The sequence below is a fragment of the Enoplosus armatus genome, chromosome 3 (genome assembly GCF_043641665.1).
Source record: "Enoplosus armatus isolate fEnoArm2 chromosome 3, fEnoArm2.hap1, whole genome shotgun sequence".
NCBI classification, from domain to species: Eukaryota; Metazoa; Chordata; class Actinopteri; order Centrarchiformes; family Enoplosidae; genus Enoplosus; species Enoplosus armatus.
In genome coordinates, this window is record NC_092182.1 from 5,362,430 (window position 1) to 5,506,608 (window position 144,179).

A 144,179-nucleotide genomic window follows, 5' to 3' on the forward strand; every position below is an offset into this window, starting at 1 on the left:
AGCGAGAGTAGACAAGGTTTGGGCTTGTTGGGCTAATCAACCAGCTGATGAAGAATTGAAAATCTGGGAGGAAGCTGGCAGTCCCACCGAGGCCTGCAGATTTAGTAATTGTGAGTTTATTTTCTCAGTAAGTGAGAGTAACGAAGTCATCCAATGTTCCAAAATCTGCCTATTCAAGTGTTTCAACAATGTCAATATATATAACGCTGCAGAGGAGATCAACTTAGAAATAAACTGATTCTTACTGAGAAACAAGTGTAAAAGCTCTCAATGAATGATTGAATGGGCTGTAGTTTAAATAGCCTAAATACAACATGCATCTGAATATTTTCATTTATTTTCATTTTAATTTGTGTCAGTGAAATCAAGTTGTGTTTGGTAATCTATTTGTGGTGCCAGGCTGAGGGTTCAGATCTCCAGAAGGTGTGTGTGTTGTGTGCATTTTCAACATAAAGTAAAGCCTTCGTTACATGTTCTCGCTGACCTCCTCTGCACACGGTCTCTTTAATCTCTCAAAAGGATGAAAAATGACAAAAATGTTGTATTGACTGAAGAGCCAGAAAAAGCACACAAAGTCCAATGAAAAGTAGGAATTTGACCTCTTGGAGGTGTTCACCTCAGATGATATCGTAACAGCTGTATTCATCTTCACAGTGAATGTGTGAGGGCTGCTCTCTTTTGAAGTGTGAAAAGCAGAGCCAGTTAGTCTTTGCAGGTCAAAGTAATTACAGAGCAGCTTGAACAGGGAGGCCAGAGAGGTCGGAGAGAAGTGCCTGTTGTGGCCTCAGATTACTACCTGCTACAGCCTGACTGTGCTCCAGAGGTGACTGTTAATACTGGAAACATCTTTATGTGTTGGTAAAAACGTAAAAACACGTTTTTACAGTTATATAACTTACTTTGACATCATGTAGAAGGCAATGTTTTTAATTTACATATAAAGGCCTGTTAAGAGTCAAATATCTGGATATCTAGATATGTACTTTTAGATAATGGCCCACACAGTTGTGAGAGGTTTCAAATAAGGAGTTTTCTCTTTGTATTTGTGTATTTGTTACAAATCCCCTCTGTGGCAAGTAACAGCGTTGTCTGAAATATTACACAACTCCATCAGCTGCTGATGGCTGTCACTTAATCATGACTGCAGAGAACCTCTACAAAGGTATTGAAGCAGTGTAACATTGTAATCTGCAGAAAGAGCAGCCCTCATACATGTAAACTGAGATCTAGATTCTGTAAAGATCCGATCTGCTTACCTTATGTAGCTGATTGAAATTAAAGTTGTTCCACATCAGTGCAAAATGTTCCAGAGCGCATCTGGAGAATTGTGTCTGTTGACTAACTTCCACGGAGCCCTAATACTCTAACTAGTGTTACAGTTGATGGTTTGGTACTTCTGGGTGCCACTTTGAAGTGAGGTCTCACAGCGGAATCAAGCATCAGAAATACAAGACAGATGTTTTCTTCTGTTGCTCGCTGCTCTTCATTTTCATCTGGCATCTCCACAGTCTGCAGGACTACTACTACATCAAACTAAATGAGATCTACAGAGAGGAGTTATTATGTTGTAAGTTCTGTATCTAGAATATGTACTTTTGTTATGGCCCTTGCTTTAGAATACACATTTTAATGAAAACACAGTCAAAGCATTGTAATTAATAAACTATTAAAGTAATTTATTGAAGAAAAACATATGAACAAATGTTTGTTTGAAGTGTTCTCAGATGTGAGCATTTGCTTACATATTCTCCATTTAAACTCTAAATCGAACTGTAAATCGAATACTATTCAAACAAAATTAGCAATTTAATTTAAAAAAAATTATTCAATGATTAATCATTTTAAATTATTACCATTTAATTATTATTTAATGTATTAATGTAATTTAAAACATTTTATTGAATTATACCTGATAGCTGCAGCTGTATTTGTATAGTTAAATTATATTTTAAAATATCTTGCTAAATAAAAAATATTAGCGATAATGTAATCAAACTCTCTGAATAACAAGTATCTGATGTGCAGTTAATCCCCTGTATGAAAATGCATAATGTGGCTCAAAACAACAACAATCCACGTGTGGATGTGGATTTTATTGTTAGTAAGATTAAAGTGCAGATGCTGAAGCAGTCGTGTAATCGGTTTCCGCAGAGGTATAAATAAAAGATGAAACCTGTAATTTATGTCTGCTTTATGTTTTGTGTGGATTTACTTGTCAGTCGTCCATGTTGCTGTCCTGCTGTGCGACAGAGCTGCTGCTGGTCCTCAGCTGTCTCCTGGCTGTAAGACACTATGATAAAACACTGTAACATGTGTGCCAACCGTGAGGTCAGTGTGTGGGAAAGCATGTCAGTCTGTATGTGAATGTGTGTGATAGGTCATAACCCCGGACTGCCCCAGATACCATGAATAGTCCCATGACAAGCGGCTTTTTAGCACGTCCATAAATCATTGTTAGATCAATACAACGCAGTGTGTCCCGGTTATAACATCATCAAATGTTTTCTGAAGCATGTAGCACATGTGTAGTACTATGGAGTGTCTCTGTCTCTCATCTTGTCCATGCTTCATGCGCTCAACCAAAACAATGAATGTATTAAAAGTCAGCTTTCACTTGTTGATGGTGATCTCACTCTTGGGCAGCCAGATGACATGTGTCACCACTGCAGCTGAGATATTATGTAGTCTACGTCTCCTTTTCTGCAGCTCTCTCTATGTGAGGCTGAGGCCCATAAAAGAAAGAGCAGGTCTGGGCCTGAGATGAAAGGGGGATATCAATCAGCATCCGCAACAAGGCTGCCCACCTGCTCCAAATACCACACAACCAGATAGCTAATGAGATACCTGACTGGATTAGCAGAAGGATGCTGGAGTACAGTATTTCATTAAGGGTCACTGCTGGTTGGCTGATTTCGGTCCAGCTCTGGCATTGAGCGGTGGCGGGACATGGACGCAGGACAATGAGGTGATTATCTGTCACTCGATAACGCTGCCAACTACCAGCAATGCCATGTTGATTGAGCTGCTATCAAATGCCAGGATCTGGGGATCTGGGGAACAGGTGGTAAATGCTTATCAGAGCCACAAGAGACCCCTCCCAGGTCCCCCCAGTCTGCAGATGCTTATCTCATATAATATGTAACTACTCTGTTTTATTCCTTTGTGGACGTTTCCTTCATTGGCTGGGTTTACATGCACAGAGTAACCTTGCTGTAGGCCACAATGTGGTTAGGAAACACGGGTCTACAGGGTCCTATCAATTTAATTAACGAGTAGCTCACCATGTTCAAAGATAATACTTCCTGAAATTACTCCAAACTTCAACCAAGCACTTGTGCAAAAGTTTTAATGGCCATGAAATTAAAAATGCAATGTCTTTATTGTGTGTTGGGTGTGGGTTTGTTCTGTGCATGGACGTCTTCCAGGCTATACACAGGTAATGAATACATCATTTCTATGACATTGCATATCTGCAGAAAACTGAACACAAGTACTAACTGTCAACACATCTCATAGCCTATGCCATTGGAAGGTAATTCTATTTCTAATTCTTCTCAGTGTGTATTCACATTTTTTACCTGAAACCAGTCTACATTGGTTATTTGATTAATTGTGAAAGTGCACAAAGGACATGGTGATTCTGCCGGAATTTAACAAAAAGTATCTAAACATAAAATTGAGGAAGTTCTCTAGCAGTGAGGAGCCAGGTATAAAGAAATTAAACAATAATTATTTCAGTAATTCTAGGCAAATTTCTGCTTTTTGTGCCAGTAATTTCTGAGGCGTTTCACATGAATTGATGCCTGATTGAATGTTAATTTCTGGCCTGTATTTTAAGTCAAGTTCATATTGTACCAAGTTTTCTTTCAGCACTAAGAAGCCAAACAGGTGACAACACAGTGCTGCCACGCTGCGCTGGCTTTAGTTTGCAAGAGACGAGCAGCTTCGCTTGCAGACATGAACAGGTGCTCCAGTGTACATCCAGCTCAGACTTGGCCCTCTTTTCTGTTCTGACAAACCCTCAGGAAGTCATAACTCACAGCTTTTTTCTATGTGATAAGGAGCGATTGTGCTCTCTCAGTTTTCTTGGAAACATAACAGTTAAGTATACTTGGACTAAAACCACAAGCAACTGTAACCAAAACAGACTATGCTTTATTACTTGAGTCTTTTGGCTGCACTGACAAGTTCCATGAACTGATGCTACCCTGGTAGAAAGTATGAATACATCTACATATTACAGTATTCTCTACTGCTGTCTGCCTGAATGTAGAAATATTGCAACTTCTGTTCTGTATCACTTAGAACTCAAAGAAAAATAAATGTAGTTATGACAAACATTTGTATATTATTATATTCATATTTATATTATATTACAAGACGTCTAAAGGGTTTCTCATGAAATGAATATGAGCTTGAATAACTAGCTTAAAATAATTGTCTTTGTATGTGTTAGTGTTGTACAATAGTGTTCATAAAAATCTCAAAGTCGAGTGGTGGCTCAAAAGCATTATCTGTTCCGAGGTTCTCACATCTTACGAAAGTTTTTAAATAATACAGGTTTGAATAGGGACGCCACATTGTGTTGTAATAACCTTTTCATTTGAGTTCTCATGTCTTCATCCTTAACAGAAACCATGAGGGAAAATAGATACCATACAGTCTTGATAGAAAGATAGAAAGAATCCACTGTGTCTTTATGTTCCCAATAACGTGGCCAACTGATTATATATCATATTTTAGTGCGTTACATTGTGAACACACATCTATTGGAATCTCCCTTACTTAAACACACCCACATTTAGACATGATCATGCTGATCATGCATATCAGCGCTGCTCATAAACATGTCTGCTCATGGTCAGGCTGAATGTTTGGCAGGTTTGCTGAGATGACAGGGTGGTGAATAATAGGCGTTTATGAGAGACAAATCAGCTCTACAAGACACAAGCCGTAAATTATTGTGATTATAAGGAGGACTGTAACGTGTTCGTGATAGGACAGACTCTGTGTTGAACTGAAGAGTCAGAAGTTTGAAGCTGTGATTTCATGTCAATTACATGTTTAGAACTTTAGCTCTACAGTGTGATTTATAATGCGTGTATCAAATCAGGCATGTGCATGAGGACATTTATAAATACCATAAACCCATAAACGCTCTCTTATAGCCTCTTATGTTTAGAGAGAATCATCTGCTATTTATGGGAGCTGTTTCTTCTCACTAGTGAAAGTTTGATTTCTCTTTTAAAGACACATTTTTTTTAGCTGTCTTCACTGGGTTAACTGTGTTTCAATCTAGCATTAATAATTCACATTTAATTCAGTGTAGTCTTATAGTAGCAGCCAACGTAACTTAGCTGTAGGCTTACATGTACAAAAAAAGGAATACATTATTTGAAAATCACACACTGATGCGTCTGACACACAAACACAAGTATTCCAAAATGAAAACATAGGTTTCTCGCAAGGTTAATATACTGTAGTTTCAGTTCAAGTCAGCAGCGTACCAGTGAGACTAATATTAGTTGTCAAATAGCAGGAAGACTGTTCGAATTATTCACTTTTAATTTCTGAATTTGGTCCTGAAAATCACAACAAAAAAGACAGCAGGTTTAGTCACCTGCTGATTTTGGCATTGCTCTTACCAACAAATAAAACGCCAACAGTGTTATTCACAATCACCGGTTGCTATGACAATTAAAGCGAGGCTGAGCTGAGTGCAGCTAATACTGCTGAAAGTAACATTAGCATGGCTCTGATCTAGCACATGAAAGCGAGACGCACCAGACTTGCTTCACCCAACTGGAGACACTTACATGGTCTAGACACACAATGCTGGCAGAGAATCCCTCCCTTTAACTATGGGGTGGTCACCATGGATACCACATACTCAACACCAATTTCTATTACTCTCCACATGGCACTGTGTGAAGGCCACACTACCTCAGAAATCCAACTCAAAGCATCAGAAATGAAAGCTTTGACTCTTCATGCCTGGTGAACTATCACAGGATGGAGGTCATGATCAAACTGACTGTTATTAACTTCATCTTGTCATGCATGAGCCATGCGGATAGCTTTGAATATGGTAAAAAAAAAAAAAAAAGAATATGGAGGTATAACTAGATTATGGGGGATTTGAATTTGACTCAGTCAGACACATTGTTAACTCCACAGCACACCTTCAGTATCAGAGTCAGTGTGTTACCACAAGCCTGCATATACGCATTCATTCATGAGGAATCCCACATGAAATTGTGCATAAACACAATCCTGAGCACACACTACAACCTCGAGATGCCTCAATAATTCAACGAATTCAAAGTTTCTCTGCCTGTTTCTCCTCTCTGTTTTTATCAGATATTCCTTTTGCTTGGTTGCTCTCCTGGGAGCAACAGTGCAAGGCTGGAGAATTTCAATCTGGTTTATTCATTTTCCCCCCTTTCCATCTCCATGTCAGTCTGGATCAAACGGTGACATTTCGCCAGCTCCAACTCACCTAACCTGCCATGGCCGAAGTTTTTTCTTAAGAGCTGGCTTGGTAGTTTTAGAAAGCATCAAATATAACAATTTGCCTGAGCTTTCTGTGTTGCATTGGAGGTCAACGTTTTCTGGGATATGGGGGAATATTGTGACGAGGTTTGTATTCTGTGTCAATTTTTGCCTTAAAGGACCAGTGTGTAGGATTTAGTGGCATCTAGCGGTGGGGGGTTGCAGATTGCAACCAACTGAATACCCGATCCCTTCACCCGTCCCATTCCAAGCATGTAGGAGAACCTGTGGTGGTCTTCAGGTGCATTCGCGCCTTCCAATGAAACTCACCTTGCAGCCGCCGTAAACAAATACAACAAGAGACATGACACAAAAATGCAAGTATTATGTAAAAGCCAGCAAACATCAAAAGCAAACAAGCCAGACACCTAGAGGCAGGAGACCAGTCGGGAACAACTGTGTAAGTAAAAAAAAAAAAATCTCCCTGATGCTACAGTTAGCTGTTGTTCCTGGAAAGACACTTTAACTGATCTCTGTGTGTTGCTGTTAATAATACACCATTTTATAGTGACAGGCACATTTCCCTGTCAATGGACCACCAGTGTCCTTCAGCTAGTTGTGATGTAAATATCCACAGCAGGAAAGCCTGAGGTGAGGCACAGGTAGTGGTCAAATGAGTGTCTGAATGCATGTTTGTGTGTGTAAGCTATGCGAGGGGGTCTGTGTGGGGTTGTGAGAGTGTGTGTGTGTGTGTGTGTGTGTTTACAAGAATGTGCATTAGAAAGAGGGAGAAAGAAACAAAGAGAGAGAGCGAAGAAATGGGTCAAAGAGACAAGAGCAAGACTTCTGTCAAGTCAGGTCAAAGTTCACCCAGCGGCATGCTCACTACAACTTCTGATGATGTTTGAAAGTATTTGTTTGCTCAGGATAAAAAACTATGGATGGGTTTGTTTCTGTAAACTGAAGGAAATTCTTCTTCATTGACTGACAGGGGTAAATGTGATAGCACTGGAGTAAGTGATCATCACTGGGGCATGCAGGTCAGCTGATCATTTTCTCAATGTAGGGCAAAATGCCTACATGTAATATAATTTGCCACCAATATTAAATTCCGCTTACATCAGAAACATTTGATGACATGATTTTAGCCACACTAGCAGGTGGAAGTTAACAGCAGGGTTCTATTGGATAACCCCCCCCCCCACCTCGGTCCACAATTTTATTTCAGACTGAAATAACTTTACTGTCATTGGATGACTTGCCATTAAATTTTGTATACATTCATGATCCCCAGAGGATGAATTCTCACTTTTGATGATCCCTGAAGTTTCCTCTATGCGGCGGAGGTTTTTGGTACGAAGCTTAGTCTACTGCTTCCTTCGTAAAGTAGCCGGCAACGAAAATACTGCGTTCATGGTGTTGAAAGGTGCACTGGTAGGTGTGCTAAGAGCTGAAATACATGTCCCCAATCCTGATGAAAAACGCCTATGGTGCGTACATAAGCTCATACATGTGCACATGCACAAACATGCAATACACTTAAGGGTCACCCTATATTTGGTATATATACATATATAATTATATATTAATCAATTAAAATCCCATCAGCCATCTGTACTTTGTGTTTAGTTTAGTATTAATAGCAGTATTCTAAAACTAAGCTGGTGAACGTGGTAACCCTAACATTACCTGATAAACATTACCATGTTACCAAACCAGCATGCTGAATGACACGCTAATCACACACTGACACCAACCATACCATTTTTTCTACAGTAGCAAAAAAAATAATGAAGAAAATACGTCCATCTCTTCCCCCTCTTTTGTTGTGAGACATTAGGCCTATGTTTAATCTCCTCGTCGCCTATCTCTCCTCTGTCATCGCTGGGCTGTGCGTACTATCCAGACCTCCATCAGAGAGGTGCTTGCTAATACTTGAGAGTGCTGCCAGGCCGCCTGCTGGGATAGGGGGATTATCTGATCACCTGTTCCACGCTGCATTCCCTCACTCTCTATCTGCTATCTGGGAGCGCTGCAGGTTTTAGTTACAGGTGGTGTTTTCCCCTTCAGCCCTCCCTCCGTTATATATTCCCTCCTTACCTTTTCTCACCTGCTAAGTAGGGACAGTCCTCCAATTACTCACCATTGAGGGTCGCTATTGACACCATAAATTTGGATGCATCCCTGCAGGTATTTCTCACGAGAAAACTTCTGATGCAAGCAGTCCTTCCATGGCCAGAACCGTTACCTCAGAGCCCAACAAAAGATCCTTTCATCCTTTCTTATTCAAGAGGGAAATAGTGTGTGTGCCCTGGAGATATTTGCTAACACGTTCCTATAGCAGGTCATTTCCTACTGTAGTACTTCCAATAAAGACAAAGCCTGTGGTATAAACATTTAAGATGGCAAACTAATACACTGGACCCATAAAAATAGCACTGTCCTCTCTTTCTCTGTCAGATATCTCAAAGTGATGTTCTATACGTTGCAAGCTGGGTCAGATCTTTTAAACTCGAACCCCAAGACATGCAAACAGTGATCCCCCTTCAATGAGAACCAGGCCAACATGCTTAGCCATTGGCTCCACTCTCTGCAGTTGTGAGCTGTTCATCAATCACTTAAATGTGGGATCAGGACAGTCTCTCTACACAGTGGATTTATTTTTTCCTTTTTGCTTGACTTTTTATGAAGCGTTAATGAAGAGTGCTTTTCCTGTCATCAATATCGCCTGCAGAGAACTAACAACAACGATCCACCCTTGGAAACAAGTAGTGTTTTTGAGTTTGTTCCGTCTGTGGCCTGTTTTAATGATCTGGCACCAGGCCGACTGGGTGACATGCTTACATTGTCCTCAAACTCCCTTCACACTGTATACAATAATTAGACATAAACTCCTGAGGCAGTTGCACAAATGTGCTTTCCTTATGCAAAACCAAAGAGGCTGCTTTGAAGTTACAAGAAAAGTATTTTCTAACTGTGGGTGAAAGGGTGTTTTTTCGAGTGTGAGTCATGCTAACGTGCCAAAAGTCTTAGTAAATTTCGTGCATAAGGCTAATGTTTGATGCCAGGGAGCAGATTCATGCTGGAAAACCCTCTCGAGGTGACACTGCCAATAGGTCGTATAAGGAGAGCACAAAGGGTTTCAGGGAACGACAGAAATCCAGCCAAGCCTAGAAACCAAAACAGTTTGTGGTTCAAAAGGTTCATGCAGAGTACTGTTTGATGAAGCCTCCCGCTCTTGTTTTGAAAGAAATGAAAGCCAGTGTCATTTCAAACAGCGTGCTACTGACAGGATCGCTGTGTTAATGCTGAATTGAAAACACCTACAGGACATGACAGATGGTATTTAGGAGAGTATGGGGGGCCTTTTTGGCACACGCCTTCATGGCTCATATCATCTTGGTAGAGGGCGATCCACTGTGGCACTCAACACTATCAATAATTAGAAGTGCATAAAACCTAATGACTTTGTCACCTGGAGCCCTGGGTAAATCATCTGTAGCATATGAGCATTGGATGACATCTGATCATGATGTCTTTACCAGCTGTCTCCTGAGTCGTCCACTCCCATCTGAACTAACCTTCAGTGACTCTTTTATTGTTGGTAATGGAAAAGAATAATAATGTGCTTCTGATGGAAAGAGTGTGATTGGTTGCAGTTGAAGGGTTGGTTTACCCAAATTAGGAACAAAAAGAAAAGGGGGGAAAAAAATCACATTTATCATCAACCGCAGTGATATCTATCCATGCAGATGGTTTTATTTGTACAGGGTTTGAGATTTCCACACCAATACAATAGAGGTAAATCGACTTGAGTCTGTAGGGCTAACAATCCTGAAAAATTACATTTAAAATATTCAACAAAAACGTGTCCTTCCAGAAACAGCGTCCACAGAATTGTCAACAGTTAAGGACTGCTTTTTGGGTACAAAGTAGTTCCAATTAAAACTGCTCACAGTGAGGTGTGTGGGTAATCTTGAGCAACTGGTGTTTGAAAGGCACAGTGTTGTCAAATTCTTAATGCAATTGTCAATGCTGGGAACACAGCAGATAAAATTCTGTTCAACTCCATTGTGTTGAAGTGGCAGCAGACATCTCAAATCTCTCATTTCTCCTGTAAACACACAGATTCCTGGTAGATGTAAGGAATACGATTCCTGCAAAAATAAAACCTGCAATCCAATCTGGAAACAAGTTGTGAACACAACACTGACATATATCCTTTAAAGCTGATACTACAAACTTATTAGCAAACCTATTAGTTACTTGTTTACACATACAGCAATGGAGTAACATTATCATTAATTTTATAGTTGTGTCTCTGTCTAACTGGCGAATGTAAGTCCAATAATCTGTCTTTCTCTAACTCTGTTTTTAGTCTCCACCAACTCATGAGGGAAATGTCTGGCTCTTTAAATACTCCACTATGTTCACCAGCTAGTCGCTAACTGTGTCAGCTGTTTAGTGCTGAGCAGGTAGTGTGCAGTGGACTTTCAGAGCTTTTTCGTTGAAAACAGCCGCCTGCTGCGGTTGAAATTGACACTATGAGAACGGTGAACCAAAACAGTAAAGTTGTGAAAGCTTAACAATGAGCTAAAATTCACCATGAAGCTCCGTAAAACCGAGTGGAGCTTCAGATTCAGGTGATAATTCTCTGTAGGTTCATCACTGTCATAGACCCCTTTCACATTGTCATTTGATACATTATTATTATAAGAATATCAAGTATAACCACTTGAAGGAATGATCATTTATTTGATTTTTTTTATTTGAATTTATATTGACTGGATGAAAGTTAAAAAGAATCTTTCTCAGATTTAAAGTTTGAAAAGTGTTTTTTATATAGTATTCAAAATACTGAGCATTTGGTGACTTCACTGATGTACAGTAGCATTGTAAATTTGTATCATGGAAGTGTGGTGGCATGGAAATTTGGTCACTGCCAAGATGGTACAGCACCATGGTATTACTATGGAATTGTACCATCGTGGCAGTGACCAAATTACCATGACATTTTTTTTATGGTATTACCATAATATTTAAGTCATCAAACGCTGCTACCTGAAGCAACATAGCCACACCAACACAGCCCCTTTTGGTCTGAACTCTTGATAATTCCTTGGCACTTGTCACATCACTTGTGTGTTTTTAGAAAAGCGAGGAAGTATTTATTGAAGACGTCCAGGGGCATACAATGTTCAGCCCAGCAGCCACTCCCATGACATCATTCATTCCCAGTGGGGATCAGTTCACACCCAAACACAATTAAGGATTAATGTATCAAAAAGGATTGATCATGTTTGTGTAAAGTCCGCAAATGTCTATTGCAGCGATTAAGGATAAATCCAAACGCGAAACTGCTAAATTATGTGTATCGTTTAGTGATGTTGACAGTGTTAGTAAGTTCCCAAAGAAATTAATTCGATCCAGGCTTTGGCCTTTAGAGCTGCTGGCGCTGCGTAGTCTACAAACTGAGAAGCAGAGCGGCCCAGACATGCAGGGCCCACAGCCCCTCCAGCACTATGGCAGAAAACACCTCACCTCAGTGCCTCACATAGAGACCAGGAGTTTTCACAGTACTTAAAACGCAATGTTACTAAGTCTCCTGTCACCCTCAGAACTCCCATGCAGACATGTATCTATGCTGTCCTATACACTTTAGGCAATGTGGAGTAGGTTATTGCACGAAAGCTGAAGGACATCCAAATGTACATACACCATGCAAACGATACAGCTGGAGATGGTTTTAAAATCTTTTTGAGGATGACTGTGCAAATCCTTCCTGCTGCCAGTCTTTATTGGAAGCTTGCTGAGAGATGTATGGGTGATGCTGATGTGCCAGTAAGTGTGTTTTTGTTATTTCCTCAGGCTCACCCCTACTGTATCTCACAGTAGCACAGCAACAGAGAGATAACATGAGTCAGCGCACGTGGATTTGGCACAGAAGAGAACATTTGGTTTCAGGATGCCATGTTGTAACAGCTGATCCCCTTTGTAAGAAGAAGTGAGTTTCCACCATTATTGGGTGGTGTACATGCAAGCCACCGACTAATGTGTGTAAGGCACACCCTTGAATGCTGGAACTGTAACCATGGCACTGGTAACCTATGAGCTGGTACAGAGGAAAGAGGCCAACGTCAGCAGGGGAGGGGAAACAAGGAGGGTACTTCAGCATCCTTCCTTTATAGTTTCACTAAGTGATATGATGAAAGGTCCTCAGCAATTCTCCTTAATAGGACACCTTTCTGCATCTGTCTGGAAGAGTAAACGCCATTGTGCCATAGGTGAAATATTCTGTCTCCAAGCAGATGTAGCCCAGCCGCAATATGTGTCCTGACCAAAAGTACTGTAGCGTGACATGGACAATGTACTACATGGTAAAGTTGAACTGGGTTATATACAGTATATATATATTTGTTTGTTTTAAGTTGAATTTACGTTAGTTGGACTGCTCCTACTGGGCTCAAATCCAGTTAATTTAATTAGGCTGAGATTCTGGGGGTGTTTGTGACTTCATGGTGGGATGGGTGAGGGTGTGGGAGAGGAAGGGAGTATCCTGTCCTTGCAGAAACAATAGTTGCACAGGCCAGTATTGAGAGTTTGCAGGATGAGTTCCCAGAGAGAGTTTAAGATAACCTTTCAGCTCTGGCAGTGGGCAACTCCCAACATCTCAACCAGGCAGGTTTACATGGTTGGCATGGAAATAGAGACACAGAAACAAAAGTGGCACCACATTTATTGTGGTTTTGCTGGCTGTGTTCATTCCACTGATGGTTTATGCATTGAGTATCTACAAGGATCTCACTGTTTTACCTTTGCTTTACTCCCTTTAGGAGGTTATCAATGGACATATAGATAAACTATAGCACATAAACTTAGCTGATGCTATTATTTTTCAATGTTATGCTCTCTTTTAAAACTTTAAAAAAGTATCACAGCTCAGTCAGATTAGTAGAACCTGAATAAAGGTTTGATTTTAGGGGTCATGACCTCAGTTTCCTATTGAAAGCCAGGAAGTGAATGAGAGCCTAGAGGAAGTATTGCACTCTTACCCACTATGAGTACCATGAGTACCATGACATCCTCAGGAAGCATCCATGGAGCAGAGCAGTGCCAAGTCAACAGCACAATAGATAACAAACCAGTGGGAGAGAGAGCAGATTGTCCTTCATATCAATGGTCTCCACCTCTGTGAGGGAGCATTCACACTCCACTTTTTTTTTTTCAAACTCACTGGAAAACCACTGCACTTGTCAACTTTTAGGGAGAGCACAGAAAAGTTTCACTTTGTAGAGGGTAGAGGAGAGTTTATGACATGGACTCGCTGCTTTTCTACCCGAAGAGGACAGACATAGGCTGCTGACAGAGGCAGAAAGACTGGCAGTAGTTATTAGTGTGGTGGTTGTGTAATGGGTTTTTGGTAAGTGTTTGAGTTGTAGTAGCTTCTACTGCAGCTGTGGGAGCGAAGTGGGTATCATGTGGCCAGGCTTTTTAATATGATCAGCACAAGATGAGGGAGCACTTCATCGATGGAATAAACTGACCATGACCAGAGCCTGGCAACGAAACAGCCTAAACTAGAAAATTAAAGATTAAAAGGTGCAAATACAATATATAAACAATACAAAACTATTTATTTCGATATTGCAATTTCATAAAGCATAAAGACTGGAAACTCAAATCAAACAACAAAATCAGCCTAGCAGCGCCTTTAAAGCTGTTTAATCTGTAAAAAAGTGTAAAAATGACGGAGCGTTATGTACGGGACTATTTCTAGGCAGAGACTCCAGGAAATCCAAGAAATAGTCCGGCACTTAAAACAGAAAATGGATGTTTTTACACCTTGCTTCTTGTAAGGATTAATCAAACAAGACAGAACTAGACTAGAATTGTTAATCAGTGAGCTTTAGAGGTGCTGGTCGGGGGATTTTGCTACCTTTGGACAGAGCCATGCTAGCTGTTCCCCCTGTTTCCAGTCTTTATGCTATGCTAAGCTAAGCTAAGCTAACTGGGTGCTGGCTCCCGCTGCATATTATCGTACAGACATGAGAGTGGTATTGATCTTCTCATGTAACTCTCAGCATGAAAGTGAATAAATGTATTTCTCCAAAGTGTCAAACTATTCCTTTGAACAAATATAGATTTAGTAATTTATTCGCTGAATCACCGATTTATTGACAGATTACATAAATAATCAGTTGAACGACTTGATCTCGGGCCACATTCTGGACATAAGACTTTCATGTAAACAATTGAGAAACTCAGTGGGCAGAAATACTCCTGTCGGTGGTGAAATACTCCAGCCGTGGTCAGAGCCCTTCCCATTTTTCAGTGAATTTTATGGTTATATTGTCCTGGGATGGTAGCAGGACCTCCCAGATAACTAGTTTCACAGATTTTGATACATAATCATTCTACGTGTGAAAATAGTTCCTGCTACATGTGTATCTAAACACTTCAGTGGTTCAGTGATGTAATCCAGCTTTTACCTCTCCTAAGGGTCCCAGCAGCACAACATAAACTCTGTCCTAGTTCAGTACCTCCCAGAAAGTTGGTGTGTAGAGGAAGTATGACGCATACTAAGTATGAATCATATATGACCCACCTAGAGGACTTTTTCATAATCAGACCCAGTCCTCTGCTGAATGAAATCACCATTCAAACTTGGGTGGATGGATTATTTGTTCAAATTTTGCCACTCAACTTTACAGTGACAGCCAAAAAAAAAAAAAAAAAAAGACCCCAGACGGCACAGCCTCGGAGAACAGAGGTGTATTGAGAATCTCAAAGTGGGCTGGCTATTCCTCCCCGGGGCTGATGTCTCGGTTTGTGATTTTATTCAATTACAGAGTGTTTACCTTTCACATAATGTCAACACTGATGTAGAGCAGCGGCGAGGAGAAATTAACTCACCTGTTCCTCAACACACTCATTATAATGCGTCCATCACACACACACAATATAAACGCCAGAAAAACACACATGCACGCGCACACACTGTGGCACAGGTTTGTTTATCCAGCTCGGTCAAGACCAGCGGGCGGCCCTCGCTGCCTCCCCCATTTGATGTGTGAAAAGTGGAAGGAAATCAAAGCCATTTCCTTCATTCTGGACGCTGTGGGTTCTGGTTCCCTGGGGCAGGCGGGGCGAGACTGGCAGTAAAGTATCGTCGAGCCTGCAGAGTCGGGGAAGTGTATGGAGCACCACATGTTGCCAAAAACAACAGAGGAAACTGTTGCTCAAAGGCACCAACCACAGGTAGGGGAAAAGGAAGGTGGTCCAAGTGCTGCATTGTAATCTGCGCTTTGTGGAGTTGCATGCTTCCATTCAGTGTGACCAGAGAGCCTGAAATCCCCTTCTTCCCTCCTCTTCGGCATAGTTTGTTCATTTGCTTGTTTAACTGAGTCACTCACTCACTCACTCACATTCAGTCACCCACCTCAGGAGATGAGAAAAAGTTTTGTTTTTTTCCTAAACACTTGAATTGTCGAACAAGTTTTGTGCCATTAAGAATTTCCCTGTGATCTAGATATGATGTTTTTCCTTTCTCATTTAAATGCTAATAACTTTGAGGACATCATCCACAGAGAGTGCTGGGAGCAAAGCTTTTCTCCTATCTGGTGGCAGCACAAGGTGAGCACCTGCCTGCTGAAATATCACTAAGTCTTGTTGTTGGCGCAACAAGGCACTTTTAGCTTTGTTTGACTGCTTTTGCACATGCATACCTGCACACAAATATGTGGGTGTGTTTGTGCGAGGGAGAGTGTGTGTTAGCTGCAGACATAATGCTTTCCGGAATCGGCATTATGTTCAGATGCCTGGCAATGAGGAAATCGTGGCCAATGTGAAACAAAGAGCATATTGTGACTTAAATTCACTTTTTTTCAGAGAGGGCCAGGCCCTGGGTCTGACCTGGAAACAGCACCTCAGGTTGTGATCAGAGAAGCATTGCTCGGTACCTGTACTTTATTTCCATTTTATGCTACTTTATATTTCTTCACTACGTTTCAGATCGAAATCTTGTACTTTTTGCTCTGCTACATTTATCTGACAGCTGTAGTAGTTACTAGTTACTTTGCTGATCCAGATTTTACTTCCAACATATATAATGAGTTTATGAAATATGATGCATTGTTACAGATTCAGAAACTACCCAAAAGTATAGAAATAATTAAAAATTAGCTTCACTTTGACCAACTACAACATTAAAATGAGAGAGGTGAGTTCTTGCAGGAAGAAACATGGTTTCTGAAACAAAAAAGGTCTATCTCTGTGGGGATTGTGTAATTTCCATTGCAGCCATTGCATTTGCGGCTGCCGGTTAAGGTGATCTTCGGGACCAATTCCAAAACTTTTGATAACTATTACTCATTTAGACACCAACATTTGTGAAAATACAGCCCAGATTTAAAAAATACCAGAATTTCCATTTAATGCATCAGTGATAATTATCAAAAGATATAAACACACACTTTTACTCGTAATGAGGAGTATTTGTACATTTTTATGTAAGTAAAGGACCTGCATACCTCTTGCACCACTGTTTTTCTATTGGTTGTGATGCATATATCGGTGCCAAACAGGGATGATCAGAAAGTTGTGAAATAGATAACATAGACATCACAGCGACAGAAAAATCTTGTCACCACATTTTCACCTCACCAGCCCAAGATGGAGGCTGAGACTTAACATGGTTCAACACAATACAAAAACACAAAGCAGCATCTATAGTGTCACATCTCTCCACACACATTGAAAGTGGGATTGTGTTACAGATGATCCCTTGAACTGTGTAAGAATCACAAATGCTGATGTAACACCTGGCGTCTGTTCATGCCCCGCAGGCAGAGCCCAACAGAAAGCACCGTTCACACATCGGCTGGAATGCAGGTTCTTTTGCAGAACATTAAAACAACTTCATACACCACTTAGATAGATGTCAACAGCAGCTTGGAATCATGCGCTGGCAAGATTTCTATCACAAATATTACGGTTCAGGCCCACTTAGGAGCAAGACGTCCTTCTGGGTAATGTACACAGCTCACCTTGGATTCCCATCAAGCAGAAAAGATCCACTACAGGCAATCAGGGCTGACGGATGATTTCTTTTGTTTCTTTCAGAGAACTGGACCGGGTGAGGAATGTGTGTAGTGTAGTGATGTGGTTTTTGAGAAGCTGAAGGCCTTGCTTCTCACAAAATCTGCCGTGTCCTTACTGAATAGATAACTTGTCCTGAAGAGGAAGAAGTCTACTTGGACTCATCAAACCGGCCCTTTTTCTATTTGACCTCTGCCAAGTCACTTTTAAAAAGAACCTTTATGTCGGGTCGGACTGCAGAAGTGTAGGCTACAGAGCCAACGTCATGGCTTCATATGGAAGAAAAGTTGAGTGGGACAGCTTCTTTTGACCCCATTGAGCCAACACCTGAAAACCTGACAAACTGTCTCTCCAACTTAATGGAGAAACGAGTGCACGCAATTTAAAGCTCCAGGCTGAATGAGGGGCAGATAATGCAGGTGTGAAAGGACACTGAATGGAATATGATTAAAAATGGGAAAATGTTTAATTTTCTCAATGAGCTTTAGAAATTCTTCACAGGCGGTAACTCAGTGACTTTGAAGCGTCCAATCAGTGTTTGAATAGAGGAGCAAATTAAGCATTTTAATCGACATTTTCCGTGTGCCATCAAATGAATTGCGTGTCTCACAGGTTTTTTTTTTTTTCAAATCAATGGGTACATAACCAAGATAAGACTTTTAATTTCTGATAACTTGGACCCAACAATCATTACATTGTCTGTGCTCTGAGTCACCAAAATTGACTTGGCAGGTCAAATATTCAATGGAGTAAAGTCAATGTAACGCTGTAATAAACTTGTATAATGAAACTTTTACCCAGTGAATAGTAAAGTTAATAGAAATTATTTTATCTTTATAATACACACCTTTAAAAGTATAACTCAGGTAGGTAAAAGTGAACTTGTGAGCATGTAAAAGGGCTCACTTGTTGATTGAGAGAAAAAGAAACACATGTAGGCACCATTTAAGCCAAATCCTGTTGAACATTTTCCCTCCACACCTCATGTGTGGGTGGCAGATGGTAGCTCGCTGGTTGTCACAGCGATAGAAGATGGAAATACAAGCAACTGATTCAAAGCAAGCATACACCTCCTTCACGAAAGACACTCTGCCATAGCAGCTGTAGAAGGGAGAGGAGACTTGAACTGGACACCCATACATTCACACAGGAACAGATTTTCAGTTTGCATCAAAGCACACATTGTTACTGTTCTGATACATGTATATATTATATATATACATGTATCAGGACATGATTATATATACATTAATAACAACAACAGCGGCATAAAAACTACGTTACTTCATGCTGCTTCTAATAGCCTATGTGGACTGTTTTCCTGGCAACTGCTGGTGATAGTGTCAGTGTTCATTGTTTCTGCTTGTGACACTATTCAGCCATTAAAACTGTTATAATCTTATAATATTTTTAGATCACAATTGATCAAACCACAATGTGTAATGTGAAAGGCGTCGCTTATTGTGACAATCATCTGCAGTTCCCCTCAGGTCCTCAACGTGTTTCAGTATCTTTCAGCTCATTGTATTGATTTTCTGGCCCACAACCAGTCAGTGTTGCCAGATTTGACGAACACCAAGTAGCCCAATTAGTGCCTGAAACCCAGCCAATCATCATAAAAGTAGCAGTTATTCCCATTGAGTAAAGGGATTATGGCCCTAAAGTGCACCTCCAATTTTCTGTTTTATTAGTATAAATACCCTAACGGCTGTTGCAATAATGAAAAATTATTTTGAAGTGTTTTGGATAACATCAGATAACATTATGTCCAGAAATACGACCACAAATGAATGCTAATGTTGCTCCATAGCTTGTGTTTGCTAACATGGTCTTGTATCAACTCAGACGGTGATAGACGGCACGTCAGTGTTGTGTTTGCAGCTTGTTTCCGTTTCCCAAAAATTCAGGTAATGCAGGTTTAAATGCAACAACTGCATCAGCTCAGTAAACCCCATCTGCACCTCCATCAGATCATTTTGTTTAAGTTTGACACAAATTACATTTTTAATTACCACTCTAACAATGGTTACTGAATCATCTACTAATGCTTTATAGATGAGTTATAAGCTATTAATAAGAGCAACGTTTGGGCTGCCAGGTTGTGAAACCTCCCTGTGATTGGTTGAACCATTTGAGCACTTAATTCAAGAAAATGGCTGCAGACAATCTGGACCAATGTCCTACAACTGCAGACCAGACTTGATTAAAATCCTTCATTGACAAATTAGTTTTACTTTGTAACTGCAGTGGCCTATTGTGAGAAGCCCATGAGCATTTTTGATGACAAACGTATATACTACCTATATATTACCAATTAGAGAGGATAAACCCCAACCAATGGGTTTTTTTTTTTCACAACCTGGCAACCAAAAATGTGCTCCTATTGATTTCTTACAACTGATATATAAAGTGAGTGAATTCTTAGTTACCTTAAGTTACCCCTTGCGAACCTACAGCAGACAGGTTTATGAGAACGTGGTACCGACGTTTTGCCACTTTTCGCACATAAGTGTGATAATGAAGATAATAAGATAAGAAATAAAACTTCAGTATTGAACCAGGAGCGTCCACTCCGTCTCACTCCGACAGCACGCAGTGTTTAACACGGCAGTGCATCTCGTCTCCCCCCGGGCCGGCTGGCTGATGGGCGGCTCGGCTCCGCGCTGCCCGCCTTGTGGGTGTGTTTTAGGCAAATGGGCCTCTGCATCCACCTGCTAGCGCCCTGCCTCCCTACAGTCAGGAGCGCCCAACTTTCCTGAGGAGCACACGCTGCGCGCCTGGACCCCCCCCGCGCCACAGGGACCTTGTTTCCAACTGCTTTTCGTCGCTTCTTCCCACGAGATGTTGATTGTGGTCGCGCGACGGCCATACCTCCTCGCCTCGCGGTCTCGCGCCAGCCTGAACTAGAGAAACATTTCTCTCTCTTTCTCTTTTTCTCTTTTTAACTGGCATTGTCCTCCACTGCCCGCTGACAGCTCCGGGGCCAACACACGGCGCAGCGTGCACAGGTAGACGCCGTCCTCCTGAACGGGGAACCGGCCAGAGGCTGCACCGGGATTTTCTGTTGTTGGTGTTGATCTCAACTTGGGGACGAAAGTGAGCGATCTGTTGGAATTGGTTTGTTCAATGACTTGCGAGGTTGGATCTGAAGTTATATTCGGAAAGCTGTAACCATAAGGTAAGCCCTGTAGCTTATTATTACTGTTTAACCTGCTTAATTATTAATAGTTAAAATACATTAAAAAAGGTTACCTGTCTGCTGCTGCGCGCTTTTTTATTTCTTATTTTATTATTTTCAGCATGCCCCAATGACTGTTTTATTTTCTCTTACAAACATATTACAGCTACTCATCAATTGAATCCCCGATAGATCTCAACTTTAATTCTTCTGAATCATTATTACTATTTATTTAATCCTTCACTTCACCGTGCCGCGCTCTGTACACAGCAGACTGTTTACAGTGCTGTCGTCCATGTGTAGCCAAGCCTGCCAGTCTGCTACACACAGATTTCAGTCTATATCACGTTTCAGCAACACTGACACTTTCTTCTTCTTTTTTTTTTGCATACATTTTGTATTCTTCATTGCCAATTTATATGAACAAAGTTTTCTATATTGTTCTCGTTGTCATATGGTCAGCGTTCATAGGGGGGGGGAGGAGGCCTTTTATTTGTCTCAGTTGTCAAATCATCAGTGTTTCTGTAATGTTTGGGATGGCCACCAAGTGGATCCTTTATTGTCCACTGAATAAACCAGCAGAATTCAGGAGGAGGGTTATGTTGCAACTTTACTCTCTGATCCCGGACCAAGTCGTGGTTAATGACCATATGTATAAGTTTTAATGGTTGTATTACATTTGTCCAACATGTGGCAGTTCATAACTGGCAGACCCAAACAATGAAGAAGCTGAGAGCATCAGTGGATGTGAGGCGATGTTTGGACTAGTGTGATGGATTTCAGTGGTTAAATGGTTTCCATGAACGGCCCATAAAACAATTAAACTTGAACTCGTGTATTTGTTTTACAACACAAAATTGCTCGAGGAGGGTAGAGACACATTTATCTTTGCAGTGTAATGAGAGTGGTCTCTCTGTGTCCTTCTGTCTCCTCACTGTCATTTGTGAGCAGTGCCTTTGTTTGATTTCATCTGCTTGTGTGAAGGACTTGGCCTCTGTCTCAGAATAAACAGCTGGATGGTTAGCAAATTGTCGGTAAATAGCCGAGGTTTAAACAGCTGGTTTATGCTCATAAATCCACTTCAGCCAACCGGCCGGAGGACTCTTAGGCTCTGCTGACGTCTCCCTAAAGGTGCGCTTTGAGATGGAGAACCTGGTCCAAATGTCCTCAAGTGTTTGTGGTAGAAACATGGGGAGAAGAGCTCTGTAGACAGAGTGTCCAACCGGTGAGGTCAGGATGAGTGTGGTGAAAAAAAGTTTCATCCATGTGAATTGTGGAAGTGGCAACATGGTAGAGATGCCTAAATGGACCAAGAGTCCATTTGATGGAGAATGGGAAAGGGCAAGAGGTGGCCTGTTAGACAAGTCTTTCTCATGATCCATGTCGTATGTGTGGATCATTGTGGTCGCTCCCATGTGTCTATCATTCATTAACTCCGGACTTAATTGATGATCACCACTGCATTGTTTGGAGGACTCGTTAAACTGTTAGCGTATGAGCCCGTCATCATTTGTAACCCCTTTAGCAAAGCCTTTTAGCAAGAAGTTAATCTTTTATTTTAGATTGCACCGTAAGTGTGAGGACGTGGTCTATGCCGGTGTGAGGTGGCCCGGCCCTCTAATTACAGAGCAGCACACCAGCAAACACACACGTATGGTGTCATGAAGTAGGAATGTGTTTTGGGTGCGTGGAGAGGAGCAGCAAGGAAAGCTTCTCTCGCTAGAGCCAGCGTGATCTTTCCATCAGTTTGTCACACAGAAAAGCAAACATAATTTCTACCAAATGGAAGTGTGCACACATCTCTAAAAGCCTGGGCTCCTCTCCATCAGGACTCGTCAGATTTGTGAAGCTCATCCACAGATCGGGGTGAGATCCCCACACCTCGGCGCTGCATCGCCAAAACACGCAGGGATGGGGCCCTTGGGAGCCGTTTATTTGACATGTCACATAAATGATTAACTGAAAACAGACTTGTTGTGGCTGATGTTTTTCTTTTTTCTTCTATTTTTTTGCAGTGTAGAGTTGAGGATCTTCTCACGTGTTTGTTTTTGTCCCTGCAGAGACTTTTTTTTAAAACAACAAACTCTCGCGACTGGAGGTTGGTCGACCATGCAGCTGGACGGTCTGTGGACGGTCCACGCCCTCCTGGCGCTGTCCAGCTTCGCTCTCGGGAACCCAGTGATCAACGACCCATTGGCTGCACCCCGCGTCTTCATCTCCTTCAAAGGTAGGAACCTGGACCTCATCCTCATGCGCTCTTACTTCCCACCTGCCTCTCATTCCTGGTTTGCAACTGGTGCTCCGACCTGTGCAACTCTTCTCTTCCGATGCTGGCTTCTGAAACTCTGCCATGTGTTTGCTGGTTGTACGACGGATGACATGACAGTTGTGTCACTGGAGCGATTGTGGGCTTTGATTAGTGCTGAAGATTTTTATTTTGCAGAGGAAGAACTTACAGCATCACCAGTATCTCATGTTACACCACAGAGCAGACCGCAAACAAATCATGCCACTCTCATTTGCTGCCCCCTCCTCAGACCTCCAGGCACTGTAATAATCGCCAGATGCTTCCACTGGCTTATATTGCACAAACAATTACAGATGCAAACAATGACTGAGCAGATGCACATATTGAATATATTGTGTGTGTCTTGTTTTGCAACAATATACATGATTATTGTTTTAGTTAATCAAATGCAGCATCTTTATCTTCAATCATCTTTACTATGAAATCCCTAAATTGGAGGCACAAAGAGAGACGGATAATAAGGAGCATGTAATAACTCCATGGCCATTATGTGATCATTCCCTGGTGAGTCAGACGTGTACTTTTAGGGGGGCTGTGTTTTGTGTGTTTTCAGCGGCCGCACAGATTAGGTGAGATGGGTTGCCGGGTTCGGAGGGGTGCCGAGTGAGAGAGGGTATTATCGAGAGCAAATTGCCAGGATCAGCCAAGCAGAGCGGCGTCCCCGAGGCCTGTCCTGCCCGGAGATCAAGCCTTTGATTAGCATCCAGAGAAAAGCCGAGGGAGCGAGCGGCAGCGCCCCTGTTTGCTTTGCTTTCCATTTCCCAGCGCTCCCCGAGTACAAGTTGACTTAATTAAGTGGACTGGCACGGTTCATTGTCGAAGGCGTTTTCCTGCTTTAATCAAGTAGGATTTAACACATCGGTGAACGCACATCCACAGCTCAGCAGTTTTTTTTAAATATCATTTTGGTCTGCTGTGTTGTTTTTAGAGGACTGTGTAAATTGTGTTTTTCTTTTACTCTGTAGGCTTGTCTGCGAGCAGACTCATTTGGATGCTTTTGTATAGGTGCATCTTTGGATGGCTGAACTCAAACACATTTGAAAGCAGCGGAGGACAGGCGCTATTCTTTGGCTGACGAGCAGGGTGGAAAAAGCTCGGCTCTCCTGCTTACCTGCATGTGTTTGCCTCTCCAGTCAATATGAATTTCACAGTCTACTGCTGCTGCCTCTCTCAGAGGAATGCACCCCCCCCCTCTCCTCCCCATTCAATATTATGACTCTCTCTCCCTTAATTGCTTTTTGAGAGGCCCATGTAGTCCTTACCTTGGCAAGCTGGCTGCACTTCCCCTGATGCATCATGACGGTGTTAAGTTTGTGCTTGAGCTGTTTAGGAAGGCAGTTTGCCTCTGAGCAGCAACTTTAATGGAGCACTGAGTGACGACAAGTGCGGACAATATGCAGGATTTTATTAATGTGAGACTGAGGGAAGGAATGTGTTAATTATCAGTCTCCTGTTTATAATTATTGATCATTATGGCGGCGTGTCACACTGTGGAGAAAAACTTAAATTGCAGCTATAAAGCTGAATGTTTCTCTCCAGCGCTGAACTAAACACATGTTCCAAACTGATTAACTCGGTAGCTGAGGAGCGAGGTACAGAACCATGACCTCCGTCTGGGAGGCCCTCACTTCCTTATTAAAGCAGGTAGACTAAATCATGGGACCTAATTGCTTTGCTTTGGCTTCATGTAGCGTGCACAGCTTTATGACAGGGAGAACACCCTCTGCGATATTGAAAAAAGCCAACACAGTCTCGAAATGTTCAGGGGATATGAGGGGAAAAAAGGTATCCTCTAATACACATTTCAATAAGAGTTTGTAAAGTCTGAGGGATAAACCTTGGAAGTAGACTTTGTTCGGGCTTATCACGTCTTCTATGCTAGTAAGCCGAGGAGAAAGGGCAGAGTTAGCAAGAAGAAAGGAGAAGTCTGCCTCACCTCAGACGGCAAATAGGTGTAATCGATGTCAGACGAGCAAACTGGGTGTTTCGTAGAACGAGGAGAGGGAGCGAAGCCAATCCGCCATAGATAATCAGTTGACATTTTAAGGTTAGTTGAGACAAGACTGCTGTCGCCAGCAACCCCCGAGAGAGGAATCAAATAGTCAACCTGGAGCTGCTGAGAATCTGATAGTTTGAGTTAACACACACCCAGAGTGACTCCTGGCATGAAACATAAGAATACTGTGGGCTAGTAGTAAAGAGTGTCAAGGCATTAAAATAGTTCACTGTTTGGAGGCAAAATCATCATTTCAAGTAGGGCTGCAACTAACGATTACTTTCATTATTGATTAATCTGCCGATTATTCTCTCCGTCTATTCATTGTTATTCCGATGGAATGTCAGAAAATAGTGAAAAATGTGATATCAATGTCCCAGAGCTCAAGGCGATACGTTCATATTGCTTATTTTATTCAACAATGATCGGCCCGAATTCAGTTTATTGTCATATATGACAAACGAAGCACCAAATCCTTACACTGAAGAAGCTGGAGCCACAGTGTGTAAAAATTACTCACATGGTTAATCGCTTATGAAGATATAGTTGCTGACAATTAATGAATTGACAATGAAATCGTCACAATATGGCATCTTTTAAACTTTATTCAGTTCTGCAAGTTCTCTGGAGCCATGTAGGTGTTTAATTCAGTGATCACGATTGTTCTTTGTGTGCAGGAGCAGAGTTGTAGTATAGTAAAGCCATCATTCTTGACTTGACTTTAATTTAACTCAAATTTACTGCCACCAAATCAGACCGTTTTTAAAACTGTCCATCACTGAGGTGAAATGCTGAATTAACATGTGAAAGGATTGTGTGAGAGCACCGCCTCTCCGTGAGACTCCTAAGTCATGCAAGTGCCTTTTGTAGCGTAAATCCATTGAGAGGTCAAAGGATTTATTTATGTGCAGTTGTTTTAGGTTCTTGCTCTTGTATCACGCTGTGAGGTACAGACAACATCACATTCTCTGAATGGACAAAGCGCTCCCGGGGGACGCTTTTCTATGCCATGTTTTGCTTTGAGTGTAACGTTACCGCTGTTGGCCCAAATTCCCTCTATAACATATTTGAATTCATGCATTAAGCAGATCCAAATCTAAATCCATGCTTATGGCTCGGCTACTTCAGGCCTTATATCACGCATAAAGCTCTGCCTCGTCTGGGCTGCCACGACTTCATTCACATAAATTCATCACAAAACATAATTTTATGCAAAATTGAAGCAAGGCGCTGTCCATGCTTTTCATGCAGCTGTTTACATGGAAGGTTTAACTGCCGACTAAAAGCCTTTTAGGGACATTTTAGCGATCTTTAAACAAGGGCTTTTCGCAGTTTGCTCAGATAAACAGACAGCTGGTAAACATTGGTTCAGAATAAACAGAGGCACCAGGTCAAGAAGCTCCATGATTGTACATTTTCATAATCTACAACCCCCCCCCCCCCCCCCCCACCCCACCACCACTGCATACATACAAGGCCAAATCCACCAAGACGACACCAGAATGTGGGTCAACTTTGCCACAATGCACACCGCTGCCAGGGCAGGTGGCAGTGAAAGGAAGCAGCTCTGGCTCATCATTATTCCAAATATTTCTCATCTGCACGCCCTCCTGTGAGGGGCTAACAGCAGGCTCCTATTTTTACTCCTCAGCAAAGTCTTTAGTCTATATCGGGTGTGAGTGTGTGTGTGTGTGGGTGAGTGCGTTTGTGTGGGTGGGTGGCAGCGTAGAGGGTTAGAAACTCCCCTTTGGGGTTAAATGCCAGGCATTCTGATATGTGTCAGCCTTTGTTATGCAGTAGTTACGTTCTTTTGGCTTTTAATGGCCAGGAATAACAACAGATTAGGATTACATCTGAAAATGTGAGCTAAAAAGCAGCTTACGAGTGTATCCATACAGTGAAGTAGTTGTTTTGGTAAGTCAGCAGTTTGCTATCAGATAATTTCTGGGCTTGCCCTTTTACTGCCGCCCTGTCACTTACACTAGTAAATGTTTAAACTGCTATTACTGTTGTTCACACAATACATTCCAGTGGTCACTTTCTTCCGTGCGCTCCAGAGGCACACATTAGTGGTCCAAATTATCTTACGTTCTTATCACTGCTGAGCTGATTGGCTATGACATCATGCATTTTTGAGGCCAGAGGAGCCGAGTGTTTACTCAACATTGACTGTTTGAATGAACAGCCATAATGTGGTTACTTAGGCAAATTTGCATCCAGGCCCCTTTTGCTGCACTCTGAAGTAAATGCAACATGACTTCTATATTTCAAGGTCTTGTTGCAGATCTAATTTGCTGGGTACCTCGAGCATATTGGCACACCTCCGCCCTAAGTGTAATATTGCAGTATCGTCGAACCACATGTAGAAGCCATAAAACCACTGCCCCGGTAGTCTGGCACCGCTGCTGATGTTCGGCTGTGATCTCCAATTACTGTTTGTGAGAGCTGAGTCCTTATAACCCCACGGCAGCAGAAGTAATGACTGACAAAGCATTGACAACCACTATTACTTTGGCCATGTCCCAGACCTCAGCTTCTCTCCACGGCGGCTAAGCCAGGTTATATTTAGTGTAAAACTCCCTCTTCTCCCTCAGCAGGCGCACAGCAGTCATTTGTAGCACCGTGGTTAACCATTGAACACAGCCGGCAGGGTGGTGACGGCGGTTTAAGGGCAAAAGCAGCTTGGTCAGGCACTACTTGCACTCTGCTGTGACCCAGCTGTTGAGGGTGTCACTTTATTGTCATGTCCTTGTTGGCCAGAAAGCATCCGAAGACAGCGCACGTTGAAGCCAAAGGAGGCTGTGGTGTGAGGTCTGCAGTAGTCCGTGTTAATCCACCACCATGGTGCACATGACTTGAGAATGGCAATCCCTTCTACTTAATCTGTGTGGAGGTGTGTGCGTTTGTGTCTGGGGAGGTAACCCAACAGCAGCTCCCAGAACATTATGGAGTGGAATTTGTGTCACATTTGAATCCGTACATCACTGTGTAACAATGTAAAATCCATGCTTAGCACACATGCCTTCACTTGTTAGTTTATTAGTCCGGAAAATCACGTTGTTTTATCTCTGCGCCGAAAAACAATAAGCAGCTATTTGTTTTCAAATAATTAAATGCTGGATTCATATCAGAACTGAATGTAGCCTACCTTGAAATGCATTTATGTCCTCGATAAAGTTAGACTTATATATCTCAAACTGTCATGGTATTGCAATCACGCATCAACGGGCTAAAATGAAATGTGATTGCTGACCGGCCGCAGTTCTCGTCCAAACCCGAGGCATGGATGATTATCTAGTCAGAGGTAATCGTTGAACATTTATCTGTCCAATAGTCTCAGGTTTACAGGTCAGGAATCAGGGATCGATTAGCTAAACTCTGGCCCCTATTTGGTGTGTGACTGATAGGACCATGTTTACACTTATTTCCGGACCAATTGGTACTTTGTTTTCGCTGGAATGCAATGAAGATGATAGTGACAGCTGGAGAAAAAAGCAACAATGCACTTCACATGGGGTTTGGTCACATTTAAAGCACACCAGTGGAATTCAATAAGCCTGTGTGGACGGTATTTCAACATGAGTTTCATACAGTTGTATTGCTTTTAAGGCAAACCTCCACTCTGCTTGTCGGTATAGAGGATTGATCAAGGTTTTGCATTTCATTTTAGCATGTTTTACACACATCAATAATGAAAAGTAATGTTATGTGTGTACTGCATGATTGCATTTAAATGTGGCAAGTATTCGTGCCCATAAAGCTTCGCAATTAACCTGAACTATTAAGTCTGTCAGCCATGTGCATCAGTATTATAGGAGACAGTACTGCTGCTATTCTCACCTCTCTCCTTGTCAGGTATATGAGTGGGACAGACGTGTGATATTCCGCAAAAAAAAGAGGAGTATGTTGGCACCTTTCAGCACATTGCCCCTGAGTGCAGCAGTAATCTCATGTCCGTCTCTGATGGTGCCAGTTTCCTTCTGGAAATAAAATCATGGTCAGGGTGTCATCTCATGGCTGTATCAGCCAACCGCTAGCGCTGTCTGCGCCTCCCACCCAGCGTCAATGCCCGCGGCTCTTGGAATATCTGTTTTATTCTCTCCCTCCCATGGTTGTTAAACGCACAGCCTGTCTTTATGATGGCCGATGAATCGAGTCATTGTCTCTGAGTGTTATTGAATATAGCCACTTGGCACCTTGCTCTACTTGATTCTCATGCCATATGGCCGCAAGGTTGTAAAGTGTATCGCAGGCAGCTTGGGTGGTCCTAATGTTTGATAGAAGAAGAAATAGTATCAGTGCTTGTCTCTGGAATCTCTTAACATCTGGCCAAATGGTTCTTGAATATATTGTGTGTGTGCAGGTGCAGAAGTGTGAGCAGGTAACAAGGTTCTTAAACATCTCCAGGGGACTATTGTGGCAGGGGAAACTGAAGGTGACAGAGTGCCGTCTAAATATAGGCTAATTCATCTTTGAATGCTCGGTTTCCTGCTGCAGTTCTGTCCATCTTCCCTCTGCACAGGGACCGGGGTGTTTGGGATTCCTGGCATGGGAGCCCTGCTCTCTTTTAGCATCTGCAGAAAGAGGGATATGTTGTGTTGGGAGCGTGGTGTTCCCTCTTTGGTCAGGGTTTCACCTGTGGAACAGCCTCCTGACTCAGGTTACGGGCTCTGTCAGAGCCTCGCCTCCAGTGAAACCAAGATCGTCTCTCCAAAAGACTGAGGACCCAGTGTTGTCTGTCCGTCTTGTCTTTCACAGGCATGTTGTTGCATCTGTTGCCCCCCCTCCTTTCTGAACCCCTCCTCACCAGACTGGAAAATACCAGCCAAATTGTAAAGATACTGTGAATCACTTTCTCCCCACCGGTAGGGAATCTCCTGCCATGTGTTTTTATTCATGGAACTACAATTATTTTCCCAGCTTTACGTGAAATGACCAAAACTACAGAAGAAGCCAATGCAATTATGTCTTTTATGTCTATGCAGAATATGGGCAAACATGTTGGAGCAGTAAATGATCCCACATGGTCAGACCAAGTAATAAGACAGTACTTGGTTATTTCCTGTAATCACAAAAACTGCCATGGCGAGGGTTGTCTCTCACTGTGGTAGCTGGAGACCGTGTCAGTCACATCGTGGGAGCCCTGTCAGGTGCGATTAAACTTTATGAAACTTTTCAGTGATGTGGAGAAATCTGTCACTCACCATCCTTTGTTATTTTACTACCCCTTTGTTCAGGAAACCGTTCACAGACAATGATGTAGCGTTCTCAGGCTTGACACGTTGGTCGAACGATGCAGGCAGCCAGGTTCATCTGAGCCCGCGACTCGGTATCTAGCACACCTGCCAAGCTTCAAGGTTGGTCCTTTTTCTAGGTGGCATAATTAAGACTTCCTGTGGGATTTGGTGTCTTTTCTCACCTGAGAAAACAGGGCATTAGTGGAGACTGGATAAACAGGTTGAGGACTCAGACTGGCTTTGTCTCAGTGCACCGCCGCTGGGGCTGAACACTGTTATATTCTTAGCGCTAGTGTTTCTCTTGTAGCAGATTAAGGTGTCAAGTAGAATAATGGTCCAGGCGGATTAGTCGCGTTCGTGGATCCAGCTCAAAACTGCGCCCAAGTTTCATGAAGGGTTTTCCCTTTAGAATGTGACACACTGTGACGACTTTTCTGAAAGTATTACTTAAGAAAAAGCAGGAAAAAGGGAAGGAGTCGTAGAGGTGGGGTAAGAATGTGCGAGGGAAAAATGAATTCAGTGGCCACACAGGTGAACAACTCTAAATTGAGCCCCGACTATGAAGTGCTTCTTTGTCTTGTCATCTGGACACAGATTTGACCCCCATCGACCCCATAGCTACTAGCAGACAAATTGTGTTATCTTAGATCAGCAGACAAGGAACTGCACTTGATATTTGATGCGTGAAAATGTGGATGATATTCAGGTTTTATTATTCGTCCGGACTTCAGCAGTTCCCATGTAGCCACCCCATCAAAGTACTCCCTTCAGCCCCTCTACAACTCATCCAGAACACTGCAAACTGCCTTGTCTTCAACCTCCGCAAATTCTCCCCTGTATCACCCCCCCCCCCTCCACTGGCTGTCTGTAGCTGCTCGTATCATATTCAAAGCCCAGTGCTGACATACCAGCCTTTGAAGGGATCTGCACCCCTGTACTTCCAGGCCTGTGGCTCGGGCCCTACACAACCACACCACCCCCTCCACCCTCTGCTCGCCGTTAAGGTACAAGAAGCTCACTCTTTGCTACAAAAAGCCAAGTCATCGCTTGTTCGCTCTTGTTCTTTCCTTCCGGCTCCCAGATGGCTGCAGCGCTCCGGTCTGAGCAGCGGAGTCACTCCCTTTTCTGCGGTCGCAGGCTTTGAAGTTGTCATCTCAAGAAACACCTCATATCACCCTTGAATCTCATAGTCGCTCTCAGCTCCTTTGCTCACACTAGTTGCTCTGCAAAGACTGCCTTACTGTGTCCTTAGATCTGATTTTATTTTTTTATTATCTGGCTTCACTCATTCTGTGATCATAGGCGTACAGGGAACATCGAACCCTTGCTCTTGTTGCTACTGGTTGGCTGTATTTTTGTTAATCTTGGAATAAAAGTTATTGCACTGTTGCACATATTATATGTCCCTCTGGGTAAGTATGTTGGCCTTTAATGTATAGACAGATAATCTAAAGACGTTTAATGCTCTGGATTAAAGATTTTGATCTACTGTGGCTTGGATTGTATCTCATTTGAACATCGTTTGGACAATGGCATCTGCCAAATGAGTAAATGTAAAAATGGAGGATCAGTATACACAAATACTCTCATTATTACATAGGCCTATTTTATATATATTTAGATGGTGTACTTCCTGGCCAATAGGAGTGTAAGTGAAGGTTCGCTTAAAGCCTGTCTCCATGCATGTGTAGATCCCTGAAGACGTTAAGTATATGGGAGTTTCTCAGGAAGGTCAAGTGGGAGGGCGCGACCCTGACTGAGGAGGTCAAGGCCACTGCACCCCCACCCCCCCTCTGATCTACAACCTCAACATAATTTCTCACCCTCTGTCAGTGGGGGATTTAGTTTCAGATGCGTCTCGCTGCCTCAGAGCTGAGACTTGGGCCCACTAATGTGACCTCTCTGCTTTGAGGTCTACCGTAAACACACCGTAATTCAGGCGGTGCACTGTTCCGTAACCTCAGAATGAGGCGGAAAATAATTGTGTGTCATTTACAGATCACACACAATTGACAGATATTGCATTACATTACATTACATTTGAAAATTTTCTACACTTTTTACAGTTTTCTATGACTTACATCTCGGTGGAATCGGGTGATTTGGTGTCTTACAACTAAAACAGAACTTGTAACATGTACAATATGAGACAATGTAAATGTCATCATATCAGGAGTAGTTGGAGGTCTTAAAAGTAAAGCATGTGTTTGGATCAGCTGCAGCGTCACAAGATTTTTAGGGAACCAAAGGTATTCTTTGGATGAAACAGCTTGTAGATTGTTTACAGTTCTGTCACTTGTTTGATTCAGGATGATCTTGACAGAGGTTGCACAAATGCTGATTACAAAAGTTATAGTGTCATGGTGGTGAAGTCATTTGCTGACATGTGGATTAAGTAAGTATGCAAACGGCTGAGTATGTTCAAACCATAGCTATAAATGTGTAGTATGCAAGAATAGAAGCCATGCAAAAATAAACTCTTCCTCTGCAGCTGGTTGCTGTTAATCAGTAGTTAATCAGTGCAGTTTGCCGCATTGATTCGGTTGGGTTACGTATCAGATCAAAAGGTGAAACACAGACTGATCGGAGCCAGACCTGGTGTAATTTGGCTTTATATTACAAGTTCAGAAAATTTGAACCTACGTGATAAAATACAGACACAGTGCATCATTAGGACCTCTTCTACTCATGAATCAAAATCCAGAAATCACAGTTCAGTATTTTAGAACCACTTGAGCTCAATATCAAGCCACACTCATATGGTTTTTGTTCTCGGTCAGAGGAAAAGCCATTTTCAATTTGGAACGCAGAAACTGAAAGCTGTATTGATCATTGTTTTAGAGTTCACTCAAGCATGTTAAGAGTAAATAGCAGTCAGCATTTCACCCGACCCTCCCATCCAGTCCTTTCAGCATGTTTGTCCCTGCTGCCCACCTCCTCAGCTGGTCAGTGGTGAGGTCATATACTATTCCACTTTTGTAAGGGGAAATGAGGCTGTTTGGAAGACATACTGAAGAGTTTAGCCCATAAGAGCACTCAGGCATATTACAATGCGTGCGCTTTGATGCCTTTGTTTGTGGCATGGTTTTGAAATGCTGATTTGGAAATTTCCCTATTGCTGCCTATTGCCTGTTGGTGGAGTAGGTGTTAAATGCAATGTGTGGGGATGGTCTCTCATTCACATCCATTGAGGCCGGGCCAGGGCCAGCGGTGACCCCCCCCCACCCCCGACGGGCAGTTTTTTGTCAACGACCCATCCTTTCAGGCCCCCTCCTGCGGCGGTGCCTCCTCTTGATTGGTGAAGGAGTGAAAAAGAGGAACCCTGGCATGCCTTGTTGTTGTTATTTGTTTGGCGTCGCCCACACACTCTTCCCCCTGTGAAGGTCCTATAGCTGCAGGGGTGTTTGTGTAGGTTTGCCTCTTATTCACAGAAGTTCATTCACATTCTGGGAGACCTGGGGGTGGGCGTCAAACTGGCATCAGGCCTCTTTTTTTTTCAATGAATATGGCGCACAGCATCCCGCAGGCCTTTCTCTGTGCTGCCTATAGATTCCTCAGTCCAGGTCCTAGGAGCTCCACCGAGGAGCTGCAAAGGGGAGACAGCGGTTTAGAATGGAGGTGAAAAATGAGGTCCTCGGATGGAGGGAAACTGAAAGTCAAGAGGAGCAGAGGGCATTCTTTACATCCTCCACTCCGGCCTGGCATGCTGCCAAACCAGTAGTGGGCGGTGTGTTGCAATATGAAAGCTCTGAGGATTATAAGTATCCAGGGTAATGTTTGTGAAACTATTTGGTAAGGCCCTAATGTTGCTCACTTTGTTCAATCACTCACCCCCCCGTCTTTGATTCTCTGATCTCCTTGCTTGTTGGAGTGGGATGTACACGCTCTGGAGCTCTGCAAGTCCCCTCATTGTTTTGTAAATCTTAAGATGAGAGGGGGTGGTGTTACTGTGTGTGCTAAGTCCCTGTTTGACTTCTAACTCAGTTGCTTGTTTTCCTGCTTAGCCACTTCAATGGAGGGTTAATGAATACTTTATTGCCACTTTACTGTGTGGATCTTAGTGGCCGTATTTAATTTCCCCCCGGGGACGTCCTGTGGCGTTTCCCAGAGTTTCGGAGCAGCCTGCTTTGCATTTCCTTTCTGTGAGAAGACAAACGGGCCGAGAGTCCAAGATGAACCGCTCTGACAGAAAGGGGGTGAGACAGAGAAAAGGGGACAGGGAGAGGAAGAGAGGCAGGCAGAGTGCAAGCTAGGATTTCACTCCTACTTCTCTCCCTCCGAGCTGAATCCGTCCAAAGTCTCTCTCATGGGCTACGGTGTGGATCAAGTTTTACCCCCCCCGCCCTCTCCCATCTTCCCAGTTTTGACATGCTTGTGTTTTACCTTCCAGGGTACGAATAACAGACAGACAGCAAGGGTGCTCTGTGAGGAATGGAGTTGCAGAAAATGTAGAAGTTTGTTGGATGATCTTTCCAGGGTAGAAAGTTGCACAGACCTGTCAGTAACAGTACACTGTTGGACGCGTCCATATTCTGTCACTTAACTGGAGTTCAGCTCCGCTGGTGTGTAATCAGGCAGACATCCATACATTTGTCACCATTGTGGTTGTACTTCTGCTGCCTTCACTGCTAGAGCAAACTTCCCAACTCCTCCTCGGGTCGGTAATGACTGATATCATCGCCCACCTTTGCAGTGTTTCTCCTCTTCTGCTCATAACTGTCAGATGGAGCTCAACTGTGACGAGTCTTTGCTATTTTAAAGCCGGTAATTAAGTCAGTTAACCTCCCCTCTTTCCTTCATAGTGCAGGACCAGAGAGGGGTTCCTGGGGGTCCGAGCACCAACCTCTGTCACGTGTTGAACCCCGGTGTGAGCGATGGCTTTTTAATGGGGGCCTCCCAGCTGAAAAAAAAAGGCCCTAGCTAGTGGAAGCAACCCAAGGGGATATTTAAAAGACTGGCAAAGAGAGCAGCAATGAATAAACAGCTCTTCCTGTTTTCTTAAATGTGGAAGCAGCATTGAGTAAAGGTAATTGATCGGAACTAATTAGCGGTGGAGAGATAAATGATGGTGAGGTGAGATGCAGCGCTTCTAATGACACACTGTGGGGATGGAATGCACTGTGGAATTAACTCTTGGGCGAGTCTGTTGAGGCTACGAGCCCACGGTAAAGCTCAGTCATGTGTTTGTGTTTGTGGGTTAATCTCCAAGGCACCTCAGGACTCACCGGCTGCGCTGGAGCGTGTTGAAGTCTTCTGCGTTGTTTTTGAGCTATGATAAGTGTCCGAAAGATTCTTTCCGCACTGGAAATAAAAAGTGACTGTTGGTGGACGCAGGAGGCAGCAGGTGCTTTCAGTTTAAATTCAGACACTTTCTGAATGTGACAGCGTATGATTCTGCTTGTGGCAGTCATCAGCTTTGACGCAGAAACAAAGCAACTGTGGTGCATAATGTCCTGTACATATCCATGGCATCTCCCCAGCAAGAACACACATTTTGTTTTGTTTCAAGACGGGGACAAACTCCAAAAAAAAAAAACATTACTCAGAAGTAATTACACGATGCTCCACTTTTTATGATTTGCATGGCAGAAGTAAAAAAAGGGAGTGTCTTCTGGCTGGAGCTAAAGCAACAGCACAGTGAAGCCCAGCGAAATTAAAACAACAGGCGAGTTTAAACCAAGGGATTTTTAAATTATATGCTGTTTGAGTTGCAAAATGTGAGCTTGCCATTTTCACCATGTCAAAACACGGCAGGAAGAAAAACTCTCTCATAGATTCCAAGATCCAAGTCGTGTCAAGTTCTAAAATAGCTCACACACCTGAATCGATGACTCTCTGCACAGCTGGGGCCGGCCTCTGCCTCTTCGTCCTTCTTAGTTTAACACCTACCCAGTTCTCTGTCTTGGCAACGCGCTTCGGCTGCTTGGCAATGGTTGCCTCTTGAGATGTCAAGAAAATTCCCTTTTATACGTTAACCTGAGGGGAAGTCTGAACCGGCTCTGAAAAGAGCTGTCATGACCCCGGACTATCGCTGACACACCTGATAGTTTGCTTGTCAAAGAGTTTCCTCTCCTTCTTAATTCTGCCGTATAATTTGTGAGTTGATCGTGATGGATGCCCTCAGGTGATATTAAATGTGTGTTGATACACCTGTGGACATTCTTTTGTCAAGTGTCTAACATGAGGTCTACTGTGACCAGTGTCTTACCGAGCAGTCCCATTTAATTAAATGCCATTTCCACAGGAGATGTAAGATACAAGAGTATGCCAGTATACCATTAGACCTGTGTTCTCTCTGAAGTGGCACAAAATTGATTTCATCTGAAATTAGGACTGGCAAGAGATTCATGTTATGAAGGGAAGTGCTACAGTCAAATGCTCCATTTCAGTGGAACTTGAAGCTGGCAGCCTTGGTTCAGATTCCATCCTTCACAATCTTGTTAAGAAATAAATAGGCCTTGAGGTTGATTGTGACAAATATCATCTGGGGAAAGAAAGCGAGCCCTTGCCGACAACGCATCATTGTTAACGTCACTGGGCTGTGGAGGGAGCGAATATTTATCACTTTTCTCTCCTTCATGTCAGGAAAACGACTTGGTAAAACTACTGCTCTAACAGCTATGTGTTATCTTATCTTGGAAAAGTGAATATATCATAATGTGCACATGTAGAAACGTCTTTCAACTCATCTGCATCATAATACTACAACGAGTGTTCCCAGATCTTTTCTTTCCGTGGTACATGGCAGCTCACCCACATTGTATTGCTGCCAAACCAAGCGTGGTTTATACAAACTGTGAAATGGATAATATACTGAAAGAATCATTACAATATTGCATGCATGCATACCATGATGTAGTTTTTTAGAGTTTCGAGTGTGTGTGTCATGCTGTACCTGTCAGACATCCACCAACATCAGTGTGGTGTTGAAATCAACATGCAGAGACTTGAAACTTGTTTGAGATCACGTCAGCTTTGGTTTTAGTCAAAACTATTGTTGCATGTGAATGCAGTGGAGATTTACGCATTCAGTTTAGAACAGCAACCTTTTTACTGCAGGAAACCATCAAATTCAACTCTCAACGTTTCAAATTTTACTTAGATTTGCTCTAGAAGTTGGAGGTTTTATGAAAATAAAACGTGGCATTATCTTTACTGTAATTGTTTCAGCAAGTTTTAAGCTTATGTGATAACGTTTTCGTACAGAATTGAATGAAAACCTGCTCAGAAGTAGACAAAAAGCATGAAAAACGAATCCAACACATACATGATTGGTAGTAAACGGGCTAAAATATGCAAGAGCACTGGCATGACCCTTTAATGGTGATGCACACCAATTAATCTCCTACTGTTCCCACTGGTGATACACTGCAGTTAGTCACACGTTATTCCCAGATATTTTCTTTGCAGCAAACTAGAGATACAAGCCATACGTCTACTCGACATTCTCAAGATAAACTTGCCCGGGGAAGCAGATTACTCTCTCCTCGCACAGAGGTTCCACAAGAGCTCTGTTTTGACTTGTCCTGCTTAATTGCTGTGTCAATTAAAATATTTTTCAGAAAGCTCATGCGGGCGGGGAAGGGGTCGGGTGGATCGCGAGAGGCTCGGTCTTGTTCACAGCTGTGCATTGCCTGCAGTGCTGACGCAGAGAGAGGAAGAGAATGGGAGGTTGCGCTGCCTAACATAAGGTGTGTTTTCCCGGCCAAATCAGATGAATATATTATTGTGAGATAGCAGTAACCGAGGGCACCTTTATCAAGATCTAAATGCGAAGTGTATAAAGCGGGAGATAAGGCTTAGCTGGAAGTGCTGTTGAGTGCAGATCTATCTTCAAGTAAGAAGGACTTTTTAGGAATGTGTCAGAGATGGAGCCACTTGTAGCAAATGAATAATGAAATGAATGAATGAAGTCACTTAAACACAAGGAAAGTGTGTGGCAGTCACCTTTACACTCTAACTTTAAGGCTGCTTATTTCAAATGTGAAATGATGAGAAGGTTTGGCTTTCTGTGTCTACTGTGCATCAATGGGGCCAATGATAACATGCCATGTTAACTGCTTACACATTGGAGCTGAGTTTTGTTCCGTTTGGCAAAGTGTAAAAAATATTTTAATGCTGTCTTTGGGGACAAGAAGGACACGACCCATGACAGCTTTCATAGCAAATTGACGGTAAATTGCTGAGTGCTGTGGGGCCACGATAGAGTGTGAGAACAAGGCAGTTCCCTCCACTGTGGAGTTTCCTGGGTCTTTGGTGCTTAATGGAGCCTACAACTGGATATTTATTTGTTTGGAAGTGGTGACAGCGTAGTTACAGAGCCGCCGCTTGTAGCTGTGGCCGTAGCTACGGCCCAAAGCTGGCACGCACTTCCTCAAAAATATAAGGGGGCTCCAGCTGTAGTTGTAGACGCTGTTGAGGATGACGACAACGTGAAAGAAAAGTTCTAAACAAGTCTCCATTATCTTCTCCTTTTCAGCAACGCACATCCAGCGCAGCAATCTTCATAGAATGCAGGGTCGTCCACCAAAAAAACACAATGTACCATCCAACACACTTAAATAGTTAAATGTGTATCAGCACACATTCCTAGCATATTCCACCATTAACCTTATGATAGCTAAGAGGGAGGATAAAATGAATGCCACCTTGGCGGATAACTTTCCAGAGTTATGAGATTCTTCCTAATATTATTATAAACCCCTGTGCAGTGTTTTGGCGACTGATAAGCCTTTCAACTCATGGATCTATCGTTCAAACTGAACTTCCTAGATCATATTTAGTCTTCCCCATACCTGTAGCCACATGCCCCCACCAAAACACAGACCCTTGAGTTTTTTTTTTAACACCATGCTATGTTTGGACTGAACACCCACTGAGGTCTAAGCACCAAAGAGGAGCCCTCAAGGTCCGTCAAAGCAGAGCATTGCCTCAATCTGGGTTTAGGTCGAGATAACTGCAATTATCTCAGTTTCACTTGTCTCCGTCCCGCTGGCTTCTTGTCGTCACAATCGAGGAATTCACTCTGAACAAAGCTGTATTTTAGCCACTTTGCAATCCATACTTCCGACCTCTCCCGTAGATCATTACCCACTGCCAGAACTGCTCAAGAGGAGGGCTGCAGGGTCACAGAGTGGGATATCCTGCCTGTCAGTCAAACGTCAGGGCTGTCAGGTGTGTCTCGCTGTTGCAGATTTAAACCCAAGTGGGGAAAGACTGACTAGTCATTAAAATCTCGCAGGGAGGCCGAGTCTTGATTTTTGCCAAAGCTCAGTGTACTTCCTCAGCTGTCAAGCTGTCTGTATGTCTGCTGCCATGTGTGGATGTCACCTCAGGCACGACTGAGTCCAGAGAGACAGGTTTCCTCCGGGTTAATAAGGAAGAGGGATGACGATGGGCTGGACAGAGATGGGGAGTTGTGGAGCTCTTCTTTTATAAAAGTGTTTTCTTTATGTAGACCCAGTGCAGACCCCGGGTCATATGGGATTAATATTGTGACCAGTGGATTCACACAGAGGAATTTGATTAAAACTAAGAGTAGATGCACCACAGGATATAGAGTGTTTTTAAAGGAAATGCATGCTGGGGCTACGCCACTCTTCCTCTCAGTTCAGTGACCCTGAAGGAATATGGTATTGAAAACACACATCATATAGTCTACAGTGTTTGTAGTTGCGGTCCTCTGACAAAACTACTTCCTACCAGTAATCTCAGTAGCACTGGCCAATCAGGGAAGCAGGCAAAGTGAGCCTGCTGAGGGACAAGTATTGTAGTTCTGTAAACTTATTTGCTCCATTTAGACTTTTCATTCACTCTTCTCCTCTTGCTGCATCCCGCTGTCATGCCAGCCTCAAAAGTTATAAATGGCTGGACTTGGGAGCCTTACATGGGTTTGTGAAGGGGAGTCCCTTTTGTAAGCTTCAAATGTTTGGGGTCAAAGCAAGGCTATCATGCCCACAGAAGAATCATGGATGTGTGAAGTGTGAGTTTGTTATTGAAATGATAAAAGGAAGTCCTGGAGGGATGGTATATCATACCACTCCAAAAAAACAACAGCGTGGTTGTTAGAGGGAGGGTGGACCTGTCAAATAAGGAGGGTGAGTGTTCAGAAAGATACAGAAAGCTTTTTTCTTCTTCACACCTGGTTGTAGTGCAGCACTGCTGGAAAGCGGCAGCACTGACCTCTAAGTGCACTCAGTCTCTCGGAGAGATTGCAGCCTGTGACAGACCATGATGCCGCGCCATTAGCTGAGATAAGGCAGGCAGGGATTGAGAAGCTCAGATCAATGAGTCATTATGGGGAGTGCAGCGCTCTGGCCCAGAGTGGGATGCTTATAGTCGTGGCTTAGCAGCAACGCAGCCCAGCAATCTGCAGGGAGGCCATCCTGGTAGAAAAACCCAGCAGGCTTTTCTCTGGATTAACCGCTGATTCCATGTCAAATATGCTATCCAGGAATGATGAGACAGGGCATCAACCTTTTCACCTGACACTTTTCAGATTGCCAGAGCAGCCAGTAGGTTTATTACCTTGACGTGGTTTACTTTAATTCCCATTTATGGATTCCGCTTTTCTGTGGAATGCAGTGGTTTCGCAAAAGGCTTGGCTTCTTTACCCCGTGGTCTCAGGTGTTCTTTCATGTGAAAAGAGGATTCAGCTTCTATTTAGGAGAAAAAGATACTTAACAGGTGTTTTTCACCCAGATGAGATCACTGTTAAAAGCTTTCAAAGGATTATTCCGGTTAATTACAATTTAAGTGCACACCAAGAATATTCATAATAATCTCTCGCTGCACAGAAAACTGAGCGTGCAGTCGGTCAAAGTTGAACCAGGAAGTAAACTATAATGGATGTTTACAACAGACAGTTTGGGTAATAATTGAACCCTTTGCTTTTGTTTTCTCTTCCAGATAAGTTTGACTAACCAGCGGGTTTGTTTACAACTTGCCTAATTGTCTGACTTCTTGTGTTTGTTGCTCCCTTTTAGACTTCTTTTTAGATGCATTCCCAGATTTCAGCAGACAGGGTACAATGGTAGCATAATCAATAGAAATGGTGGCCAAAACACAACACACTTAACAGCGACGTCAACAAGTGGGCACGACAATGGCCACTTGCCAACATTATCTTAAGCACTGGCCTGTTGTGTCCCTGTGTTGGCAGCAAGATGGATGCCAACACTCACTGTGTGTCTCTTTTTTTTTTTATAAATCTGTTGGTGCAATTTGATGGGTTGTGTACTGAGACCCCTCCTTCCTCCCATTCTCCTGCATAGGCTGCCCATCTTCCCTGAGGCTCAGTGCTCCCTTAATAGCCACTCTGTGTTACTCTCGGACTACTTTTTGGCTGATATTGATCAGACTTGAAAGGGGAGCCCTTAAGTGAATGTGTAAAAAGTCCTGGTAATCAATGATTGACAGTCGGTATTCCCCTCATCAAGGTCACTTTGCCAATTTCAGTGTGTAGAAGAGCTGCAGGGAAATCAAGTGATGAGTGAGACAGAGGGTTTGTTTTGTCTCTTCAGACTTTTCTGTACCAGAGGGAGGTCGAGCTGAGAGGACGACTTTCAATCACAGTGGTACTTCAGCTCCAAGAGCAGGACAGAGGCACGGCTGAAAGGAGAAACAGGAGAAAATCGATCTTTGTGCCACTAGAATATCTGCACCCGGCTAGACATAATGCTGCAGGGATGAGCTGTTGCTGTCCGCCATCACAGCTAATTGAACTGGGACACAGCCGCGGCGCTGTTTTTGTGCAAAATTCAGTCAGAATGAGTACATCACACTTTTGTGTGTGTTTTTCTTAGCCATTCGATTCCTGTAATATATACACGTTGTTGAAAAGAAGATGTATAGCCCCGTGGTTAGAGCTCAGCCAAGACAACCTGTGGAGTGGCATTTCACCCCCACGGGGGGTACTACACATTACTGTTTAACTCAGTCGCACCTGAAGTCACTAAATACATTTCGACAAGCACATTTCCTTTGAATGTGTTCAAATAAAAGCTTGTGACTAAACGAGGTCCTGCTGGGCTGTCAGCGGAAGGTAAGACCCATCAAGTTCACCACTTATGAGCTTAATATTATGCGTCTGCATTGCTCCTGGGGCAGACAGGCAGCAGGGTTTTGTTCACAAAGGTCCCACCTCTTCGGATTAATTCTGTTTGGCTGGGAATGTGAGAAAAAAAGGAGAAGCCTCCCCTGATTTAGAAAGCATATTGCCTGAGTTGGGAAAGAAATGAAGTGTTTATGGTGAGGGGAAAAATAAGAGGCCGCACCGAGGGGGTTTGAAGGAAGAGAACGAGGATGCTTTGGCTGTGTGTCTCTCTTTTTCTCTCCAAGGGCTGAGGTTTTGGTCAACATGGCCAAAGCAAACACCTCCATATTCCACCTCAGAGGGACCAATACGAACCTTTCACACGCTTCTTGCTTTCGCCTTCCATCTGGACTTACTTCGTTTCTACTTAGTGTGCTTGCTGGTTTTGCGTGTGTAGAGGAACTGCTGTAATGGACACTTTCAATTTGAATCCATCACAGTATTGTTGCATCTCATGATTACAGTGTGTTTAAATTGCTCCAGCTGCCGCATGTCTAAACCGCCACGAGTCACACTTGTTGTGTGTGAGGTACTTAACTCGCGTGTGTTTGTGCATGCTATGCATATTATCTGTACGTGTGTGTGTGTGTGTGTGAGAGAGAGACAGAGGGATGAGGTCCAAGAAGGCATGCACACACACTCATCTCCCTCTCACCCACTCTGTCTGCTTCTCTCTTTATCCATCTCCTGCAGTTATCGGGCTGATTTTATCACCCTGTTAGCTGCAGGGAGATTACCAGTGACAAACTGGGATGGCTAAATCGGCTTGGTAAACTCGCTGACCCTGCAAACACCCCCCCCCCCCACCCCCCGTGCACCACTATCTCCTTAACACCACCTTACATGGGCGTAGAGCGTGGTCTGCCAAAATTAAAGTCTTAACGCAGATAAAGCCCCAAGTAACTATAGGTGAAGACTAAATTTAAATGATGAATACCCAAAAAATCAGGCAGATGTAATGCGCTCATATAGTGCAAATTTGAAAAAAAACAACAGAAAAATGAAATGGATTTGACAACAACTGGTATTTCTAGACAACATCCAGGGTTAGGGTTATGGACCACATGCAAGTATTAACATGCAAAAGTTCTAAAATGCTGGAATAGCATATATAATAACAGAAACATAAATTGGTCATAAATTGGTCAGTTGGGGACAGCTTCTACCACCAGATTGATTCCCTGGTCTTAAGGGAACCTATTATCTCGTTCTGACTCTACTGAGAGGATAAGAGTTTAGAGTCTTAGAAGGCCCTTTAAAACAACCATGGTTTACGCACAGCAGGCTTATAGCATCAGAGAGCACGATGGAATCAGTGGCTTTTGCTCTTCACTGCCTTGTAACTTCTGAAGGGGTCTACTTTAGTGTCAGAAGGGGTTAGGGCAGGATTATGCTGAACAGAACTAGTTCTTATGAAAGGTGTCGGAAATCAAATGTGTTCCTAAAGGCATTCGTAGTGTTGCGCTCGTTTTGTTCTCATGAAAAGTGATAGGGATAGCTGTTTCGAGAATGGAAAGAGAGAGCTTGAGAGATAAGTTCAAACCCTGGATGTGTGAATGTTGGATTGTCAGTTTTGGAAAGTTACAGAAATTATCAGACATAGCCCCCCCCCACCCCCAATAGGACGTCACAAAGGTGCGTTGGACCATTCGACAGGCATACTTGCAGCTTTAGCCCTGTGACCCAGCATTCCCATGGGAGCACGTGTTAGAGATGCAGACCAGTCCGGACTTCCCCTGGCAGCGGCAGCCGAAAACACAAAGCTGTTTAGAAAAGCCTAATCGCCTTGATTTCAGATGAGCGCCCTTTGACTGGAGAAAGTAAGTGATGAGGCAAAATGTGATGACACTGCTGACATACGCTGGGGAAAAATGGGATTTGTCTTCTAATCCCTCTTCCTGTCCCCAAGGCCTGGGAATCAGGGGCGCATCGGAACTCAAATGATCACCTGCCTCTGTTCAAAGAAGGGATGAACGAGAGGGATGTCCCATTAGCCTCCTGCTTCCGTCAACATCATCTGCCCCTTGTCAAGTATGACTGATGATGGGCCAGAGAAGCTCCACATGGCAAATAAAATGGTAAAAGCTTTCCTGCCCCAACCTGCAACTTCTCCTTCGCCCAGCCCCCCAAGGAACAGGAAGATAAGCGCTGAGGTGGCACAGCGTGCACTCACTCAGGGTGAAGGAGCAGCGGGAGCCTGGTGGGAGGAAAGAGACCTGGAGCAGAGCCACAATGGCTGCTGTCACAATCTGTCCTGCCTTCTTGTCATTCTCAGGAAGGGGCCGGAACAACTGGCCTCCCACACTGCGACCCCACACTGCTCCAACAAATAAGGCATTCATAACCACAGGGCATGATAGTGGGCCACTGGTGTCACATACATTAGGTTGCTGTATCCTGTTCCTGTTCAATTGTAAATCTGCCACTGGCCTGTCAGGATGCACCTGAGAGACACGGAGATTGAGACATTTTTCAGCGCTGCTTGACGTAGTTTCCTCAGTCGTGGATTCAAGCTACCAAGAATACACTGTTTTACGCCATTGGTACATATTAAAACAAAATCAGTTACTTTCTCTCTTTGGATGGAAAGTACTTGGACTGCAGAGGATGCAGACTTACTTACCATGGAAGCTTAAAAGCCTTTTTTGATGCCCTTTGATGTAATTTGTCGAGTCTGGCAGTTGACATTAGCATAAGATATTCTCCATCATACCAGAAATATCACAGAGATCAACATTTATTAATGTTTATGTGAGGCATTGTCATTCATGATGAAGAGTAAATGTTTTTCCATGGAAACCCCCGGAGCAGAATCTTACAAAAATGACAGATCCACTGTAGATTCAGTTATTAAAAAATCCCTTTGTTGCTGAAATTTGACAACAACTTTCATACGTTTGAATGCAAGTGAACTCAGAGGCTGAAATCATGGCATTAACTGCTGTGGGACATTGGATTAATTCAGCTTTAATGGGCCACTGTCCTTAAACAATCTTTCAGACTGTCTCCTGCATGTATCCTAGATCTGTTTTTGGTTAAGCACAGCAGGGTTTCAGTATTTCTTTCAACATTCCCGTGGTGCTTGAGTTTAAGACCTCTCCATTTTCACTAGCTTTAATATTTTACAGAGAGAGGGAGAGTGAGAGACATCCATCTTTGTTACAACAAGGTTGTTCTGGTCTCATAGCTGACGTAGCTTCCAGGTGCAGACACCCTCTGGAACCAGACAGGACTGGAGACGGTAAAGTGTGTCCAGTATATGGGGATTATAGTCTGACATGAAGCGGAGACAGGCCAGGTTAAGATAAGTGAGGGTAAAGGTCACAGGGCTCTTTCTCTCAGGGCTTTATGTTTGGTCTTTGTGGCAGCCCCCTCAAAGTTATTCTCATAATCCTGCAGTGCTGTTACTTTGTGCCTCTGATGCAAACACTTGAGTCCATGCTTGCCTGTTACCTCCTCTGGCTTCTGTCCTGTCTCAGCATTAAAATGAATTTACCATGGTGAATGTGCTCAGGAAACCAGAAGGTATGCACATAAATGTGGCTAGACAGATACCATATACCAGTGATTCATTGGTTCACAGGGTGTAGTAATTCACAGTCTTAGTGCATGTGGATCTCCGCTGAGCTGGATCTCAGGGCTGGGGTTAGAGTGACGGCGGAGAGGTTACAACCGGGAGCCCAGTGAGTCATGCTCGACATACACTCTCTCTGTTGAACACAGGCTCATTGCGATTCTGGACAGACCATCCAGTAATGCCACTTTACCCCAGGCAATCCCTGTTTCCTGATTCCAGATAACCCTGACCCTGAGCTAATCCCAGATTAAACCAGAACATAAAGCGCTGCCACTGCTGCCCAGCGACCTCTGACCTCCTCACGTCTCCTGGACCAGGCGGCAGCCTCCCTGCTGACCAGACCTTGCAAAAGTAGGTTTTATCCTGTCCAGAGCAGGTTAGGGCATTTGTACAATTTAAAATGATCTAAAAAAAACCTCAGATTTCTTTAGATGGATGAAGGCAGCAACCAGTAACCTTTTGGTTACTCCTGTCTCCTGTGACTGAAAAATGCAATTGATTCACAACAACAGTCGGTTTGTAGGGGTTGCAGAAGGATTGCCGGAGCTGACATGCAGAATGGGAACGGGGCAAGATGTGTCACTGTTGAGTTGGAGACTGTTAATAAAACACATGTCAGTTAAAACAGAGCCCTGTTTGTGCAGATGTGTGCGATTAGATCAAGACTCTCATGGGAGGATCTCCTTCCCTACTAGTTCTCCACATTTCACATCCGTCTCAGCTGGATCCCCACCTTTATACGTTTCTGCTAGATTGAGGGAGATAGGTGTTCTCATTTGTCTGGAGAGAGGACTCAGGTCCAGCAGTGCACATTATTAGCTTTAAATGTATCAAAGGTTCTAGTTTGAGGTCTAAACAAGCTTAAAAGACAAGACCGCGATGGTATGTGTGATTTGAGTTTTGGTCATAGATTTCGAGTTTGTGTTGTTCCAAAGCCCATCTGTCTGCTGTTAGATGGGAGTTTACATGGAAATGGAGAAAAATGTGCACCTCCTTCCTACAACCACCCCAGCCCCCTCACCCTCCCTGCCTGTCCATCAGCTCGCTGGGTTTGGCAGGCAGCAGTAGAGGGGCTTAGGTGATGTGAGCCAGAGGCCTTGTGATAAGGCCATCTCTCTGCATGAGAGCTCATCAGAGCTGACAGTGAATACAAATTGGTGCCATTAGCAAAGGGGGTGGGGGGGTTTGGACAGAGGAGGGGCGGGGCACTACAGTGGCTCCTAATTATAGAGCGGGTGAGCACCCCCAGGTCGGCAGGGGAGTGGCGGGTCGCGGAGGGGGGGCGCTGGTATAATGAGGTGGCGACGTTGGTAAACAGTAAGGTGTTACATCTCACAGAGCATCACGGTGCAGCTTCTGGACACTGCGAGGTCAGGAGTGGCGGTTAATGATGTGCGATATGGGAGAGCTTTAAGTGCGCATTACGACAGATCACATTCAACATGTGTTGAGACAAGAGAGGGTCACACCTTTTCCCTGAAGAGGGAGCCCACAGCAACAGAATACAAACAACCTCCCACAAATAGCCAAGTCCTTTATTGTGGTTTAAGAGCTGGTGAAGCCCAGCAAGGAGTCAAATCACTTCTATTCTAAACTACAATCCTGATTTTATGCTCTGTCAGATTGACACGGCACAATAGATCATGGATCAATAGTGATAATCATAATTGATCATTATCATAATTCTGGTTTGGCGAGTCATTTCGTGGTGTCAAAGTATGTGGGGCCCAGATGTGGCGTCAGGTGTTTCTGGTGCAGCCTTAGAGTGGACTAAGAAGTGTGGCCCATCATCCGCCATGCCTTGGTTTAAACAAGATGACCAACGAGTAACTTATCTTGCAATGAACATGTGAAGTTAAGTCTTTAAACCAAGATAGATGATCAGGAGTAGTAATGATGATCACAGAGATCGAAACAGTGTTTTCAGTTTTGCAATAACTGTGCAGAGTAGCGCTTTAATGCTGTTCTTGGTGTCCCGCCTGGTTAATTTCACCAAGTCATGAAGTCATATGACAGCGAGCAAAGTTGCTTGTGTTGATGCTTTCTTTGTATGGGGCAGGTGTTTGTACAGGCATGCTGTTGTGTCTGTGTTTTCTCTCCTAGCAGCAAGCTGCAGAGCCTGTCTCTCCTCCAAGATACACACACACACACACACAGAGGATTCAGTGAAGCTCGACCACGCCGCTGAGAGCACATCACAAAAGATTACCATTCCTTTTGTGGGCCAGGCCCGTTGCCATTACCAGTGGGTCAGATCATATCTCTGGGTCCTGTGCCCTTGCATATTCGTTATCTGCTGAATGACGCGTCCTATCTGATGTGACACAGTGGCCGAGCCCCTGACCGCTTTTATTATCCTCCGTCCCACAGAGTGACTAAGCCGAGGCGAGCAGCTGCTGCGTCCTCATGCTGTTATCGCTCCCTTTTCATTTAGCAGCGCGGCTAACCTCGTGCCCGCTCTCCAGTAATCACACAGGCATTCTTTAGCAACTGTGTCACTTCTCCGCTGGCTTTGAAGCGTGCGGCTTACACAAACCCAAATAACTCACGTAAATGTTTGACATGAAGACAAGTTGTGTTGAAAGGAGCTGTTGAAGGAGAAGGCACTGTGGGGCCAGAGAGTGGCTGATTAGAAATGTCTCTGCTAACAAGAAAGCGGCGCAGGTGCCAGTTCAGCCAGTTCCAGCGGCCACACACTTGTCCACATGCAGGAGAGGGTACCTTAATCTCCATCCTCATGATCGCGAGCTTAGTGATTGCCCCTATATTAGGCACTTCCTTATCCTGTAGATACAGGAAATCACTGTGAGAGAGTTTTGCTAGATTAAGATAAGAGAGAGAACCATAGCCGCTCTCAGATACAGGCGTCTGGATAGGAGCCAACTCCTCTCCTGCTGCGTGAATTCAGTAAACACGTCAGTCTTTTCCGTCACAAAAAGCTTGTGTTTTTTCTGCTTTTTTTGCAGCTTTGTCAGGACACTTTGTAGGAAGGTGCAAATTAATTCACCCCCGACAGCAAGTCGATGTGCTCGAATAAAATGTCATTAGCTTGAACTAAGTTGTGATTTCTCAACTCATTCAAATCAGACCAAAGCGTCACCCACAGAAAAGCCAAGAATATTCCCGACTGAGAAGGATTTGCCTGTTTGCAATAGATAAGTAAACAGAAATCTGCTGAAGCAACATTAGATGGCCATGTTACAGTAGGATGAAGACAGATTGACATTGCAGAGCAGATACCAGCTCAGTCTCATCATGACTCTCAGGGTCATTTTCTTTTCTTTTTTTATACAAACATAACAAACAGCCTAAACCGTGCTCAAGAGAACAGTTGCACCTTGATACGGGTTCATGGGCGGCAGATGCTTCCCAACTATTTCACTGACTAAGACTAAATGAATGAGAAAGTCTCATCACTGTCGCCTGTGGCGTCTCAACTCACTACTGCTTCTTATTAAAAGTTAACCCAACTGCCAACTAGGCAACCTTGTAAGCCCCCCCCCCCCCCCAAAAAAAAACTATTTTGTGCAGAGCTCCATCGTTGCTGTTGAAATGAAGTGTGCCTTCTGAAGAGTAATAAGACCGTCTTAACTGGAGTTTTCCTCCCCTGCATTGACAGCATTCAAAATATTTGGCCAGGATTCCTGACAAGTGCTGCCTTTGATGTGAGAGCGCATGCCACCCCTCCCGCCCCCTCTTAAACACCCTAATTATCACTCCTGCCACTCCGGTGCGTGTGAACTGACGCGCCTCTCCCTGACGGGTTGGAAACTGCCTCAGGACACTGCTCAGGTAGTGCAGCTTGCTTATGATGTGCCAGGGGCTAACGGGGTATTTGTGTGGCGTTATTACACAACCTAAGAAGACTGAATTAACCCCCCTTTTTAACACGAGATTCTTCACTTTAGCCGTGTTTCAGTAGAATAGATCATGGCTTGTGTGTTGCAGCTCTAGTGCCTCACTGTGGTCCTGCTGTGATCTCTGGACACAGGCTGATGCGGTGGCTGCAGTTTCTAATTATCAGCAAGGGAAAACCACAGACCTGTGAAGTGAGCAGGTGATTGCTGCACACACGGCTCCACATTGTTCAGCGCTCCCTTCCTGTTCGGTGTCAAAGCAGCAGACAGCAAACTTTTGTCTCTTCCCATCCCCCCGTCCACTTTACCTCTCAGCAGTTCTCTGCAGGGAGTAGTGCTGGCTTCAAGCAGCAACATGCTCCGCACTGTCACTGGCAGCGGCCTGCACTTTTAATTTACCCAATTTGAAACCAGAGAAATATGCGGTGGGCTGGAGCACCCATATCAGTGTCATGTAGTGAGTGTGTGCTGTGCCGTCAAGTGGCAGGATGTGTATTTACTCCCTCTTGATTCTCTCTCTCTCTCGCTCTCTCTTCAGTGTTTTGTTTAAACACAGTCCAGAGTTTTCCATGATCCAATCACTTCCCCGATGCTTCTTGTGAATTTGCCAGGAAAGGTTTTGAGTGGGATGGGCCGTGTACTGTTAAGCCACGCTGGATGCAGTAATCGTTCCTTAATGAGAGGAAGTTCTGATGTTACCGGCGGAGTAGGATGCATTAACAGCTGAATATGATACATAAAATCCAGTCTCCTCTCTCTCCCCTGACAGCATGGTGGGAAATCATTTCATATAAGACAGCATTAACCAGTGTGCTTTCTTATTTCTGGGGATGTGATCTTGGAAGTGCACTGCATGCCGGTGAATTTTTCCTGTCCAAACATATTTCCAAAGTAAACTCGGCCCGCTGGCTATTAATTTAAGATGGTGAGATATGCTATAACATGCAGGCCTGCAGCCCCGGAGATCACCGTCAGCAGCCAAGTATTCTCTCAGGAGGAGGAGGGCTGGCTCAGTCTGACAGTGAGGCATGTCTCCCCTCCATGTTTCTGTACCTCATTTAACCAGGCAAGCTGACAAAAATACACTCTTATTTATAATGGTCTGAGGAAGGGGCTGCAGTCGGACGGTGGGACACATCCAGCACTTCCCAGTACAACCACTGTATTGCACTGCAGTGACCACTGACAGAAGGAGGGTTTAGCCAGAAACACGCTCGCACAAGTCTGCAAACATGCATGCATGCCGTTAATATGCACACGGGAAGTGTACTTAGGTGCTCTGTCTCTGCAACCTGTTTTCAATCTCAGAAATAAATCTGATGAATGCAGTGAAAATATATTGGCCAATAAATAAAAGAAACCATCTGTTTACTTTTGGCTATTTGGCTCCTTGTTTTAGTGTTGGCCCCACTTCGGTGCTACTGGATAGACTTCCCTGCTCAACAAATCAGTGTTTTTTTCTTCACGCAAAGGCCAAATTTTGTATTTGAGATTTTGCATTTGTACATGCAAGCAGAGAGATTAAACAAGGAACCTCAGAACCTCCGACATGGAGCAGTTGAGGTGGAGCAGGTTGTGATGGGGTGTGTGTGTGTGTGTGTGTGTGAGACGCTTTAGGCATGGTGTGTATAAGGACATAAACAGCTTTATTAAGGGTTTAAGTGCGTAGAGGGTCTCATCAATGTCCCCTGAAAGCATCTTTACAAGTATGTACATGTATGACAAAGACCATGAAAAGACCCCCAACCGATTAGAATTAATGTTGGTGCAGAGAAGCAATGTTTCTAACCATAAACACTGGATAATGAGTGAGATGTGGGCCAGTGAATATGACAGTGAATAAGCTGGGAAAAGGTCACGGATGAACACGGCCCATCGTTAATGGTCAAAACTCAACAACCATCACTTTCAGATCATATGTTGATGCTTGTGTCTATATTCCACTTATATGTGGCTCAGCACATGAATCGGCAGAATTGATTTGGGTATTTTATTTTCTATAGGGAGGGTCAACCTACTTTTCTACTACTATTCTGGGTGTCAAATAAACACAAAACTGAACATTACTTACTCTACTTTACTTAAGTAAAAGTAGAAATACCAAAATATAAAAATACTACAAGTAAAAGTCCTGCATGTTAAATTCCTCTTAAAAAGTACAGACGTTTTATCAGTTAATTGTACTTAAAATACTGAAATCATTATGCAGAAAAATGTCCTCTGCTGATGGATCAGTGCGCATGTAACAGTTTACTGTTGTGGCTGGTTGAGATGGAGCTAGTTTTAACTAATTTACATACAATTAGGTGGCTTAGTCCAGTGGTTCCCCCTGGGTGGGGCTCACAATAAATCTGAGGGGTTGTGAGTTTATTAATGGGGTCGGAAATAAGAAAAAATATGGGGTCACGTGCCCAAACGATGGGAAACACTAGTTAAATCTTTAGCAATGCAATTGTATTTTAGCGTATCGTGTACTGTTTTATGTAAAACTTAATCAGTAAAGTGACTAGAGTTGTGAAATAAATGTTGCACAGTATTTCCTTCTGAAATGATTTAGTGAAGTATAAAGTAGGAGAAAATGGAAGTACTCAAGTAAAATACTTCAAATGAACTCAAAAGTGTACTCTGTTGTACTCTAGTAAATGTGCTTAGTTGCTTTCCACTGGTGATTATTTTATCAAGCAGATGAGAAGAGCCATGATCTGTTTATCAGCTGGCTCTCATGCTCACATTGAACTCGAATGTGTTCAGGACTCATCTTACTCAGCCCCGTTGCTCTCACACACTGGCAGAGGCTTTTCTTGCAGCCAGAGCAGAGTGTTGAGTTGTGGGAACCGGCAGTGGGCTGCGTCAGCCAGCATCACCTTGAGATGCTGGGGGAGAGAGGAGAGGATTGTCTGTGTTCAGCAGACTGAAGAGGGTGGACTCCCGTGTAATCACTCAACATCCCCGTCTAGTACCACATGGGCGCTGCTTCTGCACATGAACGAGAAAGATTGGAAATGAGTGAGGTCTCATTAACTGTCCTCTTCCTACCTGCGTGCAAGTGCAAGCGTACTAGCATAAAAAAAAAAGTAAGTGAATGAGTAAGGAGACATTGAGTGCGAGGATCAGGTTCCCTCACCGGCTTACTTTCACCTCTAATAGAGCCATTGCCATTCCTCAGGGGGAAGCAGTGCGTTCCCGAAAACAAAGCGCCCGCTGTGTGTGTGTGCAGACCCCCCAGAGTGAACCTAAACCGTACACGCAGTAATGGGCTACTTTAAGAGTTTATCTGGCTCTAATAGACACACTTGTACACTGCTCCCAGCCTCTAAATCTCCAGGATAAGTCTGTGTGTGCGGAAAATGCTGTCATGCTCTAATGTGGCTGACAAAGAGCGCGGCGGTTCAGCCTCTCTGAGCTTTCCCTGTTCGAAATTGTAATCTCCTACCGTGAGCATGCAGTTGTGTGTTGCAAGGGAAGCAGCGAATATAAAATGTGACTGGTTGAATAGATTGAGGTTACCTTTGTTTTTGCTCATTTGAAACTTAGCTTAGTGCCAGCCCTTCAAACATGTTAGTAATGTAGCGAAAACATGCTTCTGCTGCCTCCTGGGAATTACCACATACTTGAACACAACCCTACAAATTCCTCTTTATCTTTTCAGTGTAGGCACCACCACAGCGAGCCACCCCCGCAGCATCAGTCTCTCTGCGTGTCCTTTCCAAGCTGATTGTGGCAGCGGACTCAGTCCAGGGACCTGCTGTGCTTGTTTCCACAGGCGGCCTGACCTCCGGGGCAGTGTAGTAGCCGAGCTCAGCCTGCTGCCATTGTACGTCCTCCATCAACATTTCATAGGAGCACAATGCCATGTGCCGCTGCCTGAGGCGACGGTTGACTTTGGGACTGAGCTGAGAAAGGCTGACAGAATAGGGGATGATGTCTAATAGCTACAATGACTTCACACTTTTCTTTTTTACTCTTGGCCAGAGGGTCTCAACTCTTTCTTATGCTATTAGAAGGTCCAATGGCATTTGGGCTTCAGAATGAGCTCCGTATCCTGTGCAGCATCACTCCTATAGAGCCTTAAGTCTTAAATTCAGGTGGTGTTCTGCAAGGGTTTCGACACCATCATCTAATAGGCGTAGCTCTCTGTGAATTAGTCTACATTACAATTAGATATGGAGGATAAGTGGGCACAGTGGACCGTGTTTTTGCTGTGACGTAGAATTTGGACATGCTGTGGACTACATGTGCATTATCATATGATTCTGAGATTAGATTATAGATGAGTTTGTTGTTGCGGCTCTCTATAGGGTTGTGTTGTTGCTATGCACTGTTCACATTCCCTCTTCAGCTGACAGATGGTCCCGTCCAGCTACTCTCTGACAGCAAACACACACTGAGGAGTTGCTGACAACCTGCTTCAGGAAGGGCTTCGACTGGCCTACGGAGTGTGTGTGTGTGTGTGTGTGTGTGTGTGTGTGTGTGTGTGTGTGTGTGTGTGTGTGTGTGTGTGTGTGTGTGTGCGCTCTTATCCGATGTGTTTCACTCTATCCGCACACACACATAAACACAGCTAGAGTGTACAGGGACTCATCATTCAACTTAAGTCTCCAACACAAATAATCACAGGGTACGACCACATGTTGCAGCTCCTCCGCTGTGGGCTCTGACAGCTGTCAATCACTCTGCTGACCTGTAAACATACCTTTGGTGGGCACAGTTATTAAATCAAACTGTACAAATATAGCAGATCTAATGCTATTAATCTTTGCTTATTGACGTAACCCCCGTGTTAAATTTAGATCTGGCTGGAAAGACTGGTAATATCAGATTCCGCAGGGAGTCTGTTTAAAAAGGTCTCTAGATGGTGTTTATTTTAAGGCCCAATGGTGGACATGTTGATGGCTTTGCATGCTTTGGTGTCCAGACTTCAGCAGAACCCGCTAACAACCTCACAGGAATGTTTCGCAGTAATTTCAAACATGACTGCACATACAGAGCTTGCAAAAAATATGTGGTTATTCATCAACTGCCCGAAAAAAGGTTCAAATCTTGAAATGATTCTTATTTTTACAAGTCTAGGGTGTTGCTTTTAAGGTCTGACGCCCCACGTTGACTACATTTCACACTTCCTTCCTTTTATTATACACTAGCCCACCTCTTTTCTGATATATAATTCGTAAACAAAGCTAACTGTATTTGACAGTTTATCGTCTGGTTTCCCTTCACCACATTTTTGGCTGCTAAATCAACACAGAAGAACTCGGGGTAACCTCAAAATATGGTTCCTTTTTTCGGCTGTCTGTGGTCTGTTGGTTGTAGAATAAAGCTACACAGTGAAACGGGACTTTCCTGCTGTTTGAATTGAACCTCTGTATTTGTCCAACAATATGTGAGTGCCACCCTCTAATGCCTCTCCCCTATAGAGTGTGTTTGTCTATGGTGTGGCATGGGGCCTTTGCTGTCTTAGCAGTGGCCTCTCTGCCCCGCCTGAACGTGGTTGCTGAACCAAGAAGAACATATCAAACAAACACTCACAGAGCTGTAGGAAGATTGGGTTACTCTCGACATGAGAGGACATGTCGACTGCATTGTGTTACCAAAGGCGCACACCCCCCTGACCTTCAGAAAGTGGTGTCCAACTAGGGATGGAGCAGTTTAAACCCTCCTAAACTCAGTATATGCACCGTACCCTACCTCATTCATGGTATGAATTTGTAGGAGACATCATATCTAACTGTCTGAGACAGCCAATGATGAGAGGCTGTCAAGATCCTCTGATCCACTCAGGCGGTATTAAGCCATCAACACAGTGTGACAGACACTCAGTAGCACTTGTCTCTAATGTGCGGTGTTAAGTTGCAACAGTGATGGTGGAAAACCATCAGATAACTCCACACGGGTATGCAGGAGTGGCACGAGGAATGTGTCAGTTGTGCATGCGTGTGTGTGTGTGTTTGTGTGTGAAAATGTGCATGTGCACCACAGCTGTCATTAATGGATATATTTCTGCCTCCACACAGAGCTGAGATCCACTGGCACTGCTCATCACTTCGCCTACCTCCTCAACACATCTGACTACCGGATCCTGCGCATGGATGAGGACCATGACCGCATGTATGTCGGCAGCAAGGACCACATCCTGTCCCTGGACCTCCATGACATCAACAAGGACCCACATATCGTAAGACCATTCCCATGCTCCGTCTCCCCTCACCCTCAAACTCTGGCCCCCCAAATGGGCCGTTACACTGGGATGAAGCAAGCGCCTTTACCTCAACGCTACAACAGCTTCCCCCAGGGCAAAATGTTCTGTTCTATTGCCCCAGCAGCAGCAGCCATTTTGTTTAGCTCACATCTAGTTTTTGTTGGAGTGGACTTTTTCTGGTGTGGGGGTCATTAAAACACTGTAATTGGGTTATGAGAATCCCAATGGGACTAATAGCAGCCTGGGTGGATATCCCTTTTGCAATTTTAGCCCAGAAATCTCATAAATGCCAGTGATGTATAACAGGTTGGATTGTAACTATAAAATGTCCTCTGTTCCCCCCTGGCAGATCCACTGGCCAGTGTCCGAACGAAGAAGGATGGAGTGCCTTGTGAGTGGGAAGGACGCCAATGTAAGTACGCCTGTTGACAGCACTCATAACCTCAGCAGGGTTGTTCAGCTGAGGTGATTTCCATCAACTCGAAAAAGAAAAGATGTAGTTTTTCAAATGCCTAGCATTAGAAGCACACAGCTCCCTCCATTGTGCACATTGGTTTTTAGTGCGAGGCACCAGTAAAAATGGCACTCACCTGTGGGGTTCGGACTTGGCCCAGTAAAAGCACTGGTTCCCTTCTGTCTAGCCAAGGAGACAAGAATGGATTAGAGCACAGAAGTCCAGTCAATCTCGCCATCCTCCCGTCTGCCAGGCCTGGGTGGGGAGCACAACACCACTGGCTGATAGTTTGATATATTGTCCAAATATATATATATACGTATTACTGGTTTATTTTTATTTTTAGACTTTTGGTAAATCTGCTGGAGGGGTAACAGTAAAATATGGCTATGAATGGCTTTTCGTTCAGATGTTTATTGCAGTTTAATTGACTCTGGTCTTTGTGTCTCCAGGAGGAGTGTGCAAACTTCATCCGTCTGGTCGAGCCGTGGAACCGGACTCAACTGTACGTCTGTGGGACAGGAGCTTACAATCCAGTCTGTACCTTTGTCAACCGCGGACGCAAACCTCAGGTTAGGATTAAACCCAAGAAGGTGATCTCTCGGTACATCAGCTTAGCAAACAGCTTTCTCCTTTCATCTCCATCATGAATGGCATTGCTCGGCCTCTCCCTTTTTCTTTCTCTTACCCAAGTTCTTACTCTCCTCCATCCACCTTACGCTAGGTTCCCTTTACGATGATTTCCCTCCATCATTAAGCTTGCTCGGGGTACCATGTCTCCACGTCTGGCAAAACAGCCAGCACAGCTCCACCAGCACACAGCTGTCATCCCCAGTGAGCTGTTAAAGCTACTCTGTTTAGACTCAGCCTTTAATGGGACCTCTTGAATTTCCTAAACCAAGCCAGGCATCACTACCATACTCCCCTTGAACACCTCACTCTTCTTTGAATATCACACTTGTTCCCTAATGATGACCAGGGGGCTTTTTAAAAAGGGATAAATAAAAAGTAAATTTCCCATCGGACTCTCCCTCGAGACACAGAACTTGCAACGGCAAGCGCAGCTTGCATGAGTCCCTTGTTGCATCCGGTTCCTATATGACCCTGCTAACGAAGGGCTTCCATCCATTTGCTCGCCTATCCATCCACCCCTTCATGCACCCTTCCAGGCCACCCGCCAGCCTCCACCATGTGAGATGTTGGGTAATTGGAGGTGGGAGCTCCCATTATGGGGTGCCAGTGGAATGTTCCAGTTCTAGTCCATTAATGAGAGGGCTGTTTCTTTCTCCAGCACAATGAACGGACAGGTCTGAGTCGTCCCCCCACAAGCACCCTTCTCAGCTGGGCTGGGGAGTTAACTATGATTGTAAAAACATGAAATGATACACTCCACACAGACACATGTTCTGACATACATAAGGGAACTTTTCATCATTAATTATCAATTCAACATTCAGACGGACTGTTGTCATTTGATTACACCACTGTAGGGTATAATCTTAAGTTCTCCGGCGCTTAAAGTAGGAACCTCACAGCTTTTGTAAACTGTAACAGCCAAATGTTTTGCTTTGGCTGCAGCTTTGAGGGGAATGTATGTAGCATACTGTGAGAGCCTTTATTGACTCAACCACAGGATAGAGAACTATTATTGTTGCCTTTTCCACCATCTGGTCAAATAAAGCAACACACATTCCCTGCACAATCTTGCACACTCACATATATATTTTCCTTATGCGCTTGCACGATATTAATTTAAATAGAATTGGTTTGAGGAGTTTCCCATCGTGTCTGGAAGTCAGGACAGATTCAAGCGAGATGCAAATGGAGGTCAGGAAGGTCCTCGACCCTTCCTCATCAGTGGCGTAACATCCAGACTGTGTTGCTGTCTCTTGTTTTAGACGTCCATGTATCTGCAGATGGCCCAGGCCAGAGGAAGGGCTAGCCGCGCAGCTGAACCCAGCGCGGTGCACGAGACACTTGGACTAAAGGTGCGATGTGGGCCCTGTCTGCACCGCAGCCCTGCATAACTGCCTGGGCTCGTGGTCACCAGCAGCATGCACCCTCTCTCTTGTGTCTGAGCACATTTTTGTCAACACCATCTTTAACTTAACCATCATTTGTTTATCTCCGTTAACATTTGGCATGCATCTTTTCCGGTCCGTGTACAATCTTCAGGTTTTGTGTTATATGGAATCGCATTTCATTTCATGTCATTTTGTTCTCCCGTGTTTCAATCATATTCCCTTTGTGCGAGCCTCATTGTCTGAGCACCCGTCATTGTCCTTTTCGTGCTTTGCATTTGTGCTAAATGCCATATTTTGCATGGGAGCTGGGTTATCAAGTGGAAATGGCTTCTCAGGCTGCTAAAAAAAATCTGTTGACTTTTTCTCAGCACAAATTTAATTAGACAGGCTTTCACTGCTGTTCAATGCATGGCGTATTCATTTTTATTTAGCTTATATTTAGAAGCTTCCATGAACGACAGATACCCGAATCATTCATCCCGCTTAACTGAGACAGTGTGTGCAGGATGTCCCACCCATCAGTCCTTCACCCCACTGAGCCCTCCACCTTCTGTAGGAATGTGGTGCAGTCTCTCCCACAGAGGCGGCAGGACTAGTCAGCATCTGACCCACTCCCACAGCAGGCTCTGTTAGCCCAGAGCAAACACCAGCCATCTGTAGCCAACTAGCTGCGCAGCAAAGGAAATAAAAGAGCCACATACTTGAACATGTCTCTACTGTTTGAGCTCTCCAAGCACTTTGAAACACAGAAAGGGACGTTTGAAGGACATAAATGCTTTAGGTGAAGTGGGACACTTTGAAAATGTGTTGTTTTTTCGTCAGATTTCTTTTTTAAATATGTCGCAACTTTTCTGAAGGGTCACATTTTACAGCAGGGTTGTAAAAACATGTTCAGGGCACAGTTTCCCTCTGGTACACATAAATGTTTGTGACCTTTTTTAACACATCAACATCTGGCATGGCTGGGAGTGAGCTGCCAGCACCTTCTTATTTGCACGAGTGGTGATTTTAATCAAAGATGAGTAGGGAATTGCACAAGGGATGCAATGAAGTGAGTTTGGCACAGTGCCATATTCTCTCCCCTGCTTTAGTGCTGATGGACAGTGACAGAGATGTCTCTGTCTCTGTACCCGCTGGGAGAGAAAAATAGGGATTGGACATGCTCTGGTCTGTGAGGCGGAGCTACAGGACATGTCATTGCATGCCACTGATTCATTTTCCCCCACTCTCATACGCAAATTCCTGCCAATCACCTTTCAGTGCTTGCGTGCAGGGATGCCACGAGCAGTGAGCATCAGTCATCCAGCCTCCATCCTAGGTTTGTTTTCACTGTGCTGGATTACAGGTGTCAGCGGTAGGCCTGCACAGCCATAGGCACCAAGAAGCTGAGAGATATTTGGCATGCAGCTTATTATGCCGAGAGAAGCAGCCCACGAGACATTGTTTTCCGCAGTAGACTGGCATAGAGATGGATTAGAAATTCCGTGCTTTCCCCGCATGTATTTTTCTGTATGACTGCATGCTCATTATTCTAATACTTCATCCCCCATCAGGCCGTATAGGTCCCACAGGAGTCAGAGGGAGCACGTTTGTGCCTCATTTTCCCTACACAAGGGAATCACAGTGACAAGATGAAGAGTGCTGAATTTATTGCCGTCTCCATACGATTTTTCCATTTCAGGAAGAAATCTTCCATTTGGAGCCGGGCAAAGTGGAATCTGGGAAGGGAAAGTGCTCCTACGACCCGAAGCTCAACAGCGCGTCAGCTTTGATCAGTGAGTATCATCTTGGTTTGGTCACATGAGGGTGTTGGCACGGGTACAGTCGGGCCCAGCGGTCTTCATAGCAATAGCAGTGTCATCCCATATGGATTCTTCATCTTTTATCTCCTGTTTCTTTATATGGCCTTCTCTGTGCTCACAATTCATATTTTTGGCAAGCTTTGTTAACAGAAAATATTTATATCGTCTGCCATTGAAGAAGTCAAGAAGTCGAGGCCAAGTGTCCTTTCCATTCTGTGCCTATTTCCCACAGTGAGCTGCTTAGTCTAATCAGCCTGATCATTAAATCCAAAGGAATTTTTCCTTGTTAGGGTGGAGATGGGCACAATAATATGTTTCTATTAATATGTGAATCCCTCACTAGGGAATTAGTGGCTTCCATGAAAACACTTAGGGCATGTTTGGAAAATGTTTCAGGGTTTGTATCATCATTTGAAAAGTAAAATGCTCTTTATTCCCATATTTAGCAGGGCTCATACTAGGCCATGGCGATAAAACGATAGCGATAATAACGAATCATAAACAGCCTTGTTTCCCATGGAGCCTGAGTATTTGCATGTTTTGTCATGGTCAAACAATCATATTTTCAGATGGGCGACAAATTAAAGGGAAAACCTGAATTAGACGAGTGGAGAAACATAACAAACTCTTCATTGGAAAGTCATTGGACCAAAATATCAAAAGTAAATTAGGTCATTTACTTTACTTTAGTGAGGACGCAAATGTATTTCCACTTTTCCATCCTGTTATAGTAATATGATCTGTTGTTACACTCATGAAGGCAGCGTCCTCTGTCCCTTTGCCCAAGGTCACTTAGTCAGGTCCAGGCCACACAGTTGCCACCAGTGAAAGGCGATCTTCTCTCTGTGGGGTGAGACAGCGGGTGTAAATCACTGGCACTGCTTTCCCACATTAGCGCAGTGCCAGCTGACCAGTATGGAACCAGTGCTGTCATCCAAGATGGATTTACCTCCCACTTCCACCAGTTAGCGTCATACAAGAGACACTGTTGTTAGTGTTGATAAGGATTAAGAACGCTGTACCACGACAATAGATTTACCGATGACCACTGACTGTTCAGCTCTCCACCACATTAGACACCCCATCACCCGTGGACATTTTAATGATACATCATCCATCTCTATATAGCGCTGCCGAGGACCATGACATTGTATACAATGGTGGTAGGACAGTGTTTTTTGTTTCCTCTGCGCCACCTCCTGCTGTCTCCTTACTCCATCTCTGAGAGCTCTGACAGTCACACCTGCTCTCCAGTGGGGCCCTTGCAGCAGCTGGAGGACCGACACCTTGCCTTCCCGTGGCTTAACAAGGCCGTTGTACACATTTGTCAGTCTGCACACATGGATGTGCTCGTATTTTATGGAGTGTGTGTAAAGGCTGTTTCAGGAAGTTTGAGCACTGTTTTCGGTAACGCTTTGTTTAACGTGTCACGTCATTTCTTAGTGGTTTCCTCGGAAGTTTGCTGGAAAGAACAATATAAGTTGATACTAATTACAAGGAGGATAGAGGCAGTAAAAATAGTGTGTACCCATGCATTTATTTAGCTTTTAAGAAAAGAACCAGAAAATGTTACAGTGGTTTAATTAGTTGACGGCTTGTCATTAACTAACTTCATTATTTTGGCAGGTCACAGGTTATGTTAGAAGAATTACATGTTCAAGACTGGAACATCCAGTTGGCTGGAGACTTTTCAACCAACTTCTGTACTGTTCTGTACTTTTGGCATTAGCTTACACTAGTTAGCTGCAGGTAATGAAATCTGCTAATGATCTGTTGGTAAATCTGCCCCCGCTTTCATTGTAAACTGCATGAAGCTTGACAGGCATAGCAACAGCAACTAAGGGGGACGGGGCGTGAACGCTGTGTTCTATTTTCCCTGTAATTAAAAACAAATTACATATTCCTCTCCTGAAACCTTCCTAACAAAGTACAGTTGCAATGTCAGTTCTTTATCGGACATTTTTAGAAACTATGGGGCCCATGAAATAAATTATTACCCTGCTTTGCTGCCTTTCGACGATTGGTCACTTCCATCTTGATCATCCCGTTATCCACTTTGTGTCTAAATGAAAACAAATGTGTAGATGATGACTTTGTTATGCTGAGCTTCTTCATTGTGAATTAAAGTTCTAGATATACATTTTGAAATAAAAGCCTTGGTGTTTTGTGCCAAGGGTGGTGCTGGAATAATGTCAGAGTCAAAGAATTTCACTAAACTGAACTGTTTTCTCTCTTTCTCAGATGGTGAACTGTATGCTGGGGTCTATGTTGACTTTATGGGAACAGACTCGGCCATTTTCCGTACTTTGGGGACAAAGACCGCCATGCGAACAGATCAGTATAACTCCAGATGGTTAAATGGTAACTGTCCTCTTTAGCCTATAAATGATGCGTAGGGGTTTCATCCAGCTTGTGCAGCTTTTAATATACAAGACAAACAGGGTTCTGAACGTATAGCTGTATTGAAAAGATTCTGCATATGTTTGCATATGTTAGAATCCCTCAACAAGTGATTAACAGGAAATGCCGACAGTTTATAAAAGATTTCAGCCAGATGTTTTCCCAAATTCATCCTTCGCCTAAACAACTCAACACCTCTTCTCCCCACAGACCCCACTTTCATCCACGTACACCTCATCCCCGACAGCGCGGAGAGAAACGACGACAAGCTGTATTTCTTCTTCCGGGAGAAGTCCTCGGAGATGGGCCAAAGTCCTGTGACCCAGTCCCGTATAGGGCGCATCTGCCTGGTGTGTACACAGTGAGAGGCGTGTTTGTTTTTTGGTGTAAACATAATGAAACGAAAACCTGCATCGATATGAAAAACAGGCCAGAGTCTCCTGAGGCGAGTCACCCACTGTTTGAATGTTTACGGGTGCAGAACTAGTATTTGGCCAACGCTGATGTGCTGGAATCCACATGTGTCTTTAACCCTCCCGTCTACAATGCATCCCTCTGTCTGTGAGATTGCCCTCTGACCTCTGACCCTGTGATCCTCTGACCTCCTCTCCCTGGTAGTCCTAAAACATTTGAAGCTTTTAGTGTACATGGCAGCGAATAACTCACTGCCTTTTAGAGTCCTTCTCAGTTAAACTTCCTCCACAGAAGCCTGCATGCCCGAGAAATACAAAGTGAGCTTAGCAACAAAAACAAATAACAACAAATGTCTCTGGAAAGCTCATATGGCATCATATAGTGTTTATATGGTGTGAGTGTGTGAGTGTATGTGTTCCCCTATAGGTTTGCGCGCATGTGTGAGCATTACAGGGGTTGTATGAGCACGGCTTTGAGTGAGAAAATGTGGCATACGTGTGCTCGTTGCCTCAGCTGTTCGCCGTTGTATTTATCTGAGGGGGTCAGGCGCTGACCCGGCACACAAACACTCATCCCCCTCTCAGTGGGCTCTGCCGCAGCCTCCAGAGACCCGGTCCCGTCATTCTTACTTCGCCACACATCTGGATGCTCTTACTGCCATTCTCTGCACCCTGCTCACCACCAGCAATACACTCAGCCGTGTACTGTAATTACACTGGAAATTATGAAAACATGTCAGCTCCCAAATTGGGCTTCATCAGAAGTGCATGAAGAATGTGGAGCCTACCACCACCCTTTAAAATGAAATATTAAAATATACATGTTTCCTTATCAAAGTGAGACATTCTCTGAAGATGCTGATGATCAAGGAGGAAGCACATACTGGTTTCAGCTCTTTCTTACTGGGATAGATTCTGGCCTCGCTCCACCACAGATGGAAGAGTCTAAATAGGAAGAGACAGTGTTTACCATCTCACCCCCCTCCACCCCTTCCTTTTAGCTTCCTGGCTTTGCAAACCAACATGTACTGTATAGTGTGTGTGTGTGTGTGTGTGTGTGTGTGTGTGTGTGTGTGTGTGTGTGTGTGTGTGTGGGTGGCTCCACCTGGGTTTGTTTTCAGTAGGAAGACAGAGGAGGATGTGAGTTTGAGCGAGTGATGGAGAAACTATTCTGTGTCTCCACCCTCTCAAATGCAGAATGACGATGGAGGCCACTGCTGTCTGGTCAACAAGTGGAGCACCTTCCTGAAGGCCAGGCTCATCTGCTCGGTGCCCGGGGCCGACGGCATGGAGACGCACTTTGATGAGCTCCGTGAGTACAAAGACCTTGAGATTATGAGGTTCCTTTCAGTATTTTGAGCTGAAGTTACTTGGTGTGGGTGGGGGATGTTGGATAGATTTTTGTTCTATAAAACGTCAGAAAAAAGAAAAATGCCCACTATTATTTCCCAGCACCCAAGGTGACATCTTCAAATTGCTCGTTTTATCTGACCAATATCAAAACCAAAGAGATTTAGTTTACTTTCATATGTGACAAAGAAAAGCATCAGATTCTCACACTGGAGACACTAAGAACCAGCGAATGGTTGGTGTTTTTTCTAGTAAAATACCGTGTAATCGATTATCAAAATAGTTTTTAATTAATCAACTAATCTAAACCTAAACACATAACCTTCTGTGCAGCTGAGGAGCAAATATAAAAGAGAGTATTAAAACATTATTGTGTCCATCTGTGACTACTAATACGTCCTGTAAAAGTTTTTTTATTTGCCGAGAACTTTTGTTACACCCTGTTTTTTCTGAAAGAAACTGAATCTCTTCTTTTGCAGTTAATCATTTTGACAGTAGGTATCGAATGCTGTAGAAAAAAAGACCAAAATGACATGGCTGGATTTATTTCAGACATATTCATTTTAAGGTTCCTGTCATGTATGATCACATCTGAAATATTAAGTAGAGAACAGTCTACTGCAGGGTCTGTTTCGATTGCAGCACCTGCCAAGAGTGTACTTGTGCAAACACACACACACACACACACACCAGAGCTCAGTCCTTGGCCCATATGGCAGCCCACTCCCATCATATGGCCCATACAGCATACTATAATGGGAATGACACACATAATCCCACCACTGTAGTTGTCATTTTCATTCAAGATGTCTGTTTTTTTGTGCGTAAGGGGGTGGCCTGATGTCAGGCAGATCAGATCACCACGCAGGAATGTCTGTGACTGTGAGACTATTAGCCTCTCCAGGGGAAGCTCTTTCTCTTTCTGTCTCTCTGGTTTAAAACAGAGCCAAAGAGTGGTAGGGGACTGAAGCGTGAGGCTACTGTTGCTCTTGAACTAATCTCAAGAATGAAAAGTGCCATGCCTGTTGAATCTGATGATCGTTTTTTGTCTCTTTATCTGGCTGACACATTCCTCACTTTCATCCCAACCGGCCTGCAGTTCTAAAAGCACTGCTATGTTTTTGCAGGTGACATTTCTGTCCCACTTTCAACTGAAAAAGTGACACACACTTGAAAACTCTGTGGCCTTTTTGTGTGTGCAGCCACTTCACCTAAATGATGTGAAAGCGGTTCTGAGTGGGAATGGGCTCACTTTGCTTTTACAAATGAGGGTTCTGTCTTTACTGGTCGGGTCAGTGTTGACACAGGCGTGCTGTGGTGTTGATGATGATGATTTTAAGGATATTGCTTGAACCAGACTGTAAATGTGTAGTGGGACAGGCTGGTGAATGACCAAGGACAGGCATGACAGGGTAGACATGCCCACAGAGAAGGAAAGACTTTTTGCACAGCAGCCATCCCTGCCAAGGACTCCTAGAGGGGACAGTAATTGGATATGATTGAGTTTCACGCTAATGGCTTCACATTTACTAGTCTAGTTTGAATGTTTATAAAGCTCTCTCGCTGGGGAGATTTTAGGATTTCACAAGGGCAAATTGGTCTTTAACTGTTGCACACTGAATGCACGTCTAATGTAGGTCATTAAAGGAATAGTCGGACATTTCGAGAAATACGCTTTCTTTGCTGAGAGTTAGGTAAGAGGATTGATACCACTCTCATGGCTGTACGTTTAATATGAAGCTACATCCAGGAGACGGCTTAGCTTAGCTTAGCATAAAAAGTGGAGACAGGGGACACAGCTAGCCTGGTTCTGTCCAAAGGTAACAGAATCAACCTACCAGCACGTCCAAAGCTCACTAATTAGCATGTGTTATATCGTTTATTTATCTGTACAAAAACCAAAGTGTAAATGTTGTGGAGACTCCCCCCCTCAAAACCACAAAGCGTGTTTTTTTTACACTTGTTATGGACTTTAAGGGTGCTGGAAGGTTGGACAGAGCTAGGCTAGCTATATTCCCCTGAGAGTGGTATCAATCTTCTCATCAAACTCTTGGCAAGAACGCTAATAATGTCAAACTACTTCTTCAAGAGTCTTCATACATCCAGTGGCACTGTAGATGCATTACACTACACTGCTGACAATTGTTTCAAGCCAGGACAAGTTCAGAAATATCAGTTAGCCACGCATGAGTGACAAGAGTCTTACACTTTCCTCCTCTCTAGATTTTTAATAAAACAACTGTACAAGTTGTTACTGAGAAGTTTGTTGAAATGTCCAGACCAGCTGTATTCCTGGCGCGGTAGTCTTATGTAGAAAGGTATTATGGCAAAGCACGCCTGGGACCTGGGGAGTTTTTACAGTTGGAATATGTAGCTATTATTGGCTCTACCTGACAACTTGTACCTAAATGACCCGAAGTGATTTAAAACACAGTGCTGAAATGCTTTTTTATAATATCATATAAAAATAGAAAAAGTGCCTCTCTTAAGAGAAATGGTGAGAAGACTTACCAAAAAAAAAAAAAAAATCCAAAGACTGATCAAGTAGAAAATGAAATCTTATTTGAGGAAATGAAACGTATGGCGGCGGAGATTTTATTGCCATATAAACGTAAGAAAAACGGTTTTGGAATCTGGGTCCTTTCCTAGCTGTTATTAACACACGAGATCCCCTGGAGCATCACAAGTCATCACTGCCCATCAGGATAGCTTTTATTGCAAATCACGTTTTTTTCCCCCATGTTTTCCCGAAGCCATGATCTGTTAGCGACTGTCCGTGATAGCTCTATCTTGGCCTCAGCGGTGTCTTACTCCTCATTCGCACACTGTTCTTGCGTGCAAATTGCTCATTTCTGCAGTCCAACAGCTGTATGTCATGACAAGGATCATCTGTTGTGTGACACCCATGACAGCCCGTCGTGCTGCGTCCATGCTAACCCATGACCGTTCCACTGCTCTGGCTGCGGCAGCTGTGGAAGATGGCATGGTGGTGTGTGTGTGTGTGTGTGTGTGTGTGTGTGTGTGTGTGTGCGTGTGTGCGTGTATGGGTGTGACTTTGGGGAATTTAGTAGCTACTGAGAAATAAGGACAATGTGCCTGCTATCTCAGCTTTATCCTTTTCTCCAGGAATGAGCTCACGGTTGTAGACAGTCCCCAGAGGAAGGCTTGACTGTACAGACTCACTAATCTGGACGGACCAGAACCCAGCAGTTCAGATTCAAAGACAATGCTCACCCCCTCCATGTATCATTCTATCTGTATAGCCACCTGACAGCTAATTTCTCATCCTGGTCTATATGGGACTGCAAGTGCATAAATCTCAATTGGTATACTTTTCTTGCATCGATCAGTTCTCCTTCTGTTTCCACACTTTCCAAGCTCTAATAGTCATATTTATAGCTTGATACCTTCATCTCTCGCAAATCACGCCTTTACTCTGCGGTCATTTCCCTGAGCAACTAGGTTGGGAGTACATTCTCCGTTTTGTGCCGAAGGCCCTTGTCCTATTGTTGGCGATGAACGTGCCTCCTGGGACAAGTATTTAGGTCAGGTACCAAACAGGAGAGAGACTTATCACCCATCACATGTTTCGCTTGTCTTTATTTGTTCCTGTGGACCTTTGCTCAGTATCAACAAAAGGATAATCTAAATCAGGCAGTGTCCAGTGTCAGAGCCCTGTAGCACCCAGTAGAGCATGTGAGTGTTGGTGATTTAGAGACCTCCAGAATTGGCACAAGAGTATATAATGCAGTTCTCCTTTGGGAGAGAAGAGATATTTCCTTTCCCTCCAAGTGAAAGACATTAACTATGAACGCTGGAAGAGAAGCACATTTTGTTTAAATTTTCTGTCTCCTCACGAGCAGTCTCAGGAGGTTCAGCAATGACTTTGTTCCAGTCTAGATTGTAGAGAACCAGACTGTTTGATTTCACTGCTCTGCTGCTAAATGTCACTGCTGTGGTGTTTGGATTGCATTGCTTCGCTTAGGATGGTTAGGTGATAAAGCCTCTCAAGGTTCGGGTTCTTTGTGTTATCTTGTCAATAAGACCTCCACCTTACGTGTCCTTCCTGAGGCCATTGTTCAGTTTCCTGTTGCACAAAGTTGATTGCTGTAGTTTTACACCTAATGTTTCCGTCAGCAGGATATGAGAATGTCAGGAGGGCTGTCTGAGACTCACTTTTTTTTTCCCTCTTATTAGACTGTAAGCTAATGTTTCTCGTCCTTTTTGCTTATTTAGCTCAAAGCACTGCTGTGTTTAAGTGCAGCCTCATACAGCCTTTAGCATGGCTGCAGACTCTTAGTCTGTTGTGAACTATTGTGGCCAAACTGAAGGCAATTACTCGCCCACATTCACACAAACATTTGATAAGCAGCAGAGACATTCTCACATGAACCCCTGACCTTTATTCTTTTGATACAATTATGGATTTCAGGGAGAAGCATAAAGTCACAACACAAGATCTGACTTTGCTCTTATCCAGATCCAGTAGTGGGTTCCATGTGTTTTCAACAGAGATGAAGGTTTAGCTTCTTTGTTAGTGCATCCCTCCTTCCGGGGAGATGTAGCCTAAAGGTCTCTCTAGCTAACAGAGGTTGGATTGACTGAAAGCTGTGTAAATATTAGTAAAGAAGAGTGCTTGTGCTGTGGAGCGTGATGTTTCCTTCACCCATTCTGTTTGCACTGACGTGATTTCTCTCTTTTTTTCTTGCAGGAGATGTTTACATACAGCCAACACAGGATACAAAAAACCCTGTAATATATGGAGTCTTCTCTGTCTCTGGGTTAGTGTACTGTAACAGACTTTTTATGCACAATAACAGTAATAGGCTCTATTTTAAGATACATTTTCCGAGAATTTGTGAGATACATTTTCTTGACCTTTTTTTCTTTCTCTTCCTTTACTTTCTCTTCACAGGTCTGTCTTCAAAGGCTCAGCAGTTTGTGTCTACTCCATGGCAGACATCCGCATGGTCTTCAACGGACCCTTCGCCCACAAGGAGGGTCCCAATTACCAGTGGGTCGCCTACACTGGGAAGATCCCCTACCCTCGACCCGGCACGGTGAGTTTAACATCCACACTGACCCCACACACGACTCGCACAGCAAGATGGCATCTTAGACCTCAAATAGAAACCATCTGAACAAGATGCAGGTATCAGCATAACCAAACTCCAAATACTACTGTAAGCCAGGCTGTCAAATATGCTTTTTATGTGAATATGTCCATTTTTTTCATGGGGTTTTGGCCAATGCTCGAAATGTTAATGCTTCTGTTTCTCTTTCAGTGCCCTGGAGGTACGTTCACCCCCAACATGAAGTCCACCAAGGACTATCCAGATGAAGTGATTAACTTTATGAGGAATCACCCTGCCATGTACAATGCCGTGTACCCGGTACACAAGCGCCCCCTGGTGGTTCGGACTAACGTGGACTATGAGTTCACCACCATCACTGTGGACCAGGTGACAGCTGCAGATGGCAACTATGAAGTGCTCTTCTTGGGAACTGGTGAGTGTTTTGTAAACTTTAAGTAGGATTTAATTTGACAGTTTTTTTGTCTGCTTATAAAATCATCACAGCTTTTTTTAGGGTTATTTCTAAGTGACTAACGTGTACTTGAAGTCAGTCTGAACCCATGAACCCTTTGATTCGAGTCAGAATGGTGAATGACAGTGTCAGCAAAGTTGAATAATGGAGAAAAAAATCCCCCCCATGGAAATAAATCCCATGTAAGTGGAGGGCTTGTCTCCCCTGCAATCATTTATCATTAACAGAAAAGCATTCTTGCCTTTTGTGGAGATTTAACCAATCAAAGGGTTTGTACCTCGCTCTATTCACATGAAGTAAACAACAGGAGATTTGTACCTGGAGGGCAGGGATGGATCAACAGCGGGAGGGAGAGAAAAGAAACAGGGGGTAAGAAGAAGAGGAGGAGGAGGAGGAGGAGGGGTGGTACAGGATATCCATCACCTTAATCTTGCCCACTGGTGTAAGAGAGATTATCTGTTTGTCTGAGTGCCTTGAACCTTTAATAAGGCCCCAGTATGAGAGTAGCACCGTGTGCAGCGCTCACATGTTGCATATGACTTAACTGGATTCTTTGTGTGTCTGTGCATTACGGGGAGGAGACTAATGGGTTTGTGCGCGATGGCGGCCGCTGTGGAGGAATGTGTGTCCTTTCAGTTGTTGTCAGAGGCAGCCATTCAGCCCTGCATCGGGGCTCAATGCAGAAGCCATAATAAATCTCAGGTATCCTGCTCACAGGAATGCCGAACTCTTTACAGAAATCAAACATGCCACGGAAGGCCAGGGAATGTCTTAAGGCGAGAAGGGAGCTGAGGATGACAGAGGAGGTTTGTCATGGTGGCGGCAGTGAGTACGCTAAGTGAGACAGAGCTTCACGTCATTTGAGTAAAGGTTAAACTGAAGAGAGGCTACGAAACAGAGGGGAGGAGTACAGTGGAGCCTGTTGATGCGAGGATTATCCCTTGTTGGAGGTTGCTGAGAGAATAAAATGGGACTCCAAGGGGCTGTTGACAGGCAGAAGGGTGTGAGGTTGCAGGTATGTAGCTGACAGGTGTGTGTGTGTGTTGTGGTCCACAGACAAGGGAACGGTTCAGAAAGTCATCGTTCTGCCCAGAGACGACCTGCAGACTGAGGAGCTGGTCCTGGAGGAGGTGGAGGTTTTCAAGGTAAGCTTTTATTACAAGGTATTCTATATTTTATCTGACCTTCTTCGCACTTCCGTGTTTGCTCTCTGTTTTGCTTTGTCATAATTGTCTCATCCTTTCTTATCTTCTTTTTCCAATTAGCTGGTTGCTCTGTGTATACGTTTTCAGGTGCTGTAAAGATAACACACACTTTTTTTTCTATCAAGGTCCCTACTCCGATTACAACAATGAAGATCTCATCCAAAAGAGTAAGTGTGCCTGTGCAACTGATTCTCTTAACCTTTTGCTCACATGAAGAGAAAAGAAAGCATCTTCCAAAGAAAGGGAACGAAATGAATGCAGTTTGAAAAGGTTACAAGCTACATGCATACAGCTGTGCTTCACTGTTGCTTCCCGTCATGATTCATAGAATAGGCTGCAAGTCCGAGGGAGACAATGAAGAGAGAAATATGGAAAAGACATTAAAAGTTTAGTGTCTTTCAATGTGATTCAAATACTTGGCCCCTTCTGTATGCTATGACATCATTCAACAGACAGAGAGTTAGTGTTACACACAGCCTGCCAGACTGACAGATTTCAAACAGCTGATCATAAAATTATGAAGGCAACCTGATAGAGATGAGCTCAATATTCTCCCAGATGCTTCTGCTGCCTCCGCACAGTGCAGGACTAGATTTTACACTTATGTCATTACGTCCATCTGGGTTTGTGAAGTCTTTGTATGGAAGCAAATAATGGCCATAAAGATTTGGATCATGTAAGTCACTGAATACTATATTTCTTCGGGTTCACAAATTCACATAGGAGTATCCATGCCTGATTGCTCATCCTTGGTATCCCAGATGTTCAAGTCTGCATCTCATATCAGAAGTTTTAGTAGAATTTGTCAATTTAAGCCACCACATTTTTTTTACTTGACTTGCATTTTTAGATCCAAATTGAGCTTATTGAATCATAAAAGGTTTTGAATATGTGGCCCTTGAATTGTCTTTCTGAATGTATTAACTGTAAAAAAAAAAAAAAAAAAAAAAAAAATATATATATATATATATATATATACTGGAAATAAAGGCTTTGAAATTGCACAACTTGAAACTGACTTTCGATAACTGCCATTATTTGCGTCCATATATTTGGCTCTGCTCAGTGCAATTTCACTATCAAACTGTTCTCTAGCATTGTGTATGACACCATTTCCCGTCCTCTTCTCTCTCAATAGCAACAGCTGTATGTGTCATCTGGGGTAGGGCTGACCCAGTTGGCTCTTCACCGGTGTGACGTGTACGGCGAGGCCTGTGCCGACTGCTGTCTGGCCCGGGACCCTTACTGTGCCTGGGATGGCAAGTCCTGCTCCCGTTACTCTGCCTCGCAGAAGAGGTGAGCACCAACAGCAGTGTTAGCATGAGCTACGCTAACTACACAACTAACAACTAACTACACAACTAGTGACTTGATCAGTGTGTTGAACGATGCACAAATCAGGCCGCCTGGATGGCTGAATGGCTTTTTAATGGCATTGTAATCTGTTAATAGTAGAATCATCATATTAACACTAATGTTAACACTTATATTATATATACAGTATATATTTTAAGTTTAGCCAGTAAATGATGGAAATTCACATCCCTGTAATGCAGCAACATAATAACATAATGTCTTGTGGTGGTGGTGGTGGATTGTGGTGGGATCCATATAAATACTTTAATGGATTGATGGATTGATGTATTGTTGAATGGCTTCGAATGGCTTGCGGTTGCTTTATGCTCTTTTCTCTCCTTATCCGGCAACACTGGTCTGACCCCTTTAGACGAAGCCGGAGGCAGGACGTCAAGTACGGGAACCCGATCCGCCAATGCCGAGGCTTCAACTCCAACGGTAAGGCGCCCGAGTTTTCTTTTCTGTGTCTTTTTTGCTTCTATTTGTTTGTTGTTAATGAACATGGTTGAAAATAACGATACATGTCATTATCGCTGCTCCATTGTTACGGGCTGTAATGATGTATTGAATGTCTTCTGGCAGCTTTATCTGTGAAAGCAGTATTGCTAAAAGGACTTTGTAATTGCCACAACTGAGGTTTTGGTCCTCAGGAGTTCATGGTAATGAGTATTTTGGTTGCCATGGAAATCACCCCCCCCCCCCTCCCTCTCTGCCCTGCAGCAAATAAGAACACTCTGGAGATGGTGCAGTACGGGGTGGAGGGGAGCAGTACCTTCCTGGAATGTCAGGCCCGCTCTCCACATGCCGTCATCAAATGGCATCTGCAGAGAGATAACAGCGACCGCAGGAAAGAGGTGAGCCGCCACGTCATGTGTTCCTCAAAGATTCTGGTTTTATAAGCATATTGTGTTTGTGCATATTCATCCAGTATGAAGCACAATGTAAACTTCCTGAAGTATTTAATTGGCTTGAACCTTACTGACATGGGTTAGTGGCAGTTAGTGTTATTTTTTGGACATTTCCATATTGGAGTCACTCCACCATCACCACAGCATTTCATTTCATGTTGTTGTCATGGAGAGATGGAGAGTTATATGCCGCATGACACATCTGAAAAATGACTCTTCTTTTCTGATGATCTGTTAACGTGATTAAGCGATCCAGGCTCTGATTGAATGATGCCTGATTTCTCACACGGACCTCTCTGACTGTCCTCAGGCCCAAGGGAAGGACACATAAAGGGGATCTGTGAAAAAGCCCGCTGCTATGATATATAACCCTGAGGCACTAGTTAAAAGTTTTATTGTGAAGCTATGTAGTGTTGCTCTTTTATTGTGTATTCTGTTGGATGGTCTGGAATCCCACAGGCAGAGCCGACTTTGCGGCTGCCTCGCACGTCTGACTCTGAGCTAAAAAAGCTCCTAATCAGATTCCTGGGTGTGGATGTAGAGAAAGAGATGGATTAATCGAGTTACTGTTTGAACACATTTGAATTGATTGATTTTGTTTTTTTAAGGATATGAATCCACCGTGCAGGCCGTGACGATAGGGTAGATAAACGAATACGAATTCATTATTCGTATATGAACAGATACGAACAGGAATATTTGTTGCCCCGCCCACTGATGTGTCACCCTATACAAACAATACAACACTGCACAGAGTCATAACGCAGTCAAACTGAAACCCAGAGACATCGTACACAGCTCTAACTCACTCTTTACAGTGGTGTCAGGATCTCAGATGTCCATCAAGGGTCGACGTCCGTAAATCCATTTAGACATCAGAGAAAAAGATGCAATAGCGTATAACTTCAGATTTTGGCACGCAGTCATCGGATTCAGGCTTTTTCTTCAGAATCACAGAAATCCAGGTGATTGCTGTCTGTACAGTGCGTTGGTAGTCAAAGCAATAGGACTTTCCGTGATACAGGAGGTGTAGATAGTTTAGTTAGTTATTCATTCAGCCAGGTTCACGGAAAATACATTTTCATCATTTTTCACCAGATTTGTTGTGCAGTACATATATTATAGTATATTTTACTCTGTCCCTGCAGATGCGGTCTGATGGTCGGATTTTGAAGACAGAGCAAGGTCTACTCCTGCGGTCTCTGCAGCCCTCTGACTCTGGCATGTACCAATGTACGGCCACGGAGAAGAACTTCAAACACTCGCTGGTCAAGCTGCAGTTGGTGGTGCTGTCGAGCCGGGCCGTCAACAACGTGCTGGTGGAGGGCGGAGGAGGGCTGGTGCCGTCTTCTCTCCACTCCAGCAGCACCCAGTGGACCCCCAGCGCAGGCCAGTACAAGGACCTGCTGACCATCCTGAGCCAGCCAGAGATGAGCCTGATCAATCAGTACTGCCAGGACTACTGGCAGTTCGGAGACCCGCTGCTGGGCGCCCTCAAGGCCAAAGACCTGAAGGAGTTCAAGGAGCAGAAGAAGCCCCGCAACCGCCGGCATCACGGGGAGGGGGAGGAGGAAGAGGAGCAGGACGAGGTAGAGACATGAGGAGCCCAGCTTTGTGTCGGAAACACCCTCAACCACCCCCCCCCCGCACCCTGTGAAAACTGGGAGAGACTCATGGAGAGTAGCAACGTGAAAAAAATCCACAAACCGAAAAAAAAAAGAAGCAAACTGAGAAAGAAGAGGCTTCCAAACAAAACCCCACATACATCCTCTCAAACAGTAAGATATATGATACACAGTATTTATTGTAGGTTGTATATAGTATCATTCTGTGGATTTCTTTGTACTTATAGAAAAAAACATGCTCTTTGTGTATAGGTACCTTTGGGGCAAATATTATTGTTATTATTGATGTTGTTAATTTTATTGTTGCTGTTACTGTCATTACAAAACTCATCTGTCAGCATCATATGACCTTGGCGACTGTTTGGAATGTGTTTATCAGGCGTGTAAGCTGTTAGGGGCGAGCTACGAGAAGCTCTCTGTGACGGGGAAATGAGTTGTTGATGAGGGGTGATGGGATCTCTGTTGTTTCTTGCTTGCTTTGACTCGATGCCAGGACTGTTTTATTTCTGGACACTCCAGGAACGCCTGAGATGCAACCTCCTCGTGGTGGCTGCATGCGGATAGAGACTTAATATTGCAAGGGGACCATCAACACCTGGTCCCAGTTATTGTGGGGAAACAGTACTTTCTCCATGGGAACCCAGAAGTACAGATGACTCACTGGTGTAATTGGGCCTTTTAATAGGAAACTGGTGCTTGCCCTTTGTTTTTGTTTTTTTCTTCTATTTCCTCCTCGATTGGAGGATTGATTGTAAAATGATGCAGCATCTTTGCTACCTTACAGCCCAGATCCTAATTCTTCAATCGTACTCTACTTCTGAGTAACGCGCAGCTTGTGCTGGCTGTGAGCTCAAGTTTAAAAAGGACACATAGATGAAAGAAGCAAGCGTCAGATCAGTTTTTTATGAAATCTATTTGGAAATATAACGGTTGGGTTCTTTTCAAATGCAAACATCCTTTGAACTGAGATTGAGGTGCAATAAAGGCTCATGGTTTTGCACAAAGGGCATTATTTTTTTACTTTCAAGGGACATTGGCTGGGGCCAAATGCAACAAGCACACTCGGGCAACTCATGGTTGACTTCTGTTAAAAAAAAAACACAAATCCAATTTAAGATGAAAGAGGTGCCCAGATCAGGCAGCAGTTGTTAGCTCTGAGCACATGAGACAACTTTTGTTCTTTCCTCCTTTGACATTCATATGTGGAAAAAAAAAAAAGAATTGCCCATATACACAACAGAGCATTGTAACAATGTTGTGACACTAACCAAAATATTGGGAAGCTGGCTTTCATTGTGTGCATGAACCTGTATTTGTACTGTAATTCTGATAAGATACTGTGTGGTCGTTTTTTTTTCAGTTTTTCATCTCTAGGGGTGTACAGTATGGTCTCTGAGGGACATTGTCAGTACAGGAAAATGTGGAAAACGAATGCTTTAAAGACGCCCTCATTTCAAATATACCCTGTATAGAGCATGATACATCTTTTCATTGACAAAAATATAGATTTTGTCCGAGTATTAAGTGAAATTATCTCGCATTCGTGTTTTTGGATAGCACATAAAGGGGGAAACTATCATTTAAAAATCATACAATGATGGCATGTTAATTATGTAGACAAAGGCAGTTTGAATTTGATGAGAGGGCTGTTATTAAAAGATGAGTGATATTGATTAGAATTTTAATGCTCACCCTCTAGTACGCCGTGCTATGAAGAACATTAGTACAGCAGTTCTCCAGGAAGTAAAATTCATGTCAAAGAATATATGAGCAGTAAAAAAAAACCATCTGGAACAAGGTGCAAATCCATTTTCAAATCATTCTGACATCTCAAGGCTTTTAATAGACATTGTCTGGCTTGTATTCAGGCTGTGTAGAAGTGGTCTTGAATGCCTCTGGGAAGATGCATCCATAATTCATACAGGGGTATCTGTATCTGCTCCTCAATTTGGGATATCTGTCCGCATTCTCAGAATCAATCACAGCTCCTGATCGTCTCCTCCAAATGAGACCAGGGGTTATCCAGCAAAAAGAAAAAAAAAAAAAAAGAAAATGCAAAGAAAGGTTGTACAATTTGTTGGTATTTTTAAAACTGTGTCTGTAGTTTTTGAGTGTTTTTGTTTGTTTTGTATTTTTGCATCATCAGACTTTATGGAAAAAAAGAAAAAAACTAAATGCACAGAGGTGATGTTATTGTAATGACTTGTGTAAATTACTCTATCTTCCCTTTCCATTGTTGTTGCTGACTAATAAATTAAAGCTCTATATTTTATAAGAATGGAATGCTCCCCCCCTTCATTGTGATTGGCTTGATACTGGATGTTTTCCATGTTCTGCCCAGAACCCTCTGGATCCTTGGAATAAAGTTGTACCTGTTAAAGAGATATGTATGCACATTTGTATAAAACATACACATTGCATTTGTGTTTGTAATGAAACTATTGGAAGGTAAAACACCTCCAACGAAAGGACGCGGGAGGAGATTTGCTCTCTGTTTCTATCAGTGTCTTCACCTCTGGGCCTAATAGGTATGGATTATGCGAGTTCCTAATCCCCATCAGTTAATACATTCAGATGAAGCTTGATCAGTACTTAAAGGTTCATTAACTCAGATGTTCAATAGTGCTAGATAATCAGAGTATACCCGTGGGAGATTCATCAATACTCATTTCTCGACAAGATGACCAGAGTGGCCTTTGACAAATCACTATAATTTTCAACTGCTCAATGATAAAGTGGCAACAAGCCACGAAACAGTGTTATTGTGCATCATGATGTATTCTGTTTTCCTTAGACGTAATTAACTACTTTCACATACTATTTTGAAACTCTCATTTATTTCTGTCCTTTACAGGCTACCGTAAGCTGAGCCAAATGGCAATCGATAGGCCTTTTTCATGAAGGACATGTCACAGTAGGAAATGCACTGGTGTAAATAATTTAATGATGGCTGCATTCCATTTAGGTGCTTCGGTGGCTCCACTATCACACTATCATGATTTAACTAGAATACTTGAATAGAACAGAGCCATTGTTAATGTTATTAGTAGCATCTGTGCTTGTCCTTCTATGACAAGTCGAAATATCTGTTGTTAGAGGCCTCAGTACAACAAGCGAATCTTGACCGGCTAATGTTAGCATTAAGTCTGAACCGTCTCTATATTTTCACACCTCACTAATGTTGAGTGCTACTGCTGGTTAGAGACGGTAGATAGTTATATTTGCCCAGTAGGACTTTCTCATTTAATATTTAACTTTCTCAGCTAGTTATGTTACAGATTTGATTATATTTTACTTGTAGCACAGCTTTTACACCGATGTAAATGGTACTATTATGTTTTCATTCTGAGTGAAAAAGAGTTATGTTAACTGTAAAAGTAGACCTATTTGTTTTTAGGCTTTTGCGGCAGAAAGGGAAGTGACACGCCCCACTTCTCAGGACCCTAAAGGGAGTGACGCCCCTCATGTCTGGGGACCCTAAAATCTTCCCATTGGCTCAAAGAGCTGGAGTCCACAGACGTGACCCCTTACCGCTTCAGGTTCAGGCTCAATCTCTAAAATTTAGTGGCCCAATCGTGTGACTTCAGAGAACATGATGGCCAGAAATGCAGTATAAATCATGCAAGTCTTTGGTCCCCAATGGAGGTCCACAATAATCAGAAATGACTCGCTCCTCGTCTATGTCTATACCATACGTGACACCAGTGTCTCACTGTATACCTTAATGTGGGCATTGTGGCCTGCCATTGTTATTCTATGTTTATCTATTGACCAACATTTCATGAATCTCTATGTTTCCTACTATCAAGATCCCTGAGTCAGCAGTATTGTTTCGATCCCATAAAGAATCATAAGGAACGCATGAAGGCAAGTCTGGCTCACAGCACCCGAAGGGAACAGGCTGTTGTCAGGTCAGAGTAGTGGGTTTCAGTAAAACCCATTAGGGTTTCTGCACCTCATAAAAGCCCTGATGGCAGAGTTGACCCCTGATCAGCCCAAGAGTGACTCACATTCTCCCACAACAATCTAGGTCAGGAGCAAAGTGGCAGAGAAGAGAGAAAGAGAAGGAAAAAAATCCATTAGGGAATAGCACAGGAGGGGGGTACATGGGAATGTAAGCAGATAATCTCACGTCAGCACTGTATCCGACGCTAAAGAGTTTAACACACAAAACATCCTTACATTGTATCTTCAAGGGCAGCGTAGGACTGTTATTATGAACATATAAAGTGCATTATACAAACCTATACTAAAAGCTGCAGCTGCATTAATTGTAATAACTTGGTGTTATTAATATATGAAAGAAATATAAGACACTGCTAGTCTCAGGGATTGGGACCCCAACAAGGGGTCATCAGGAGAATCTGAAGGCCAAGGTATGCTTGAAAGGAACTACCATCTAAGGCCAAAGTGTTTATAGCTGTTCTAAATGGTCACACTCAAAGGCAGGGCGAAAAAGCCTGCCATCACAAAGAGAGGCAAGATGCAATGAATCCTACCGATGGGTATGTAGCACACACTATTGGTCAGTCTGTCCTCTATGGCATTTAGGGATGTAAAGGAATATGAAGGTATTATTCGTGTGTGAAAAGATAATGCGCTCTGATCAAACAGCATCCAAATCCAATCCACACAATTTGACACAAACATCACACCATTTACTCTCAGAATCATTACTCAGTCAAATCAAAATACAGAGACATAACAGACATAACAGACTCACTCCAAACAGTTGTTAGCATGTCCAATGTCATTCAAGATAACCATCCATAAATTCATTTAGAAATCATATTTAAAAAAAAGACTTCAGATCTTGGCTCATAATCTTTGGATTCAAATGTTTTCTGCTGCAGCAAAAGTAATGCAGGTGATTGAACAGGACTTCTAAGTCGTACTAAATAGACATGATTTCATATTAATGGCACACCTGAGGTAGTGTTAGTGTCTCTATTGTGCCACAAAAGTAAGGAAATTTGAATGACATTCAACTCAGCGAACACAAAGTCACTGGATTGTGATGGTTGCAGGTAACTCTGATCATTTCTCAAGATGAACGTGGGCTGTGTGAATAAACCCTGAGAGTAAAAACACAAAGAGGCAAAACTTAACCTTCTCCTTAGCTCGACTGCAGGATTTATTCTGCACATCAAAATACACAAGTTAACACAAGTAAATGCTCAATAACCAGTATGAATTAATTGCATTAACATATAAAGCAATAACATTCACACACTACTGCGTTTACACCTCTTCCAAATCATTAGCAACTCACAAAAAGTATTTTACTACATATAAAATGATACTAAATATGACTCAAAATTGGTTAAAACAAAACAAAACCCCGTTGGCGCGACTCCTTAGCATCTCTACTGTACTGTGAACGTGACGCTTCTGTGTTAGCAAAAGTCCGCTAGCCTAGCATAGCTAATCATCTCTAGTGAAACACATTACCGTAAAACCGCTCACTTTCACCAACGGTTCCAAACACTCTTATACCTTATACTGGTGTACACTGGTGCACACTGGTGTACACTGGTGTGATTCTGAAGACTTTAAACCCACCTGAGAGTAAAAACACAAAGAGGCAAAACTTCAGCTTCTTCTTCGCTCGACTGCAGCATTTATTCTGCAGCGATAGCCTCGAGGTCGTTTTAAGTCCCACCCAAGATCAATGCGCCATCTAGTGACGTGTTTGAGTATCGCTCTGACACGGTACACAGCAGAAACAACGTATTTCACATTCAATTAGTATAGTACCATAAAAAGTATAGGACCATAATGAACTTTACACACTGTGAATTTTTAACATGTTCTTTCCCATTTGTCCACATTTATGAATTTACTTTTAACCCTTTACCATAATGCACTGTAATGTAATATAATGTATTGATGCTAAAATTGTACACGTTGCACCTTCAAGCATACATATGTGGCCAGTATAGAATGCCATAACAAACCGGGATGTGAATAAGTAACAAGGAGCAAATGTTTTCTGAACTCTCAGACCAACTCAGATGGTTCATAATTCATGTAAGTTAAAACATAATTAGCAAACCGGAAGAAGCAGTGATGCAAAAACGTGTTGCATTCTTCTTTGTCCTTGCATAAATTATGGATAAAAACAGATCAGAGTGCATAACATTTGTTCCTTGGATGTGTTCTTTTCTTGTATTTGACTGCAACTTCACAAACAAGTGCACAACAGACCCTCGTTTGGGGATCTGAAATTGCTTTTCATCTCATTTCATTTCATCTGCTCAACTTAGCCCCGATGACATATTATATGTTAGATGAGAACACATCTGGGGTCACCTTTTCACCCGCGCATGGGTTTGTTTCAGGACAAGGCAGACTGTAGGTCAGATGGTTTGGAAAACCATCATAGGACATTCCAGGCGTCAGATGACATCTGGGCTTTAGAGAACTCTGTTGTCCTCCTTTTTCATCCCTCCCCATAGACAGAGCTCTGTTCCCTTCGCTTATCTGATCACTACCAAGGAGCAGCAGAGCAGACAAGGAGTTTGACAGTCCTGAATAGAGGAGACCAATATTCAGGGTCAGCCTCCCCCACAGTGGCTGTTGAAATTATATCTGCATCATCACCACATCACTTCAAATCCAGCCACCTCCGCCTCTGAATCAGAAACTGGCATCAAACCAAGACGCCGATCCACATTTTGTAAATTCACAACTACCCACAACAAAGTTTGACCCATCCGAATCTGATCGGACAGTTCAGTGCACCATTCTTCGCAACACAACAGAGATGTATTTCTGTGGGGCATTATCTCCACAGTGGCATATCACATGACATAAAGCCAAGCCGTGGCATCGCCAACATCATTCAACTGACTTTTCAGATGTGGAATCCAGCTCTGTCTTATCGTTGAGTCTGATCTGGTGCCCGGTGGCTCAGAGGCAGACGTGGCCTTCTGTGGTTATCTGCTCCGTCTCTCTCACAGTGACAGCTGCCGGACACTTACTGCATTGTTGGAGCAGAAGTTGGATAGAAGTTTGGCATGCCATGAAACTGGTTCTTTGTTAACAGGCATCCTTTTGAAGACCTACAGAGTTGGCCACTGTAAAAAACTAAACTCAGTCCATTGAGGACTTGATGAGCTGACATTCATTGAAATCCTCAACCTGGGATGTGCCACAAACTGGGTTAAAGAGTTTAGTTCTTAAAGTGGCGTTTTATTTGATGCATCACACCATATTCTGGCCTTGATGAACTCCCACTTCTCGTATTGGACTTTGTCATGCAATAACCGTTTGATGAGACTCTGGGGGAAATGTGGAATATCCATTGTTGACCAGCAGTGCCTCCCAAAGTAAAGCAGAGAAGGGAGGGAGCAACACTGCCCTCTGCTGCTTCTCTGCGATCACCACAGCAGTCCTCCTTACAGCTGCATTACATGTTGTCAACCAGCAGATGGCAGGATGCTACAGTGTCTCCTGGACTGTTCATATGGAATGATCAGCCTTGTCTATTGAGAATAAATCTACGAAATGTCCATTTAAACAAACAGGCCCATAAGTACAAAACTGTGAAATTTGTACTTTTATTTTTCTTGTAACATGTTTGCTGAATAAAACATTGAAATAGTCAGTGCTGGGAGAAGTATATATTTTAGTGTAAAACTATAAAATAAAACTACAAATACAACATTGTAAAAATACTCTATTACAAGTAAAAGTCCTGCATTCAAAAACATACTTACAGTAGAGTAAAAGTACAGTAGTGTAATCAGTAAAATGTAATTACAGTATTTAAAGTAGAAGCACTTGTTCTGCAGAAAAATGGATCCTGTGACTGATGTATTATTTATACTAATGCAACAATATGTGACTATCATTTTACTGTTGCAGCTGGTTGAGGTGGAGCAAGTTTTAACTCATTTATATACAGTTAACTAGTTTTGTCCAGTGGTTCCCAAACTCGGGGTTGGAATAATGTTATCGGTTTGAATCTGATGCCTAATAGATGGAAACATCGATAAAAGTGTAAGGAAACACTTATTACAGGCAGAGCTGAGTTAAACCCAATGAGTTGTGTACGTAGACTCTTTCTTGCTTGCTGTTGCTCAAGTATTTCTGTATCGATTGCACTACATCTCAATCCACAATGTGCAGTAACTGTTGTAGCTACTATTTTAGTTTTGTTAATATGTAAGTTTGGATGTGCCCAGAAGAAGTCATATTTTGGGTATTCCTAGTAAAATGTTCCTCTCAGCAAGGACAGCGGCTGATAGACAAACAGGAAAGACAAACAGGAAAGACAAACAGGAAACTGACACCTCCCTCACCCTGCCACTCTTAATGAAGTCATCCAATAACAGAGACCGAGTTAGGATCCCCCTGAGCCCACAATGAATGCATGGATGGCTGCATGCCGTTGTACAATGGCCATGAAACAGAGGAAATCTCCCAAGAGGAAGCCTATTGAAACCCCAGAGGGGCCTCGATAGTGAGCTCTCTGCGTTATTACTCCAACACGACGCAATTCAAGTATCCTGGAAAGTGTCACCAAATGGCACTGCTGGGATTTTTCGAGCACAAGTTCACACCCCACCAGGGTGGGTGCTAAGCTTGTGCTAATTGAGAGCGAGTAACACAGATGCTCTCCTCCGGGTTAGGGGGAAAAGCTGAGTGTGATGACGCAAGCTGTTTCCCACATTTTCCCTAAATAATCCTGCAGCTCTTCAACAGAGCCATCGTTCTTGAAAGATGCTACGAACCCTATGTCTGTAGGCCGACTACCCAGAAGGGGAAATGATGAGGACTGCAGATGAACAAACAGATGAATTAGAATTTTATTACCATCAAAGTCATCAACTCAGTCAAGGAGTACAGTACAGAGCTCACAAATGCAAGACAGGACCTACAGGTGACCACTGGTCCTGGCAAACATCACATCTACAAATACACCTGTAAGTGCATGGCAAAATGAACAGACATGGAATACTAAATACAGTGAGAAATGTATTGGAAAAAAGCATTGCTTTAAACTGTGTAACAGTATTTAAACAGTATTTTTTTGCCATCTAAACGAAGAGAACGGACTACATGAAATAATCTATTCACATAAAAAAAATCTCTGATATTCTTCTGTTTAAGCATCTCGTTAAAATCTAAATATTCATCTTAAACAATGTAAGAATCTACCAAAGCACAAATTAAAAGGAGATAGGTGTATAAACAAAAGACTCTGCAAACAACAAAGTCAAACTTGAGATTCTACAGATAATAAATGTGATCAGTTTTATCCAGAGCCCCTTTTTGTCTGAGGTGCACGTTTTAATAGAAATTCACAGGTGTTCACAGGAAATACTCATGACAACAGATTGGGTAGAGTCAGACAAAGTGGCCGTGCACAAGCCGTAACATATTATACTTTAATCATATCATCTAATAATTGAATTGACAATGTGGCAGCTGTCTTCGTGACCAGGGAATGAGAGCCCACGGTTCAGTGTGTGTTAGCACAGGAAATCATGTGGGGACTCACAGGTCAGAGGAGTAAATAAGGTCTTAATCCCCCCCCACACACACACACACACGCTTATGTGACAGCAGCCATGTGTTAGTTAAGTGGCCCTGATGGGCGGGACAGCTGGCAAGGACTATAGACTTCTACTTACAGGTACATGGACTGTATCGAACGGACACCAGGAATCACAGTTTCTGCAGCCAGTCGAATATTGCTCAATTTCCTCTAGAGTGATTACAGAGAACTCCTTCTGTAGCTCATTATTAATGCTCGAGGGGACCAGTGACAGGAAAGGATAGATTGTTATTACTGTTTATCAAGTATAAGATGAAAAATCTATGGCATAAACAAATGACTGAAAGAGTTGGAAAACAACAATGAAAAAAAAACAAAGAAAAAAGGAGATAAGGAAATAAAAAATATAAATAAAAAGTAAAATAAACAATAAGTTCAGAAATGTCAAACATATGCTTCATACTCTTTTTTTTCATTACAATGCAGGTCAACAAAGCTGAGTAGGTGAAGATGACCCTAGTTACCACAAAGTCAAAACGATGCATGTCTTCCCTTGAAAGCCGCGTGTGGTCAGTTAATGCACGTTGTTTTACAATTACAACCAAATATTAAGACATATGTGGCATTTGAGTCAATATCCTAACACGGAGGACAAACCCAAGTAGATACAAGTAGACTGAGATCCAGCAAAAAATAAAACAAAAACAACTATTTCTGTCACGTGATGGATAAAGATGTCGTGAAGAGGCGTTTCTAAAAAAAGGAAAGCTACAAATTAATTTGGATGCATAGAACTGCTATGTAATGAAGACTTTTTTTCCCCACATAACTTACATTGACCGCAGGGGCGCTAAATGAACAGTATTAATAGACAGCATAGTGTATAGTATGCTTTTTGAAAAGAACACTGGCCTCCACATGGCTTGTGGCAAGAGGCGAGGGTTCTGTGGCCTGCGATAAGACGAGGTTGGCAGTAGCGCATCTTTATCCACCAAGTGGCTGTAAATGTAAAATGAACAGCAGAAAGTGAGAATGCATGCTGTTTTGGCTACTTCTACAAAGGTCTCTATGTACAGAATCTTTACACTTACAGCTATGAGGTTCTTTCCTGAGCAGGAAGTTAGCAAAGGAACATAGTGTTTGTGTGTGTGTGTGTGTGTGTGTGTGTGTGTGCTTATGTGTGAAGCTGCCTAGTTCAAAATACAGCACTGGGTATAATAACTCCCAGTCGCCAATCTCAGCGTTTTTAAGCGCACAATAACTGGTAAGTGGAGACAATAACAGAGAAAAAGATCCAAAAGAACCATATTTCCCCGGTGACAGGACTGTGTGATCTTCCCCATGTGTGAGGACTAGCACTTACTGAGTATTACGGTACAAGGTCAAAATTTCAGAAGCAAAACTTTTCTACTGATTCTAAGAGCAAATACTGTAATTGCAAGACTGGAGAGAAGTTTCCCCCAAGTTGGCTCATTAAAAAATAATCTAAGCCATTTTCAGAACAATCGTTTCTTCCTATATTCTCTTATCACTAAGAGAAGAATCAGGAAGAAGGCTTGAGCCTTAAGCCACAGTTTGACAGCAAATCTGGTTTTTGCTCCTAAAACTCCTAAAAAGTGTGCGGAGATAGACGTGGTTTCTATAATCTGACATAAAACACCGGAGGGTCAGTGAAAAAAGACACAACACGTGTAAAAAGAAAGCCAATGTAACGCAGCACTCAGGAAAGGTAGCACACAGCCTCCATGAGATGATACTAATGCTGCAAGTGAGAGAGAAGCAGAGTCAGTGTCACCATGCTAGCAGCTAATGTACAGTATGCAGGAGTTGGTGGGGACTGCAGAGGTCACACAGGTAAGGGTTGGGGGGTGGGGGGGTCTAACCCTGCTCGTCCCCGGCCTCGGTAGCAGCGTGGACTGCAGCCGAAGCTTCTCCGTTGCAACGCGATGTGGGCTCGGCCTCCTGCGGCGCCGGGCTCGGCTGCTGCGGCTCGGCGGCCGAGGCTGCCCCCCCGGCTCCGGCCTCTGGCGCCGGTTGGCTCGTCTCCGCTCCGGCAGGGAGCTCTGTGGCGGGAGCGGGCGCTCCCTCGGGTGTCGCAGCAGATGAAGGCGCGGAGGGGTCGGTGGCAGCCTGGGGAGCTGTGGCGTCAGCTGCCGGGTCACCGGCTGCAGGGCTGGTTGCCCTCGACTCACTCTGCTCAGGTGCTCTCAGCCTCTTCATGATGGTGGTGACCCGCACAGCTTTCTGTGGGAGGAGGGAGGACAAGCAGGGGGTCAAACAGGAGCTGGAACCTGAAAACTTGCTCCGAGAACATCAACTATCATGGGACTGCCTTAACTGTTACGCAATACTGCGCTCCTATACTTCCCTGCTCAAGGACCGTACAACTTCTGTTGAACTTCGTGAAGAAGAGCTTCCTGGAAGAGAGAACAAAAGGGCTTACCTTCCATTTGGCTCGGGCAAAGTTCTTCTCTATTTGTGCACACACATTTTCCTTGATGTTCTTATCTGAAGCTGCACCGCCAGAAATCCTGTTGTACAAAATGAGAAAAACACAACATAGCTTTATGCTTCCCTTATCTTCGGACGCCACTGGCTACTGCACACAGTATTACTCAATTTGTTGCTCATTTTATTGACTGGCAAACTTTTGCAGGAGCTGTTTAACCTTTAAGGATAATTCCGATCATTTTTCAGCTTGGGCCTGTTTCTCCTTGTTTTTGGCACTTTGACAATTGTTACCAAAATGTATAGTTTGCTGAAAGTGCCTCTGTCAGATACACCTAAGCAGGGCCAACAGTCACACTGAGAAAGTGATTACTACATGCCTCTTTAACACAATAATACACAGTTAAATGTCTTCAAACAGGAAGAGATAATGATAATGATAATGCAGTGTCCCTTTATAACAAAAATCCAAATGGATTCCTTTCTACACCGGGACCCTCCAGAAAAACTGTGCAGCTATGTGAGGCTGTACTTAGGCATCGGTGTGATGTGAGCTAAATGCTTATGTCAGCATGCTAACTTGCTCACAATGAAAATGTTAACATGCTGATGTTTACCAGGTATAAAGTTGACCATGTTTTCACGCTGCTCTCATAGCGTCGTTTTCATAGCGTCGTTTTCGACAATTAAATTGTCACGCACATTTTAAGTGAACTTTTGAAATGTTGCAAAAAAAAGAATTAGGCACATTTCCAACGACTGGTTTGGAGCGAATAAATGAGGTTAATTGCAAAGTGTAGTGTCGTCAGAATTAACTTGTCTCCGCTGCCCCCAAGTAGCCCAGAAAAACCGTTCTTGCGGTAGTGTGTTAGTAGTAATTAGCACTAAACACTGAATGTCATTAGTTTTCCAGTTATTTGGTCATAAACCAAAGTCTTGGACAAAATACTGAAATTCTGTGAAATTCTGACCTGATGATGGCACCAGATAAAAAGTCAAGGGATCACTAAATGAAGTACAATTCACTTTGTGGGGAACATGAATGTTTGTCATTAACAGTGATCCACTGTTGCCAAAGGTCTTGCTCATGTAGGGAACTGTTGGGTCTCTGTAATAACACTATAAAGAGTCGGTCAAGACCTGCTCTATTTGTAAAGCGTCATGAGATGACTTTTGTTGTGATTTGGCGCTATATAAATAAAATTGAATTGAATTGAATTAAAGTGAACTATGACGTTTCTCAATGTGACTTTAAGGGACACGTCAAACAAGACAGAAATTCTGATCCCATTAACACAGTCTGATCACACTGCCCTGGTTTAGCTGGTCTGCATAACATATCAAAGCTCTGCCGCCTACCATTCATGGTTTATAGCCTCCTGGGCTGTCAGTCTCTGGTCCTGATCCACCTCCATCAGACGAGCAACCAGACTCTTAGCTGTCAGAGAAAAATCACACAGAAGAAACTCAACCAAATAAAGGGTTTGTTCTCCTGATGGATAGGAACATAAATATGACATGTGTTTGGCCCCTCTAGAGGTAAGAAGGGAGAAAGTCCCTCGAATATGTTTACCCAGCAAGCTGTCATTGTGTTCCTTCACAGCGTTCACTTTATCCTGAAAGTACCTGAATCAGAGATCTCATCCCAGTACGGAGAGTCAAACTCATAATCGCCTGCCAGGATCTTTCGGAACAGGTTCTTGTCGTGGTTTTCATAATCATCATCATCGGTTTCATCGTAGAAAGGAGGGTTGCCTGACAGCCTGAGGTTCCAGACAAAAGAAGAGAGTCAAAAAACATCTACATACCATATTTAAACAAGGCCTATCATGTACCGAGTGACTTTAAACGAGGTGTAAAGCTTTAGAAATGTGTTTTTAGTACAATAATCTTCCCTCTTTATGTTTTATGTCACGACTTACAGTATGTACATGATGACACCGGTTGCCCAGCAATCCACAGGCCTGCCATATCGCTGTCTGCCAACCACCTCTGGAGCTGCACAAGAGCACAGACACTTCATCAAAACCTCTGCGAGTTTGAAAGCCGGGCTGATCTGCCTGTATCACGACGTCTTATGACTTGGTCATTTCATATTCTCACCCAGGTACTCTGGTGTCCCACAGGGGTCTTTGATTAGTCCGTTCTCCAGCTTGGCAAGATGGAAGTCGCTGATGACTATTTTAGAATGCTTCAGGCGGTTGTAGTAAACCAAGTTCTCCAACTAAAACAGAGCATGTCACAATGACAACGGTCAACGTAACATTCATGTTTAAGGTCGTTCATTTTCACAGTGAATCATCTTGCCACAGTTTAGAGGGTTGAATTTCAGTTGTGAGATCATTTTCAGACAGAAATATGATGACAGAACTGAAAACATCTAAAAGCTTAATTATCCAGTTCAGATTAAAACGAATCAAATCAAATGAGAGACAATCAGTTTCATTTTGCCATCTTATTAGGATTGGACTAAAGCTAAATGCCTCAACCTCAAGAAATGCATCAATTGTCATTGGACAGAGATTTGAGAGGTATCAAGGTGAAGAAGCTCATCCAGCTTTTGCTATAAAAAGAGATCATATGGCCACCACCTTTTCCGCTATTACTCGTTTGTCGTCTTGAATCTGCATACTAACAAGATTAAGGGCTTTATTTTCGTAAAACACAGGGCAGATGGGCGTCCTGTCTAGCGCGCCGGGGCTCGAATATAGAGTGGGATCAGAAAGAATACATTATATTACATTATAGGTAGGCCACCCACTTTCATCCCCTTTAATCACAGGATCCTCCCCCTCACGACAGTTTGACAATTCAGTGGAAAGGTTTTGAAAGTTGTTATTGTCTGCTACGATCAGTTCCAAATATGAATACAGCAGCTAAAATAATCAAATGAAGCACATAAATTAATAAAAACCTAAAACACATGAAAGTGAAATAGTGAAACTGTGGTCCAGCTGGCAAGAGACCTGCAAGCCGGCAACAGCACACTGCAGGCAGCCATCACGGCATGACACCAGCTTTGTTCTGCTGATCTAGACGGGCTTGTGGATTCTACTGCCCCCCCCCCCCCAGCACAGAACAGCAAATGTGGTTTGTCTACTAGAGCTGGACAAAATTTAATTGAAAGGTTTTCAACAACTTTTTGATCACTATATATTCATTATATAACTGATTCTACAGGATTATTGCTTGGGTTAAGAGTGAGGTGCCACCACAGCATTGCCGCCCTGTTTACTTCCGCCTACAACCGGGATTAGACTGCATCTTCTAAGTGTGCCACTGTAGCACGTTACCTTGAGGTTTCTGTGAACGATACGCAGGGAGTGGAGGTAGGCGACAGCCTCCAACACCTGGCGCACCACGTTGCTGGTGTCTCGCTCTGAGTAGTAGCCTTGGTCCAGGATCCAGTCAAACACCTCTCTGCCTGTTGCACTGTGGAAAAGGAAGGAACGTTGAAAGTTATGAACGTGATTTTATCTCAGCATTGGGATATTTGCACTGTGTAACTGCAACGTTATCTGGATAATTCTGACTGGGAACATTTATGTCTTCCCCCATTCCCTTCCCATGTTTCCATCTGCTCTCTACTATTCAGGCAGAGGTAAAAAATAAGATCTGGTAATATAGAAACCTCTAATTGCAATTTTACATTGTATATTTATAGTGAAATGTTAATTACATTGTTCCAAGAATAAATTTATTTGACAAGATTACACATCAATCCCCACCTGTTAAAGGGAAATGGTTTTAATCTTCTCCCCATGGATGTTTCTTGTGTGTTTGATGATTTTCTTTCTTACCGGAATTCCTAAACCCACTAATCAAGTGTCCTCAAAGGACGAGATGAGCATCGCACATTTAGCATATCCATGGAAATTCATCTAATTCTCCAAGAACACATGCTGATGAGAATGGAGGAGCTAGGAAGCAATCATATCTGAATACCAAATGAGTGGAGTTCAGAGCTGTTCTCATATCTACCAGGCCTCCGGCTACAACAGCTCATTCCCCACGAGTGTATCATCAACACATGCAGTTCAGCAGGCCCGAGCGGCCACAAAGACAAGCAGAGAGAGCCCTTTCCCCCAGCTCATCAGACATCTGAACTCACAGTTCAAGGAAGAGGAAGTACTCTTTCTTGGTCTCGAAGACGTCCACCAGTTGAAGAATATTGGGATGCTTCACCCTGAGGAGACGTGTCACAAAGGACAAGACGGAGAGAGAAAGAGAAAGAGAGAATGATTATCAGGAGTCATGTAGGAGACGACGTCTGCATCATGCAGAGGAATAGTGTAAAGACCTGCTTTAATGCTCATGAATAACACGCTACAGTAGTCATGGAGGCCGAGAGAGGGAGCAGCCATGAAGAAAACACAATTAGTTTAATTTACTTCCCAACACTGAGATCTGCATGTTCAACTGGCAATCCATACATAACCCGATTTATGTAATCGTATGCATCCATGTGGGCATGAAGACAACCAGCTGACCATGCCTTCAACAACCACAGCACCAGCTGGGAAACGTCATGGTGAATTTGGTCCACACAGCTACAACACTCGAGCCTGCAGAGTGCTGTTCTTGCTCGTCAATCCCCCAGGAAGTTGACAAAATACTCCTGCCGCCTTCAAGATCGTGCTTATTTTTGAAATGGTACTGCAAGAGGAACAGGGTCAACAAAGGACTAAACCTGCGTGTGAAATTGCTTCCTCGTTCATTCAAGACTCAATAGGTTACTTAGTGAATGGAGACTGAAATGTGGGACATTTATCCGTCATCATTTTGCATCACCACTGACAGGTGCGATGTTGCATAACTGTAATTTACATGTCTGTTCAGGAGCCAAGGATAAGCATTGCATTATGGGGTTTTTCACAAAAAGTACTTCAGTTTCTTTGGACAATCTTTGTTCCATTGTGCTGATTTCTAAAAGCACATATTCATACATTTAGAATTTTAAATTCGAACACTGAAATGAAATGGAGGAAAGTGAATGCAGTCCAGCAGGCAGCAAACGAGAAGAGATTCTGGACATGTAGTAGCTTGGCTTACCACAGCTACATGTAGACAATTATGTTGTGTTTCTCTACAACCAACACAGGGTTATTCTTAGTCGGTATTAGCATTGGTAGTATTACCAGTATAAAACATTTCTTGCACACCATTAAAGCTCCCATTCAGACATATATATAAGACAGACAGAAAGAAGAAAGATCATTTGTGCCCAGTTTTTCCAGAAAAACGTAAATTACCTGAAAATGACAACTACTCCATGTTGCGTATTGGACCACGATTGGCTCCAGACTAATTGTGACATCACAAATCATCTTGTGCGTACACGTCTTGAACTCAGATTTAAGTAGAGCTCAGAGAAACTTTCAAAAACTTCCAGCCTCTGCACAACAACATCCAAGTGAACAATAAGCAAGACACATTTTGGAGTGGAGGGGGACTTTAAATCACTGGTATGACAGTAACAGTAGTATGAAACTGACTGAGAATGAAGCTTAATGACTGACAGCATGCTGGAATCTTCTCATTCACTCTAAGTAAGAACAATAAAAAAATAATCAAGATTCACCTGTTTTCAAGCACTTAATATTCAACACAGCATTTGATGTTCTGCCAGGATTATTCCCAGCCTTTGACAACGTCTTCATATTTGATAATTCACTCAAACCTCCCACTGATGACTACGAGAGCAGCGCACGTCCTGTTATTGAGGTGTCTAAAGTGTAATTTTCTGAAGAATGAGTCCGTGGTTTGAAAGAAATCACACCTCCGTTTTCATCTTGCTCCCCTGCTTTGCCTGCTGTCAAACAAATTGTTTGATAAGGCCCAGGTTATGCTAATGTGGGTTTTACTGGAAAGTTAGATAATCACAGAGAAGCTGAGAAATTGATGTCTCCGATAAACAAGACTCTTAGAAACAGTGTGTGATCAGTCAGCAAAATGAGGTTGACTTTTTTTTTATTAAAGCAAAGCAGAGATTTGTTTTCTGTTTTCCTTTTCTTTTCAGAAACTGTTGCTGTCTGTGAAATTTGTATTTAAGAAGATGAAATAGGGGAACCAAAAAAAACAAAGAACTTGACAGTCTCATCACAAAACTAATAATGCACTATTTAACCCGGACATTTCGACTCCAGAGAGCATCAATCACGATGAATGACTTACATCTTTAAGATGAGGATCTCATTTTTCGCAGCCTTGCGGACTTTCCTTCCGTCCTTTTTCAGGAACTTTTTACATGTGTACATTTTCATTGTGGTTTTGTCCTTGGCCCTGAATATCTCACAGAACTCCTCCCTGAAAAGAAGCATTTTTATGGCATTTCAGGTTAACTCACAGGGATATAATCACATCATAATGGCTTCTTTCAAAAGTCTGTAAAGATGATCGAGATACTCACGATTTAACAATCTGACCCAGGTCATATTTATCTGTCACATCCGAAGGATTATTATAATCCTTCTTTTCCCCGATTGTTAAACAGCCAAATGGCATGGCCACTCCTGACCTGCGGGGGGAGAGAAACAGACAGAGAGGCAGAGGAGGGAGAGAATGAATGAGAAGACAGCGATAACACTTTCATCAATCTATCAGGGCGTAATGTCCGGGTGCCCCACCCACCAAGCTGATGATTTCTCTTCAATTTGGCGACACACTGTGCTATAATATTACACTGGATGATGACTTGGCAAAAAAAAAAAAAAACGTGGCCCTCCCTCAGTCATAAAGAATTACTCCAGTAATGCTGAGAAAGCCTTTCAAAAGAGCCACCAGAGGCAGTCCGAATGCAGAGGATAGTTTCACTTACTGTAACAGAGCCCTTCATGATCCTGTATTAATAAAGGGCAGAGCCATAGAGGGTCAGCTTTATGCTAATATCTAACTGTGGGGTGAAAGTTGCCAACCATAAGGGTCAGGGAGCAGGAGGATCCGTGGCTAATACAGTCCGAGAAGAGCCCAGCGAGGCAGCTGCAGCAACAAGTGAAGCATTTCCAATCAAGAGAGGGAGCCAGCAATTACAGGCACAGCACCCCCCAGGACTCCGAGAGGAATTAAAGTACTTTACTAGCTCTGCATCATCACTTGAACACCTAATTGCAGTGCAGCCTCTCTGTGCCTCTCTCAAACAGCGTGGTGTGAAATCTGAGACCAGCCTTTGCAACTTCACTGAAGGTTTTTTTTATACTAAGAATTAAAGGTTTTATAGTCTTTTGTTTTTCAAGGGAAGAGAAGGTGTTCTTTTCTTTTCTTTTGGTATTTCTTTGCCCGCAGTCAGGAACAGAGATACCAGTAGGAAATTAGCTGTTTTGAGAATGTAAGACAATAAAACATTCATGCTCATTTGCATTTAAGACAGTGTGGAAGTGTGCATGTGTGTGGCTACAACACAGAATCTAGTCCATATACGAGTCCAACAGAAAAATCCACACACTTTCTGACTGATCGATGATGATGCTTGAGAGTTGGGAAATCTGATGACAACATATCAGCCGATCTGAAACTTCGGCCGATCTATCTTATTTTTCACTATTTCTGATAAATATCCCTAAAACAGATGCCCGTATTTTTTTCGTGTACGAAGCGAGACACTTTACAGGTGAAAAATAAAAGTTCTAACATTGTTTTCCTTCTGCGTTAAGGGGTTACAGGCTCAGAAGATCCACAGCAGGCTACGCCATAGCTGACGTGCACCTCGTAATGTAACTACAGCAGCTATGAGATACCACGTGGGGCAGTGTTGGGGAGCTTAGCTATTTTCAAATTCATTCTTTGTAGCCAGCTATGTTTTTCTGATAAGAAGTGGGGTAACGCCAACCAACGTAAATCGCGAGACTTCAAATCTTTCACCAGCATTCAGTGTATATTCTGTAAAATGTGTCCGATAACTGTCGCTAGTTGGTCGTTGGACAACGATGCGCACTCGGTCGGACACCAAGGGGTTTCCTGTGCCAATACCAAGACACTTAGCTGTGCCTTGCAGGTTCCATCCAAGACTCAAGCAGTGGTGAATTTGTACAGATTTGTACTGATATTATATGGTAGACGACCTGGAAGGCCATTAGTGCACGTTAGCAGCACTGCGGAGAGGCAAGTTTCCTGGTCTTCGGCGGCATAGAATCGACTTAATATTTGCTCTATAGAGAGCCTCTAGCCTCACACCGACCATCCCACAGCCTACAGGTGGCAGACAGGATTGAACCAGGGGCTCGGTTGTGCCTGTATCACTCTCTGCGCTCTCGGTGCATCTTAATAAACTTTGGAAAAAATGTACGAACAAAGTCTCTACTGCTGTTGAAGAGGGGCCTATAGTACACTGCAGCCTGACTGACTAGCTCTGTGAATATTCTGTATGTATGTAAAGCAGAGCAGTGCTGGGATACGATTGCGCAGCAAAATCTCTCCAGATGAATAAAGACTAAAAAAAAAAAATTTCCTAGCCACACAACATCCGTCTGCGTGGACAGTCTGGGTGATGGATGTCCGCATGTAAATGAGCGCCGCCAGCATGAGAAGTATAGCGCTGTGTGTAAGGAGGCCAATCGGTTCACTGTAGCTCCGTGAACCGACTCGTAATCCAATCTAAATGAGCGAGCCTCAGCGCGGAGTCGTCTCAAATTGCTGCGAGAAAACCGTGCTCTCTCTGAGCTTCCTCGTCTCATCTGAGGCTCAAGTCTGTGTTGTGTATTCAGCGCGAGGGCCCGACCTTTCCCGGCTCCCTGTCTCTCTCTCTCTCCCTCACTCTCAATACACTGTACATGTCTCTCCGTGGTAAATGCTTTGGCTCAGTAAAATGTTGTGCTGAAAAGAAGAATGGAAAGCTCCGCAGGGCCGGGGGCTTAAATGGAGGTAATTCTGAGTAAGTCTGGCAGAAGCAAGGCATTAGCAACCATGTCAGGAAAAATCTATATTATGCAAGAAAACATTTATATTCTCCAAGGAGCTCTGACAGTCCACAAGAGAGCCGTTGCATTGTAGAGGACTGGAGAAAACGAGAGGGAAAGAGCAATTGTGGTGATGATGAAATCTAATAAATCTAATGAAGAAATCTAACTAATAAACAGAACCTTTGTAGTTTTGAAAAAGCTGAACCCGGTCAGTGGAGACCTTTATTTTAGTATGTGGACAACGGAGACAAGAACATTCACGAGAAGATCCAAAGGAAGATTAGCACGGCAAAAACCTAAAAGTACTTCCTCAGAGTATCTCGGCCAGCCTCTTCTCTCCCATTTAAAAAAGAAAAAAGTGAGACATACTGTAATGGATGAAAAATTTGTGAAGCATTTCAAGTGGAAAGAGCAGGATGCCGGCCATATCGTATAACGGAGGCTGCATAATGGGCCCATTTACACTGACCACCATCAGCAGCATTCAAGCATTATCACCCCATATTCTGTTATGTGCCCTGCGGGGGCACCCATCGATGGCTCGCCATGCTTTGTGTGAGCGTGTGACCTGCGTCTCGGGCCACCCCTCTATATCGCCGCAGATTTCCTGCAGATGCAGTGCAAATTTACAGGACGGAAGATGGATAGTGATAAAGATCTTGGGCTTATTAGGCGAGCGCAGCGCCTCCTCCAGCCAGGCGAGCTGATGAGCAAATGAGGTTTTTCTTGTGCCTGTTGGAATCGATGAGAAACTCTTGCAGCGTTTGTGTGGGGCGAAGTGTAGGATTAGGCTGAATGCAGCGCTTATGTGCACTGTGTCAAGACTTTTTACCGCAGCAGTAAGGGGGATTATTTTACCTGCTGCTGTGGTCTAATGTTGGGCTACGGCTCGGGGGAAATGGCTGGTATCTCTTTAGTATGGTAAGCCTGCACTGATCCCACCATGAAATTCCTAAGAGACGGAGAAGTGCTTCCTTGTTTTTGGAAATCTTTCATTTGTACGTTTAGTGTACGACTCTGTCTCTTTCCTTCTTTCACCCCTATGTTCCATGCACCCCCCCCGGCTCAGCAGTCACTTAATGAGGATGCACAGCAAAGATCAGACCCCATGCATCACACTTGTGCTGACTGTAGGCTATTACAGATTTACTGAAGTGAACCTAAGCAGCGCTGAGCCTCAACAGTAATGAAGGAACTATATTTTACACAGACAACATTCACCTGACAGGATGAAAAAATATGATCTAATAAAATATGCTGTATTAATTGTACGCCATTTTGATGGATGAACAGTTTTCACTACATGTTCCTTACCCTAAGGTACACTGCCAGGGTTATGTTCAATGGCAGCATGTTTTCCGATCAAGAAAGCGTTGTTACTTTCCAAATGTTTAAGCGAGGACGTTGGGGTGGATGGTTGGGCATGTAAAGCAAAGGACTTTGACATGGAGACTAAGCATTACTAAATCAAGGAGCAACATTTTCAGGGAAAACAAATTAAATACATTGATAGAAATGTGTTCCAATATAAGCTCTTCCACATTCTGGTAGAATTCAACATAATTGGAGCTGCATTACAAAACATTTCCTGTATAAAGATATTGTATATTTAGCTCTTTTGTTTATTTTAGCTTTTTTAGTTTTTTACAGCTTTTTGCACTGCCCAAAAGTGGACAAAAATATCAATGGATGCAGTTTTAACCCCCCCCCCCCCACACACACACACACACACAATGAGAACCAGGGTATTAATCAAATCAGACTTTTATAACTTTCGTAAGCCCTTAAGTTGTTTAATATTCAAAACCAAACTCTGCAATCACAAATCGGGAAGTACTAAAAGTTCTTATGGGATCTTTTGGTGGGAAAGGTAAGCCGGGACTGGTATTAGTAATTGGTAAAAAGTTTCAATTTTAAATTTGAAGTGAGCATTTTTTCACAGAACTGTTCTGTGTTGATGCACTCCAGTGTTTTAGACGAAGTAGTAATTCTGTTTTGACAAGGCTCAGCTCAGCCATTTAAAATGTCACCTTTCTCTGTCAGTCTTTCCCTCTATTCCTGGGGATTGGTTGGAGCCTCAGGCCCACAAGGACAGACTGTCCAGCTATTAGGACATTTGTTTTCTTTCATCCCTGCTGATCTCCTGGGATTGCCCAAGGGACAGCGAAGGCACTTTGCCTTCAGCTGAAAGGAGAAGATATGAGGTCAACACTGATAGGCATCAGGGCAACAGAGAACAGTGCGACAAAGATGCTCAAATGGTTTCCTCCTGCTATCTCTTCCTGTGAAAAAAGTCGCTACCACAAGCAAACGCTGCTAGGAAACTATGCTTATTAAACTGGAAACAAACAGAGGGACTGGAGGAAATAGAAAACAAGAAAATAAGTTTTTGTTAGACTTCTGCACATCAGCTCTGTCCTAGGCAATACTTTTACAAATACATTGGCTACAGTTACACTTTAAGTCTCAGTAAGGTTTCAATCATACCAGGATGTTTAATGTAATAGGTTAACTTTGAAAACAAACAAAAAGATAGCCAAAGATAGAAAGATCCAACCTGACTGTTAATGACATTTTCAGGTTGTAAAATATTTGTCGTACAAGATCTGAGCTTATTGGTGAGGAACGAAACCTCATCATTCACCCTGTCTTTAGTATCTGCTTATGGTGTCTCCTCCGTGTTCATTTCTGATGATGTCAATTATATTTCCTGAGTGGAGTAAGAGGTGAACAACACTTCACCCTGATCTGAGAGGTCAGACTGGGCTGCAGTGTCAGCGATGTGATGTGAATAGGACTCCAAACACAAATGTGAACATAGCTGGTGTAAATCTCACCTTACATGATATGATTTTATATGATATGTGACATGTCGGATGTGCCAAAAATTAAGATTTTTGCTGCAGGTGTGAACATGGCATTTTGGAGGCAGAACAGCACATGGATTTTAAAGACATAGCAACACCATAAGTGTTAAACAAATCATTTTCAAGTGTCGACACATAACACGTCAAAGGACGGCAAGGTGTGAATGGTGTGCGGGCGTAGGGTAGCCTCAGTCCAAAGTAAGCAATGTGAATAATATGGAGGCAGCTCATACAACTAAAACACAACCATCAAATTAATTTAGATATATACAAAATGTAATTTTGCGCATTTTGCAATGTGCTAATGATTGTTATTGCTTGCTGTACAGTAACAGTAAAATCCCATTAACCGCCTAAGCTGTCTGACTCTGAGTGAACTTTTATGGGTGAAAGGCTGAACCGAGGGCCTAGAGAACTCATTAGTGCTGAGATTTACTCTATGAACAGTATACTCAAGGTGGAGTTTTGATGTTATGCAATAAATCTAAAGTACCTCCGACAACTCTGGCAAAATTAGCGCGGCCCTGTTTCCTGAATATTTCTTTATAATCAGAAGAAATGGGCACCCAAGATGAAGACCAAATCAAAGTACTTATGTATATGTATTATTTCTCAGCGTACAGTAAAAACTGCATTAATTCAGTGGCGATTCAATGCACTCATGGAAGGAAGCACTTCTCAGAAACTCGCTGGGGAAGAAGAAACAACATTCTGCAACATCATCACACCGCCTCATTACTGCAGCTCACAAGAATTATGTCTTTTTACATTTGACTTTAAGGGGAAATGGCTCCTTGGAAACGTTGACATAAAAGTTTGCATGCACTGCCTCCAGGGGGGTTCACCGCACTAATTAAAGTTGCAATGCAGCATATTAGGCTTGCTGTTTTCAACCTTTGCAGGGCCGGCAGAGGAGCGCGGAGCTGAGAGGTCTATAACGAGGGGAGAGGAGAGCAGGGTAACAACGGCCGATAGGAAATAAATGAACAGACGGAAAGTTGCATCAATCAGCAGCATGCGTGGAGCGGGATCAGAATGAAGATGGTGGCAAAGGTTTTTAAAAGTGGGCGCATACACAATTGAATTAATTATTCATGGCTGACAGTCTCCTTTTCCACGGCGTGTCTCACTGGGCCTGCGGTTCGTGTCTTTCTTGTATCGAGGAATCGCTGTGTCCCGGGGCGCTTGCTTAACAGTGTGCTAGGAGCAGAAGCATGGCAGCTCTGGCAGCGCTGTAATAATTACCAGCCTTCTCTCCTCAGCCCTCCTCTAATCCCAGTTCAGTGCGCGGCGCTGATTGTCGGTGTCTTCGTCAGCCTCACACGCAGCAAATCTCTCAAGAGTTGGGAGGATTGGATGGCTTTGCAATCTACCATTTTTTTTTTCAGAACACTTATTCAAGGCCAGGGACCCTGATCATTCATGCCTTTAGAAAGCAATCACAATCAATGTGCTGTCATTCCTTCAAAACAAGGCTCTTTATCTGACTCATATCGCTGCATTCTTCCCTGAATGAGAAAACACTGCAGTGGCTTCTTCAGCAGCAGTGAGGGAGCTGCTTGAGAAAGCCCACTTCACTTCCTTCCCACTTCCTTCTGTCTTCCTGTGCCATCACCCTCTCACAGTCACACTCGGAGCCCCTTCTTTGGTGACTCACTTGCAGCGACGACACCACAGGCTTGACCTTGCACTTTCACAATAATCACAAGGAAAATTACAGCCCCCTCTTTCAACAGCTTCTAAAGGGGAGGTGAGACTGCAGGATCTTGTTACATATCCTGTACAAAAGTCACAGTTCTACAGTCGATATATTGGACAAGCAGACTGCCCTTTCTACACCTGCTGCCCAACCAACCATTATTTCTCTGCTCTCGAGCGGGGACACAAAAAGCATGGCCTTAATAAGGCAGGACAGTACACAGGAATTTTTGGTATCAATTATACCAATGTTATCACAAAGCCAGTGAACAGCTTCTCAGAGCCTGTGTTCATTACAGGAAGAATCTGTGCCTACCAACAGCTGACTTCAGTATTTGAAACACAATTGTCCACTGCGTCCTGTATCTATGACAGAACCCCTCTTCAGTGTCTTCTTTAATCCTGCCAGCACCAACAGCATGCATCTTCCATGTCTGTTTCATACAGGACATGGTTTTAAGACCTACAGTACAGTACGCTACCCAGAGCACCTCATCAAGAACTGTAAGCAGCTGATTTAAACAGGACAAAAAAGCTTTTTGCTGCATTTTGTCTGTTTCACCTGCAAGTCATGAAGGTATTGTGAATTTGAGATGAGCTGTGGTTTTGTAACATAAATTATTAAACCGATTCAAGCTAGTGGATCAGCTGACGCTGCTACTAGTGCTTCAGTGGTAATTGTGGGCTCGACTTGACTTGCCAGGGGGAGAGGTTTCATTTCCTGCATTTAAAATCTGCTGTATGGAGATTTATGGCATATGATTTTGAATCATTTTGTTCATGACTTGTGTTCACTTACAAGTCTGACGCATTTTACAAATATGTTTTAAAAATAAGTCAGCCTACATGAATCAATAATGAAGAACAACGCAGGAAGTGAAAAAATAAATGTTCATGTTGGATCAGAATCATCTTTTTAATAGTTGTACACACAATAAATGTGTGCAGCAATTCGCCTGTGTTATTACCAGTGAAGTTAGTTGGAAACTGTATTCAATTGCATTAAAAAGTAATTACTTTCGTAATTACTCAGCTGGATGCATTACATTACTCGTTGCTTTAGCTTAGCCTCAGTGACTGCACTCAGCTCTCCAGAAGTCCCAAACCTCGGCTGCGCAGTTACGTTTGTTACCATTTGTCCTCTGTTGGTAGTAGCTAACTGCCTCGCCTCAGAACGCAGAGAGACCAAACTGATATTGACCCATCATCTAATTCCTGGGGTGAGTTAAAATGTGGAAGTAACAAAGCATAACAGGGATTAGTGACTGTGATGTAAATACTGAATTTAGAATTGTAATCCCTAACATGCCATTATCTCGAGATCACAAGTTAATTATTCATTATTTCAAGATAACAAAGCTCACTTTCTCGTGATAACATTCATTTATCTCGTCGTCTTCTCATTAAATGACAAGGACTGATCTGAACGTTATCTCTAACAGAGAGACACAATACAATTTCTGCCTGTTTGTGATCTCAAAAGAGCACGGCCGTTCTCGGCTTCTGTAGTTTTTGTAGTTGTGTCCCGACTATGAAATAACCTACATTATAATGGCGGTCCATAAGTGAGCTTTGCGTGGTAACGGAGAGCAACTGAAAATATATTTTTAGATGCAGCTATATTCAGTAATGATATTGTAGCCGGGTGGTAAATCTATTCAGAATTTTTGTAATTTTTGTAAGTAAGCCCTTTGTGGCATTTAATTCCACGGGCTACAGTATAATTAAAAACAATGTAACCCTGATAATGTACATAATGTGCTGAGGGTGTACAACTGAGGTTAGTGCCACAGGAATCAGAACTATTCCAAAACACTGAGTTCTAGCTTGAGGAGAGTTAGCGCAGTTAACCCGGATGGTTGGCTAATGTGCATACTGGCTAATTTAACAGTTTACAGGCTAACAATGTAGCCAGCGGTCGGAGTCATACAGTAACATGCTGCAACAATCTAATGCATGTAATCATGTATGTTATAACAACACAATTCTGCCAACGACAACAGTTCCAGTAATCTGAGCAAATGGCTAACAAGCAATAAAACTGATTCAATATCTAAGAAATTAAGTAATCAGTTAGTCAGCAGAAGCAGGACAAAAACAAAACTCACTATGACAAATTGCCAAATTGCATGTTTAGAAATGCAGTCCACCCACGGCTGCATGGCCATTGTTGACCTCCAATATGGCTGCCTGAGGGTGCTTCAGTGTGACCTGGACAGCCTGTATATACAGTATATTACTTTCCAGGTAAGAAGTGCCTTCCCTATGGAGATAGTGTGTGAGAACAAATGCCAGCTTGTTTTGACAAAACAGCTACAGACAATCCATCCTGAGGGAGAATAGTGTGTGTGTGAGAGCATAGACATGAGTGCATGCCTGAATGCACATATGCATGTGTGCATTACAGTGTGAATCCATATACAGCACTGCGCCACGAACATTTGTGTCCTCTCCTATTCGCAGTGGATACAGCCACTATTTCTAATTTTAGCCCAAGAAATGTCTCTGCTGTCAGAACTCCTGTACCTTTGTGTCATTTTTATTTCGATGCAGGAGAGTGTTGGTGTGAGTGTGGTGAATCGCAACATAAGGTGGTAAGAGCATATTTTGAACGCCCTAATCACAGACACAGCTCAAAGAATGTGTGATGAAGGCAGGTCCAGGGAGGGTGTGAGGCTGACTGGGTTAATGCACGAGTCTAACCAAGTCCAACCTGAGACACTGTATCTCTGCTAAGAAGCCTGGTCAAGCCTGCCTGACGATGGTGAACGCAACCTAGACATGTCTGCATATGCACACACATCCACACAAACACAGATATTTGCTGTGTCTGGTGCCTTTATTACTATACTGTAAACAATAAGAAACCTGAAAATTAAAAGAAAATGTCGTACACAAAAGTGGAGTCGCCCCCCTGCTGGCCATGAGAAAGAATGCAGGTTTAGAGCAGGCCCATGGATCAGACCCGAGGACACTGAGATGAATGCGCTGAGAGCAACACGTAGACTGCACCAATTTTGACTGTGATTGTCTCATTTTCTACAAACAAAAACTTAATTTAAAAGATGCCATAATCATGTGAGAGTTAACTCACATAGTGGCTGCAATGGTGAAGTTTCACGTGATGTAAAGGAGCACAATGTCCTGTTGTTGACATGAGGAGACCCAGGGGCTCAGCTTCTCCTCTACAACACAGAAGCCTTTGCACTGCCAATCTCATTAGCTTTCAGTTCCTCCGTGCTGCTTCAGCGGACAGAAACTTTAATTGCCGCACATAAAATCGACATTACATGACATATTATCATCTAAAGGCAGGGATAAATAAAGCAGGCTCGGCTTTAATGTTGAGCTCACTCTAATTGAAAGTCCCCTCAGAGTGCTGACTGTGAAATTGATAGCGCAAAAGTGACACAAATTATGAGCACAGTAAATTCAAGAAAGCCCATTAATGAAAGTGACGGGAGGAGACTGTAAATTGATAACAATTGAAAGCAAACAATACTACACTATGGTGAACCCCCCCCCCCCCCCCCCCCCCCATTGTGGGATGAACTATTTCCTGTGGCGTACTTTGTGTGGCACTTGCTGAACCGCAGCAGAAGGCATCCTCAGGCATCCTCAGGCTACAGTAGGCTAGTCTAACTCCATAACATCGAACATGTGCGCACTGGCTCACATTCATGACATGTCTGTATCACATCTGGTATTACATAATTGTCTTGTTAGACACAGCATTAGATTCACTTTACAATAAAGTCTCCTACATTTTAATGACATCCACCCTGAGTCCCTGTTTAATAGTGTGTGTGTGTAGAGGGTGCTAAGAGTGCAGTTACATCTTGTAGGTTATTAACACATCTACATTTCCAGATGACAGTCACATTACACTGTCCTAGCTGCTGCCTTCATGGAGCACATGGGTATAGTGTAAGAGATTTCAGACCACTAGCGTTCTGTCTGCAATACCGTTAGAACTTCTTGTCTTGCTAGATATCTCTTGATAGTTCTTCGCCTCTACACACCCAGGCTTGGGTTCCATCAAGTCCTCACCTGCAGCGACAGCCACCTCTGACTCTAATCTCCTCCACTTCCTGAGTCTGCTTTCACCAGTCTCAGCTGTGATAAGCCCAGGAAGGAGAAAAGGAAAAACCTGTAAGGATGTCAGTACTCTACGAAGCTCCAGTAGTTGCACCTGTGCAAATGTTTCAACTTGAGTAGAAAACGCGCTCATCCCATGGCTTTAAGAATCTGCTTGATAAACTATCAAACTAATCTAACCATCCATTCATTATCTATAACCTCTTATCCTTAAAGCATCTTTATGTATATTTCATTATATTGCATGCAAAACAATAACAGCACAAAACAATTAACTGTACAATTAACCTAAATAGTGAACGTAATACCTGCAAGAAGTTTGTGTAAAACTGGCTATTTGTATTTCAATGTATTAGATAAGAGTTCCTTATATTTTTTAGGAACGCAATTCTATGTCCGTATTATGATTTATTTTAATTTCACTATCATACATACATTTTAATAGTCCAAGCAGTCTGGCTTTATAATAAATAAATAAAGATGTAAACTTCTAACATAACCTTTAAATGTAGTTGTCTTTGTGAGAGAAAGAGAACTACATTGCATGTATTAAATGCATGTATATTATAATTTGTTAATATAAAAATTCTTCTTCACCCTTAAAGTCAATAGGGCGTCTTCACCCCCCCTCCCTGACATTGGGCGGGGTCTCCAGTCAATCACAGGGCTGACACATAGAGACAACCCTTCACACTCACACTTCAGCCTGCCTGTCTTTGGATTGTGGGAGGAAGCCAGAGTGCCCGGAGAGAACCCATGAGAACCCAGAACCCTCGGCGTGCAGGCAAAATTACGATTCATCTCCTGAGAAGCATGAATTTCATGGTAATCAATTGAATAGTTGTCGAAACATTTCATGTTGGACTGATCCACTGACCGACTGACAAGCCGACCGACATTGCCATCCATAAAAATGCAACAAGCTCTCATACACTGGGGGGGAAAAGAGAGCCATATATCTGCACAAGACTGACGTAATCTTTCTGGGAAAGAGACCAAGGTCTTTTCTGCAGGCACAAAAAGAGAACACATTTTTCCTTAACTCCAATATGACACCAGATTCTTTCCAGCACCATCTCCTTGAGCTCTCACACAGTCTGTTGTGTTTTCCCTCCTCTGCGTAAAGTAAATAGGTTGTGTCTAATGCTCTCATTAGTTTCCGCCGTAGCCCTGCGTAGCATTGCGTGCTAGCTGCATCTTTTATTCTCTCTTCTCATTCAGTTTGAACAGCTCTATTCTCCACCGGGGAGAGGAGGCTTCTTATATCATCGTTTCACTGAACTGAAAATAGGAAGTTCAGAGCATGAAAATGCCTTTGACAGAGGGGGGGTGGGGGGGCTGCCGCTGCACCCGGAGCCCAATGTTTAAAACAAGGCAGATCTGGAGGGTTTTGTCTGAAGTCCAGCACAACTGAAACCGAATGCGCTATGATGAATACATTGCTCAAAGGCAATGCATGCGTGATGAAGATGTGGGTATCTGCATGGTTTAGATTCATTCTATGTGATGTCTTTTCGCTAATGAAACAGCCTCAATCTGCAGGGAGTGGGGCAGTGCAAAGGCTGCACTTTTCAGCAAAATACTTATACACTATATGTTACGTAAAAGATCATATGATGCTGAGATTTACATAAAGTACGCGTAAGTAAAAACAAGCTAACAATGATACATAATTGTGTTAAATTCACGTCAGGTCAATAATATAAGTCACGAAGCGAGTGTTTTAATACGACTGAGCAGCACAGATCAGCTGTCTCGGTCCTGTGACTAACTGCCATAACTGGAGCTCTGGTGGAGTGCGTTTTGATATTCAGCTAAACCAGTGAGTCAGCAAAAACAGGAATACTGCAGTGAAAGGAAACGTTGTTGTGCAAAGGCAAGGCAAACTCGTGTGTGTGAAATCGACCCGGCTCACTCAAACTTTTTTTTTTTTTTTTCCCAGCTGGAAACCAACATCAAATCAGCACAACGCATGTGTAACAGATGAAAACCAGTTAGGAGGTCGGGATTCTGTCTCATACACAGGCCTCCTTATTGTTCTCAAGTTAACCAGTTTTCCATTTTGTTAGCTCTCCATCCAAGTCCAATCTTGAAAGCCATCCGCGTGTTCATTTAAATTCTCTTTTATTCTGCGAGAGCAAATAAAACTCAACAGCATGAAGAGACTCCATGGCCAGGGCGCCACGCTGCTGCTTGTTAGAAGTGTGTTACGAGGTTCTTGGAGGGGATAGAAGCTGACGGGTTGGACTGCTGCAGAGCTGTTGTTGTCTGAGGGCTTGGTGTGAAATCAAAGAGAAGTTTCTCTCTAACGCTTGCTGCTTTGGAGAGAAGCCTAGAAAACTGAACAATGATATTGTACCAGCTCGTGTTAGTTAATGTGGCGCTGTTCTCAACTCTTTCTGCTGTATTTTGTGCTGCAGCACAGTTAAGGACGAACTAAATCTAAAGCACAGTTGTTGGAAAGAGATATTAAGCACCTTCAGGACAGTCAGAACTTTTTGCTGTGCATTGTGTGTGTATGTGCATTCCAACCTACTGTGTACAACTGACGACGTTCAATTACGGTCAACAATCCCGACCTCTAATAAAAGCATGTGGTTCTTTAAGAATCAGCTATTCCAGATTTCCCTCAAAATGGAATAAACGAGTGCAGCATTTAGGCTCACAGCCAGTCGTCGGAGCACACTTGTTTAAGAGAAAGGTGCTTTTGTGTCAGAGACTAAGAGAACAGGACCGGGAGTGAAATTTTGGCAGCTCCTGTTATGATTCAACTGGAGTTCGAATTGAATTGTTGGCCAAACAAAACAAACAATGGGACTAAATACTGATACGGTTTCATTTTGCTGCTGTGTTCCAATCACCTGCTCCAAATATGATAATAACACAACTGTTGGTTTAAAAGGAGCTCGCAGACGACGGCATGGTCAGTAGTGAGCCATACTGTTGTTAGTGGTGTGTGAGTTTTTAATCTCAAAGCAATGGATTAGTGAGTACACACTGCACACTACATGAATGCTTTGTATTGTAATGGGAATATTATACATGAATGAGGTTATATGGCTTTATTGCTGCTTTGCATGTTGTCAGCTGTGAGGCACACTCTTGTGGATGAGAGTGTTTTTTTTGTCCACATAATCAGCCATGTTTTAATGCCTTGCTGCAGTGAGTGCCAGTACATGTGTATCGGGGGGATTGCAAGCCTTGATGATCAATATAATGCATTCTGTTGCTACTCAGAGGTTGCAGAGAGTTCACATCTTTTAAGAAAACACTCTTTCCAGTACATTGTTATGGTAGAAATGCTTCACAGCCCCCACCTTTCAGTATACCAAATCATTTATTTTCTATGGCCGTATGGGTCAGACTGGGCTGACATTTTTTTTCTACCTCAACAACAATTTCTAATATTGGCAAACATTAACATAATATATTAATGAGCAGAAACACTGTTGTCTTTGAGAGTGAGTGCAGAAATAACAATAATAATCATTACTAGTCAATGATATTTGAAATAAAATCAGATTAATTAGCTAAATAAAATGGGTGGGCATGCTTGAACAACAATGGTGTGTGTTGGAGTGTGTGTTCCTGTGATGTCCAAAACAACTCATTTTAAGGTTTTAGTTCACACAAACTGAAAACTGACACTAAAAAAATTTAACTAATTTATTAAACCAAATAAATTAAACCAAAACCTTTCCCATAACAGGAATTTAACTGAAATGACATCCAGAAATACTACTGAAGTTGACGGAAAGGGGCATAATCTTCATTTTTGAAGGATGTTAGGCCTTAAATGCTTTTACTTTCCAGTTTTCAGTAGCTGTAGATGTACCCTTTACTTCCAGGATGAAGCTTGCTGGAATAATCATCAACAAAAATACTGGGTATGATTTAACTGGATGAATGAAACAGAGTTGACAGTCACCACAAAATGTGACCCGCGGGCTCGAGCAGCCGCGTGCAAATGAGCCATCGGTAAATTGCGGCATTAATTAGATCAGACACAACTCGACAGACACCCCGCAGAAAGAAAGCTACAGGCATAAATATCCAGGATGTTTGCAGAGGTCGGGTGACTTCAGACATGTGCGGTGAGAGCAGGTTAATTCACTGATTGTGTCGTATTTGAGATTTCATGTCGTGTGCATCACTTATAAAGCTTTGGCTGCAAAAAGACAAATCATGTACGATTAATAACTACCCAAATGCAGTCCTTAAAATGTAGGTATTACAATGATTGTTGTCAAGAAAAGTATTACACTGAGCTCTATAGTTTCCACCTACAGTATCTTAATAAGTAGAGTAAATCAGCTCTGCAATATTCTCCACAGCCTCATCATATTTACAAGCTATTCTCTCTGCGGGAGAAAACCCAGCAGGATGAGGGACGCGTAATCTCTCTTGACAGAATGTTCATGAAAATTAGGATCGTGTTACTGCTGTGTGCTTTTGGATGCTTAGGAAGAGGAGCCAGCTTGCACTGATTTTGTAGCTGCTTTACAAATTAGAGCAGAGTGGAGCAGCTGTATTTCTCGCTGTGTGCAGGTAAACAGATGTTGGAGACACTGCCTAATGGCTTGTGGAAGATCCAAGTCCTGATAGCAGACTGAACAACACTGCAGTGGTTTAAAAGTTTCAAACGAGTGTGAAAGCAACATAACAGCTCTCTGTCTCCATGGTTACACAGTGGTCACAAGGGTGGAACAGCAGAAGAGGGCCGCCTCTATCCGTACGAGATGACATATTCTTGGTATAGAAAGGACTTTGCCTGCTGGGAGGACACGCTCTCGCTGCTCAGGCCGGGGCGAGTACATGTGTTGCGGTCGACTATAAGGACAGGCCCAGCGAGGGGTGGTGAGCTGTCCTGCATATGTCCTTGATAGTCCCGGTGGAATCACAGCACCGCCTGCGACACCTGCTCGTCAGCAGAGCCAAGCAAACCCGATCCCCATGCTGGCTATGTTTCCTGTTGCACACACGCAAACACCAGGCCACCCAAAGAAAACGTCATCTAGTTTGCATTTCAGCCAATGCTTAAATTGTTCTAGGCATTCATGCATGTTTCACACCCACAGTGTGATCACATTTTTCCTTCTCAAAGGCAAAGAGAGCATGGTCCAAACCTTTACGGGTCCTGTGCTGCACTCCAGCTCAGCTCTACTTACTGTGCTGTATATAGCAAAGCATGTTATACCATAAATCCATCCAATTTTTCATACTTTTGTCTGACTTTCAGATGAAGCGCAATGAAGTTAGAGGCAAAAGAACTTACTTTTAGGACTTTTGGGGGAAATCATGCTTAAAACCAGGAAAGCAGAAGAAAAGAGAGAAAGCCTTTTTTTTATATCCACTCGGCAAAAGTTCAGGCAAGATGTGTAAATCATTCACACCCCTTCACCAGATTATCATCCAAAAAACCCCCACCAATGATGTTCCCAACATCAGACACAGCTGTCAGCACCTCATGTACATCTATCTCTTGCCTCCATATATGAAAGTCTGTTGTGCTGAATGACTTCAATATGTCGAATTAAAAGCTATGTGTATTAATATCCTGTTTGTTTTGTCTTACATGATTATAGCCAATTTAATAGATTATCATGTACCTATGTTTTGTATATGGTTGTACATTTCATATATAGTTTGTAAGCCGAGACCATAAAAATACATATATAGCCAAAGGATAACTTTGGTTATCTTTCAAATTCTGATCTTTGATCTGCGCCATAAGCAGGTCAAATTTTTAATTTGCATTTGTTTATGACCAACCAAATACCTGCAAAACAGCCTCAGCTGTACTTTGTGTTTAGTGCTAATCCACAATGCTAGCATGCTAACACGCTGAACTAAAATGGAGAATGCCCCCTGGTGGCTGGCTGCAGTATAGTTCATAAAACCCGCCCCCTCTATGTTATCAGAGGGGACATGGGCCAAACTAAAAAATCAAAGTACACACCAAATACATTTTTGGTGGTTTTAATTGATTATTTGATGCTATATGTGCCGATCACCACTGCACACACTCTGGCTCCAAATGACGTCACCAGCACAAGATGGCAGCGGCTGTAACCGGGATACTTTGGCTTCATTTCAGTACAGTGGGAGGACGTGGAGACGCGTCGTCCATCTTTATATACAGTCCACATGGTGAACATGGTAAATATTATTCCTCCTATGCAACAGCATGTTAGCATGCTGTCATTAGCATTTAGCTCCAAACACCACCATGCCTAAAGTACAGCCTCACAGAGCTGCTGTAGCCTCTTGTTTCTAAACATCTACAAATGCATTACAGTTGGGCAAAGTGAAAAATGTTTATGCACAAAGCATATAATCAAACATTACACATTGTTCCTCTGGTTCCTCATTAATCCAACATGGATGCTGTTATTATGTATGCACGGTGGAGCCTATTAAACTGATGTCTGTTTTATGTCGTAATGTGGCATGTGGCTCTGTTCTAGTTTTATCTTCATGACGACCGCGTTCCTGGCAGAAATACCATGCAACAGTGCGCGCACAATAAAGCCAGTCTGAACTGATTGACTCATTTAAACGAGGAGCCGTAACACTGAAAGCCCATGGGGTCGGTCTTCTGATGCATGCCTGGCCTTCCTCGTATAAGTTAATGTGGCTGGAGGACCCGGCTAACTGCTCTACAAAAACCTGCTATCCACCACAAAGCTGGACTCTTGCTTCTTTTCGTCCCACGTGAATGAAAAAAAAAAAAAAAAAACGCCTCATCTCAGAGGCCTTTCTCCAGTCAATAGTAGCAGTCTGTGCCTAAATATACTTTCCTCTGTTTTCTTGCTTTGTCTAGGCAGCGATACAGTTAATCTGCTCTTGGTGTGATCCATGAGGAGAGAGCACGAGAGAGAGAGAGAGAGAGAGAGAGAGCGAGGCTGACGTACCAGCAGGGAGAAGTGGCGAGGAGCCAGGTGACTCAGAGCATGTGACAGGGGGGTCAGTGCAGTGGGAGGTGGTGAGATGAATGACTGAGGTGTGAATACTTGTCGCTAATGGAGGCATCCACCTCCACCAAACTCCTTTCCTGAAGTATGTGATTAGCTCATCTCCAGCCTTGTGTTCAGCCTTTGAGCCCGCTGTTTAAACATTGTTCTTAACATAATGAAATATGGCATAAAATCTCACCACAGGCACCACAAAGGCTGCTACGAGCGATGTCTACCAAGGTGAAATTCCAGTTTTTAACACAATGTCTTGATGTAAGACAGCTTGGCCGTTTTGCTTTATGTCGAATCTGAAATGCTTCCTCTTCACACTTCGCCGGCTAATCTGACCATTCTCTGCGCCTGTTGTTAGTTGCCTTGGTTACAAAGTCCTTCAGTGTGGCATCATAGTACAGTACCGTTTCTGCTCAGTGCAGAGAAAAGCATCATTGGCTTTGGAGGAGGGTGTATGTTGTATGCTGCGTATTGCTAAATTTAGAAGATGTTTTTTTTTCTTGTGCGTCTCATGGAGGTCCAAGAGGGTTTGTTTATGTCTTCAAACTGCAAGTGGAGATAAAACATTCATGTGCATTACAGCATGGATCAGTGCTACTATTGTGTCTTTCACGAAAGACGAGTAGGGAACCGTTGTTTTGAATGAGATTTTTTTTCTTCTGGATCTGCTCATTAATGTCTACCACCTGTTCTCTCAGCCCAGTTTCCCTCCTCCTTATCTGTCGACAAAGAGATCTTGCAAAGCGGATCTTATTCAATTGCTGCATCTGATCAAAGCAAACTTTAATCTAATTACTGAATCACCTTCAGATAAGAAACATGAACTTATAAACAACCCCCCCCCCCCCAAATATCATCCTTCTGTCACAACACATACAAGGCCAGACACAGTGAGAATGTGCACAGTTTACAGAACTACTGTACACGTTTACTCTGGGACAGACTGAGGCTCCAAAAGGTTACAACCTCCTGTTCAAAAAGCTCTGGACACATACTTTCAGGGAAATATCTGAAATCCATAAAGATGGCTATATAATCGATATTTTGATAATAACAATGTGACAATGTGAAAGCTGCCTCTCACCGTGATGAACCTACAGAGAATTATCACCTGAATCTGAAGCTCCCCTCAGCTTCACCCTAACCCTTTTCCAGTTCGTCAAATCATCTTAAAAGGTGATCATATGTCAGTGTTATGTTTACAACTTGTTTCCACTGCCCCCTAACAGTTATTGCAGGTTTAATGCTCTGTTTTACTGAGGCAATAAAGATTCTGGCAGATGCCCATAAATGCCCTTTGTTGTGCACTTTAAACAGCAATTAAACCGTTAAATCATGTGTTTCCATTTGCAAATCACTAATTTGTAATATACAACATACTGTAAGTGATCAAGCCTGCCGGGCACACATGATTCATTTGTGTTGTTTAGAAGAAAATATCACTCCTTTTTGCTCCCTCTGCTGACTCAGACGTCCTTTAACATTTCTGATTTAATTGCACACTGTCTGTGCAGAAGTTGCCTGCTCTATTACCCAGCCCCCTCTCCCCCACCCACCTCCTCCACCTCCTCCTGTTTTGCCAGAAGCCAAAACCGCACTGTTGCACCTTTCAAAATTGCAAACTGACAAAGTTGAGCTTGTCATCGTGCTTAAAATCCAGCTCACAAACAGAAAAGGAAAACAGATCAGAAAGCCTGTTCGACCTCCTCCAACATGCTTCCCCATCAAGGTGTCTAAAAATGGTGCAGTAGTTTATTACACCAGGCCACTGCCAGAGCGTCATTAACTCCTGACTTAAGGGTCAACTCGAAGCACATCCCTACATGTGTCACCACAGTGACAAACTACCAGAGCATGAGGGCGCCGCATCGATTGTAGTCATGCAACTGCTGGTAGTCTTCGGGCGCTGTCATGCAACTTTAATGAAAATAGATTTCCCCTGTCCTTCACCTGTGCAACATGCAGTAGAGACTAGCAGAACATGTAGAGGAGATGATATTAAAAGGCACCGAGAATGTAATAACACAGCTGACACATGAAACATGATGAACCAAACCTGGAAGCTCTCATTTTTATTTTTATTTCAGAAAAGAATCCATTTTTTTGCATTGCATCTACAGTAGCTTGAGTTGTTTTTGCACTTTGGTTAGAAACAGAAGATGTCGCTGGAAATTTCAATACATTTCATCAGTGTTTTTATTGTTGTATAGAGCAGAACCATGCTGCAGACTTGGGTCGCCTCTCTCCTCAAACCCCAGGAATTTTGTTTAAAAAGTTCAGCAGCCAATTTCACAATTTTAAAGAATGTACAGATGCAAAGCCAAGTCAATAATCATGGTCAACGATGAATACGTATGATTGATCAGCATATTAGCCAGCCCCCAGGCATCAAAGCCTCACCAGTGTATCCGGGGATCTTCCCCCAGAAAACTGTTGATTTCAGAGACTGTTTTCCTGAATTCTAGTGAATTTAAGGAGTCATTTTGTGTTGAGTCGGGAGGACGGGGGAGGAAGGGGGCATTGAAAAATGGGACTCTCGGGAGAATCTGGGGGGTTTAATATGTAAGCCGATATGATCAAAATTGAAGTACTAACCTCAAGGGCGTAACGTTGGTTTGAAAAGGGTCTGTTGGTCCGCCCCCGGGAAAAAAAAGGATTTAAATACCATTTTCTGCATTTTGTTCATTTATGTTGCCTATGTTCTCATGTCTATGTCTGTATTTACTATTTACTATGTATTTACTTGTAATGATATGTGCTATAGAAATAAAATTTCCACTGCTATTGCCAGCTACTTAAAAGCAACACATTGTAATTAAGATGACTGGTAAACATACATCAGAAACAGCCGTCTTACTCTCTGCATGTTGAACCTATAACCCCACTGAACATCACATGCTGTGGTATATAAGGATAAGAGCTAGACTTTGAAGAACAGGACTGCTAGATCTGTGTCACATTATCTACAGATATCAACAGATAACGTTCCATTTACAATTTCAATCACAACATGTAAGAAATGTATCAACATATTAAATGCATATATACTTTAAGAAGTCACACACTGTCAATAGTTTTATCAAGATCACTGTAAATTAATGTGTGCCTTCGTTTATGTTCACGTCCAGCGTCTAGTGCTCTTTATTATGATGAGTACACTATGATTGTACCCTCTCACTGTAACTCAAAATACATGCCTTTTTATATTTTTAGAAAATATTAAAAAAAAACATTGTATAGCTGCCATCTCTGTCATCCTTCTTACCTTCAGGTGTCGATACTTAACTTTTACATTCTGAGATTGTAAAATACATCAATCAATCAATGTTAGAAATCAATTCATCAAACTTGCTGTTCTTGGCAACGCTTCATTTTTACATTTTTCTATCGCAAAGCTCAGCCGGTGACGTTACCTCTCTAGTCACTGACTGACTGCGAGTCACAGCGCGAGAGTGTGTCCACTTCATTGCTATCGCGGCGTACGCTGGGGTCGCATCATCTGGGGAATCAGTTATAAATTTGAGTGTCAGTTGCGTGCACGTTGGCAGCCCCGTGGATAAAATGTCAGCTGAGGAATTACCTTGCTCACTCAGGTATCAATGAAAAGTGCCACGTATTTCTTCAGGACGCAGCCGGCAAACATCACAAGTCAATAATAACAGCTTCCATCCGTCACAGCCTTTATCGCTTCAACCCCCGTTATCCCCACTACTGTTGTGAATGAGAAAATGAAGGAGCAGGCAGCTTGGGGTGACAAACTAAGTGGGGATGACAGCAACGCTCCACATAGGAGGCCCATTACCTCTAATGCACGGCGGAAAGGAGAGGATGTGCCAGATCAAGACCGCGGTAACGTCACATGCCTAGCCTTTGCATAAGCGACTCGCTCGCAGATGAAAATGTCTACAGTGGCAGCATGAATCAACGTTGAGGTGAAATATTAATCCACTTCCATTTAAAATTCCCCTTCAAATTTTCTATTTGTGGGTGCTAGGCAGGGTGGCTCTTTGAAGCTGCATGGTGCCACAAGTAACCCTTTCACTAAAGATGAGGTTTGAGGGCAGAAAACACTCCTTCTGTTTGAATTCTTTCGTGGGCGCTTCAACTGTCTTCATCGTGATCGCTGACATTGATTATATCAGTCGCGCTAGCTTTTGTTTTTTAATTGACACTAATTGTTTCCCCCTCATAAACAGTACAGGCATTGCCACATGTTATTAAAACATAACTGCTGTCATACGCTCCCTCTGATGCAACCCACAATGACAGAGACGATGTCGGCAGCTTGTTCCTAGATGCCTGTGACAAGAAGAAACCAGCCAGGACAGAACAGCACAGATGAGAGACTGACTAATCCACAGCTGGCCACTCCTATAGAGGATATTCACTTGTGTCACTTTTCCATGATTCTTCCTTTCTCACCAACACCGGATGGCAAAACAAACTTCATAAGTCTGCAATGAAGCAGAAGAGCTGCAGTATCAAGACGGAAACAAGGCACCAGAGAGGTACTGTAGGCACCAGGTTTTGGATTGTGAGTCCGACAATGTTGTCCGACAGGAATGCAATGCTGACCAAAATCACCAGGACTTATTCTAGTAATCTTCACACTGATTTGTGAAATATTTCGATTTTTATCATACATTTCATTCAGAAAATCACATTTGGTTAGTTGATATTACACAGCATCAAGATGTATACAGAAGCTCGATCTTTGCAGCATTTTCCATGTTTTTACTGCATGAATGCACAAAGGCAGATGCTGACTGTTGCATGTGTGTAAAACATTTAGTTTGAGGATTTACTTTATATCATAGCTGAATGATGGTAAGTCAGATAGTAAGAATAATGTTCATCATATTTATAATAAACTGCTGTTGACAGATAGAAGATGATCTGACAATCCACTGACACATGATGGTTAATAAGTAACAGAACACGTCAGAATGTGAATGGATGAGCTCTTACAACGAGTGATGCTGACAGTCAAACAGTAATGTATGCATACACTGTACGCTTAGTGTGTTCACTTTTTAATGCATCCATCACCTCCGTCACAAATATGAGCATCTTCTCTTTCATGTTGAGATCAGCGGCTTAATGTCTGATGCTGCTTAGCGACTGCTACAGGTATCACTGCAGGAACTGTAGCCCCCCCCCCCCATTTTACTCTCACTGCCTTCTCACAGCAGGATATTGATCCACTGTGAATGGAGAGAGAGAGAACGCACGCACGGCCACGGAAAATAACCCACGTGTTGCTGCAGTTAGTCTTGATGCTGTCACTTGTTTTTGCTCGGCTGCTTGAGTCACGCGAGGACAGCGCTGGCCTGGGTGTTTTTTATGACGGGTGGACAGCGGCAGCAGTGAAACTGGAGAAGCATCAAATGGAGCCCATTGACGGAAATATTCTGCACTGAATCAGAGATAATGGTGGCAGCACTTAACAAATGTACAACTGAATGTCCACATGATTTATTTTGTTTGTTTACAGGAGACGCTTTGCTGAAAAATGCAACAACAACAAAAAAACATATTCATATTGGCATGACATCACATTTATGAAACAGAAGACATCTGCAGGCTGTTTGGAAATGTTTTGTAATTAGCAAGCATGTACCACGTTGATTAATTTCCTCTGTGCTGCAATGTAGCATTTTATGTGTTTGTCTGTTCAGTCTGAAGAGATACAAAGAATATACAGTTAATATGCCAAAAAAAAAAATCTGTATTAAAGAGGTGCACCTCACATGTGGGTTATGTAAAGTCAATACAACAGTCAGCCTCTGCAGTGGCTGAATATCCACACGCTTTTGATTCCACTCTTCAAAGAGAGAGACTACACTGGCAGTCCACACACTACAGTCCTGATAAAAAGAGCCCATCCTATCTTATTACTTTAGATCTAACCCTTCCACACTTGAGGGACGTTGTCTCTGACTTAAGTCATTAAACTCTCTCACTCACACTCAAAGGCCTGCTATTCTTATTTCCGCATGGTGACAATATAATGAAATACCACGTTGGGAGCATCTCGGGCACACCCAGACAATTCATGTGCTTTAGTGTCAAAGTGTGTACTTTACTCTCCACACAGAAAATGTACCCTGCCCTCCCAGGTTGACACATAAAACTTGGACAAACCAATAGCAAGACGCATCGCTGCATCCACAGCCTCCACGTGTTAGAACAGAGTGCTTTTGATAAATGAAAAGTAGATCATCTCAGGGGTTGGAAAATCTCTCTGGCCCTCCGCATGATAACTTCTCTGCAGCACACACCAATTTATGCTCCAATATTGCTGCCCAGTGTGTGTTTTGATCCAGTACAAGTACTCAGCACAGCACACTCCTTGACTATGTAAGAGCAGACACAGTTAGCTTGGCCGCGTGGCTCTTGCACAGGAGCGTTAGCGGTTGAGGGCTCTCAAAGGTCCCATAAAAATTTTAATGAGCTCAAATAAAGCCTCATGCAAGGAAGAGAGAAATATATATATGTGTGTAATATCTTAGAGACAAAGGATACTTACACAGTACAGCATGTACTGCATAAAGAGAACCACAGCACGAGGAAAGGCAGACTGTAATAGAAACATATTGGAATGCATGGGTGCAGCACTTTAAGAGACAGCATGGATCTGAATGAGCAGACTTCCAGAAATTGATCGCACAGCTATTTATACATACAGGAGAACCCACTCCACTTCCCTCTGAGTTGTTTATTTCCATTCATTTACAACGTCACTGCTACACTAATTCTTTCACCAAAATCTGTACATCTGCAGCCGCCTTTTCAAAAGCAGTCCTCACATTTCCACCTTTCTCTGCCGTGCCAGCAAATCGAGAGCGGATGCAACACAAAGTTGGAGCGGCTCTCCCCGGGGATCTAATTGTGTACAAATTGCGAGGCTATGTGGTAATCTGCTGCGCTTCCTGTAGCTGCTGCTGCCATGGGGGCCACCTGGGGTCCACCGCAGGTCTGGACCTCTTCTGGGACTGAACAAATCAGTACGCACGGCTCACTGGCAACCCGGTGAGCATCCCTCATCTTAAAGGGCCTTAAGGACGTGACATATGGATGAATGCCATCAACCTATAGTAGAACAGCTGCGTAAAGCTGAGTGTGTGGCTCAGCCGGCTCACCAGGCTGCCAAAGGTGCAGACCTGAACTTCTATCTAAGTGGCGGATTAATAATAATGAATGTCGAGAGGCAGATTGAGACTTGATTTTTCCGAGTCTTATTAAATCCTAGAAGTAAATGTCAGAGTGTCTGCTCTGTAATGGTCTTCTGAGGCAGGGAACACGCGAGAGTTCAGAGAGATTAGTGTCAGTGTCTCACAGGCTGTTACAGTTAAAAGCTGTATCTATTCACTGCATGTTGATAGCAGCAGGAGTTATTCCTTATGAACCGGAGCCTTTGCAGAATGCAAAAACACTTGATTGCGGCACGTTTCCCAAAAAAAAAGCTCATTCATTTTTAATGTCTACAAAGGTCATCAGTGTATGTGTTGTTGATGACTGTTCACTAAGCTAAAAAAAAAAATCTATGCTTTTAAGTCATTACACATTTGAGGCAGAGCGAGAACGGTATTCAATTTCGTACAAGTCACAATTAGATTTCTTGCTCTGGTATTTAGAGGTCTCGTATCAGCATCCGCTGCTGAGCAAGGACAACATGCCTGAAGTTGCCCTGTTTTAAACCATCTTTAACCCCGGCCACTTCTCACAAGACATGAAAAACCACCACAGACAATGTCAGAGAGCATTACTGACCTCTGACACAGTAGCGTCTGTATGGTTTTTCACATTAAAAGTTTGCCCTGCGGGTGGGGGCTCGACATAAGTCACTACCAATGATCATTATATGTTTGAATGTTGCTCTGTGTTGTGGCATCAGCATCCCCGCGGAGTTGCAGCATCAGCACTTAACAGAGGTGTGTGCCTGTGGAGCCGGTGAGGACTTAGTGCTGGACAAACTCCTGCAAAATAAGAGCGAAAGGACTCTCACTGCCACCAGACTTCAGGATAATGAGGAGGTGTGTCTTTTCATTCTTAATTCATTCCCATTCTCAATGCTGAAACTATCAACTTTGCCAAGAAACAATTCAAATAAACATCTTACTTGTGTCAATTAGTCTAAAAAATGTTTTGTGGATATCTTGATTAGTTTTGGAAACATGTTTTTCACAATAGAATGCGAATCTGTAATGAAACTATGTCTAAAAGCAGATTTGTCTTCAGCCAAACGGCGTAAAAAAGCATTTTGTTTAAGGCATTAGATCTGATGGAGGGTTCATTGACGCCAGAGCGCTGTTTCACAAGTCTATTGTTCTTTCATTCTGTCAAATATTATGCAACGAACTTGCACTTGGTTGCGGTTGGTGTTCTAAATAGACTTTGACAGTTCGACAAAGGAGGAGAAAATATTTTGAAGTCATCGCTGTTTGTGCCTTTTCTGCGGAATTCTGCTGCGAGTTCATTGATTCCCGAAATCTGAACGGCTATTCAGAAAAACATCACAACTTACCTTGACACCAAATTCCGCCTCTAAACGTAGGATCCAGTGACTGTCGAAGCCGAGCCCCCCCCCTACTCCTGTTATACTAACCGTTCCTGTGAAGTTTAGAGAAATAAAAAGTGCATCTACATCAAATTCTTGCGCTCCTGCAGCCTGTAGTACTGTACCATCTGTTGTGCCTGTGCGCGTCGAGCTCCGCGCGGTGAGGAGGAGAGGAGGAGAGGGGAGGGGAGGGGAGGACGCGGGGGGGGGGGGGTAGTGTCCAGAGTGCACAGCGGATAGGACAGCGCGCACAGGAGGAGAGGGGTCAGAGGCAATCTGAGCGAGTTCAAATCCCAAACCAAGCTGGAGTTCACACCACCAGCGTGCGGTGCGCAGCCTGAGGGCTCTAACTGATGCAGCGGAGGATGCACCTGCACTCGCTCTCACTTCACCCACCATTTTAACCTGGCCAGTGAAATGTGAATGTCAACATTTCAACTAACACCACAGTATTTCACGCTAAATAAAATGATAAAGCTCGCGAGAAATATACCTAAAAGAAGAATTACGGTGTAACAGTGACATCATAGCTCGTGCTGTACCAGTACATCATTAGACCCTATAGACTCACTCCACTGTGGCCTGTGTCAAGTGATGGACTGATACGTAAAATACTGTGTCTTTCCAGCAAGGTTGTTTTTTTTTTTGTTTTTTACACAATATGCATCTAAATGTATGTTTGACACACGTCATAACAAAAATGAAGAGCAGCAACAGGTTCCATATAAAAGGCTGGACTTGAAGAATTCATTCTTCCTGTAAACACAGAATCAGGAAATAGAATTATCAACTGGCAAATCTCTTTTATTATGTTTTATTTGAGTTCTAGTGTGCATCATTTACATGCAAATTGAATACATTTTATTTTATTGGATGTTTTTCAAATGAATAAAGTAAAAGTCTGCAGTCATTCCAGTGGTACACACCGTACAATATGGGTCACTTAAGTTCGTTGGCAGCCATGGACTGTCAATTACATCGGCCATTCTGTATTAACTCTGATTACCAGTCCGCTTCTGCCTGTGTCCCACCAATGGCTGCCCAGCTGGTTTAACAGAGTGGCTCATAACTGAACGCTCAGTCCCCGGAAACGGCAAATGCTTGTCCTTCAATAGTCATTTGTTTAGTTGTCCTTGAGAAATACATTGAGACATCGCTTGCTTACTCATGTTGATCTGTTTATGTGCTTTGGATAAACGCAGTAATGTAAGTGTTCGTAGGACCGTTTCTTGTACGACTGATTTGGCGCGCTGAGACGATTGGTTCACCTGAACTTAAAAATAAATAAATAAATCAATAAAATGTGTTAATAAAATTGTCCCTACTGGTCTATACCCATTCAGACAGTCGCATGGCTAGATACCAGGTGGTGCTCACAGCTTTGGAAAATATGATCTGAAAAATCAACAGAAATATTTCTTCTCAAAGTGTCTCTGGATAAAATGTTACTCTGGATAATCCACAAAACAGGCTGCCAACTGTTTTTATAGATGCTATTTCCTCAGAGGAAGTAGTTCAGTGACTGAAGAGCCTGTACTGGGGTGGCGGAAGAAATCTCAAAGATGGATAACTCAAAACCTGGGCGAAGAAAAACAGAATCAGCATGGCTCAATTCCAAGTGGAACGTGAGAGTATGTATGTTTTTCTGTGATTTGGGGGAACCAGCCCTTTAAACTGCCAAATCAAGCCTCTGCAGCTGGCCTCTGACTGTTGTTGGAGATGAAGACATGCTCTAGCATTCTGCGCCTTATCCAAACCCTCAAGGGTCCACATGTCCACACACATTACAAATGAAGCATGAGGGGAAACATATACATAAAACTAGGAACTGGAAGCAGCAGATGCTTATGGAGTGAGACACTGGATACTCAGAGAGCAGATGGTTTTCCTTCAATGTGAGAGATACTGTACGATGCCCCACATATCTTACGAACAATGAAATCATAGAGGTCAAAAGAATCCAATTGCTTCTAGACAAACTGGAATCACACGGTAAGGTTTTCTAATAAAAAGTCTGAATGCATCGTAGGTGGCTAATTCTTTATTTTCAAATCTTCTATCACCTCGTGCAAACAGATCTGGATCCCTCCTCCGAACACTGCTGCCTCCTCACCCACATGTGCTGAAATCTGCCGAGGCAGGTGAAGATGGAGCCTCCCACCCGCGATGGGTATTTTTGGCGGGGCACAGACAGAACGTTGACCCCTGTGTCGCTGGGTGCCATCTGCAACCACTGAGAGGAGCCAGGCTGCCGTACTGGCCATTTACAGCTCCTGCCAACTGGGATCGTGCTTCTTCAGCTGTTCACGATGGGCTCGCCAGGCTTGGTCACTCTCATGATGGAGTGGTGGAGGAGCATCGCAGCGCAGCGGGGCCGTTCATTTCTGAAGGGACAGTGAATTATGTTCAGGAAGCTTATAATCCAACTCACCACTTTCAGAGGACCGAGTTATGGGAAATGGTGCAGGTCTTCACTTAGAGGAATTGTTCGACTTTTTGGGAAGATACAGATACCTCTCTCATGTTTGCCAGTTCGCTAGAGCCAGGAGACGGTTAGTTTAGCTTACCATAAAGACTGGAAACAGGTAGAAACAACTAGCTTGGCTCTGTAAAAGCATGCCGTTTTTAACGCTTGGATTTTTGTATAATTAAACAAAAGAGACATAACAAGTTAATTAGTGAGCTTTAGAGGTGCTTAGATGTGAATCTTTGTACCTTTGGATGGAGCCCGGCTAGCTGTTTCCCCCTGTTTCCAATAAGATAAGCTAAGATAACCGGCTTCTGGCTGTGGCTTCATATTTAGAGTACAGGCAAGAGAGTGCTTTTGTTGAACTAATTCTTTGATTAAGTCTTAATTTGCATACAGTCTTTGTCATAAGTTGCTACTGAGTTCACCTGTTTATTTAGAAAGACCTGTTAGTATGATTTTAGTCAAAATCAGAGCAGTCTATACTCATTCATGAAGCTAAAGCAGTACATCATTGATGTAATGAAGCGAGCAGTAGTTATTGCAGAATGTATTGTCAGCTGTCATGTCTCAACATTGGGACAGAAGAGACAGCTGGTTGTCCCACAGTTCCACAGACATGGTCACACAGTCGAGGACAGAGCTGCTCACCAATTCATTGACAACAAGCTCCAGAATTATCACAAGTGCGTTCTGTGAGAGTTGGCTGTAATGTGTGTTTTCTCTCCTCTCAGTCCAGGAACAGAGTCAGCATATAGCTCTTTTTCTTTATTCACAAGAGATGAATGCAGACATCCTGCAGTCCTCACATCACATGGTTTATTTTTTACATGTAAAGTTTGTGTCTTTTGTTGTCTTTCCGTCGCCAACCATCTTCCCAATGCTTTTTTTTATAGCGTGTCCAGTACTGTTGGTCACAGACAGACCGTGCTGTTTCACTGCAAACGCCTGATATCACAAGCGACATCCATGGCCTTGTAGCATCACAGCGCTCAAGCTGGAGTTGCTATAGCAACGGGTGATCAGAGGGGTTATTTTTCTGTGTTTGTGAACATATTGAGGAGATGATGGGGAAAAGATGATTTTATAATCAGTCACCAACTAGATAGCATTTTCTGCTCACCAACAGTGGTGGAATTTACTCACAGGCTGTACTTCAGTACAGTTTTGAGGTACTTGTACTTGTGTATTTCCATTTTCTGCTGCTTTATATTCCACTACATTTTCGAGGTAAGTATTGTACCTTTTACCTGTGTACCTCTTTTATTTGATAGCTTTAGTTACTAGTTACTTTGCAGATTTACATCATTAAAACAAAATACCAACTAATAAATGATAATATATTATTACAGGTTAAGCTACCCAGCAGTGTATAAGTAATTAAAATTAGCCCCACCTTTACCAGCTGCAGCATTAAAGCAATGTACACATTAATGCATCTTTAATTATAATCCAGTAATATATCATTCTGAAATGGACCTGGATCTGCATAATGAGTACTTTTACTTTTGGTGCTGAAAGAAGGCTTTGTTTTGATGCTAATGCTTACTTACTTGCTTAATTAAAAGTTGATACTGTACTTTTACTTAAGCAAGTTTTGAAAACAGGACTTTTACTTGTGAGTATTTTTATACTGTAGTATTGTCACTTTTAATAAAATAAAAGATCTGAATACTTCTTCCACCACTGCTCACAAGCACCACAACACCAGGCTTTGTAAAAGCCTGCAACAGTGATAAATGTCAACTTGTTATTGCTCCTCATCACTGAAACTGATGTAATCACTATGATATGTCCCTCCTCTTTTGGTGGCCATCCATGAATGGATGGCTCCTCTGGCAGAAACCCACTGCAAGGCAGCGTCTCCCAAAGCAAGCTCTTCGAGAGGAGGCCTTCTGAGATGTGAAATCATGAAGGGCACAGCGTGATCTGATATCACCCCTACAGAGGGGGGTGCTGCTGACACTTTACTGCCACTTTTAAAGGTCAGAGCTGGAGGCATCGGCAACAATGTAAGGAATATATTACAGTATGTAGTAATTGTATGTAAGTGTTGCAGAAGGCTTACTTTTTGACCACTGATACATGCTTTTAAAATGGTGCATGGCAGTCTATTTAAGAATGTTAATTAGTAAAAATCTGTAAATGCAAGTGTGTGTGTGTGTGTATGTCTCTTTTTCACACACACATTATCACTGATTCTCAGCTCTCAGTTTTGGCACGTTTTCAGATTTCATACCTTTTGTCTTCTTTTTCTCTCCTCTCTCTCTGTCAGCATACAGAATCTCGCATTGCTATTTCGAGGAGAAAAGACCGTATGAATTTATATGATTCCACGACACGGACATTGTTACCGCGAGTCACATCTATCCAGAGGAAGGATGAATTTTGCCCCATCACAGTCCATCACGGCACTCAGAGGCCTCTTTACAGCCTGTAGATTCATCCACTTCCCCCATAGCAGGATTTTTTTTAGCATCCTGCATCAGAGCCAATGGTGAAATTGAAAGTAAAATTAGAACAACTGAGAGGCTGCAGATAGTGTATGCAGGATCTGGTCTTTACTGATACATCAGAAAAGAGTGCTTTTGAGCAATTTCGGTGGCAAAAAATGTCAGTAACAAAGGAACAATATGAGAGTAGTTACTGTAGGTAGAACTGGCTGACCCCTTTATGTATATAAAACTTATTTTACCTGCTATGAGTTCACGGTAAATACACTGTAAGACAGATATTAGTTGTCTTTTGCAACTGGTGTTAAAATGTTTAAAATAGAAATGTAGGGCTTGTGTCATATCTTTTAATCCTTCCAATGAATTAGGCATGCCAACTCTTAAATGTCTCTGAACAATGAACAAATCTAATATTTCTTTAACATCACTAATTTAGGATGGATGATGAATGTGTAGAAATTAGAATCAGATTGTGACCAAAGATAAGAGTTTTGTTATGCTAAAAAGAAAAGCTCATCACAGAGAGTATTACTAACCATTCTTCTCTTCTAAAACTGATCACCCTCCAGCAGGTGAATGTGTTTGTATTGAACGTTTAAGTGCTGGAGCTCAGAAGATATTTCAATGCAGGCATACAGCCAAGTGGAAGAGATGGTCGGTGTTCAAATGTCTTCATGTCTGTTTATTCATGGCAGGTACTGTAAATCAGTACTTGCCAAGATTCTCTGTGCTATTTCTGGCTCTCCTGAAATAACACAGTAAGCTCTTTTTTTTTTGTCAAAGGCTTTGAGAGCTTAGTTTAGATTATATGAATGAATATCCATGGTCACCGTGGTGATAGAGCTCCACAGATTTACTTCTGCAAAATTAAGCTATGCTAATAACATCTCAAATCAATTGTAACAGGAGAAGATGATTGCTTGAGAAGATGGATACCACTCTCAATGTCTGTGCGGTTAATATGAAGCTACAGCCAGGAGACCGTTAGCTTGGCTTAGCATTAAATCTGGAAACTGGGGGAAACAGTGAGCCTGGTTCTGTCCAAAGGTAATAAAATCCGCCTACCAGCACCTCTAAAGCTCAATAATTAACACAGTATTGTCGTCTTTTCGTCACCATGAAGTTGCCAGGCAACTCCGGAAGACTCCAGGAAGTGACTATGCATGGCCAAGACTTAGTGCGGCACATTACCATACAGACATGAGAATAGTATTGATCTAACTCTCAACAAGCAAGTGAATAAGTATATATATAAGTTGAGAGAAGTAAACGTCGGCTTCTCCGCAAGTCTTTGCAACCTGCAGTTACCCATAACACCTTTGTCAGCGCTGGTGACTTTTACGCGTATCTTCGGGGAAGCATAATTTCAGCATCAAGCCAACCTAGGACACAATTCTTCTTCCCGCAGTCCTCATACATGTATGCTGAAGTCCACTTCTACAAGCTTTGGCAGACAGGCTGTCATGGCATGACATGGGACGAAGCAACCTCCAGCTGTGGCCAGGTTTGTATGGACAGTCTCACTGTTTGGTATTCACCTGTAAACAGACCTCAGGCTAGCTGCGGAGCCTGTTCAAACTCCATCAGTGATGTGGTCAGAAGTGACAACATGTAACAAGCGTTTAATAAAAATATCCACCACATAGTGTGGAAGGGGAATTTTATGAAGTAGAACTTTACATTGTATACAAACTGTAAGGAGGGGTATTGTACTTCACTTGGTTTCATCATTTACTGACCATTGTGTTTAAAGGACATTGTCATTGTGTGTGAAAGGGCTTTTACTCTGTGTGTGTGTGTGTGTGTGTGTGTGTGTGTGTGTGAAAGAGAGAGAGAGAGAGACCTCAGCTTGCATTAAACATGACAGGGATTACATTTCAGAGCAGTTTTCCTTTATTGTTTGTAACCTGCCAGTGGCTTAAGACAAAGTTCAATGATGCATGTATTGTAGTTTTATAAAATATATAATACAAATGCAATAAGCAAGGAGTTCAAGTTGTCTCTGCTCATCATGTAGTACAGAGCCCCTCCATCACCAGGACCCCGGCCATGTCCTGATGTTGGCACCCCATGGTAACTGCTCCAACTGATCATCAGTCATCATAGAAGAGTCACGTCTAGATCTTGAACTGTCCCCTGCAATTCTGCTGAGCTACTGTAAAAGTCACCAGCAATGTCTCGTGCCAGGCTCTTCGGGTCCATCTGTCAGACTGAGATCATACCACGAGATCGGAAGGATGCCAATCGTGTTGTGTGCAAGGAAGTAAGATGAGAAAGTCCTGTTGTGCCAAAAGCAGAGGCGTCCACATTATCACCAAAAGATTCCATGTTGTGTTATTAAATTACAATGCTTTTTACTCACTGACCTAACAAAGACTTTAGACACAATCAGATCTGTTTTTTAGGCCACAATTATCAACACAATGGCCACATTGAAATCAGTGCTTTACATCTCATGCCTCAATGGGGTGTTTCCTGATGGAGAGATAGCTTTACTTAATTACTCTTCCCGGACTGGGAACTTGGAGCACCAGGGGAGTGTTTAGTAAAGCTAATAAAGCCTTATTTAAGCTTAAAAGCTCATAGGACCACAAGCTGCACAGCGAAATTTAGCTAATTAGCTAACAGCAGCTACAGTTAGCAGCAGTTAGCTAGCTAAGTAAAGCTATCGTTCCATCAGTTGAGGCAGAGCAGCCAGAGGACATCATAGGGAAAACTATATTTTCTCCATAAACTATGATCCAGTTTCACCAAAATCAGTGAATAAAGTTGTGTTTTTGTACAGTAATCAGTGAGGCCCAGCCCCCAGAAACACTCCACTCTGGCGGCGTTTATCATTTTTCCAACTTCTTCTTGTCTCATTTGTGGTCTGATGAACAAAAAAAACTAATTATTTGGTCTTTGCAAACTGAAATGATGTACGTGTTTTTTTGCATATAGAGCGGGGAAGTGAGATCCAATCACAAGTGGTCAGTCGAAGCACATGTGGAGATGCATTCTAATGCCAGATGTGAACTGACGCTGTCCACTTGTGATCGGATCACCCAAGACGCATGTTAATGCCAGGTGTAAACAGGGCCTAACATCATTTGCAAACAAGACCAACATTGATTAAAGGTGCCAAAAATATCCAATTACATGATAGTTTCAATGTCCAGACACCACATACACACATATGAGCCCTTACTGTTCATCATCTGCTGTTCTGATCATGTGACCAGGCCCCGCCAACTTTCTCAATCCAGTGTGGTAAATTCAATGCATTGAACAGACATGGAGAGATAACCACAAAGTCTTCCTGTCTCCACATCCTGCTACATGAATTTGCAGATTTGTGATAGCGCCCCGGGATCTGGAACTGTAAATTTCCTCTGAAAGGGCTGTGAGGAGGAAGTGCTTAATGCTGGGAGGCGGAGAGGGCCTATGGCGAAGAACAGGTCAGCCATGTGGTAATGGCTGCTTCTCACTGCCATGCTGCTAAAGTACTGCTCAAGGCAGAGAAACACGTGTGTGGCTGTTACTTCCTGGCATCACTTCATTGATCAGTAGGAGACATCTTTTTCAAAATGTAGAGATCAGGGGCATCTGGGTGGCACAGGAGCCAAACACCCGCCTACCAAGTTTGATTCTTGGCAACAGTACCTCCAGCTTGATTTTGTGTTCCAAAGAACACAATTGGCAGTGTTTGTGGTTGGGAAGCCAGTGAGGGATCATGTCCTTCTCACTACATTAGCAGGCATTCAGACCGAAATCAGCCCTGCGTTGGTGGGGGCGTCTTGATTCAGGTACCAGTGAGCCTTGAAATATGGTTTTTGATGTCCAGTTTGAGTAACAGACAAGTTTTAAGGTTTCTCAGATGCCACTGAACACTGCATAGCTAACTGAAGTCAGAGCTAGACGCCAAATATCAACACTGTACATATTTTACATTCTACATAAGATGGCTGACTGATCATCAGCACTTCTTCTGATACAACCAAACCTACAACTGTTACCAAACTGTGGTACATGCAGCTACTGTATGCAGAAAGTCTGTACGACAGTTTGGCTCATACCTGAGGTCATGTATGAATTTATAGTTAGATGATCTGATTTGCCACACTGTGAACTACTTTTGAATCACAGCCGCCTCACCAACAGAGGTGGTTCACAGACAGATGGTTTCCATGACAACGTTATTTGATAAGCTCCCTCAAAGCGATCAAAAGTGGGAAATAAAAAGCCACCTACTCAATAAGTCATAGACTGGTGAGAGCAACTCTATCGCTGCTTTGTGCAATTTGGACGTCAGTTTTTCCGCAATGACAGAAGTTTATTCAGGTGGAGGACAATTACGTCTTCAATTGCGTCCGGGGTACAGAGCGTTCATATCAAGCTGCTGCCAGATAGATCAGGAAGAATCAGAGTGAATGACAGTTATCTGAGATGAATGCTGACCTGCACAGAGAAATATGATGATAAATGATAGAGTCAGTTTAGCTTGTTAGATATAAAATAGTCGTTCCACAAAGTAACATTTTTCATCTTCTTATCTTTAGGAAGTAGATAGGATGAGGGTACAAAAACAAAAAGAAAATATGGGTAAAGATTAGTTTATCCATCAGAAACAATATTGTAAAGATCTAATATTGTGTCAGAGTGGTATTTATGACATTTCACAATAAAATGCTTGTTCAGGAAGCTTATTTCACACCCTCTGTCTCCCTCTCTCTCTCTTCCTGCCATTCAGCAAACCTAGAATGTTTACTGACCTTATACACAAATGTGTTACTTTCATTGCGTCATTGAAAGCGTAGCACACTTTATACAGAGTCTTGTGACGCAGCTCACATGCCAAAATAAATGACACACTTGATGTTTATATACCGGTTTATATAGAGATGACTCGTCAGCAGCAACAATTGCAAATGCAATGATCACAGGTTGGATGACACAACTTTACTGATGCAACCATGGCAACCTGGAGAATGGGATCCAGCATCTTGATAGGCTGTCACCACTGCGACTAGGCAGCCCGGTTGCATAATGCTCTCAACCTTGACTTTGATGTGTTCCTCTTCATATCTTTGTACCTGCAGTGAATGTTCATGTAGAGTGTACAGGCAGATGGGAAAATGACTGCATTTAATGGTGAGAGAGAATAAAAGTGATACAGGAGAGCCTAAAGGGGGGGAAAAAAAGGTCAAAGATCAACTACTGTTTCCACTTCCTTGAGGTAATAGTCTGCATATAATATCTGCATTTCCATGTTATCTTGATAATGTTACCCATTGCTCACACAGAACACAGCAAGATAACAGTGAAAACAATTAGCATACGAATTAACAATCTGTTTCTGTCTGCTTGTGTGTGTTTGTGTGTGTGTGTGTGTGAGTGTGTGTGTGTGTGTGTGTGTGTGTGTGTGTGTGTGTGTGTGTGTGTGTGCAGGGTGGATCAGCCCAAAAACTTTGCAAACTACTTCCAGCAGACTTGAGCAGCAGAGAGAGTTTAGCTTCTGTCAAAGCCATCTGGTGCTCCTTTCATAAAATGTGTTTGAACTGTGTCACATTTTTTTTTCAGCTGGTCTCTCCGTTTACGCAATGCAACGCGTTGTAGAGGAGAGAGAACACAGAGAGCAGCGGCATGAAGAGAAAGGGAAGAGAAAAAGTAGCGTGTGTGTGATGGCAGTGGGTGGGTGGGTGTTGGGGGTGCAGAGAATGAGAGCATAAATGTCTCTTGTAGTAGTATGTAACACATGACCGTCACTTCACCCATCTAAAGTCTGATTATCTTTTCCTTCCTTATTAGAAACACTGCATGGATTTCATAATAAAGTGTGTTATGAATCATGAAGGAGGACAGCCATAATTTATATATTTTTCAAGGAGTCTATTAACAAGTTAGAAACTAATGATGACAAATTACACACCGTCTGCGATTCAAATATTTTGCAGTGTTGAAACTTCTTTTTTTGAGCCACATAAGCAAGTTATTCTTCCATGGATTTATAGTCCACGCACAGCAAGCTGTGGGAGATGCGGTTATTAAGAAGCGGTTCTGCCTGTGTTGTGTGTTGGAGTAGAGATGAGGGGGGTTCATTGGTAAGAGGGAAACAGGGAGCAGAGGAGCTGACCTCAGAAGAGGACACTTTCTCTGCTCTTAATTACCAGCTATCCCTGAGAGAGAAAAGACGCACTGTGCACTTGTTTTCCTGCTCCGCAAAACCCACCTCAACTCTCACGCTTGCTGCCTCGCTGAAACACACCATCAGCCCTTTGTCACTTCCTCATTTAATAATGCTCCTGTGGAAAAAAATGGAAATTTCACCTGCACCAGCTTCCAGGATTACTCATGAATCTTTCAGTGGTATGTGCCATGGTCCATAGCTGGTGGAGAAGATTGGCTAGATCAGCACTTTATCCCCATCATTTTTTTCCAATGATGTTACAGCCGCTGGAGAACCAACCCCTCCCCCCCAACACAACCAGTCTGTTGCTGTCAGTGCTCCCTACATGTAGAGTTGGATTATCAACACTTGCTGTATTACCACTTCTCATCCTCAGCATCCTGCGGTGTCTAATGAGTCTCATTAGAAAGCAGTTACAGATGGAAAAACACATAAATATGTGTGCACAGATTGTTTTCAGCTTGCACTGGATGCTCCATGAAGCGCTGACCTTGTCACGCAACACATATTTCATACTTAAACAAATTCAATATGGCCCTACGTGGAATCAGTGTGCGGGCAAATTGCGCCAAAGATAATGTATCAAATAACAGGCTAAATCCAATTTCACAAACACATCCCCCTTGAGGTACGATTCAGATAGCTTGACTGCTGATCCTTGCTTGCAAACACACATACATACACACACACACACACACACACACACACACACACACACACACACACACACACACACAGACTGAGAGTGAGAGAAGAAAGAGGCAGCAATCCCTTATTATATTCCTATAGATATCGGAGAAATTGAATTTTTAAGGGAATGAGCATCTTTCATTTTGCCACAACTCATCTAACAATGGCTGCTCGCAACGGATTTTCCATCTATGAATACATATCTTCCAATAGCAGGCAGGTGTGCTGAGGTGAAGTGCTGCTTATTCCATCAATAAACCTTTATTGGTTTGTTAATCCCAAGCACAGTGAGCTTGGATGTAGGCATGAAGACAGGAGATTACATCCCACAGGTCTCCCAGGCCAAGTGGACACACACATAAATATACAATGATTTTCTCTTGTATCTTTGCAGGCAATATGAGTAAAGAATTGCGTGATCTGTATTTAAAATGTATGCAGAAGAAACCTGACTGAGACATCTGATATTTTCCATGACAGTATGAAAAAGAACATGTACATACCTACGCAGCAGATATATAGCTTTCCTATATCTAGTCCGGTGGATACTTTGTTGAGCCCATTCTCATTACAGCATTACAGCATGTTTACCTGTCAGCAAACTGTACAGTAAAACTCAAAACTGCCTTCAGCTGAAGGTCTCAGTGAGATACTGCAGCTCTGTGTTCCTCCATAATACAGAAACCCTTCAGGGCAGGATCTGGCAGCGGGCAAGAACATGGAGAGAACCCACAAAGAAAGATGCACAAAGTGTTCAGCAACAGTATCTTCTATGGATTATGTTTGTGAACAGCGACTCTGCAGCAAAATACATTTTAAATGTTTGTCCTCCTACAATACTGTATGTGTGGGAAAAGAATAAGTAAAAATTGCCAATGTGACTATGAGTCTAACAACAGGCACAATAAGAGACATCAGTATATGAATGTTACCTTTCTCGTGCAATAGGTCCAGGGAATGTAGAGGAGGGCATGTAAACACCATTTACACACCTCTTAAATTCTCAAGTAACATTTATAAAATCCCCCTGAGCATTCACACGTACTTTATACCTGTTAGTGCACTTAAAGGTGGAGTGTGGAACTTTTGTCTCCCCCCTCTGGTGTATGCCTACAGGTTTTTCCGTTGCCCGGAGCCATGTAGAGAGGGAGTTGTATCAACTGCATTCTCTAACTAATAATCAAAAATCACAGTTCTGTCTCTCTGTATTTACCATGGATGTATTATGTTTACGCATTCTAATTGCCCACCAAAGACTTCCTGGAACTACCTGAAGTCTATGTGAATCACATGATGATCAAGCATTTTGAATGTATTTAAAAGTCCCGCATCCAGTTTTAAAATGGGCTCCTTCCCACTCGCAGTACCTCGCAGAGGTACATGCTGCTTTCAGGAAATGTCCAAAGCCTCACACTCCGAGTCCAACATTGACAAAAGCTACTCAGCTTTTATATATTACCAAACTAACTGCCAGCTATTGAAGTGGAAGCATCACAACCTGTACCTGTTGAACAGCTCCCTGTATGCTGAAGAATACTGAAGATACCACTTGGGGACTCGGTCTAACCAGTGTTAGACAGTACACTCTGTGCTTGTTAGCCTGGATACTATTCCTGGCTGCCTGCAGAGTTTGGTGAGACTCACTGCAGGAAAAATGGAAAAATAACACACAACTAGAACTAGAGACCATTTTGCGACGGGACCACACCAGCTGTGACACCCGTCAACATGTTGATGTTCCGACCCATGAGTACTCAGTAGTCATTACTACATCATTACTTGAGTACTCAGTACCGCACCCACCTAACAGAGTTAGTTTTTTAAGAACGGCCACGTTCAACGTTCCACGAATGTGAGCCAGGGGCGTAAAGTGGGGCGGCCAATGGTCCCTTTCATGCTTTGTAGAAGACAACTGGCACAAAACAACCTCCAACAACCAATCAGGGCGAGCTGCACAAATCTCTGACAGCTTTCCAAGTAAAAGTGATTTTTACAAGAATCGTTTTAAACATGTATCTCTGAGTCCGTTCAAGAGTAAACACAGAAAGTATCCCCCGAAATGGACATCATGGCAAACTGCATAGGGGTGTTCAGTACGAACTAACCTTTAACACCCAATCTTCAGTGTAAACTGACTATACTGAATCACCAGCATCACTGACCAAATCAGTAGCTTTTAGCAGTGGTGAACCCGTGACTGAGAGCGCGATTGTCAGCTCAACCATAACAAATACTGTGCTGCCTTACTTCCTCATTAAAAGCCTGTTGAAAGAGAACAAAAGCCACAGAAACAATCATGATGTGATTACTGTTGCAAATAGTTGGCTGGTAAGTTATTAACCTTATAAACAGTATTCATATAGTTTTGCACTGAACTGAACATTCTACTGACCTGAAGCCTTGGCTTATGACTCATAATTTGCACCTCTACAGCTGACTCTCTCCGCTGTATTGTGACGTCAGATCGTAGGAGGTCAAGGAAAATGTATAACCAGATGCTGTTTATTGCTGGTCGGTCACACATATAGCAATCTGTCACATAAAAATTCCTTTTATATTGTTGTCAAAAAAACATACGACAGGATACCTTTGACCTACAGTGAATTCTCGACACAGTATAATTTACTCTGATTGCCTTTATTTGTCTCTAACACTATTTCTATTTTCCAGTGTACAAGCATAAGGTCGTCACATTTCCTGCCCTCATGCTGAACATAATTATGTATTGATCCCATTTAACCTGGCGGCCCGCGCACTTGTTCGCTCATGTGCTAAGTGACGCTCGTGCTGGCCTTGTATCTCCTCTCGGTAGAAAGATAAATCACTGAGAACAGAGACTGTAGCCTGGGTGAGCGGAGAGCACAATGGCTTGGTTAGCAAAAGCCCCAGGCTGAGCAGTGTCAGTCACTAACTCCCCGCAGAGACCCACAGGACCTCAGAGGGCTCCCCACTGGGAACATTAGAGAAACTGGCCTTGTGGCAAGACACACACGTACACACTCGCACACATGGAAGAGGAAGAAGATGTTTATTGTCGAGGTTTTGTAAAAATGGTTTTGTGACTGGTGAATTTGGAACCGTACATTCACTATCATATTCATCGTAGGACGAAATATCACCTTTTCACTCCCAGAGAGAAGCAATGAATCAAAGGCTGCTCCCCCCCTTTGTTTTCTGTCCTTCTGAGATTACCTCAGGATGTTCACATGAACAAGTTAGACTGAACAAAACCATTCATAATGCAGGTTGTTTGGATGTTATCGCACATGCTTCAGGGAAACAGCATCTATCACCAAGTGTATCTCTTTCTATTGCTCTGCCCTTTTCTTCATCTATTTCTGCCACAAGCCATACATGCAACACCAACACACAACATCACCTCACTTGGCTTGCTGACTTCCGGCTCCCCAGCAGGATCTATATTAAGCAACAAATACAGTTTTCAAAGATCCAGGACTGTGTCTGCTCGTGTGATGACCCACTTGACTTGTTGTGTCTTTCCTTTTGCTTGGCGCCCTCTGGCCACAAATACTGTTGATCCCTCAGGCTGTCCAGCTGCTCAATGACCGGTGTTGGAGGTGTGTGTGTGTGTGTGTAACCATATTTTTGGTTACAGCACAAATCACATACTGTATGGTTATATTGTTGAATCACCATTTGTCTAGTCATGGCGGCACAGTGGAAACATATTGGTGCAAACATTAACCAACAAATGAACACAAGCATTGCCAGTGTTTCACCATCAGGAATGCAAGACCATCACAAAGCCAGCAAATTAAACCCACCACAGATGCCAACCATGAAATTTTAATGCCAGTGCACACATGAAATTTCCATTTTTGCTTTACTACTGAGGCAAAAAAGGGGCGAGCTGATGAAAAAGATTAAGGTTACAGTGTGGGATGTTGTGTTTCTGTAATTGTCACATTTTGATATGTGTTAATGGAATAATATTCAACCCTCTCTTCAAAGCATGTTTTGCAAGAGCATCAACATAATTCAATTGAGACATGTAGTGCAGACACACCAAACCATAAAGGAGCATCTTAACTCCTTTATCCTTTATCCAACTCCCTGAAATAATAAGCTTAAAGCTGTTAAAATGTAAACCTCAAGCATTTATAATGAGGTAAACACAAGTGGCTCCAGATCTGAGATAGGAAAAAAAAAAAACCTTGTGCCTTTTTAATACCTAAGACTAATGGGCAAATTGTTTGCATGAGACAGTGCCAGACTCGTGGGCAGACGATAAGGATTTGAGCATTTGTTGCACTGTTGCAGCAAAATTCCAGCCCAAAAAAAACTCCCAGATTTGTTGGAAAAGAAACTGTAAAAATATTTAACTTGAAATGAATATTGATGATGCAGGTGGAGGGTGAGTTAAACCAGAGTAAAACAACAACAGTGATTATATCTGAGTCATACGGCTCCGTTCTAACCTGCATCACTGCATACGCCACCCACTCTGCTTTGACCTTTGAGCATAATGTAGAATTTCAGTACAACATATTTTTATGTCTCTTGCATGGCCACTCTTCCTGTTGCAGGTAAATTATCTGGCATTAAATTCCAAATCTGTGGTGCATACAGTTGACTTCAGTGCTGTCAAGTTCAAACCCTGCAGGTGAAATGCCAGAGACCTACCAAGATGAACAAACACATAAATGGCAACCACAGGGGGTGCTGTCTTCAGGTATGAGTTTTGGCCCTATGGCGAGCCTCCCTGCGTTGATCCTCTGAGGATGTGTTTTGTTGTATGAACTGGGGGCACAAATGACAAATGAACTCCACCAGGAGCTTAGCTTTTTCGACAAGTGGACCCCCTGCTCCCTGTGAGAGCTCTGATGTGCATCAGTGGCTGAAGGTTACCAGACCCCTCAAAGCATGGGCGGGTTAAGAGACAATGTTAAAGGCCCCCCCCCCCTCCTCCAGAAGCAAGACACCCAGACTTGAAAGAGACACAAAACGACTACAAACGACAAATTGTAGTCGTGCGTCTCCTTTTTTGCGTGTGTTTCTTTGTGGTTGTTTTATGTCACTTTGTGGTCATTTTGCATCTCCTTGTAGTCATTTTGTATCTGTTTGTGGTCGCTGTGCATCTCTTTGTAGTCATTTTGTGTCTCTTTGTAATCGCCTCTTGCTTCTATTTAAGGTTGTTTTGCACGTCGTTGTGGTCGTTATATGTAACTTTTGGGTCTCTTTGTAGTCATTTTGCAGTTGTTTTGTGTCATTTGGTGGTATTACTGCATCTCGTTTTGTGTCTCTTTGTGGTAATTTTGCATTTCTTTATAGCCATTTTTCATCTCTTTATAGTCATTTTGCTTCTCTTTGTGGTCATTTTGCATCTCTTTGTAGTAATTTGATTGACTTTCTAACATGAAATGTTACATGTAACAGTCCCTTAAAACAGATGTTTGCGCCCCTGGGACTGTGTCCAGTAGGCCCGTTATGGATCCATCCATCTAAATGTTCAGCTGCAGGGATGTACAATGATTTACAGTAAGTAGAAAAAGGTACAGATGAATCACACCTGCAGGTCTTGAAGTCGAAGCTAGGCTCACATTCCAGCACTGAGATGCCACTGTACAATACTGTATAATCCACTACGACTGGAAAAAGACAAATGAAGTCCTGCAACAGCTCAGTGGGTGGTGTGGGATGCTCACATGAACAGAGAGGCAAGAAAAATCTACATCGTAGGGAGATGAGATATATTGTAATAGTGAGTGGAAGCCGAGCCGAGATGTGAATTAAGCCTCCTGAGCTAGCCCGCTGCTCGCTGCACCCCACACAGTGTCTGCATTACAAGCAGCTGGTAGGTGGTGAGATGTGGTTGACGTCTGCTTGTGGGCAGATTGTCTGTAAGTTTTTTTTTTTCAAGGAGATGAGAGGCTCTCCATTGACTGGGAAGATGAACTGCCTTCACACAGCCAAAAGTCACAAGTGAATATCTTCTTTTTTATTTTTTCTTTCCCTTCTTCCTTCCTTACAATAGACCCAGACTCTCCTCAAGACTTTGCGGCTGGTTGCCATAGTTATAGGAGGCAGTGGAAAAAACACAGCTGAATGATGAAATTATTAATAAATGAACAAAACAAGTCTCCTGTGTGGAGCTCGCCTTCGCACATGCACAGCAGAGTATCTTAATAACATCCTGCCTAAAAAAAGACAATAGACGGTGGATGCAAAAATTACATGGCTGCATAAATACATCACTTGAGTCGCTGTCTTGGACGCTGTCCATTTAGTATTTCATTAATAGATTAGTGTATTTTTAGCCACATGGTGCATTTGCTGAAAACAGGAACTCTGAATGCCCTCCCTCCACTGAAATATTTTGGCGACATTTTCAACTGTGTCCTTAATCCAAGATTCAAAATGGCATGATTCATCAAACAGTGCCCAGTGCCTCTTTTTATTTCAGGTTTATGTTTAAAACTGATAACCGTGTCTCATTGAGAACCAATTGTTCTGTGTGTGTGTGTGTGTGTGTGTGTGTGTGTGTGTGTGTGTGTGTGTGTGTGTGTGTAACTGAAACAACAATAAAGTAATCTGCCACCCAATCCTCTTGACACAGATACGACATTGTTTGATGAGGCAACAAAGATCTGCAAAGCTGGAGGTGGTCAACATGAATACACTTTTTCTATTTTTTTTCCAATTGGATTATGTGTGTAGTAAATTACTATTCTATACAAATGCTTTTAAATCTGGGATTACTGATGCATTAGAGGCAGGAAAAAAACTTTTAGTTCAACATTTTGGGAAACAATTGTTTTCACTTTCCTCTGACAGTTAGAGGAGAAGATCGACAACATTCTCATGTCTGTGCATGAAGTATGGAGCTGGAGCCAGGAGACAATTAGTTTAGCTTAGCATAAAACGAAACAGCTAGCCTGGCTCACGCCGAAGTTAAAACTTTATTCCGACAGACACCTTTTCTATTCACATGATAGCTGAAAAACATGGCTCTTGTGCTGTAGGTCACACCTTGCTCCGTCATTCTTGGGGGGAGTGGGGGACTCTCTGAACCAGGCTTCAATGTGAATGTAACGTAGTGAACAGTAGTTCCAACACTACTGAGATTCAAGCAGCGTTTAGTAAATCTGGTAGCTGAATTTGTTTGTTGATTTTGTTATATATTCATTCAGAAACACTACTTGTCCATTTATCTCTGAAAAAGCCATGCCCCTTCAGCCACTGACTGCGCTTTGAAAGTTCAAACTAATTTGAACCTTCGAAACAGAGCGACTCATTAGCAGAGGGTCATCGCAACACACCAGGGTTGCACCAGGTGCAGGCGAAAGCTGACTTCCTGCAATAATGTGAATACGGGCTAACACTTAGCAATCAATCCAATTCAAAGAGAAATATAAAAACAGCAATTTGTGGTTGTTACTATTGACAAACTTATCCATCCACCCAGCACTTCTGTGCAGCTTCTCTGCTGGTTGTTTGGCTACCTCGCTGTGATGACCAGCCCATGGGAAGTCACAGCACACAGCTGTTGTCAGCCATGAAGTAGCTGCAGCATGTAACTCGCTCTGCAAGTACTAAGTGTCATTTTTATGTTAGTGTACAGATTAAACAAGCGAGGCGTGTCCTGTTAATGTGTCAGTAGGCATATTTTTAAGCCATGCATATTTATGCTAAGCTAAACGAATTGCTACAATCTTCTCATCTAACTCTGGGAAGGAGAGCAAAGAAGTATATTTCCCAAAATGTCCAACTATGCCTTTGAGAACTCCTGAATAGACTCAGCCTTGGAAAATCTATTATAACTGCCACTGATTATGTCTTGTCAAGCTAAACGAACCACTTGCCAGACAATATACAGCACGGAGAACAAAGTGAGATCCAAAACAAAGCAATGTACTTTGCCTTCCTGACTCGAGAGATGTGGGAAAGTGAAGGTTGAATTTCTTTAGGGTTTGTCACAGTAAACAACATCTTTTTAAAAAAAGATTTGTTGACATGTTGTTGCACTCATTTTGGCTCCTCTAATACACACTGGACCAACTGGGGACTTCACAACCCTTCTCAGTGACCTCTGCTGTACCACTGGAGAAGCATCCGTAATCAAGGGCTCTAAAGCCTCTCCCAAGCATCAGTTTCCAGTGATGATTTTCTCCGTTCACGAGAGGCCCTCAGCTTGGCCCATATAATAAAGTGGCCACTCAAAAACAAGAGGCAACGAGTGTCTTCTTAAGCCCACATATACAATAAGAGGATGATGATGGTAGGGGTGATGATCATGAGGATGAAGGTGACGAGGATCAATAGATTCCCACACAATAGACTTGGGGGTTGCATTCAGATTTATTGCGTGCTGCCATGGAAACAGCTGACGTCTGCGGGGTCAAAAGCGCAAAGGAGGTGCGGGGTGGGTGGGCAGGTGGGTGGGTAGTGGATCTGATGGTAGGCAGACCTGTGGAGCGGAGGTGGTGATTGTGGTGCTAATGGTTTTTCAGGAGGGGGAAGGGTTGGTGAGGGCTCTTCATTGTACTTCTGTCCGTTTAATGACTCTGCGGCATGATTACTCAGGTTAGTCCACACAGTTACATAAGCCACCACTCTGGTTTGTGTGCTGTGAAGTCCAGCTGGTGACATACAGCAGATAATAATAGTGTAGTTACACTGCATGACTTTGAAATACGTATGTGTCCTGAAATGATTTATTCTTGGGGAGGATGTGACAAAAATGTAGATGTATCCAGATTGTGGGGTGTGTGTTTGTTGATACCTCAAAGGCAAAAGCATTTCGATTATTTGGGCAAAATATGAATATTTTTTTACCAACCAATGCTCACTATCTCTGGAATCTATGTGTGGGCTTGATTTGGTAATAGGACTATGGTAATGTAATATACGTAAGCAACATAAAACTATCTGGAACTAAGACCAGTATGATTGAACAGGGAGTTACATGCTCCCTTCACTTCCCAATAATTATTTCCTGCTGTGATAGTCCTGTCGTCCTTTCAGATTTTACTCCAACACAGCCTTCACTTATTAGCAAAGTAGCACATTATTGTGATGCGTTGTTGCAGCAATAGTGTTTGATAAATGCCTGCCCCTGCAAGTCTTTAGTTATATCGTGCAACCACTGATACCATTTCAGCTGTGTACATTGATAATGGATGGTATATTGATTTGCAATTACCAGAGGGGACTTTTCTCACAGAAGAAAAAAATGCCATTTCATTTGTCTCGCATAAAATGCTGTCTAATTTATGAGCTGTGATTTGTGCTGTTAATGGGTTTTTAGAAGATGGAACCTGGTTTAGCCTTGAGATATCCACTGAATGATGCCTCCGCTTTTCAGCCAGTGCTGAGGAGAGACAGTTGTTCCAGAGTTGTTTTAGCTGTAGAGAATCACTGCATCATGATTTATGTAATTTGTAAATGCATTAACTATATAACCATCACTACCTTTTTTAATCAATCACATTTAGGGGGATATAATGTCCTTTTTCTTTGTTGTTGTGATTTTTATACTAAACAAAAGTGAAAACTTTCTGTTTCATATCATTTGTCCAATAAAAATACATTTGAAAATAGATCTGTTTGTCCATAGTAAAGCAAGCATTGAAAAGATATACTGTCATTGAGGGAATCAAGGGAGGCAAAGATTATGGAAGACAGGCCCTTAGGATTTGCATATTCACAAACTGTAGGCATATGTCTCATAATAATACCTGGTGTGAGTGGATTCAAATATGAGAACTGACTCAGTTAATATGCCTTGATGTAGTCAAGGGCAGTATTCCTCCATGTAATTTTAACAGGGCTGAGAGAGAGAGTGGGCCATAGGGGGACCACTTTACTTGTCACCCTCTGCCACTCTCCAAAGGTCGACAAGCTGAGCTCCAAGGAAGCTCCAGCACTCTCTCCTTACTTTAATTAAAGACTTCGACTGGACAAGAGTTAGCAATTAGAGTGTCTCCTCAACTACTGTATGTCCCCAGGGATGTGCCGAGAGGAACTCCCACTCACCCATTAATGTTTAAACTGGCCTGATTGAGCTGAATTATTCAGTGAATCACTCGTCCTCTGTGGGTAAGAATCTCCTTGTTGGTTTGGTCCTCAGGCCGGAGTCTATGCAACTGGGAAGCTGCAGCAGATGTGGTTTAGTCAGTGGCTGGGGTTCTTACCAAGGGACTGTAAACGTAGACCGATACTATGAATGAATGAATTGGGGAAAAAAAGACAAGCGTCAGGAATCATCTAATATCTTTTAGTCCCCTAAGTCTATTCTTTGGACCTGGCACTGAAATGTATCTAAATGTCTCCTGATATTATTCACATGGTCACCATTTTGAACACTCACAGTGAGAACACTTGCCTAAAAGGCATTCAAAAAAAATAAAGCACATGAGTGTTTACGACTTTGCAGCTGTCAATTTGGCTTGTATTCTCAGAAACAGCAACTACTTAGAGGATTTAGGTGAGTTACCTGGCTCAAAGGTTAGCACTAGACCACACGCATGCCACAACAATGGTACACCTGGTTTGTTTGGGTAGAAGAAGTTTTCTCTGTTAGTGTAGCTATTTTAACTTTAAAAGTTGAATATGATAAGCATATTTACCGAGGTAAAAATACAGTTTTTACATATAAAATCTGAATGGAAGTTTTAGGGAGTTTGAGTTTACAGTGGGTAATGTACGAGCTAGCTTCTTCTAACTTGTAGCTAATGTCTGTTTGCAGGACAATACACAGTCATACACAGTTTTATCATTATGAAATATTACAAGAGCGCATGAGTGTGGCCTTTAAGTGCCAACTGTTGCTGATAAGATGAGGGTTAATTGGACTTCTGTGAGGTACACAGGAGTACACAGGAAGTCAGTGTGCTCTCAATTAGTGAGCTTTAGATGAGTTGGTATTTTGGAACTTTGGGGAAAGCCAAGCTGGCTGTTTCCCCAGCTTCCTGTCTATATGCTAAGCTAAGCTAATCACCTCCTGGCTATAGCTGTCTATTTTTAACGGACAAACTTGAGAGTGGTATTGATCTTCTCATCTAACTTTCGGGAAGAAGGTGTATGAGCGTATTTCCCAAAATGTCAAGCTGATCCTATAGCCACAGCTATAGACTTGAACTTACTGTAAAAAATAATGTGAAAGGTGAATTAAAAGCAGGTAGTCTGTGAAATGATAGCTCAGTTACTTAAATCTGCGCCATACCATGGCCTCTGGGCTGAATAAGGCCAGTTCCTTAATCACTGATACAATTGTTTTTATCCTCGATCCTCATAATTCATTCACTTACAGGCAACAGTGCAACAAAGAAATTGTTTCAAGTCAAAGTCTTGGACTGCTTTGTTTTAGATGACAGTTTTCCGATTCATTCTGAATTTGTTGGGAAAAATGCATCTCATGACCCAATGGACATTACGTAACATCAGCGTTTCAGAAGAGGTGCAATTTTGCCTGGGGTTCAGATTGTGCAAGCACACAAAATAGTCTCATACTGATCCTAATCCATTATTCACAACATTTCTTCCTCTCACAGAAGCAATCAGAACAGCCTTTTTTTGATCTGTTATGAGAAGAAATTCGTTCACAACTCAACTGACTTGGCTGCATGTTCTTACTACAACTGGAGCCATTTGTAGTACATATCCATTTTTTTTTACGAATCTGTTGCAATGTGCAAGTAAAGCCTGGGTTATCTATATTGAACCAAATTCTGGCATTGCTTCTGGCATCCTACACATTCTCATTGTGAAAACAGCAGTTACCTTGGTAACAAGCACACCACAATAAGGGCATCTTAGGAGACAAACAAATCGTGCTGTGCCGTGGAGGCTGGGGCCGTGTGATAGATTTACATAATCAAGGACATTTACTGTACAGCCACTCTCACCGTGATCTTGAACATCTCCACAGCAACACCCATGGAGGTTGTTCTGTTATATGGACACATCTCTGTCTCTTCTAACACCTAGCTGTTAGAGCTTTAATTCTCACCAACCATGGCAGCTTTAATTCGCTGGAGCCTTTCCAGAGTTTAGCAAAATAAATTAATAGCATTCACTCTAACACATGTAGCGACAAAGTTTCCTCAACAATCTAACTGGGCATCAGTATTTTCCTCATGCATGTGTGCCTGGGGCAATCTTGATGAGGGTAATTGGATGAGTTTGTTCACTTAAGCCAACAGATGTTCCTCTGCAGTCACAGCTGTTAGCTTTATTTGGTAACTAAAGAGGAGATCTGAAAGCTGCTATCCCAATACAAACATTTCA

At 42.9% G+C, this 144,179-nt stretch overlaps 2 protein-coding genes across 2 annotated transcripts; one reads left to right on the top strand and one right to left on the bottom strand.

Moving 5' to 3' along the window:
* The first annotated feature begins 16,028 nt into the window (after positions 1–16,028).
* Positions 16,029–81,641, top strand: sema3fb (sema domain, immunoglobulin domain (Ig), short basic domain, secreted, (semaphorin) 3Fb). The gene is made up of 20 exons (XM_070902672.1): positions 16,029–16,125; positions 22,828–22,994; positions 55,848–56,008; positions 56,382–56,444; positions 56,939–57,058; positions 58,385–58,474; positions 60,192–60,285; positions 62,554–62,673; positions 62,923–63,062; positions 64,323–64,437; positions 69,187–69,256; positions 69,391–69,535; positions 69,761–69,983; positions 71,079–71,167; positions 71,353–71,394; positions 72,366–72,521; positions 72,928–73,021; positions 73,304–73,437; positions 74,640–75,080; positions 81,615–81,641. Exons 1-20 carry the CDS (start codon positions 16,049–16,051, stop codon positions 81,639–81,641), a joined length of 2,568 nt encoding a protein of 855 aa, XP_070758773.1. The 5' UTR covers positions 16,029–16,048.
* Positions 81,642–86,499: 4,858 nt separating this feature from the next.
* LOC139283156 (caM kinase-like vesicle-associated protein) lies at positions 86,500–93,573 on the bottom strand. The gene is made up of 10 exons (XM_070903115.1): positions 93,479–93,573; positions 93,244–93,375; positions 91,181–91,255; positions 90,363–90,501; positions 89,173–89,293; positions 88,992–89,067; positions 88,696–88,832; positions 88,429–88,507; positions 87,065–87,152; positions 86,500–86,865 (listed from the first exon to the last, which is right to left on the bottom strand). Exons 1-10 carry the CDS (start codon positions 93,571–93,573, stop codon positions 86,500–86,502), a joined length of 1,308 nt encoding a protein of 435 aa, XP_070759216.1.
* Between the last annotated feature and the right edge of the window lie 50,606 nt (positions 93,574–144,179).

Bases quoted from the DNA above. Each gene is read 5' to 3' on its own strand.
- LOC139283156 (XM_070903115.1), bottom strand. From the start codon at position 93,573: ATGCCATTTGGCTGTTTAACAATCGGGGAAAAGAAGGATTATAATAAT. The intron at 90,502-91,180 runs GTGAGTTCAGAT...CCTTTTCCACAG, and splicing joins TACTTCCTCTTCCTTGAACT to TGCAACAGGCAGAGAGGTGT. The intron at 89,068-89,172 runs GTGAGAATATGA...GCTCTTGTGCAG, and splicing joins TGGGACACCAGAGTACCTGG to CTCCAGAGGTGGTTGGCAGA.
- sema3fb (XM_070902672.1), top strand. From the start codon at position 16,049: ATGCTAATAACTTTGAGGACATCATCCACAGAGAGTGCTGGGAGCAAA. The intron at 62,674-62,922 runs GTAACTGTCCTC...TTCTCCCCACAG, and splicing joins TAACTCCAGATGGTTAAATG to ACCCCACTTTCATCCACGTA. The intron at 75,081-81,614 runs GTAGAGACATGA...ATCACTACCAAG, and splicing joins AGGAAGAGGAGCAGGACGAG to GAGCAGCAGAGCAGACAAGG.